At 32.6% G+C, this 109707-nt stretch overlaps 6 protein-coding genes and 1 long non-coding RNA gene across 16 annotated transcripts; 2 read left to right on the top strand and 5 right to left on the bottom strand.

Moving 5' to 3' along the window:
• Positions 1-3166: 3166 nt before the first annotated feature.
• Positions 3167-16488, bottom strand: LOC125049615 (protein CLEC16A homolog). 4 transcript variants are annotated; one of them, XM_047649005.1, is made up of 17 exons: positions 16056-16488; positions 15782-15921; positions 14915-15063; positions 14086-14228; positions 13814-13900; positions 12041-13116; positions 11293-11295; positions 11046-11225; positions 9110-9296; positions 8712-8838; positions 8239-8377; positions 7337-7497; positions 6879-7037; positions 5848-5989; positions 5230-5335; positions 4514-4631; positions 3167-3847 (listed from the first exon to the last, which is right to left on the bottom strand). In XM_047649005.1, exons 1-17 carry the CDS (start codon positions 16256-16258, stop codon positions 3734-3736), a joined length of 3234 nt encoding a protein of 1077 aa, XP_047504961.1. In that variant the 5' UTR covers positions 16259-16488; the 3' UTR covers positions 3167-3733. The 4 variants fall into 4 exon arrangements, with proteins under 4 accessions (XP_047504961.1, XP_047504959.1, XP_047504962.1 ...); XM_047649003.1 differs by having other exon boundaries at positions 3168-3847; positions 4514-4634; XM_047649006.1 differs by having other exon boundaries at positions 3169-3847; positions 4514-4634; positions 12041-13101.
• A 1497-nt stretch (positions 16489-17985) lies between these two features.
• LOC125049552 lies at positions 17986-86922 on the bottom strand. 3 transcript variants are annotated; one of them, XM_047648917.1, is made up of 4 exons: positions 86784-86922; positions 57697-57728; positions 38290-38321; positions 17986-19997 (listed from the first exon to the last, which is right to left on the bottom strand). In XM_047648917.1, the coding sequence occupies exon 4, from the start codon at positions 19985-19987 to the stop codon at positions 19124-19126; it is 864 nt and encodes a 287-aa protein (XP_047504873.1). In that variant the 5' UTR covers positions 19988-19997; positions 38290-38321; positions 57697-57728; positions 86784-86922; the 3' UTR covers positions 17986-19123. The 3 variants fall into 3 exon arrangements, with proteins under 3 accessions (XP_047504873.1, XP_047504874.1, XP_047504875.1); XM_047648918.1 differs by lacking the exon at positions 86784-86922 and adding an exon at positions 76628-76675; XM_047648919.1 differs by lacking the exon at positions 38290-38321.
• Positions 70131-74052, bottom strand: LOC125049551. Of its 3 annotated transcripts, none has more exons than XM_047648916.1 (3): positions 73968-74052; positions 71084-71679; positions 70131-70913 (listed from the first exon to the last, which is right to left on the bottom strand). In XM_047648916.1, the coding sequence occupies exons 2-3, from the start codon at positions 71667-71669 to the stop codon at positions 70465-70467; spliced, it is 1035 nt and encodes a 344-aa protein (XP_047504872.1). In that variant the 5' UTR covers positions 71670-71679; positions 73968-74052; the 3' UTR covers positions 70131-70464. The 3 variants fall into 3 exon arrangements, with proteins under 3 accessions (XP_047504872.1, XP_047504870.1, XP_047504871.1); XM_047648914.1 differs by lacking the exon at positions 73968-74052 and adding an exon at positions 71758-71953; XM_047648915.1 differs by lacking the exon at positions 73968-74052 and having other exon boundaries at positions 71084-71953.
• A 5464-nt stretch (positions 86923-92386) lies between the features above and the next one.
• On the bottom strand, positions 92387-95112 carry LOC125049317. The gene is made up of 3 exons (XR_007116987.1): positions 94592-95112; positions 94000-94075; positions 92387-92619 (listed from the first exon to the last, which is right to left on the bottom strand). It is a non-coding gene; the product is annotated as an uncharacterized LOC125049317 (long non-coding RNA).
• A 655-nt stretch (positions 95113-95767) lies between these two features.
• On the top strand, positions 95768-98388 carry LOC125049314 (apyrase). Its single transcript, XM_047648463.1, has 4 exons — positions 95768-96542; positions 96709-96918; positions 97478-97711; positions 98133-98388. The coding sequence occupies exons 1-4, from the start codon at positions 96012-96014 to the stop codon at positions 98334-98336; spliced, it is 1179 nt and encodes a 392-aa protein (XP_047504419.1). The 5' UTR covers positions 95768-96011; the 3' UTR covers positions 98337-98388.
• Positions 98389-98973: 585 nt separating this feature from the next.
• Positions 98974-105124, bottom strand: LOC125049315 (mitochondrial glycine transporter-like). Of its 3 annotated transcripts, none has more exons than XM_047648464.1 (6): positions 104745-105124; positions 102735-102868; positions 102371-102634; positions 101134-101309; positions 100286-100455; positions 98974-99150 (listed from the first exon to the last, which is right to left on the bottom strand). In XM_047648464.1, the coding sequence occupies exons 1-6, from the start codon at positions 104823-104825 to the stop codon at positions 99031-99033; spliced, it is 945 nt and encodes a 314-aa protein (XP_047504420.1). In that variant the 5' UTR covers positions 104826-105124; the 3' UTR covers positions 98974-99030. The 3 variants fall into 3 exon arrangements, with proteins under 3 accessions (XP_047504420.1, XP_047504421.1, XP_047504422.1); XM_047648465.1 differs by lacking the exon at positions 104745-105124 and adding an exon at positions 104523-104627; XM_047648466.1 differs by lacking the exon at positions 104745-105124 and adding an exon at positions 103054-103486.
• Positions 105125-105382: 258 nt separating this feature from the next.
• Positions 105383-107767, top strand: LOC125049313 (KRAB-A domain-containing protein 2-like). Its single transcript, XM_047648462.1, has 2 exons — positions 105383-107465; positions 107584-107767. The coding sequence occupies exons 1-2, from the start codon at positions 105600-105602 to the stop codon at positions 107656-107658; spliced, it is 1941 nt and encodes a 646-aa protein (XP_047504418.1). The 5' UTR covers positions 105383-105599; the 3' UTR covers positions 107659-107767.
• The last annotated feature ends 1940 nt before the right edge of the window (positions 107768-109707 follow it).

Below are 109707 nucleotides of genomic sequence, written 5' to 3' on the forward strand. Positions count from 1 at the left end.
CTGTGTGAGGTCGAAAAGTGAGTTACAGAATCGCAAGGCTGGGGCAACTCTTTTCCAGGCACTATGGTCGTTTAAATTACTTAGCTTTATACCACAGACAACAAATAAGAGGATCGATAATAGGAAAATTGAGGTAAATAAAACCAAGGCATATTTAACATTTCATATATTTCCCAACACTAGTTACTTATTTACATTGCATCTTATACAAATCACAACATATAATACGAAATACATATATTTTGACACAAACAAGACAGTTCAAAACTTTCATACCGTTTGCTAATAGACCAGTCATTTATATAATGGCTTATATGTCGCCAACGCTTAGCGTAAATGAAATAATAGAAATTTACTAAAAATATAATAAGCAGATGTCAAAACATCTTAATTTTATATGCGATATTCATCCTTCATAGTGATCTTCAAGGTCAATAATAGATGCACTGAAATACAAATAAAATCCCAATAGTTTATGACAAACGTCGTTGCGCGATACGTATACTGGAAACTTTTCATATAACTTTGATTTTAGTAAAAAATTGTAATCTTTCGTAATATCCTCCACATTAAACACTATATAAATGACTAAACTATTGATCATATCATATATATCAACCCATTTTTACCCCTATTTAATTAAAAAGTTACATTAAGATCAAAAAATATCAATTGTAACTACAATGACCGTCAAGTTGGTACTTTAAATTTTCGTGTATCGTGTATCTTCGAAACGCTTTTCAAAGAGCTATCTTTCTATGACCGATTTTAGACATATGGTTACTAATTAAATAATTTCTTCAGTCTTTTCAGACCGAAACGGTTCCACATCTATTGAAATGATTCAAAGTCGAGACTTAGCGCTAAGTGTTCAGTAAATTTACTAAGTCTTTATCCAATTTACAAAAAAATAATAATATTAAATTTAGAGTGAGAAAGCGTGGTCTTTGCCAGTACAATTCACGATAATTCAAAGTAAAAGACCAATCTTGCTATAGCGCTTAAGGGAGCGTTCAAGTATCACGTTACGAAATTGGCGGGGGGGGGTCCTTTTATAAAACGTTACTATGCGGGGCGGGGATTGAATTACGCGTTATTGTTATATTATTTTCGACTTTCCAGTAATTTACACCACATAATGGTAACTTTTAAGTATAAAGAGTCACTAGGTGGTCACGAAACGTTTTACTATACTTGGGTACAGAAAAACGTTACGGCGCGTTACATGGGGGTGGGGGGAGGTTAATACTTGAACGCTCCCTAAGTCCAAAGAATCTATTTATAGTTATACGATGAATCATTAAACCTACAACTAATGGACCAGGAATTTTATTCAATTTCTAACAAGGATTATGTTGAATTAGGTACTTAGTTATTTTACATCTAAAATTTGAAAAACAATTGAAATTTAATAAAAAAATCGAAAATGAAAACAATAATTCTAGTTATGAGTAAATAAATCTAGGCCATGCTAATACTTAAATATCACAAACAGCTTTAAATGAAGGAAAATATTTACGGAAAATTGTTTCAGCAAACATGAAAATTTTCTTCGTCAGTTGATTTATTTTTCCGGGTTAATAGGCAGAACTCGTGTAAACTCACGAAACGAGTAAAAGCACGAAATCTTTCTCAGTTACTGACGGTTATGTTGCTTTTATTTTCAAAGTTACAATAATATGACACTTAAAAGGTTATTAATAAGACAGGTAACTTGACGTAAGATGACAGACACTCTATGCCCAATATAATGTATGGGCATAGAGTATCCAATATTGTCAAATTTAAAATAATGATATGACATATACGTGAATGAATCAAATTATTACGTAGAGTTAATTACAGGACCTTAATGAGCATAGATTATCAAATATTAAAATCATAAAAAATACAATAGAAAAAAAAATTACAATGCGCTACCCACACGTGTCCCCACTCAGATCACGTTCTATGGCTAAGGAAATGGCTGGTTTCTATATTTGAAATAATAGTTATAGACAAGTTCTATATTTTGTAAAGAGAGCGCATATAAAATACATTTTCAGAAATTATATTATGATTTATTTACGAAATATGGCAGAATAATATTATTAAATGTCGCATTTAATGTTCGGCATAGGATACACAAGGAATACGGGATAAATTACGAGGAATAATAAAAATAATTAGACAAATATTTACTAGTATTAAAAAAAAAATTTCATGTTATGAAAGAATGGACATTTCTTAAGTTCAAAGTGAGCGCTTTTATGTAAATAGAATAGAACATGTCTGAAACTCAAAAGCTGTCAAACTTTGTGTTTAACAAGATGTCTTCTTAATTTGATTGCTAATGTGATAAAACTATAAATTAAATAAAATTTAATTAGAATCAACACAACCTTAGTATATAATGCAAAAATATCTATGAATGTACATTTAAAAATATATAGGAGAAAAATATTATCTATAGTATGAAATACAAAAAAAATGGAAGACTTTTAAATAAAGGAATGGTTATAAAGATTAATAAGAATTTCAACCAACAAAATACTCTACATTTTAAATACATATTTACATTGAGGACTTTCTAAAACAGGAGATCACACGAAAAACAAAGAACATTACAGCCATGCCTTACTGATCAATGTTTTTTTTTAGAATTGCATGCAAGTCTCACACTTGAATAAAAAGTTTTTGAAGTTATACTTCTTTAGGCGCGTTATGAAAAATTGATGAGAGTAAAATTTTACGATGCGCGCGCACCGTGACACAAAATTAACAGAATGAAGTTGCCCACGGAAGATGCTACGGCATTGGACATAATTTAAAAACAACATTCGAATAATAATAGAATTGATGTGACACTTAATGTAAGAGAATAATAATAAATATTTATTTATTTAATTTTTCAAATGTAACCTGAACTTTATTGACTATAATGACTCCTTTTCCAGTCTTTGATTATTTAATTGTAATTAATTATTTGTATTCAATCAAAAACTATTTTTAATAATGCCAAAGAAGTATAACTTCTTACGCGCGTACAATAAGTACACGCACCCTTTTTTTATTTATTTATTTATCAATAAGGAAACATGACAGCATCACGAATACGAGATACCTATGTAAAAAAATATACAAATTAATAATAGAGGTGTCCTTAAATTGTTTCACAGATATTTTTTTTATTTCCTTCCATTGCATAAAAAAAATTGTAGTGTACATTAATTTATATTATTTTGATATTCGAAGTCGAATAATCAATAAATCCCAGTCATTTTACTACGTTACGTTATTAAAAAAGTATATTTTAGTTAAATTTTCTTTATAACTGAATAAAAACAAAATGGAGTGAGACATAACAAACATTCTAATTAAAGTCGCCTATCTCTTTTCATCACAGCGTGAACTCAAATTGACAGAAAGAGACGAACGTACGTAAAAGAGTGCTTCAGTTATTATCAATAACGTAGGTACAGTACCCGGCCATATATAAGCCGCATCGTGCTTTAGAAAGAGATACTCGGCTAGCTTCGGCTTCGTATAGCGCCGTCTCTGTTTCCTAATAGATACCGGACTGTTAGTGTTTCGTGTGACAGAGATGACGCTCTACAAAGCGAGTATCTCTTTCTAAAGCACGATGCGACTTATAAATGGCCTGGTACTGTACTTAGTCTTATGATAAAAAATAATAATTGAAAAATATAGTTCTATACACTTAATGAATGTCCCAAAATAGATCGTGTCGATATCAAATGGTTTCAATGATACCTTTCCGTTTGGGTCTGCTCTCACCCGAAATGAACGATGTTTCTTCTGAAGGTGTACGAGAAACTTTCGGAAGTTGAGACGTGCTTGGAGTACTCTGAAATTTTTTTTTTTTAATTGACACAAGAATACCTTTTAATCATTATTTTTTAATTTTGTCATGGATTCTTTAGGTACGTAGGAACATTACATGTATGCTGAAAAGATTGCCTGAATTGTTTAGTCATGTTGCTTATTGCAATTTTGTCTTTATATAAATCTACTGTGGGAGCTTGTAATTAGCACCTTAAGGGCTGAACCGATTTTGATGAAATATTTGTGTCTAGTGGATTAGAGAACGAATTAGATGCTTTTATTTAACAAAGGGTAATTTTTGTTTTGTATTAAAGACAATATGTGTACATAGACTAGGTTGATATATTTATCAACCTTTTTTCCTAAAGTAAAAATAATTTATTTTCGAAGTGAAACTTCTTTATCGGCGTTGGAAAAAAAATTACCGTCAATTTATTGTTATCTATTACTTATTTTTTGTATTAATTTTCCACACTTTTAATAACAATTAAATTCATTAAATTCCTAACATATTCATCCTTTTCCCCTCCCTCTTAGTATCGTAAATCTAAAGTTTTAGATTTGTGTAAATATGAAGACTTAAAGATTAGTTCAAAGTGGTATCCAAAAGTGGATTTTGGATTTTTTCAAATCCGACGTTGTTCTACGATCATGACGTACTGTTCTATAGTAAAGGTAAATGGTATACCTGCGGTCGGCTGGTAGAGGGCGTGGCAGAGTGTGAAGAGTTCCTACGGATATCCTCGAGAGGGATCTCCTCCTGCGAACCCTCGCGCGACACCTTGCCACTGCTGGCGCGGGACACGCTGCTGCAATTTATGGCTTAAATGTTCTTGCGTCTAGTTCATCCATTACATCTTATATAGTTTTTTTTTATATATTTATTCACAAAAAGTTACACCTTCATTCTGGTAACTCACCAGAATGAAGGTGAGTAAACAACTTAAAACAAAAACAACTTCTAAATCACTAAATTTGGCTTTCTCTATCTCCAAACAATTATGGTTTCGTAAATTCTAGCAAATGTTTGAACTGTATACAGTTGGCGATACATATTGCTATGAAATACTATAAAGCCTCTTATTGAGGTTAGTTTTTAACATATATATAAAAATTGAACACTGGATTGTTATACGTTTACGTTATTCCTTTTGTTTATAAGAACTTATATAAAAAGTTAGTAATATATTTTATTAAATCATAAATATATGTTACAATTTAAACAGCGTTAAAAGTACTTTTGTAAAAAATATATTAAAACAACAAATGCGCAAAAGAAAACTAATACTTAGTATAAGAGGCACCACATTTGGAAAATAAAAAAGTTATCAGTAAAACTGAGACAAACGTTTCTACATCTGTTTACACGAATTAATAATGATTTCTAATTAATTTCACAAATACCTGTCTCTGCTCATAGTTGTACGTTCACGGTATACAATAACGCCGTCTTTCAGCACGTGCCCGCTGGGACGACGTATGCGTCGATCTGTTTCATCGCCATCTATGCCTGAAAATATTTACACTTTAACTCGACATTTAGTGTGCTTTTGAGCACTCAAGACTCTCGCTGACCTGAATATACCCGTTAAACTTCAGTTCAGTTTAATGTATAGTACAGATACCGGCAAACATCTTGAACAAATGTCCTTGCCTGCGCAGTGACTCTTATTTTATTTTGGTACCTGTCCGTTACTGGAAGTTGGAGGTTACAATTTAATTAGATTTAGCTCGTATAAGGCTCTTGCTTAGCTAAGCTTTGCGAACCTAGAAATAGCTTCAGGAATACATATTTATTAATTTACTTTATGTGAAGTTTTATCACATGCAGGGTAGAATATACAAAAATTATCGTATTTTAATTTTTTCATAATTATAAAAGCCGCGTACATAAATAGCATGAAGTTTACGATAATTTAGTTAAACATTTTTGAAAGATTTACCTCAAAGTCGTAAAGTTTACTAATTACTACAAGCTTTAGTTCCAAATACGCCCATGAGCTAACGACCATTTGTACATACCAGAATGCCTCCTAACGGTGCTAAGTGATGGTCTTGCGAACAAAGGCCTGTGTCTCGGAGCAACCGCTGGCGCAGAGATTCCCGACACTTCAAGCAATCGACCTATTTGTTGCATCTTCTTTTGGCGGGCTTTCGTCCGACCCTGTAAGGGTTTTAAAGTATTTTTGGTTGTGCTAATGTCAAGAGCTGGTTTGAATTCAAAAATATTTCTGTATTGGTAGAACAACCAAATGCCTGCGGTTTAATAAGAAAACTTTTCTTTATTAAACCGTAGGAGACGGTTATAGACCAGGGTGGATAATTTTTGAAACCAAAAAAATAATAATAGTAGGATGAAAATCATTGGAAAAGGAGGAGAATAGTATAAATAATATCTCCATTTCCAGCAAAACTAAAAGTCCTATGGAAAAAAAGTCAAATGGCAAAGTTGTAGATAATGAAAAGATCTAAAAATTTTGTATTTACACTTTTTTCACATAACCACAAAATTAATGTGAAAATAAAAAAAAATACAAGTTTTTGGTTTAATATTTTTATCCTTTACAAAAAAAAATTTTTTTTCGACGAAATTTGATGAAAACATACCTTTTTATGTCCTAAATACGCTGTAATTTATTTGATTGGAAATATTTATTTTTTCACCTTATGAATTAATATCGAAAAAGCACACTAACTTTCAATCGAATATTCACCCGCAATCAATATCAGCTTTTTTCAAAAAGTTGGTGTGCTTTCTGTTGAAATGTTGAAATCTCTAAATTTAAAAAAATAAATTTATGGTTGTTCCAAAGCACACATGTATGTTATTGTAAAAGTTCGAAAGGACGTCTATTGTCCGGAGTTATTGTATAGAAAACAATAATTGCCTTTAAATCAACATATTGCACGGTCCGTAAGCAGTAAATGCAAATTAACACAGGGATTTCATTTTAATTTTCTCTCTTATACATTATACAAACATCACAAAAAAAAATTAATTGATAAACCGTGTTCAAACTAAAAAAATATATAAATATATGATTCTAAATCACCTTAGTTAACCGTTGTTTAGCTGCCATACTCCTTATATGGTCGTCAAATTTAAACTTGGCTCTCAGCAACACAGTACGGGGTGAGACCCCAGTTGATCCAACTCGAGGCTTATGAATTGTGAGATGTAGGCATCTGGGGTCTTCTTTATCACCAGTTATCTGATAAATGATGGATGATATGATATATTTAAAGTATGAATAGCATGATCCAAAAATAAAGGAATATCGGAAACATGTCGCGTCAGAATTTTATTTTCACCAACATTTTCTGCAGAAATTTAATTATCCTGGGAAATAACCAGTTGAAAAAAGTTTTTATTATTAATTTCCCCAAATATTTTATTTAACACGTTAGAAACTTTTGCTACACAGATACAACTTTATTATAAAATAATTTAAAATTTTTGAAAATTCATAATTATTTTATTTTTTTTATAATTTGAAAGCCCAATATTTACCTCCAAATCTTGCAAACTTCCTACAAGTTTGGCGACACCCCAGCCAAGTTTTTGTTTGTCTGGTTCCACTAAAATTATCTGAATATTGTCTACTGCTAGAAACCGGTGTTGCCATGTTCCGTCCTTTTGAGTTATATCGCAGGATATTAAATCGGAGTCATCTGGAAAGTAGAACATGTTTATAGGAACCTTGTTGAATATAAAAAGAGAAAAATATTTCAAAATAAATTATATTTCAACCGACACCACAAAAAATTATTTAAATTTCGAAAAAGAATGGTGATATATGGGATAGCACATTTCTGTGTCTGTTTAATATATATTAGCATTAGAATTGTCTCCAAACTTTAAACTTCAGTGCGCAGAAATATAACATTATTTTTAACAAATGCACACTTTTTGAAGTTATACTTCTTTTGGCGCGATGGAGAAAAATGATTGAGAGTGAATTTTTACGATGCGCGCGCACACCGCCACCTAAATTCTACATCGTGAAGTTAGTTCTAGTTGGCATGAAAATCGATAATAACTATGTTCAAGTTGTATATTCTAGTATTTTTAATTATATATCAAATTGAAGCATTTTTTTATATTTAGAACACGTTTTTTGTAACAGTACAATTAAACAGTGTGCATAAATAAATATTATTTTGGTGTTTTTATTAAATCAATATCATATAAGACGGTGACTATATATGTTGAATATTAGTGACAAAACTGATTTGAATAAACAGTTTTGAGTGCATATTTAGATTTGAGGTTAATTGTCAGTATGTATAATTTTTAATTATTGCTTTTGTTGATTCCAACTATGTTGTTCCAAAGAAGTATAACTTCTAACGTGTTATACACACGTTAAAAGTCACACCCTCTTTTTTATTTATTTTTATTTTTATACTTACTGAGATCCAAAGTCTTGCCAACCTGTACGAAGGGTGCATGATTAGCGAGCGGCAACTGAGTTTCTTGTTTGCCAGAGAGCTTTAGGTACAGTTCACGTATAAGAAAGAACGTACGAATCGCACGACGCGCTCGTTCCATCTAAAAAAAAATATATTTAGTTTTATTTGTCTTATTTTAGTAACTAACTTCTATTACTGAATAAATGACATTTACTCATGTTTTTATAAATATATTTTACATAATAATAAAATAATTAAAAAGCTAAAAAATCTTATTTTTTATCGACAGGGCAAACGAGCCTTCGATGCGTTAACGGTCTTTAACATAAATATGCTCTTTTACTTTAAGTATGGAGGTTGTAAATCCCAGGTAAAATCCCCACGAGAATTTGATTCCACAGCACGCCGGCCTAGAAAAGCGAACTGTGGAAGACTTTTAGCCATTAAAGTTACTATATATTAATAAAACATACCTCGCCACTGGGCAACCTCTTTTCGAATGCGATTCCGGACATGGGGGTCTTTGTTGGCGGCAACAAGATGGCCGCATCCATACATAGCCATTCCACGTTGAGCGGTCGCTTGCACATCTCACAATACCTGTTATTTATAGTATAATTAAATTCAGTTTAATAAACATTGTAACATATTTAGGGTAAACTACATTAGAAAAATTATTTAAAAGCCGGCAACGCACTCGTGATTCTTTTGGCAACGAGGGTGTCCATAGGCGGTGGTATCACTTAACATCATATGAGCACTCTGCCCATCCTTATGACCTTTATGATGATTCACAACTCTTAAAAATAATAAAACGAATGTCAAATATTTTAAATTCTCCAAAATATTTCATTATTTAATTAAAACTTACTCATCCTCGAACATGTCTAAGAAAATATCGTCGCATTTATAGAAATTCCTGGCTAATGCGGCTGCGCGTGCGCGTAGATTGTCCGCAGCCGATAAATGCCTCGCACTCGGTACTCCACTAGATCCTTCCATAGCTATCTTTAGTAGACGAGCCGTTATTTCACAGGTCACGAGTCGGACTTTTGAAGCTGAAATTTGTATTAAAAAAATACTTATAAAAAACTTTAGAGGTGTCAAGGGACACCCGGATGGAACGAAATTCCTTTCGATTAATTTATATGTTAATTGGTATCATAACAGTATGATAGATTTTCTCGACACCAATCTTAAGACGAAAAAAAAAGCCAACATCACGAGGTGTTTCCAGGCGGTCACCCATCCAAGTACTGACCTCGCCCGACGTTGCTTAACTTCGGTGATCGGACGAGAACCGGTGTATTACAATAGCAAATAGCAAAAAGTGTCGTGACAACTTTTTGTAAGAATTTTTTCCGTCTAGCCCCCTTTCACAACGCGCGATAAGGAACTTCGTTCCAATAATAATTCGTATGAACTACTAACTGGGACTAGTGCTAGACAGGCTACTTCTAATTAATTTGCGATATTTGTTTTAAAATAAGTGTTGTTTGATGATTTTGCTATTAAAAGAGTACCGAGAGTTTTTTACGCCGGCTTTTTCTCTCGGCCTACCCCCTCTATCTTCTTTGCATTTAATGTATATATGGGCGGATGCCCTTCATTATTAGAATCAGCCATATCTTAATAATTTTAATGTTGGTCACCAAACTCAAAATCTATTTACTATTAATTAGGAAATCTCTTAAACAAGCACTTTCAATTAGTTTTGTAACAAAAAGACACCAGATTATTTAGAACAAAAGCGATTCGTCGCAGACGTGGTGCGCTCGCCGTTGATGTTCGAAAAACTCCAAACGATTCAACATGGCCGCGCTGACCATCGATACGACGCTCCGCCAGACTTGACAACTGTCAAATCTCGTTCCAATATTTGCAGTATTTATTAACATGGCGCTAGGAATGCGCCGTCATATATAATAAGTGATACCTGTATGTTATGTTCCATAATAAACTTTTTTTTTGAACATGAATTCTCTGCGTAATTCGGCAATGTTTCGGGTTTTAGATAACTTAACTATAACAAAAATTATGAAGATATTGACATTTTCCACCTTACCAAAGCGGATGTGAGGAAATATTTTAAGTAGCGGGAAGATCTTGACTTTATTTTGCAGTCGTAAGAATTTGTTTTTTTTTTTAAATATTAAGTTGTCGTTAGTTTAATGTTTAATTTCAGTTATCTTTTGTTTATCAATGCAATCTGTTTTGGCTTTGTATATTGTCTTAAATCTTAATGTTTTGTATTATAATATCCATATCCAATGTGTAGCTATAAGATTACTTTTAAATAATGTACCGCCTCAAATATGTATTGAATATTTGTTTTAACGATATTCACTGATATGTATGTATCTTTAAATATGGTTTTAATTTCGTGATTTTTTTTACTTAAAATTCATCGCATTGTGACGGAAACAATGACCATAATTATTAATAGTAGCACTCCAACGGTAAAACAATTTCTCGGTGCAGCATTTCTATCACACATACAAAAATAACTTTATAGAAGAAAAAAAAACGTCCGTGTACACGCGTTACAAGTTATACTTTTTTGACGTAACAAGATAAAAATGTTTTAACAAAAAATTTTATTCTACGTTTGTACTCTCATTATTTTTCCCTAACGCGCCAAAAGTATAACTTCAAAAAAACTAAAATGTTGACTATAGCTAACTTCACGGTGTCGGTTTTTTGTGACGGTGTGCGCGCGCATCGTTAAAATTTACTCACATCATTATTCCTTAATGCGCCAAAAGAAGTATAACTTCAAAAAACAATTGAAATTGAATTATTTGTACCTGGTTTACAGCTAAGATGGGCTATAGACATCAACTTGGCGACCAACAGGGCGTTGAAATGATCTTTCGGTTTCGTCTGGTGTTCCTGAACTTCATTTTCATCTCGACTTTCATTTATAACCTTCCCGCTGTCGTCTATTTCTGATTTTAGTAATGTGTCAAGGAGGTCGCTGCTCACACCTAAAATTAAATCAATTAGTTTGTGCCCAGGAACTTTATTATCACAAGTTTTCATATTAAGTCTTACCAACTAGAAATCCATGATGCGTGAAACAAGATTTTATACCAAAGATCAATTATTGCAAATAAAATATATTTTATCCCTACTATCTCTTAAATTGTTTTGGTAAGGGCCTTTTCACACGTATCACAACCGCACCACGACCACAACCACACCTCAACCACACCACGTGGCCGGGCGTATATTTTGTGTTGAAAATGAATAGGACTATTCACACGTACCACATTTTGCAGTCGTTATCGACCGCGTGTGTGATACCGACCACAACGCGACCACCAGCGGCACTGCGAACTAATGGCCGACCACATCGCAAACAAAACGTTGCGTAGACGAAACGACAGTGCGCGCCCGCCACTTTCCCTTCGCCCGGTTCATTCATTCTGCGTTCGACTAAGGTGACGAAATTTCCTCTTCGAATTCCATTAGTTAAGTCAGTCACCTCCGGCTTTCATAGCGGAAACACGTTCCGCAACTGTGTCTGCATACGACGTAACCGCATCGCAACTACTGGCGACAATGCGACGTGGTGTGGTTGTGGTACGTGTGAAAAAGCCCTAAGACAACATACACCTATGAACGTCAGTAAAAAAAAATTATAACCTTCTAAATTTACATTTACTGCCAATTCTCAAATCGAGTAACACCTTAATTTGGCAGAAGATATTTTAAATTTTGGCAACCAAATCGAAGTTTATTAGATAAAGAAAATGCGTTACTTTTTGCACTTTTAAAAGAAATATATAAACAATCTTACCTTTGTTATTAATGAGAGCATACAACAAACACAGTGCAAACAACGCTTTATAATCATCTTCATTGCAATCCAACGAGTCTAAAATAGTCTTTAGAAACGGTTTATTATCTATGTCTCTCCTCTCTTTGTCTATGATATTTTCTAAAGTCAAAGTTTTTTCTGTATTCGTTAAGGATACGAGTAATTGCTGCTTCTCTTCGTCCGTGATATTATTGAGATCTGACATTGTCTTTGAGGAGGTTGAGTCTATACCCGAATCTGGGAGAGGTGAATCGGGCATATTTTCTTTGACTGGCGATTTAATCGATTGCACTTGAGTGACTAAATCTTCTGTTGAGTCGTGGGCGATACTTGACGTTTCGCTTATATGGGAAGTGGACGGAAGCGAATTCGACACCAATTCTGGATCAAGATCACAGCTGGAATGGTCTGTTTCATAGCCAAAAGCTTTGGCCCCACTATACTCCGGGGTCGTATAATCTCTATCATGGCAGGTCGAGCATTCCAAAGCCTTTTCCAAGCTCAGCTGGGGCTTTGAAAACTCCAATTTGACATTGGATTTTGCTGTACTGACATAGGTTTCTAGAATTTTCATAGCCCCTTCGTCAAATATCGATAAGTCAGATTGTATAATGATCCAGGCAAGAGCGTGAACTATTGGGCCGTGAGTGATGATTAGAAATACTTGAGACAAAAGAAATAGAGAGACAACGCAAGAAACAGAAGGTTTTGAGTCATCCTCAGACTCCATTTTCTGTATTGGATATTTCAAACGGGGCGGGGTATCGGAGCTTCGGCCGGATAGAATCGCTTCTAAATTTCGCGTTATAACTTCTATACTTTGAATATGATCGCGGTTATACGGTGAAGAGGTAGAAGGGCGTTTAATAGATTCCGATGTCAGAGAATAAATATATAAGGGTATTAGAAGTTTATGCAGAAGATGTTCAGTTAAAACAACGTTAAGATCTGGAATGTTCAGACATAGAATGTCATTGATATAGTGCAAGTGGTCTAAATGTTCAGCGACCAGGTCGTCCAGCTTTTGTTGCGATTGATGGCTGAAAGAAAGACGTCTGTTTTGTAATTAAATTTCACTGTTATGAATACCCTAATAAAAATAAATGCGCAAAGATTTTAACGAATTTAACATCACATTCCTTAATACAAATTTAGTAAGTATTTTACTTACACATTTCACACATAAATGAATGCTTTAGCTCAAAAACTTTATAAAAAATCAAACGTAAAAATTAATAAGATTTCTTATTAAACTCTTGCTATGATAAAAAAACATTGTGCGTGTACTAGTGTACACAGGTAAGAAGTGAAACTTCTTTATGACCTTATTTTTCGAAAAATGATCTACTATATGCAACTTTACAGAAATTGGTAACAAAGTTAAATTAGATAAATTTTAACAAAAGGCTTTTATTATCATAGACATGAATTCAAATAATGCAATTATTACATTTTAGCTTATTACTACTAAGATTATTACAGAATTTCATTAATTGCATTTACTTGAAGTAATCTGACTAATTTCAAGGATTTCTCGTGAGATTTGCCGCCGATATTTTATTGAAAGTTTTGTAATGGCCATTCCATAAAATATCGGATTCAACCTGCGATCGATCAAGCATTTTGTAGTTGGTATTAAAAAAAGCAACATGGCGCGTAACCGAAAAACGTGACGATTTTTAACATAAATTTCTCCCATACGTCGATAAACAAGTTTCAATTCAAAAATACAAAGTATAAATATTAACTCACTCAGCATCGTTTCTTACGCAGGCATCTAGCTCCAAGATATGTTTGCCAATAAACCATACCAAATTACTAAAGTATGGTGCTGCAGTTCTATAAAAAAAATGTTTGAAAATCAGTTTGAAAAAGAAAATCAAATATTCACCAGTATATTTAATGATCAATAACTTTGGCAGCTAAAATAAGGTTTATTTAAAATCTCGTCGTTTTCATTATTCATTAGTGTTTATTTTCGTCACATGCAAGAAGTGACAAGTTCAGTAAAGAATGAGACATACCTATCTCTTATAAACCGCAACATACTGGCATCTTGAACTCGGTAAACATTCAATGTAAGGGTACGGACGGCTATGCGAACCATAGATTCAGGGTGGTTGAAGAATTTTATTGCTTCTGTATACAGTGGAAAGTCTTTAGTGTGCTGAAAATAAATGAAATACCAAATTTTACAATACATTTTTTAGAAGCAATAATAATAATAATAATAATCATTTATTGCAAGATGTTAATATAGATTTAACACTTAGACTCAGGGGACACCTTAGCTCTTATAATTAGAACAAAATATTTTCTTCACATTGTTACTGGCATAAAACATTAAAAAAATTGACATTTTAAAGTATATATCAATAATATGCTCCAAAATTCTCAAAGTTCTCCAAACCAAGAATAAGACCTGGCTGTATGGACTAAAGTCCTTTTCCTTTCCCACTAGAGATAAATTAATATCATCATCATAACAATAATATGCTATGTTTTATTAAGTCTGGCAACATTAAAAAAAAACTGCTGTTTGTTTACTTCATTTAGAGTTTTTTAAGACAATAAATAGCCTTTTATCTGTATAACAATCTATCCAACTAAAGGTGTCAGAAATGTGTATCCAAACTATTCATAATTTATTATTTATCTCGGGTTTTATTATTTGTACAGATAAATGTATTCCACACTAAACATTAAGCCATCTGTTATATATATGGAATCCGTTTTTTAATTAGTTACCAAATGCAGTATGGCCAAGGTTTATCATAAAATTATATAGTTAAGTAGTTGTTAATAAATAACGATTGAACCTATAATATGCAAACATAAAAGAATGACACTTACCTCATTGTAAAAAAAGTGAATTGTGTGATTATTTAGTTTCAAACTGAGTGTTTTTAAAAATGAAATGTAATATGCCATAACTTCTTCATCGGAAACATCAAATTTATGTACAATTATTGAGTTGACATGGTTATTGCTCAATAAATAATCTGAAAAAAGAGTTATCTTTTTAAATCTTGGAATGGGTAATTCATTCGATTTAATCAATGTTTAACAAGGTAAAGAATGTGTTACATGTGCTTTGTTACATCTTATTAAGTTTTTTAATTACATACTTAATCAGCAGAATTGTTGTCACTTAGAGATTTTACATGATTTTTTGTTTACTAATGTTTTTTTTTAACTTTAAATCAACAAATAAACAATGTGGAGATGCTAAATCTAAACTAGTCTTTTTATTAACATGGTTTCTAGATATGGCAATTGTATTAAATAACAAAAACATTATGCATCACCCACTACAAATATAGTATATTTAATATTTTATTGATAGTATAAGGTTTCTAATTACTACATAACCTTACTTGGGATTACCAGTTATAGTGATTCTATTATCATAATGTTACACTTTGATTTGTTTCATTGCATAATAGGAAGTAAAAAATGTTACATATCACATGCATTACAATTGTAAATTACTATAACACCTCAGTAGGACTCATATTTTAAAGGATTAAAAAGATTATTCTTCTTAACTCTTTATCTAGAAGATTATTTTAAAGCAAAGCAATTGAAACAAAACGATCTACTGGTTATATGGACTTTATGACTAAGACACAGAGTATACAGTACTGGAAGTAGTAGGAAACAGTAGGCTGTGTTATAATATAAATAACATAATATAATAAGACTAAGTTCTCAACTTACATAGTGATGTTTCATTCCTTATATTTTCAAACAAAATATTAAGTGTCTGTAGTAATTGTACACATACATATGAAGATCCTCCACATTTTTGCCTCATTATTCTAAGAAAATATGATAACATATTTTTTTCTAGAAAAAAGCTGTAAATAAAAGAAAGTTGATAAAGTTTATTTTATTAATAGTTTGTTGGTAACCAAGGCCAACTAGATAGTTTTCTTTATATATAATTTCATTTATTTTTCTCCAAATGTACAAAGTTTTATTGTTTACTCACTCGAACACTGAACTGTCGTTTTGATCTCCCCATATTAGAATTTCAGCAATACACCTTAAGGATTCCACCAATATGCCACGATTACTTTCAGACACAGTTGTATTCTTACAAAGTATATTATGTAAATATTTGAGCCTTTCCAATGAATGAGGGTTCTTGGGGCGACCCCATCCACCCCCAAACCAGCTTCTACTTCGAAACATCACACCACAAAACTAAGACGAAATATTTGTGTATTTTCTGAAACCACTACTTGTGAACTTAGAATGTGTGTTTTATGACACAGAAAGTATCCATTTCAACATTTACAGAGACAGTTAATTTATTTTTGTAATTGAAAAGCATTGCAAAATAATAATTTATTTTTACACTGCAAAAACTTGTTTCTTTATTTTATTCAACATGCACTTGCATCGTGCTGTCAATGATATAAGTTTGTAGTATGACATTGACATATGACAGTTATAATTACTATTCTGTCGAATGTCAGCTGTTTAACTGGAACAAAAAGAAACTGCGCTAAAACGGAAAACGAAGGGATACGTTGATCCTTTATTTTCTAATACGTAAAAATTAAATATTTTATCTATGTTGCCAGTAGTGAAGTATTTGAAAGTTATATTTGTGCGTTTTCCAATTACAGCACTAGAGCGCATTATGCGGCATAATGCTCAACGTTGAATGTTCCAACTACAGCAACGCTTCGCACAATTGAGCACTCTCAAAACGAATGCTCTCGCGTGCTTCTCGCAATAAATACCAACACAGTGACAGAAAATTGACCAGTGTTTTTCTTTAAGTTGGCATTTATCGAAATTTTCGTTAGTAAATATTATTTATTGTTGAAAAATTTGTTTCGTCGTAGATTTTGAAAATAATTAAAGTTATTTCAAACTGCTAAAAAAAATAAATATAAGTATGGATGAAGGTATAAATAGTTACATTTTTATATTCAAATTTATTTTACAGGATTATACTCTTGTAAATATTGCAATGGTTGTGAAAAAGTATATAATTTTTTTAGAAATCATTTTAAAAAAATTACTCAAAACATAAATGATGTAAACTTCTTACATGAAACTATATATTTTACTGTTAATTTAGCTTGTTAAAACCTTATATTCTTTAAAGGTTTTCTCTTATTTCAGTAAAAAAATGGTAATGAAATAATTTGATTATTAAAATAAGCATAAAAAGTTTTCAACCAATTATTATTATTAACCACAATTTTTATACATTAATGAGGTTGCTAACTCGATTCAGAACATTTTTTTTTCAACACTGACTTGCACTCTGCTGATGCATTTGATAACTAATTCACGTTCCAATTAAGCTTCAGCATTATGCGGCATTGTGCGGCACTGAGTCGCATAATGCTCTGTAATTGGAAAACGCACTTTGTGTAATGCTTTATACACTAAATCATGCATTATTATCTGTATTTTATTAATTACATGATTGTCGTTTGGTGGCGCCAGATGCAGCTTAGTTAGACTAAAGTCCCGATTTTTATCACTTGGCCTAAACTGACTTCGTACGGGTCTGCTGAATACAAATAAGAATCTATGTGATGTATTTTGATGTTTGTCATACGGGAGTTTCCGATAAGACTCAGAACTCAATCTGCCTCCAACCCAAATCTTTTTTTTTTATATTCAGGAGTCAAACCTAGCTAATTTTATTATGTATTTAGTAAAATTTTAAATATTCTAGTTAAGATATTGTTAAAAATACATTTTTCCAAAGTAATTATTTTAAAAGTGTTATCTATTTCTTTTATAATAATATTACTCATCTCCTGGCCATGCCAGTCTACAGACCACACCGCCTTGTTTTTCATATAGTTTTATAATAAAACTCCAAATATACTGTATGTATTAAAATAATTAAAACACATATTATATCGAAATACTTTATTCATTAATATCATAAATAATTTTTCCTTAAAATAATATCCTTAATTATTAATAATTAAAACTAAATCACTAATTCATTTTTATTCTCGACTATCCATTTGTTACATTGTATGTATGTATTTATTTAACAAAATTCTTAAACACCAAAAGATTTTACTCTCGTTGCTACGTATAAAAATAGACCATAGATATACATACCTAAAGATACAATACAATTAATCTATTTAAGCATCTGTGGACGGATATTTTTTTTATTTGAGCATTTATTTGTACCTAACTTATAATGATAAAATAAATAAAGTACGTTATTAAAATCATAACAATACTACCTATAATCTAAATTAATAATTAAAAGAACTTATATAAAATTTTATGACTCCACTTAAAGTACCTAAATGAATTAACATCGTTCGTTACTTGTAATTTTGAAGAGACTTTAACTTTTACTAATAAGTCTAAAAAGTAAAAATATATGTGAGGGTAAAAAATATTAATTACATCTATACAATCTCAATTATCACAAACAGAAACTGCAAAGGTCAAACATCATAATAATCGGTACATTTTTGTATAAAATGTTAAGTGTCAAAGTTTAGATTAGATTTAGGTTCTACTCGTGGATAAAATCGCAAATAAAATGTTTGTCGTCAAAACTGTTTATATGCGAAGAATATTTTATTATGTTTCTATAGATAATTTATTGTACTACTTATTTATCAATACTAATCTACGAGAACAAACTATGCGTTATTTGTGACAAAATTTTACTTCAGAGGATTTTAAATAATGAAATCATACACGTTTATATTAAACAACTTTTCCAAATACAAATTAGGGACATTAACACTTCATTGATTGAATTTTACTTGGAATTGTTGTGAATAGTAATGGCGCCTTTGTAGATTTACTTTAAAGAGTATTTTGCACGGCTACTTAAATTATATTTGCATTAAACTTCGACGGTCACCACACCAGAACGTTCCCATTTCATACACGCAATTTGACAGTAAAGTCATAGACAATTCATGAATTATGCTTTAACCTTGCCATAAATAACATCTTCCAATTAGGTATACATCATTAGTGCACATAAAATTGAAACGGACATGGGCTCGATACGAGCCATTAAGCTTCACGTAACAAACACTAAATCTAAGGATAGAAATTCTGCAGAGCATCTGAATAAATAGAGTTATATGTGTCTCGTAGCACGTAGACATTATCACTAGGTTTTCCATTGAATACATACGACCCCTTCATTTTCGTGATCTTAGAGTTAGTTGGTTTAGGCTTGGAATAAGAGGGATTATAGTTCGGACGTGAGGGTTGAGGCATCATTGGCTGTCCGAAACCATAAGGATCCATTGGCATCTGTGGCATTTGAGGAAATTGAGGTGCGCCACCCCATTGATAAACGCCGGTTGGTTTTCCGTTAGAAACAAAATCTAAAGGCAGATTGATGAAAGGATCTGGATTTTGCATTGGTTGTGGCATCATTGGCGGCATTGGTGGTCCAATACTGGGTGGCTGGGATACATATCCTAATCCTGGAACGAACATATACGGGGTAGGAGGAAGTCTTATATAGAAAATGGGAGAGTTATCATATTGCAGGGAGTTTATGTTATCATTCGCGAAGGTTTCTCCGTTTCCGTTCTTCTTCTTATTCTGCTGCCGGCGTCTTGAGGGAATTGTGCGGGATAAGTCGTCATCATCGAAGTTGTCGTCATTGACGGAGAAGGTTACGTCATCATCATCATCTTCGCTGTAATCTAGACCTGATGATAAGTAAGATGGGAAGTAGCCAAATAGGTTTAATGCTTTGTTGCGTCTGTTTGTGGGTGAAGATTCTGTGGTTGTGGTAGTTTCCTTGAATTTCTCTTGTAACTTGCTTTGCCGACTCGTGGTAGATTCTTCTGGTAGTTTGGCATCCCGTGATCTTCTTGATGGCGCACTGTGCGTGTGGAGAATGAGGCTGACGAGCACCAGCTTGACCAACAATCCGGAACAGCTCATGGTGGTAGCTCTGAAACGACAAAAAAAATACTTTAAAACATATTCAATTTATAACGACATATAAACAATCTAAATATCATTTATTCGCTTTGAATCAGTCATTTAAAAATAAATTTTCTAAATTCATTTTATTGCCCGAAATCAAGGGCGTAGAATGGACGAGAAGAACTAACAATGAACATTCCGCCACTCTATTCAATCGCGATGTTCTACATAGTATTTGTTGCCACCATTAGGTACACTATGATACACATACTAAATCGATTATATTTTATAATAATAAAATATACACTAACATAAAACGATGATCTGCCGAAGATCAAGCCTATCTCTCTTCATAAGCTTCTACTTCGATTTTACATACTAAGGAGTATTAAGTACTGACACAATTGGTTTCAATCGATTCCTAAAACATACTATGATCCGACTCTTATTGATAACTGTAACTAATTAGGCATATATTTAATAGCGCAACGATCACACAAACCATCAACAAATGTCTAGTATAGTCTATAGAGTGCGATAAATAATTAGAATTTTTTCTTTGCTAAGTAATTGTTTTGTTTTTTTTTTGTTTGGTTTTTTGTAATCAGAATTTTTTCTTTGATAAGCAATTGTTTTTGTTTTGTAATGTTTGTTTTGTTTAATAGTCTGTTTATGATCTCTATATATGTATGCTATGTTTGCCTATAAGTGCTTGTCACATTAAAAATTGTATTTTGTGTTTGTTTCTACCAATGTCTCAGTGTGCCGAGCGTTGGCAAGCTTTATCAAAAAAAAAAAAAAAAAAAAAAAATTGTCAGACAGCCTGTGGGAGAAGATATCAACTCCATAATTCTCCAGGTGACCACTGTTAGACATAATAGTACGGTATTGTAATTGACGTATTACTCAGTAATTAGGTACGTTCATGAAGAAATGAGGAAGTCTGTTCACTCGTAACATAATTGAAATGTGTTTTAAAGTAAATAATCCAATTTTTGTATCAAAAATAAATTGCGCTCGTTCTAATTCTTATAAATATATTAAACTAACCGCTATACTGATATGGGAACCTCTACATTTAAGTTCGATTCTAGTGAAACAAAAACTGGTTCGAGTTATAACTGGAGGGTTAAGATAACTGGTCAGACCCTTTTTGCGTGCAAGGAACAATGGTACGAGCCAGGCACTTCACTAATATTTATACACATTTAAAAAACTGGTGCGAGTGAAATCACTACTCCGTAAATTTAACACAGAATAAAGTATATATGTCACCGTAAAATTGTAAAAACCGTTAGATTGTAATCTATCTCGCGAGATTGTAAACTGTCGAAAGATTGTGAACCTCAACGAACTGCTTACAAATTAACGTATTATTATTCGGTAGTTATATGAAATTGTTGGGAAGTAAAATTAATCTGTAATTGACCAAAGAAGTTTGAATGATAACTAAGTTAGTGTAGTACAATCTACCGAATACCGATAACCGATAACCGATAGATTACAATCTAACGGTGTTTACAATTTTACGTTAACATATACATAATAACCGACGACAAAACCCGAAGAAGGAACTTTAGAATTCTGCGTAACAAAAATTATTTCTGTCTATTTCCGCTATTTAAGTATATCACAATTTCGTGATGTTCAACTCCTTACCAAAGTCTGGATTCAATCGACAAGGATAAATTTAAATAAACTACAAACAAAAGAACATAGTCGCAACTGCTATATTTATAATGCCAAGTAACTGAGTTAGTGTTTACAGGCTCGTTTACACTTGATTGATTGATTCACTTATATAAAAAGGTAAATTATCACTTTACATTGAACCTGTTGTGTAAATTGCTAATTTACTAGGGTATCTGTCTTGTGTCACTCAGATTGATATGTATCTAAAGAACTATGCAAAAATATGCAAACGAAACACTTTCCATTACACGAAGAGTGATTAATAATGATGTGTTAACTGAATAAACGTAAGAGGTAGCTCCTGTACTACTAATTAACAAATCCTTTCCTACTAACGGAGATACGTAATATATATACGATTATATATATAATTATTTGTAATTTATACTAATAAAAGAGAGCAATGAATGACAAAAACTTTTGGACCGATTTTTTTAAAATGTTTTTTTATGTTACAGAAGGCAAACGAGCAGGAGACTCAAGAGACTTGATGTTAAGTGATACCGCCCATGAACACTCACACTGAAGGCTCGCCAGCGCGCTGCCGGCCTTTTAAGAATTGGTACGCTCTTTTCTTGAGGGGATTAGTTCGGAGATACTGCAGTGGGCAGCTGGTGGATTTACCAGCTAGTGGATTTCAAACATTATTTCACTATAAGAATCCTGCACTATCGCTATTCGCTGCGTTATATCTTATCTATTGGTTTAATCTTAAGTTTAATTAACTGTAGAAATTTACAAATTAGTAGGTATTATCACTTAAATTAAATTATCCCACGACAACAAAATATTTTTGAAATTTGCGTAAAAAATAGGTTAAATAAAATCATGACAATTCACAATATTAAATCAAATACAGTTTTCATATTAACTTGTTTACCCAGCTAGAAAGCAAATCTGTTTGTTTTATCTTAAGCCCCTAAAACATATTATATGAATATTTTAGGTATATACATAAATTCTCTAGAGCTTTGCATATTGTTTGCTCCTGGGCGTGTAGTTATGGAATCAATCTTTCTTATCTCTTACTTGCAAATGGGTGTCATGGCAGCCTAATGGGGCTTTGAAAAATTGACGAGTTGATTAGATGCGTCGCCATTGAGTAATGATTATACGCAATAAAAATTGGCTTGATACTTAAAGTACTTTTTTTACATCTAAAATATATTTATATATAGCCCGTAGGGCTTAGTAATATTTTAAAGAGAATTATTTACAAAAAATACATTATTAACAAAGGATAGAATATTTCTTCTATGTCACTTAAAATTCAAAAGACCAAAAGTCCTAAATAGGTATATACATCAGTTATTTCTACGTTGATACGACGTGTTTTCGTATCATTCCCTTAGGGTAAAAGCGTGCCTCTATTTCACCATGTATATTGCTGCTATTAGCAGCCTATATGTTTATTCTTATTTTAAATTTGTATATCTAAATAAAAATGTGTAAAATGGGTGTAATTGTTGCAGCAGGCAGCTCCTTACAAACAGTTACTAAAACAAAACACTTGGAAGATAATATTTTATTGGCGATCAAAAGGGTACATTATTTTACCAATAAATACATGATTTTGATGTATGCCGAAGTCTAGTAATTTTCAAAAGGATTTCTAATGATGAAGCATGAAATAAAAATATTGATGATGCCATAGTGATGAAGTTGATTTTTTTATAGGACCTAGCTACTAATTAACTAACTAGCAATCACACATGCGAAACAAACACAATTTTCGCGCTCGTCAATCCGAATTATCGCAAAGATTTATGCTCAAGCATAATTTTTTTTGTAATACTAGATTATTATATATTGGTTATAATGACATGCGGTCGAAAGAGGAAGGTTCTTTATCAAGGACCCAAGGTAGATTATAGATGTGACCTACAGTCGCATACAAAAGTGCTTTATCGGTCAGCTGCCCCGTTTTAAAAAGATAAGGTATAATTTAGTACATCCGTCCTATTAATTTATTCAATTTGAAAAACAAGACCTTAAAATATCAAGAGAAAACCAGATCGCGATACCTGATAATTTACACTTCCTATTCGGACACCTCAAAGGGTTTGATTGCAAACCTGTTTTATTACTTCATAATTAAATGCGTTATGATTACATTTAATTAAGTTTCAAATTGTCTGTCAAAGTTATAAGCCAGTATTTTATATTTACAAAATATGCATATTATTATTATACAAAGTAAGTTCTGATAGAGTGTCAAAGAAGTTAAAGTTGTCTACGGAAATAAAAAGTTGCGCAAGAGTTGCGCGGTCATCTTATTATGATTGCATATGTAAGAGAGAACGCGTTGGTCAATGTTATACCATAGGTTGAACTTCATCTCCAATTATACTGTATTAGATGCATTTCGTCGCATTTCTGTACTCCATTTATTACTAGCAAAAAGCTAATAGATTCGTCATCATTAAGTTTACATTAAGTTGCAATCAAATTGAAATATAACATGTGCTCAGACAGTTGGAACTATCTCATGAAACGCCCGTTAACAAACCAGTCAATATAATCTTTGCTAATATTATAAAGAGGTTACGTTTTTTAGGTTTTAGTGGATCCACTAAGCCAATTTGTAAAAAAAAATTACCTATAGAAAGCGGTATTTGTGAGTAACATAGGCTTACCTACGATTTGCAAAGCAAGTCGGAGAAAAAACGGTCGAACAAAAACGTTTCTTACGAACACTGCCTTAACGATGAGAGATATAATATCGAGTTCTAGATATAAGTTATCGAGTGTGATAAAGCCTACAAAAAAGTCAGTGACAGCACATGTCCAACTTTTATATTATATAAAAACAAGTCCCCATTGCCACAATATCTACATTGATTCATGAGTAAGGAATCTATCTTATTATTAGAATAGCTCTTCCAATAAGGTATAAGGATAACACACAAGTTTATTCCGCATTTTTTTAATGAAATTCACTACAACAGTATAACAGTGAAAAAGATACTTAAATGAACTTAACTTAGCTAATGCCACTAATATTTCATCGCTCTATACAAGTTACCTTTACTTAAGTTAGTTCACCTTTTTAGTATGTGGGCGTTTACAGAACGATAAAAAGCAAAACTTACTGTACAAAATAAGCTGTGTAAAATGCGCAGTGCAGCCATTAGGGTCTAACGCCTTCGTGAGATGGATTAATCAAATTATTATTTCAACATTTTCATTTCCTTGTATCGTTGTATTTTTTCTACATTAGTGATATTGTTATGAAATGTTTAGAGTGTTCGCCTACACATGCCGCTGATGCTAAGACATCAACCATAATCACACTGATTTTTTTCATGCGATGAGAATATTGTTTATGAATACATATTTCTATTTATATTTCATATTATATTTGTTTAATTTATCTATTACACTCATACATTTTAACTAGTTTTGAATTTGATTATTTCGCTTGCAGTTGTTGAAAAACATGTTGAATTATGTTTTAGCAATGAATCTTTACATTTTATTGTCTTCACAGATTAGTAATACAGTCTTAAATGTAATCTTACCAAAAACAATAGAAACAAAACTTCTCGAAGTTTGACAAGAACAATGTACTTACACGATCAGTAAACTTGGCCGCGACTGGGCTTAGGCCGAACTTCAAGCGGACTACTATTGTAAAACGTCTATGAATCTTTGAATATTTACTAAAATAATGAAGTTTTTTACTTTAAAGCTCAAATTTTTAAACGCTTGGTTTCTCTTAATTTTCACAGAAACCGCTGGTTGCAAAGATAAATACAAGACATATTCATTCACCAATACAAGGGCGGAAGGCGTATATCATTTTGTAATTATTGACTGCTCTCCGTAAAAGCCTTTTACTGCACTGTTATAGTTAACGACGTAAACGGGAAACGGGATAACAAGGGTATAGGGAAGAGGATATTAGTGATAAACTTATTACAATCATAAGTCATTTTTTTTTATAGAACAGGGGGCAAACGGGCAGGAGGCTCACTTGATCTCCAGCTTTCTGGACTATTGGAGCATCAAGGTCGTCATCGACGGAGCATGTTCCGACCTTAAAACCATCAACGCTGGGGTCCCACAAGGCTGTCTTCTATCCCCGACCCTGTTTCTTTTGCATATCAATGATATTATGCTGCAACTTAGCAACATTCATGCGGATCGGTTACATCATGATTTTAAGTGATTCCGCCGCCCATGAACACTCTCAATCCCAGAGGGCTCGCGTGTGCGTTGCCGGCCTTTTATGAATTGGTACAATATTTTCTTAATAGATCCTTAGTCGAATTGGTTCGAAATACTTCAGTGGTCAGCTTCTTAAAAGGTCGGCAACGCACTTGCGAGCCTTCTGGCAATATGAGTGTCCATGGGCGGCCGTATCACTTAACATCAGGTGAGCCTCCTGCTTATTATTACATAATGTAAAAAAAATGGTCAGCAATGTATAAAAATTAAAAATAAACATTTCATGAATATAAGAATTTGTGATAAAACTTTTATTTTTTTAATTAAACAGTTTATTTATTACAAACTTATAAACCGTGCTAAGAAGGTCGCATTTAAGATAAATAAGCTACAGAATTGCACCACTGTCGTGTACAAGATCGTGATTGTTTGTTAGTATTTTCTCGACCTTAATAAATTAACGAGAATGTTTCATTAAGCAAAGATGTTTTCATCTATTAATGGCTGTAGATGAGACAACCCTTAGAACGGTAATATTTTTTGTAAATGCGGAGTTTAATCTTACTGATTCTACGGGCATATTTATTATAATAATCCTTGGTGCGTGGGATAATCTTAAATAAAAATCTTTAAAGCATAAATGACATACGCACATTATGTATTATTTATGCTTAACTGCTATTTTTCCACAACTCTCTGTAGTTACAGAACAAGTTTTAATATAATAAGATATATAATAATATAGTAAGAGATCTCTTAATCAGTTTTGTTTTCCTGCGATTCCAGGCGAAGAAAGTGACAGGCAAAAGAATGGCATGTTCTGTCTTATTTTGTTTGGTCAAGAGGATCTCTAGTCTAACCAGAGACACGCCGACAGGAACAGTCTTTCCGTTGGACCAATAACCAGACGTAACGTGGCATTGTGTCTTCTGTTTTCGTCGTCTTTTGTTTTTGGATGACGTAAACGTAATATAAATGTTGGCTTTATGGCATGTTTTACGTTCTCCTTTATAACATTTATGGCTAAAACATAGACTATATAGAAGAATATAGAAAAAGTAGTTTTAACAGCAAAAACATTGATAAATATTTTGGCATTGCAATAATATTAATTACGGACTAGTTTATATTGCAAGCGCAAAAAATTATATAAAGTGAATAACCTGTACGAAGATCGATTACACAAATTGTGATAATTAGCATTTTATATACGTTTATTGAACCCAATTATATTTTTAGGCAACGGCGTTTTGAGAAAATCCCATTTATGGTTTAGTATAGAGTATTTATAAATACAATGAATGTTAACTTTTGTACTTTTGCTTTAGTTTTTGAATGGATTAAAAAAGGTATTTAGTGGGACTCTGTGCAAATTCAGGTCGAATACTGGGAAAGCAATTTTTTGTTCAAACGACTGTCGTTTTGATTGAATTGCTCTATACATGTGAACCATCTTGATATGAATATCTGGCACCCAATCTGTTAGTGGTATTCGAATTTATAGTCTTGGAACTATGAACAATGTTGTCTTCTGATTCATACATTCCGACAAAATTTGAGTAACATCTATGGTCTCACAGATTGGAGAACATAAGGCTTGAACGTTCCTAAAAAAACATTTGTTCCTGACCGGAACAAATGTTTTTTTTCAAGGCACATACAGCATTGTTAAATAAGATATAAACTACAAAACTGAACAAGAATCCTTTGAAAAGAATTATATTTATTTCAAGCCTTTTTAATTACTGTAGTAATAATGTACTTAAGTACTTACATCAGATTGAGTGACAATTTTCTTCAACCAAATCTTGTCCGACAAAAGTTCGAATACTCAGCGATACTGGTTATATCTACTACATTATGTTTTATCTGATAACGTTATAATACTAAAAAATATAACAAAACATTTATAAGATACTAGCGGACCCATGAGACGTTGTCCTGTACATACGTCTTCAATACAAAAAATAATTATCTAATTGTAAATATATATTATCTATACTATGTATTTTCGATCCCACACACAGTAAAAACTGATCCAGCCACGTCCACAGGTCGGTCACCACACGCTCCACACGCAAAGAAGATTTATATCTTATAAAATTCTCGTGTCACAATGTTCGTTCCCAAACTCCTCCGAACCGGCTCTACCGATTCTTATGAATTTTTTTATGCATATTCAGTAAGTTTGAGAATCGGCTACTATCTATCTTTCAAACCCCTAAAGTATCCACCCCATTTTTTTTTGTATAATTTCTATAATTTTTTTATTATGTGGCATTAAAAAATACATATAATCCTTAATTTTCACCCCTCTACGATCAACCCCTATTTTTATTGAACTAAAAAAAATCCTAGAAATAATATACATGGCAAAACGACGTTTGCCGGGTCAGCTAGTATATATATATTATATATAAAGATTATCAAAAAAATAGACCTTCCTTATATATATAATATATATGGACATAGTAGGGACCAATTACTAGGGACGAGCATGTTTATAGCTAACGACGCTAATTAACAGTCTACAGTTTTGAATATATGGTGAGAGTAGCGAGGACCTGTCAGCTATGTCAGTACGAAATTCCAAAGACGTCAACCCTACATATTATTCAGTGGAACCTCACATGGTTTATAATAGATATTAAATTTTTACGGTTCCTAATTTTAAAAAAAAGATTTGCTTCGCTTTAAAAATGTCTATTAGGTATATTAGTAAATTTTTACCACGAAAAAACTAAACCATAATTCTATTTCAATCAACACGAGTTGATAAACTTGAAATACATTACGTTACTATATAAGAAACTACTCGTACAATATATGGAATGAATAAATAATTTATAACTTAGAAAAAGTGATCATCATTCCACCATATAAAGGGTATTTCAACAAGAAGTTTGTTTTTCAATTGTGGCAACACCGAGAACGTGATAGTTTTGACATTTAGTTTTTGGCGGTATTCGTAGCAGGTGCTTTGGCAATTATTACAATGAATTCAATTTCGCTCGAAAATCGCATTAAAATAATTCAAATCCACTATAAAAATGGTGGTTCTGTTAAAGTTACATTTCGTAAAATTCGTGATATTTTCGGCCAGCATAATCGTCCTTCTGAGACCGCTGTTAAGAATTTGGTCGCGAAATTTGAGTCGACAGGCTCGGTACAAAATGTGCCAACACCAACACGTGTTCGACCGGGTCGTTCAACAGAAAACATCGCCGCCGTGAGCCACAGTGTTGAAGAAGATCAAAATTTGTCAATTTCACGACGTTCTCAACAATTGGGGTTATCCAAAAGCACAACATGGCGAATTTTGCGAAAGGATTTGGCTTTGAAGCCTTACAAGATTCAACTGGTGCAGGAATTAAAGCTGATCGACCATTCAAATCGCCGCAGATTCGCTCAGTTCATTCAGGAACAACCTGCTGGTTTTTCTGAAAAAATCATTTTTTCAGACGAAGCCCATTTTCATTTGTCAGGGTACGTCAACAAGCAAAATTGTCGCATTTGGGCTTCTGAAAATCCTAAAGCAATTATTGAGAAGGCTTTGCATACTCAACGTGTTACTGTGTGGTGCACTATGTGGTCTGGAGGCGTGATTGGGCCGTTTTTTTTCGAAGATGAGGCTGGAAATGCGGTAACAGTCAATGGATCACGGTATCGCGAGATGTTAACCACTAAATTTTGGCCTATTATTGATGACATGGATATCACTGAAATGTGGTTTCAACAGGACGGTGCCACATGTCACACAGCCAATGAAACGATCAATTTATTGCAAACCAAATTTCCCGAGCGCATAATTTCGCGAAATTCAGCTGTTAAGTGGCCAGCCAGATCGTGTGATTTAACACCACTGGATTATTTTTTGTGGGGCTATGTTAAAGACAGAGTCTATACGGAGCCAATCGAATCGATTGCAGCCTTAAAACTCAAAATCCGTGATGTCATTAACGAAATAGACCCTCCATTTTGCCAAAAAGTGATTAAAAATTTTGATGAAAGAATCAACATCTGTCAGCGTGGTCGTGGTGGACATTTGCCAGATATCATTTTTCATTCATAATTGCCAAACTTTTCTCTTTGTAATACAATAAAAAATTTATTCATTTTCCTCTAAATTCTTTGTTTTATTTTGTTTTAGAAAACAAAGTTCTTGTTGAAAAACCCTTTATATCGTGTATATGATTTATATTCTATGACATATTATGTTACCCATTTCCTCCATCCATTTTGTTCTATGATAAGGGGAAAGAAGCCTACGGAACCGGCATAAAAAGCTCTATGAAGCTTATACTCCCACGCTTATACCTATTTCAATGGGTGCTAGTTTTCAAGTGTAGATGTGTTCTTTTTTTAAAATTTGCTGGTCGTATCCCAGAGAGTTTCTGTGGAGGTTTCACTAGTTACCCTAGATATAATATCAATAGAAAAAGACCTTATTGTAACTCTATTATTAGAATAAAGGGCTTTATTATTTATATGTAACAATAAGCGCCGATGATGTGTTAAAAATCTTACGTGACTTGTTGGGCATATAAAATTCTTTAACAAATTATTTGATAACGATCAGCAATAAATACCTCGAGTTCCAATACCATAATTAGCTCCCTGTATTTAATTATAAGAAAAGCTCAAAGGAAGCGCCTTACTATGTATCAATTAATGATAAGAATAAACCCATAAATACATAATTACTCTAACTATTCAAGTTCCTTTTCTAGAAAAGAAAAAAAAAGAAAAAAAAATGAAGTCTCTAACGTTGATGTTTTTACAAAGTTAGTTCTTATATTGTCTGGACATGTTTTCATGTTAATTTACTTTGATATGGCGCACTGGTAATGTCCTAATTGGCATGCACATTACGCTTCGAAATTTTAACAAATCAGAATTCATTATTTTTATGTGGTATTGAGAATTGACATGAAAGCGCACAGAAAGGAAATTGTTATGTTACCATAAGAATACATCCGTGGAATGCGACAAAATTACGCACCGAGACTAATATTACCTATCATCTGTAGTAATAATATAATAAATAATACTATTTAAAATTACTATTGGATGAATAAAATATTTTGGCTTTATTTTAAGTTGGTAACCCCCATTCAAAAGCCATTTTCTTCATTCCTACTATAAATATAACGACCTACCTAGTACCTACTTCTTCATCTTCGTAGTTTTCATTACTGAAAGTCGTGCCTGCCTTAAAATCGGTAATAGATACGTTGATATGCTGCCTCCATTACTCCATCCTTCGCTTATCGAAGGGAGAGCCACGCTGAGACCAAAAATTTTCTAATTTGGGTAGATGATCGACTCTACTTTCCTACTACTCCCCCTACCATTACCAGCTTGTACCTACTCTAACTACTATACATTGAACTCTACCCTAGTACCTACTATAACTACTATATATTAAACGTCTTGCAACTTAGGACAATAATTGACTATTAATGGAAGAGATCAATGACTTCTTAATTGGCATTATGTGGACGCCGATAATTTCAACTATGTAATTTTATCACGTTGAGATGCAACAAAAAATAATTCGATCACACTCGTTAATAACAATGTAACGGATTATTTTGTAATAATGTTAAATGACTCTTAACTACCGCTAGTTTGGTACTTTTTTGCGCTTTAAACTACTTACTATGAACACGATTAATAATTATTGCATGTATATTGTGTTTTTAATACTAAAAACATATTTGTGATTCGTATTTATAACTATATAAAAAAGTCTTTACAATAATAAATTAAATAAAAGATGTGATAATCCTATTAACTTTGCGACTCACTTAAGACTTTGTTTCCGAAAGACCCTTATTCACCGTAAGAGCGAGCATTTACAAGTCATACTAGAAGTCTTTTTTCATTTGATATTTTAGTGTCAAAATAAGGACGCTGTAATTCTTATTGTGTGTCTATACTATGTAATACTACTTTACGTTTAACTATCTAATATTTATGTAATATATTCAAAATAAGGTCTACAATACAACTGAATATAAATGACGAAATATTACAAATATTGTTTTCCGTGTTCGAACAATGTAAAGTGTTCAAACAATAATTTAATAACGTAATCCTTATTTATTGCAATAACTTTTACTTCGCATAAATCTGTAATGGACAGTACTTTCTTCTTGTAAACATGTCAAAAATTGTCAGTACTTCCTCTTACAATTGTATTGTATGTAAACGTTTTACGCCGTAAAAAATATGAAGGCTTGAACAATTTCTTTATTTGAATTACCTGTCTTATCTTAGGTTCTATGTTTTACGATAGGAATAGTTATTTATATGCGAAACAAATTCAATAACTTACAAAAAATACACAAATAGGTGATATTTTAAACCGGTGAAACAATTTGGTAAACCAATCTGGCCTGACTCTGATATCTAATAGAGACAGCGATACCGATTCCGACGTTTTTGTATCGTAGTTCTCTCAATACCCGTAGGGGTGATGTCTTGTAATAATAATCCGCAGATTGCATTCGTTTTAATATTTTAAAGACTAATTGAAGATCAGCCTTTTGTGCCTGACATATGTATGTTATTTGAGATTTAAGAGCTGCCTGTTTCCTCACGATGCCTTCACAAAAAATCCATAGTGCACCTCAGAGTTGCTTAAGCCACTAGGCCAACACTGTTTTATTGCACAGCTTCAATATACAAATCATAACCTTCATAAGGTCTTAAGGTAATTATGCTTATTCATTATATTCAAAGCTATTACAAATCTAAAAGGGGTTACAAACTGGTTGGCACGTAACCGCATATAATACTACTGAGACTTTCCCTTACGCAGTCTATTTGCACCATTAACCTGCTAGAGTTAATAGTCTGTGGTTTCGGACTTTTCTATTTTTAAACCCTATTTAACGTTATCTGTGGTTTGGAAATGAAATATGTAATCTAAAATACAAGCTATTGCCCGAATAATTCTACGAAAGACTAGGCGGTATGGTCGAAAGACTATAGCCTGCGCCATGGGCGGAAAAAAAAACTATTGCCCGAGTTCGTAGGCTTTAATACATTTGATAACAATAAAATATGTCGGTACCATTTGCTTGTCCTTCTGGAATGAAATGACTTTTGGTAAAAAAGTAATTCCAGTGATAAAATCTTTCAAAGTCATAATGTTAACCTTTTATATTGAGGTAGATTAGGTTAGTTGATTTTAGATATATCTATTATGTATACAGGTCATAACAAAAGTAGAAACTTAAAACATAAAGATTTTATGTAAAAAAATTCGAAAAATATATGAGTGCAAAATAGACAAGAAATTTAAATATAGTCTTTGCGCATAGATAAATGATGACAGAGGCAAGACAACGATTATACAAAAAATATACAATTATATTAACTCTTGCTCACAATAATAAGCCAAGAAGCGGTTGGGTATTTTACAAGGAATGTAGCCGCCAGCATTATGATAACATTGACTTTAGTTTGTGCTAGAAATGTATTCAGAATAATTTTTAGATAAGGTAATTAAATAATATTATGTTGGAATATTGAAATATTCATGAAGCTTACAACCGTCAAACACTGGATATAAAAAATAATATATCGCCTTTATAATAATAAAAAAATTGACACAAGGACAACTTTATTGTCTGTGACTATGCGACCCAGAAATACAGATTAAAAACATGTTCAATACCTATAAATAAATTTAGATTATACAGTGGTCTCATATAAACTAATGCTTTCCGCGTCGATTTATTACTCGGTATGAGGCTGTATAATGAGCAGGCAATAGGTAGTTTTAATGGATGCAGAGCGGTAAAAACGCATTAATTTTCTTACTATTATCTCAAGCTCCGCTGCAGGCGCCAATTACTTCCTAACTAAAGGTGAATATGTTGTTTAAGTATGTTGATTTAGTTTCAAGATTTTTATAAATGTCTGTGTTTCAGTAAATTATAATAAAATAAAATAATTAAATTTTGGTACAAGGGTGTCGTAAATAGTGGTTTGATACTCTGTGGTCGTTGGGTCGCTAAGCAACTCACTAATATTTAGGTATCGTTAATGCTAACTGGTTACTGCTCCAGTTTGTTTTAAGGAATCATATTTTAAGACATTTTAAGATGATTAAAACATATGGATAGAATCACAAGATGTCACAGTCAAGAAATTGCTTGTAAACTCACAACTCGAACGGGTGAAAAAAAGCTTTGAAATTGAAATAAGCACAAACAACAAGAGCAAAACTAACTTGACATTGACAGTACTGAGTAGTCAACCCTAGTCCTAGTCCTACATTAACTAGTAGTCTAATAACATTAAAAACACTTCAGGAATAGACTATTTTAGACTACACTATACTACATAGGTACTATCTGTCATCTGTCAGCTATCCGCTGTCAAACTGTCATTTTTCGTTTATTGAAACCGCAATTTGGCCCGCAACTTCTTTGCAGTAATAAAAAGATACTTTTTGCGAATTGATTTAGATTATTTTCAGTCGTAATGCGATTCTCAGGTCGTCAACGGAACCAATGAATTTTTAACTATAGGAGCGCTCATACGATGCCGATAACACATCGTGAGGACATAATATAAACTACGAGTCGATAAACAAATCTCACCAATGAAACAGATGCCAAGACCTAGATCCATAAACAATTATAAAGCAACATTGCAAGGCTTACAGTGATTTTATTTATTTGCTTGGTTACAATATCTAAATAATTTAACATGTGATGAGGAGCATGAAGATATGACAGCAGGTGCTTACAAGCATTTAATAAAAAAAACATGGGCGAGTTAAAAGAGTTACTAAGTTTATTGCCAGTTCTTCTCGTCCGTTCTACTTGATTTGAGAACTGCCAGTGAATGTTAAATTAGAAGCATATTGTTTTTTCATGTTACCTACACGAATAAATTTGATTTTATTTACGTAAAAGACTTACAAACATACATCAAACTTTCGCGTTTTACTCATTAGACATATGATTGAATAGCTAATTACTGAATTGCCAATAACAATCCGTTAAACAATAGCAAACTGTGTTAATTAGTTAGTTAAATGTAACTGCTATTTGTCTAGTGTTATTGAATATGCACATTAACTATTGAGCTTCGAAATGAGTTTAAATACTATGTAAATGTATTTAACTGTATTGTTTAAAGTTGAATTATGTAACACAGTTATGTGTGGAGTTCGGTCACGGTAGTGTAACTTGTATTTTAAATCAACGTAGCGTCCATGACTGTGGTCATGCAAGGACCTTTCATAGGCCCTGTTTTGTTTCTTCACTATATATATAAGGCTATTTCGTTTACGCTGCTTTTTACCATTTTACTATGCACTATAGAACCAGATATACCTTGGAATGTTGAATGCCAACTGATTTCTCTACAACTCGCTCCTTACGTGACCTTTACCGTGACTTGTGGGTTAAAAGAGGCATGAAGAAACGATGTTCGTAATGCATTTGCATTCGTAAACATGCTTAAAATAGAAGCCTAGAGAAGTAGAAACAATTAGTATGATGGAATAGATTATTAAGAAGAAATGATGATGATGATTAAATACTTAATAGCCTTAATTATGAAGTTTAATAATTATCTTTTTAAATCTTTGAAGATTCTTTATACTATTACTTACGGAAAAAGGATAAGGTTTTCTACAGTATTCTTAATTTATCTTATGTAAACAGCTTACAATTATTATTCAATAAGCAAGATACTTAATAAAACAGATGTATAAATTTGAATTTAAAATAAAAATGGTCATTTTGAAAAAAGAACGGCACACAGATCTTTGCAATTGCTGTTGACATATAATTTATTATAGCCCTCACTGACATTTCAAAAAATGATAGCTGTCAGAAATCTACGGAATTAAAAATCAGGGTATATTATGTAGGAACTATGAAGAGATCCTAATTTAAAAAAATCGTTCCTTGGAAGATTATTTTTTTCTGAATTGTTTTAAGAAAATAATACAAATATGTTTGTCTTATATTTAAGATAAGATGTAAAAACACAAATATACAGTTATAACAATTTTCTTAACCTACAAAGTAAAAATAATAATAATTAAAAATTAATAAATAGAAAAATGAAACTAATTTTAAAAAAGTCACTTTGGCAGTGTACCTTCAACGCTTCGCTGTATTGCGATACTTATGCGTTGAGCAAGGAAAGCACCAGTTCTGGGTACTAACTACCAGGCGCCACGACCCAAGAGTCTCTACTCCAAAGAGAAACTAAATCAGGGACATTTCATTTTCATAGATCTAATAAAATGTTTCCTTTCCAAACGATATATATAAATTAGAATTAAATTGTCTAGAACGGTTAGAATGTTTAACAATTACCTTTACTCTCTTCTCCAATAAATGAAACACTAATTGTTAAGTGAAAGTCAAAATTTATCTCTTTCATAACAAAATGATCGAGTTAATAAGACTCATTATGTCATCTTAAGTAAACCACAGACCGCATTTTTATTTTAACAAGATTGTGAACGTGATGAAAGTAATCGGACATACAAATTAGGGTCACCGACACTCAATAACAAAACCACAACGGTAATTTCAAACGGAGGGTTCCGTAAAAATATTGTATAGTTTTAAAAACTCTTACAGTAAATATATTTATACTCGTGTGTTTATTAATACATATTAACGCAGGAAATAGATTAACAAAATCAAAGGGTGATTGAGACGTTCGAAATTTGAAAGTAGAAGAAGAAATACCAATTTCCGGTAATACTTCATTTACCACCCGTAAGATTTACATTTATATGGGATCATATTTGTTTCTAACTGCCTAATATATTTAATGTGTTTTCGTATTATGTTGTTCCAAACTTGGGACATAAACGCTAGACTTATATCCCAAGTGTGTTAAGTAATAAAAATAGATTATTAAAATCAAAGGGTGATTGAGACCGATTCGAAATTTGAAAGTTGAAGAAGAAATTTCAATTTCCGGAAATGCGATTTACTACCCGTAAGTTTGATTGTATGTATCTATGTAATTGGATTGTATCATAATGACGTCATCGGGCTTCTGAATAGGTGTTCAGGGTCTGTGTTCTTTTGTTGTCTTTGGTTCTCAACAAACTATTAAATCACTTTCTGTAACGACAGGTTAACCATATTTTATTCAAATGTCTTTCATAGACTAGTATTGGCAAGTGAAATAATGCAAGTAAGTGATACCTCCCACCGTCACATGGATGCGTTGCTGAAGTCAAAAAATATTATAGTGCATTATATAACGTTAAAATACCATGAGGACAATTTAAATAAACAAGTGAAATATTGGAAAATCAAGTGAAAATACATGTGATTAAAAATAAATGAAAATTTGTGCCCAAAGACTTGGCAATTGGTCTCGTTATCAGGCCATAAAATAAAATATTATTAATTAGGGCTATTACAACTTCTCATTTTTAGCTTGTTATAATATTGTTTAACTAAATTTTTTGCCATATTACGAGGCTATTTGGATTTGGACAACCCTAGGTACAAAATGCTTTAAGAAATTAAATATGTAATAACTAAATGGTCGTTTTTCGAACACGTGAATTAAACTACTTTCTCATAAATCTCATTTGTATTGTGTAAATTATTAAACAAAGTATACCAGTGAAAAATCTTGGCAAGTGGGACTTTTAAGAAAGCGTAACGACAATTCGACATCTAGAAACACGGAGTTGTTTATTACAGAATATTTATAATATTTATAATACATAAACTAATAGCAGTGTGAGAACGTCTGCTATGCTTGCCAACGTGTGTGTGTGTGTGGGGTTCAATAAATTAGTAACAAAACCGGTCTTACAGTTGGCCTACTCTCTACTGAAAGTCCTGCGGGGGTTGGTGAGCAACACAAGAACTTGCGCTTACTGAATGCTGTCTGCGACACTATCGAAATATTAATGTGTTCACAGAGTGAGTTCACAGTAGCGATATTGTGTATTTAATATTATATGTTAGGGGTTATAATTTAGCCAGCCCAGCTCCTTCCAGAAGCACAGAAGTCTCCTGGGCACTTCACAGGCTTCACGGAGCTAATATTATGTGTATACTATATTTTTTTACATTAACGTATTGTAAATTAAATTAACAAATAATTGTTCAGTAAAAAAAGTCGGATACATTTTTTGTATTGTAAAAGCGATACGCCAAGTAGGTGCGAGATGAAACAGTAACAATCGTTATTGCTGTAGTTTTTCATAGAAAGTGAATTTGACAGCCCTTTTCACCATAAAAAAACACCGAGTCACGATAATCTAATTAAATTTAAATTAAGTTTTTATAACAAATACAAAAATGGATATAAAAAACATCTTTGCATACAAAAACTACAGCAAATAGATCCATGAATGCAAGCTTATTAGCTCATAACATCTCCGTTATCAATACTCGTTTTCTCTTCCATGAAATAGACTACTTCCTCAATCCTACCTTTTATGGCAGTGCTTCTAAGGAAGTGTGATCTGGAATAAAAATATTAACAAGTATTAATTACTGAGTAAAAAAGAATAAAATGTCGTAGGAATTTCTTTCAATATATTGAATAATTGTTATCGCCTATTATAGTAGATACTTCTGTAACTGTATCGTAGATAATAAATGTTTAGTTTCGGTTTTATATATCATTTAAGTTATTATTATACTATTCATAAACTATTTCATGTCTACGCTACTCAGTGCGACATTCTAATCATTTAAGTTCCCATAATTCCTTTGTATTATAACGAAGTTTTAAGGCAATTAATATTTTTATATAATAATTAATTCTAATATTATATGTTGGTATTATCATTTATTAAGTATATTTGCGTCATATTAAATTATCATTATTAATCTAGATCGTTCTTCTATGTCATACTGATAGTATTAGTTGGTCGGGATAATACGTGCAGCTGAGTTTCATCCCCGGACGTCAAGGAAGAATACAAAATACTATCCGTATCACCTCGATGTCCGTCGTTCCACAACTGAGCGTTTTTAAGACAGTTTTTCCCGCACTACCACTATGTGGAACCAGCTTCCCACTGAAGTATTTCCAAACCAATTCGACTTAGAGACCTTCAAGCGTACCAAGCCTTAAAAGGCCGGCAACGCACTTGCGAGCCTTCTGGCAATGTGAGTTCCTACCCGTTTGCGTCCTATTACATTAAAAAAAAGTATGTAAAGTAGATGTCTCATCGCGAAATACTCCAGGTCAATGAACAATGGTATCAATCCTTACATTTATCATATTTAACATCTCTTTAAAATGCTAAGTAGCCTACGATAAAAAGTAGAATAATATATCAATCAATTTTAGATGTAAATCGTGCAATTTTTTAAAGTGTAGATAATCAATTACATAATTTATCTAGAACTTCAGTTGTTTTTATTGCCATATCCAAAATAAACAATATTTATTGTTTTTTAATATGAAAAGTAGAGTCGCGATTAGCGAAATAGTTAACTTTACGCTTCAAGATTTATTTTATATATTGTTATATCCATATTATTCAGATACCTACCTACCTTTTTAGCTACAATTTACATACAACTAATAACAATCCTTAACTATATGATAATCTCATAATACTTACGTTAATAACAATGACAGGTTATATAAAGAGTTTGATTCAACGCACTAATCTCGGGACCCATAGGTCGAACTGAACAATTATTTTTAAACATAGTCAATTTATTGATAAAAAGATATCGCATTCACTGAAAAAACTGCTGAATAAAACTAAGATTCTTATATTACTGCAAAGCCATGTCTCAAGTAATAAACATGATTGAAGAATGTTCGCACGCACATACATTAGCTATATACCGGAAACAATTTTTATAGAATTTTCTTATCAGATAAGTGTTTTTGTTAACTATGCCTAGTGACTTTAATATCTAATAACCGTTATTAACAAGATAGATATGTTACGATAGTGTAAAGTAAGATTTTATATGCCTTATACTTATCTCGTGGAGAAAAGTGTAGAGTAATTGAGACATAATCTCTTCTTACTGAAATGACATGCCTTCATAATGTATATAAGTTTAGAATTATATAGCTATATTATTTATGGCAAATATTATTCACATACTGTCCCTAACTACTAAACTTGAGAGGCAAATATTAAGCTGTTTTATGCCTCAATATTATGTTGAATGATTTTCACTTTGCAAATAAACGATTCTGTTGAAACAGCATCTCCCTGACAGATAAGCGGTATGATTCTTCGAACTCGTCTTCTTCTACGTTTTACTTGATTCACCAAATCAAAATAATTTTAATTCTATCTTCAGTAATACAGTTGTCAATAAATTCAAATTGCTAAACAACGAGTTACTATAGAATTTGGAATAAATATTGCACTTAATTATGTGAAATAAGGATGTCTACTTTTTCTCCAACTTAAAGAGAAGATACATCCTTAACCAATACCCAAGTAGTTTTGGTTTGTAACCGCGGATTCTAGGTGTCGCTAAGACATCATTTGACAGTAGACTCGTATCAATAAATAGTTATGTGTCAACTTACGGCAGTCTCAAAACGATATAATAAAACATTTTTAATTTAAAAATAGAATACTAACGTGGAAAAAGAAAGACCCCTAAGACATTTGACATTGACATTAGACTTATATCCATAAATAGTTGTGTCAACTTATGGCAGGCTCAAAACGATACAATAAAACATTTTTAATTTAAAAATAGAATACTAACGTGGAAAAAGAAAGACCCCTAAGACATTTGACATTGACATTAGACTTATATCCATAAATAGTTGTGTCAACTTATGGCAGGCTCAAAACGATACAATAAAACATTTTTAATTTAAAAATAGAATACTAACGTGGAAAAAGAAAGACCCCTAAGACATTTGACATTGACATTAGACTTATATCCATAAATAGTTGTGTCAACTTATGGCAGGCTCAAAACGATACAATAAAACATTTTTAATTTAAAAATTGAATATAGCAAATACTAACGTGGAGAAATGATGTGAATTCTTCCTCCAACCTTAAGTGAAGATCCTCGAACAGTCAAACCACCGACTGGCCGCCCCAAAGACCCCTAAGACATTTGACATTGACATTAGACTCGTATCAATAAATAGTTCTGTCAACAAGTAGCAGTCTCGAAACGTTATGTAAATAATTAATTAAATTGCGTGTATTTAAAGTTGATTGTAAAATGCGCGGTGTCAGCTCCATAACACCTTTGTAATAAAAATTACCAATTACAATGGTAAATGCAATCAGGCAAATTACAATTGAATAACACCTAATGCAATTAAACGGTTAACGATTAACGACACGAGCTGACTCTATCAAATGTGATTGCGTAACTTCCACTTGGTTCGTTGGGAAAATACTTTGTACTGAAATGAAATACTTTGTGGTTGAAATCTTCACATTTCTTTATAAAATAAATATAGTTAAAAAAAAACTAAAAAACACGCTTTTAAAGCACATCAATCTAAAAAGTGAAAAATAATTCCTAATTTAGGCTGAAAATGGTAATGAACAAAAAATACTGGTATTTTTGTGAAAAAGCGTGGGGCACTCTGTGCCATATTTTTCGTCTATCGGAAGTCTCGTCTAGCGTGTTTTTTTAGTTTTTTTTAACTATATTTATTTTATTTTCTAGTAAATTTTTTTTTCTTCGGATTATTGCATTGTCATCGATCTTTGACAGGTGCGCAAAGTTTGATTTAATCTGTCCGTTAAAAGTGGCTGTATGTCAAAACCGACTCCTTCGGACTCGATTTTGACATACATACATACAAACAGGTGAAGCTAATATAAAGCGTGTAAAAAACTGTTTGGTTTAAATCATCATCAGGCCCCCTATGGGCCTTAGCTTCCGCAAGTATCTTTCGCCATTGCAATATGTCTCGTGCTTCTTGCGTTCAATTACTAACAACTTTGTGGTCTTTGGTCTATCCCAACAACCGGGTCTACTGTGAATGTGTTCATCAAGGACTTTGGGGTTCTATCGTCCGCCATAAGTGCACAAGTCCCAGTCTGCCTGTTGCATTTTCTCAATTCAATAATGGTGTCGTCAAGAATGTTATTAAGTTCTTCATACACCAAACAGAGCCAAAATAATGAATATTCAAAACAATTATTATTATACTGTTAATTTAGAATGTGTCTCATTTTACACCGAATTGATTTGCTAAAATTTTAAAATTCGCATGTGCAAGAAATAATAGCGAGCTCGAAAGACCTTGTTCTCTGGTCCTATACGGGGCTATGGGCTCGACTGACCTTCCCAACTCGACTAACCCCTACTCCCTATTTTAAACATACATATACATATAATCACTAAGAGCGAAAATGTTTGTTAAATTAACAACATTTAAAGAGTGCCCAGAATCCAAATGAAACGCGAAAGATAATATATATAAAGCAATAGAAACTTTAGACATCGTAAAATATATACGGAACCCATAAGTGTTCATTTAATGATTCACTACGCTTTTACTGTTTTCAATGATTTAACGGTCACGTCTCGAATCACGCCTCACGCCTTAAACGTGCGTTATATCATATGCGAAGAGAAGAAAACTGTCATAAGCGGCAATTACTGTTCACATAGTTAAACTATACTATGATTTTTCCTTCCGTAGAATTTTGACATTTCATAAGTATTGCTACTAAAAAGTTCTCCACCGAAACAGGGACAAATTTGACCCATTTGAGGGCAATAAAAAATAAAATGCTACGTCTTTTTATGTTATACCTACAAAAAGGTGACCTAATACAAAAATAACAAATAATTCAATATCACGAACAATATATCGAATTAACTTTAATTACTTTATTTTATTCTTTAGCTGGCGTCACTGCCTACTAATTCCAGGTTTAGTAAACCTTTAAAAAAAATAAAATGTTATCTTTACTTGTGCGTTTTTTACTGTTTGTTATAAAAAGGGACGTAATTATCACTTGCCGTAAAACCACTTTTAATGTGAAGCACCGCACTTAATAAAATGGTTACATTCACTAACAAATAAAATGTATCTATAGACGCAAATGTTCAGACCCGTATTGAAACTGAAAACTGTGCCCGGCCAAAAAGGTTCATAATGTCTGACATGTCAAAAAATGATAGCAGTGAGAATTCTACGGAATTAAAAATCAGAGTTCACATATCTACAATATGAGTTTTGTAGTTTATGGCCTGACCATTAATGACCACTGTGAGTTTGAATTTTGAATATTATTTTGTATTTAGGATATGTAAGGGCATGCCCTCGCTATTTAAATAAACTTAATAGCCAATAAGGACCCTTTGGTAATGGTATTTAATTATTACTTATAGAGTAACTATGAAAATATCTAAGCTTTTAAAATAATTGAAGTTCATTAATTTCTTCTATAAATCTTTGTCTACTGTCTATTGTTCTGTAATAATTGTGATTAACCTTTCACATAGTATCGGCATTACGCATAAAATGTTCAGTTTCCCCATAAAATTATCAAGTCATACTCATAAAAGTCCAAGTTCGTCAAGTAAATTTATCTTTAATACATTTCGATAGGGTTTTACGAGTTTATTTAATTGTCTTAGATTACGAAAAAGGTTACATTATATTTTAACTTATTTTATAGAATGATTATATTATGATAATAATTTGACATAATGTAACATTTCCTTTCTAAAGAAACGTCTATAGGGAACGTTACGTTTTCACTAAATATTATATAAGGATGGATGATTCGTAGCCTTACGAGAATACTCTATGACCTAAGCGTCTATGATTGTCTATGGAATGTAGAATTTCACATTTAGAAACGCCAAACGCCAACGTGACAAAAATCGAATTTCGAATATTTAAAATAATTTAAATACGGAACATTATAATTTGGGACAATAAAATTGACGGGCCGATAACATAAAATTAAAGTCTACCACGCAAACGGTGTATCATTTCTTTCTTAACAATGGCACATTACTTAAGATTAATTTCATCTTGACAAATGGATCGATTAAGGACTTTCGAATTTCACCTTTGTGTCAAATACGGTAAATATAGGAATGATCTTTATCAAATATTTATTCGCTGGACTTACAGTTACGCGATATATTTTACTCAATGACATATAAGGAAAACATATTCAGTTTAAACGAATATCGTGCGTGTAACTTAAGTTAATCTAACTAGGTAGGAAGTAATTAAATCCGTTATTTTATTGAATTAGTTCGCATTTAAAAGAAATGGCGTTTAATGTAAAAGAATTTAAAATGATTTCGATGACCGCTTTTTTGTTTATTTTCAGGTTGTCGTTGGACTTTAAAATATTTGTAAGACGAAAAACCTTATTGACAGCATTTGCCTGCACTGGGGTGGGATGATAAAATATGCAATAATTATGGCTAAATAAAATAATTTACTCTATAATTTTTGCCAATATGCTTATTTGTGTTTCTCACGTTTTTCCATACATAAATGAAATCCTCTCGAGATTCTAGAGTCAAGAATACCATCAACCATATTCCATTTCCATATGCGGAAGATGGTCATAATTTTTCGCACAATCATATTTAAACTGTATTTAAAAATGGTTAATCAGTAACATAAAACCTATGATCGGAAGTAATTCAAAAAAAAAACTGTCTCTTTAGTTTCTATATGTATTTGAGTTACGTCTGACATTAACTTTCTGCTGTTAAGATATTTTAACTCTACCCTTATTGCTTCTGGGGCTCGACAAAAAGGCCACCCACTACTGCCAAAAGGAATTTGTATGATAATGGCCACGTGAAAAAGTGTGAGTGTAAGCTAATGGGCTACCATTTCCCCTCACCCACAAAAAAGCAACGCACACAAATTAGTGCATCACGGCTGTCAAAAAATCATTTTGTCTCAAGTTCCTTTTTGTATTTTATTTATGCTTTGAAACATATGTTAAAACGAGGAGAATCAAACACTTATGAATTATGTTAGAAATAAGAAACTATTAAAAACTAAAACTATTAACTGTCAACGTCAAGTGTCACAGAGTAAAAATAATTTTACTGTGGACTTTATCTTTTATACATAGAAAAATCTTATGAATGTTGTCCATAATAAATACAAAATGCATATTTTCGTTATTTCTCTTACTAAATCCATCCATGACAACAACTGATCACTCACGAGAGACTTATATTGTGTGTAGATAAAATATTAAAACGAATGAAATGTTAATTAAGTAATAAAACTAATGATGATTTTACAGTTTCTAATAAGAGTTGGAGAGTGCTTCACTAAATTGCCTTGCAAGTGAAGACTGCCGTAAAAATTATAACTGGTGTACGCGTTTTATGGATTTTAACATGAGTTAATCTCATTTTAAATGAAACGGACTGCAAGATACATCGCATAGAAAGTGTGTAATGTATTTAATAACCGTCTTTCTTATTTCTTCACTATAAACCTTAATTGGTTATAATCACATTATTTTTCAATGCAACATAAAAGTACCAGTATTAATAGTGAAATAGGTAGATTAATACCTTAAAATGAGAACTATCAAAGAGGAAATCCGGAGACTGGCTGCTAAATACAAAGAGCGGTTAAGCTGTCACCCGAATGAACTTGCTCGCTAACTCACCATTAGACAGTATGTGAGTCTAAAACGTCACCATATTCTAGAGCTAGAAGACCGGCAGTAGAAGACCTTCCAATGGGAAGTCACTCCACATGACAGCACCACAGAAAAAATTTGCTCATAGCCTTGGGGCTGATTGCAAATAACCGCAGAGAAAAAAAAAAGGTATATTAATACTAAGCCATTGGCGCTACTAAAAGGACCTCAGATTGCATCTGTATCGGTGTCTGGCACATGTCGTTGATATTTGGCTTTGAGACATGCCAGTTTCCTTACGATGTTTACCTTCACCGTAGGAACTAGTGCTAACAGAAAGATTCCGTTGGTGCACAGCCGTCAATCGAATGACCTCAGGGATGAGGGTCTCTCGATACAGCCACTGACCAGAGAGCAGTGTGCTCTTGATTACTTTTGTTTTTTTTTTAGTCAATGTCTTTTGTTTTTTATTACTATTCTGTTTATATTGACTTTTTTTTTAAAGACAATTCACACCAATTGACCTAGTCCCATGCTAAGCTGGTAAAGCTTGTGTTATGTGTACTATGCAACGTATACATACATATTATTATAGATAGATAGATGTAAATACATATTTACATTTAAACACCCAAGACCTAAGCACAACACCAAATGCTCATCACATCTATGTTCGTCTCAGCCGGGGATCGAACCCGGGACCCATGGATTCGCAGTCAGGAGTACTAACCACTAGACCAATGAGTCGTCAAATTACTATGACAATTGTACATTTTATTAACCTACCGTGTTGTACTGGGTATCGTTATCGTTAATTATAATAACTGATTATTTTTCTTCTAATCACTATAAAGTTATATGATATTAATAACATTACATTTAGTTATTTGGTACATACGAGTATAAAGGACTTTGTCTCAAACACAATAAGAAAATGTTTGTTTAATATTCAAATTTGTTACAGGAACACTGTGTATGTAGAATTGCATCCATAACTATTCCTACGCCAGAAGAACCTAAAAGATTCAGGGATATACGAATTTTGATGAAATCGCTGAGTTAATTAAGTTGAAACACTCCCTTAATGCCAAGTTCGTGAATGGGCAAAATCATTAAAGAATTCATTAACTCCGACTGAATGATCTTGTTAGGATTACAGTAGCCGCACGAAGTGCCGGTTTAACGTGATACAATGTAGAGAAGGTCGCTTTCAACGAAAGAGTGGTAGGATAAGACTTAGCGCTAGGCATGACTCCCTTATGTCAAAAACATAGAGGGTTCGATGTCAACAATGAGCCCGGAATATCAGGCGAAATATTGTCCGGCTCATAAGGTATAAAACCTTTTGACTAAAGAAAAATTATTTATAAAACAACTAAGATATGAGTCACTACATATTCTGGTGTAGTTGCGAGACTTTACCTTCAAGTTGCCTAATTATTGAAACAAAAGATTTACACTTCTATAGGATTAGCGCTGTAATTGTTCCACCTATGTCAATTGTCTTTTTTGTACTAATGTACATAAAATGACAATCGTTCCGCTGGCGCAGCCACCCAAAGTGAGCCTTGGCCTTCAAAACTAGAGAACGCCAACAACAATCGCGTGCTACCGCTTGCTATTCGGGCAATTGGAGCAGCCCAATAGTTTGTTGTATTTTACCTAACGCCACGTTCTATAAAGGCATTCCTAATGGAACCCATCATTGATCTGAATGAACTGACATTTGATGCCATCATTTGGAAAAGGGTGGCTTGATGCATCTTGATGCAGCTTGGTGGATCCTTGATCCATCGTGTTAGGCATACCACTTATGGTATCCTGAATGTGTTGATTACGAATAACACGCATATCTTAAAACGTTGGTATGCTGTCTATGCCCAACTATAGGAGTTCTTTTGTTTCTTTTTCATTTTGTTTACTAACCAATACTAACATAACAACTAAGACCGAAGTATCATTACATCCATATGTTTTAATAATTAAAACTACATATGGATGTAATCTGAAATAAAATAGTTATTATTATTATCTAACATTCAACACTATTAATAAAATCTTGATATTCCTAGTGATACGAAAATCCTTCCTCAAAATAGTTTGAACGGTAAGATGTTCATTTAGAAAAGAATTATCGGTAGAATTTTAAATCGCTACGGAAATTATTAGCAAACCTTTCACTAATCATGTAATTATTATGCTAAATAATTCACAATTGCGTTATTTAGTCCATATAAAGGTTACCTTCGCTCAAAAATTAAAATAAAAAGTTTAACATTCGAATTTAATACAGGAACACACGGTGTATATAGAATCGCAATAGATAACTATTTCAAGGTCCAGAGGACCTAAACGATTTGGAAATATAGGCATTTTGATAAAATCGCTGAGTTTATTACAAAAGAAATGGTCGGTTGCTTTTAATTATAATTCTTCAACAACTTCTTTACAAATAAAATTGTTGCCAGCGAAACCAGACAGGAGCTAATCTCAAAACACCTACCAGCTTGTATTTAAATCGAAAGCTATTAACTCATTAGATAACCTAATTCTTCAACTCACCAGTCTACCATCCATCACCAGGCTTCGTGTTCAGGAATCAGCGTATCTCAAAGCTATTAAATAGACGTAGTGGTCCATTATTTTAATAAAAAATAAAAAATATATTACTCATGTGTTTGTTTAGGAACCCTTTTATAAGTAAAATAATACCCGTGTCAGGGTTCCCAGCTCTTCCATAAAAAAAATTATATATATCTATATATTTTTAAATTACAATTTCGGTTTTAATTTAAACTCTTTACAACGAATTCTTTTCCAAATTTTTAAGAGCATACGCGACGCGAAACATGCATGAGTGAGTGTGTGGGTGAGTGGATGAGCGAGTGTGTGGGTGAGTGGATGAGTGAGTGTAATGTGTATGAATGTACGTGTTAGGTCCTTTAACCGCTTTTTTTTTAATTTTGGGCGGAGAACGGGAAGATTTTAAGCAGCCTGTTTAAGTTATTGTCGATATAGTCTGCGTCTGGCGAAGTGAATCCTCTGTCTCACTGACGACTAAATAACTTTTTCATTTTAGAAGCAGCTTAATTAAAATATGTTAATTACTTGAAAAATACATTTTAACATTAGAGTCGTATTCAGAGTAGTTGTTAACGGTTTCTGCTGTTTTATACCTACTTTATTAGTAGAACTGGATGTTAATTTAATAAAAGATATCATGACAACTTGTCAACAACAAGTGGGAAGACAAATTTTTTACCCATATTATAAGTAGACCCTTGTGCTAAATTAAATATTGACAGTTCAGGTCTATTAAACAAGAAGTCTGGAATAAAATTGTTACATGGTTATTGATAAATTTTGGTAAAAAACAATAGAATAGGATCAACCTCCTACGAAGTCTTATCAATATTATTGCAAACCAAAATTGTATTTATATTAAAATGTTATTACTAATATCGTATTGTGTTTTATCAACGTGGTGTGGAAGTCTCGCAGTAACTGCCGTGAAGCATGAACTTCGAGTAATAAATTTGCATTTATATTCGTTTTATTCGAAAAAAGAAGCCTAAAACAAAATGTTTAAAAGGCGCCGCTATCATAATATGCATATTAAATTATGCATACCCAACAAAATTCTAATACCAATTATATGAAGTTATCAATCACCCAAGCAACACTTAAAATTCATGTATTCATATCAAACATCTTATAATTGCCTTTCTGAGACGAAGATTTACGTGAAATGGCACTGCGCAGCTTCTAGTACTATTAATCAAATAATACAAGGCTATCTATTAGGAATCACATTAAACAAACCACTAAATGTTGGCATGTTATTGGAAAATGCGTTTCCTGTATTGTAATTATCAGTGTTTGGTTATCACGCTTTCTCTTTCTCGCTAGGGCCAAACGAATGAAATAGATGTCACTCTTACGACAAAGGTGCAACTAGAGTAGCAGTATGTAACCTCTTTGGATATACATGTGCTCTGTTGCTTTGGGAAGTACGAAATAATTGTAGTCCATATTTGATATTGAAATACAAGACGATCCTCACACACATTATTACTTATTTTATTCTGCATTTATTTTATTAATTATTTTGCTTGTGCCAGAAGGATACTTCTTTATACTGTGGACTGTGGATACCCAAAATACACGAACGTCAAAGTCAGCGTCTATAAAGACGCGCGTAAGAATGACGGAGAGTTTATTGCCAGTTCTTCTCTTCCGTTCTACGCCCTTGATTTGAGAGTTCTTTCGTTCATAAGTGTACATGGTGACCTATATGAATAAATGATTTTGGTTTTTTTAAATTAATAAACAGATTGAAGACATTTTGAAAGTTTTATTCTTACAAAATGCGTTCAATCTGCAGCATTCAAGCATTCATTATCGTCATAAAATTATAAGCAATGCACAATAGGTAATTCTTTTGTCAGCGACAGATTATTACAGTTAGGCACGTAATATTCCCTTTGATTGAGTTTCATTAATAATTACTTACTAAATAAAATAACATTTCAATACTCTAGAAACTCTTTTAGTCACGACTACGATGGAAAAAGAGTGGTCTTTAAGTTGCTTTCTAAAAAGCTTGCTCGGCAGAGCTTTCAGACAATCTGAATATAATATAAATAACTTAAACGTGATGACTACGTGATGTTAATAGTTTAACAGGCTCTTGTTTTACTTAAATAATGTTGTCACAGGAATTATACATGTTTTCATTGATATAAATTTTAAATAAACGTTACAGTTCTTATCCAAGTAGGTAAAGTTTTCTGTGATAAACAATATTTTTATTCAGAAAATTAAGACAAATTTATGGGAAAAACTAATTATCCAACGGCAGCTTTCGAGTTGTTACCCTTTAAGATTTTCTATTGTGTGTGGGTTGGGTTGCCCTATCAATTAACTGCGCCTGGCGACCAGCATGGAGAATTAGCTTGACAACTGGCAACTAATGCTAATGTCCGCAAGAAAACACGCAACAATGTTGGATTTAAAACATGTACTCTTTAAATAGCTAAGTATTTTTTTTTATTACATATGACGGCCTACACAAAGAAGATTCAATACAATTTACATTTTTAATTTCACACTGAACAGAAATCTCTATCTATATTACCAATAATTCTGGAAATTCCTCTAGAATTTAAACCAAAGAGTACGAAATCCAGAAAACTATTAAATCTCTTATATCAGAGAAGCAGGTGAAGCGAGTCACTATGAATTTGCAATTCTTAACTTAAGGGTAAAGTCAGCTATTATAACGATAATTCTCACTTATTAAGTATATGATCCCTTCAATATGTCCAATAAACACTCTAAAGTATTATTTTAAAAGGTTAAAAAAAGGTTCATATGAAGTAAATCTCACGATATTTCAATTATCGTATCCGATGCCCGTCTTCAAGCCACGCCTTTATGACGTGTCACTATAAATATTGTTGCCAGGTCACTAACCGGCCTTTGCACGGCCTTCGATAGGGTTGCCCGCTTTACGCTACTATAAAATTTTTATTTTATATTTTAAGATAATCGCGCGTGGCCCATAGTTTTATTTTATAATAATTAAATGCCATTTATCAGGACTTCATAAATTTTTTAATAACTTCATTATTGCTATGTTATGTGTTAACAAACCAGATTTCTTCTTTTATCAAATTACTTACAAACACTAAAAGAAATAGACAATAGAAAGCAAGATGCGTTGGTCTCGATCAATGAATGTGATCAATGAGTGATATAGTTCAATGATCAATGATCAATGAACTATATTCAATAGATAAAATTCACCATCAGCTTACTCGTAAAAATAATAGGATTACGTGCCTAGTACCATAAATTAACAAAAAAAAACGATCTAACTCCACCGAGACATGATGCAGTGTTTATAAATACACATATCAGCGGCTAGTTACAAAAAGCAAAAAGTCTTAGAATATTTTTATCCCAGGAATAAAAGGCTAGTTTGAAGCGAGTTGTGATAAAAAGATTTTAAACTTAAGGATAGCTACTCGTAGTAACATTAATAGTTGTAGACGTATCTTCGATTACTATCTTATAAGTAATTTGCTTGTTTAGTTTTAAAGACCCGGCATGGCATGAAAATCGCTCTGTTACATTGCTTTTTTCTCGACTATTGGCGGGGCTAGCGGCCAGCTTTCTGTTATTGATATTATGCGATCGCATCAGCACTATGTAGTAACTTTATCATTATACTGAATTAACCAGTGGCTCTACAACCCTTTAGGATACCGGACCAGAGTTTCACATATCCGATTTTTCTATTTGTCTAATAGATAAAAAACACACATAAAAATTAGTTATACATTATACATTTTGGAGCCAGCAGGCATCGCATAGAGACAATGGCAAGCGGCCGGATAGAATGTCTTTTTTCCCTTGGAGGATGGGACGTTCTTTGGGAGGCTACTCTTGGACACGATACAAATTTTTTAATTTTCTAATTTCTTGTAGGTTAACAATATTCTTTATACTGCATGTTTGTGTTTTGCAAATAAAACAACGTATATTTATTATAAACTAGATGACCCCGTGAACTTTGTTTCACCAACATATTATATTTGTGTCAAAATTTTTAAAACAGACCAAAGAGGTCAGCCCATGAAGGCCAGCAGACTACATACTAATACTATGAAACACATATTTTTGAAAGAATCTACAAATACAAATATGTAAATGACAACCAAGTAACAATTTTTAATTTCTAAAAAGACGTCCAATTCCCCATCTAAGAACAGTTTGTATTGGGAAATTCAATTGTCGTTTTTAGTATTTTTCTTAAATTATTATTTACGTTTCCCATCGTTTAAACCTTCCCTGATCTTCCACAAATATTTTAAGATCATAATTAGCCAAATCGGTAAAGCCGTTCTCGAGTTTTAGCGAGACTAACGAACAGCAATTCATTTTTATATATACGTATATAGATTATTGACGTCCGTTTCCCTTACATCAAACTCTGCAGGGTTAATTATCTATCTTCAGTTATGATAAGAAACATTTATTGGTTAATGTGAAAAATAGAAAAACGTAATTTATTATAGAAACACAATTCTTTTAATTGTACACAAATTAGATCGTATTTGCAATCTATATCACTTTCATCTATCAATACCAGATATTACGAAAGTGAAAACGACCAATAAAAAGGTGTAAAACGTTGAAAAGCATTAGAATCGTCTCGGGCGGTCCCCTGAGGCTGACCGGCGTCACAATTAAGTTAACTTTTTCATACACTTTTTCATTCACCAACAATATATCGTACACTTTTTTAATTGAAGAAAGTGACCATCATTATGTAGGAACATTTTTTTGCTTTAAGTTTAAAATAGGTTGCGTGTTCTACAAAATAATTGCTGGACAGTAATTAGAATACCCGTCGCCCACGGCGTTTGAGTTTACCCGTTTTATGTGAGAACTTAGATATAGCATATTGTTTCGCGAAAATAAAACAAGGCGACATACAATTACCTATTGAAATCAAATACTTGTTTCAAACCTGCTTACTGTAGCTACAGAAGTATTTACTTTTTATTTGTATACTAGCGAACTGTGGAATTGACTCCCGGGGGGGTCTTCCCTCAGAGATACGACATCCAAATGTTTAAAAAGCGAGTCTACTCCTCCCTCAAAGGCTGGCAACGCACCCACTAAAAATGGGTGTCTATGGGCTGCGTAGACTGCCCTTTTTGGTCGTCCCGCAAGCTCGTTTGTCCCCCTATTATATAAAAAAAATGTATAGACGTAAAAAATATGTTTATGTAACTAACTAACCTTAACAATCAAAAACATTTTTTTTATATTCTTAATCCTAATATTAATAGCTCCAAGCCAAGATTTGTATACATTAAATTCTGTTAACTTTCATAGACAGTAATTGCAAAAGATTTCTTAACAATCATTACACTAATACCACCCATGCACAGTTTAAAGGTAACCTAGATATTTTCTATCTATTATCCATGCATATTTATCATTATTTATTTAAAGATGGCGAGAGAAATAAATGCTGTAAATCCAAAGCAGCACCACCGCATTGTATTAGAAAGTGAAAATCTATATTCACATTTCAAGATAATAAATCTTTAATATGAGAAAACAGTATAATACAATGTAACAGATTGTAGGGGCGTAAGACTCCATTGTTGAGGCGACTTCTAAGTGATTTACGTCGCATTCCGCGCGACATCTCTATGCTTACAAACACTCGTAAATCTATGAAAATCAATATATGTATGTGTTATTAAATAGGAAATTGATTTCTGATGTACCGGTGTATTCATCGTATTAATAGCTAATACGTTTTGTAAGTTAATTATAAACTTTACAACGTTGTTCATTTTAGAATAAACAAAATAACTATTCAAACGGCCACATAGAATGCAGTTCATTTGTTATCATTCAGTTATAGCAATTTTACAAGTGTTTATTTATAAGTAATGTTACAGCTATTATAAAAGAAAACAATTAGACAATATACAAAGCCAAAAAATATTACATAGATAAACAAAATATATGACAGAAAACATAAGTAAGTACAAAAATAACAGAACTGAAATTTACCATTTTTTTTTTAAGACAATTCACACCAATTGACCTAGTCCCATGCTAAGCTCACCAGCAGACATATAGCACACATACATATTATAGATAGATAGACATATAAATACATATTTAAACACCCAAGACCTAAGCACAACACCAAATGCTCATCACATCGATGTTCGTCTCAGCCGGGGATCGAACCCGGGACCCATGCATTCGCAGTCAGGGGTACTAACCACTAGACCAATGAGTTGTCGAAATTGTCGTCGTTAAACAAACAACAATTAATACTTAATATTTCAACGAAAAAACTAAATTGTTACTGCTAAACAAAGTCAAAGTCTGCCTGTTTAAATATTTCCTCACATCCTCTTTGGTGAGATGGAAAATATCAACATTCTGATAATTAGTGTCATAGTTAGATAAAACCCGAAACATTGGCAAATTATGCAGATAAAACGTGTTCGTGTTTATATAATATTACCTTCTATCCCGACGTTCTACTACATGGCTTCCCAACGAGGGGTGACCAGATTTTTATTGCAAGATATTTTTATATTGAAAAAAAAATCCTAGTGTTCCTGAATCTTTGACACGGTTTATTTGACTGTCAATATTTTTTTATTTGTTGCTTAAAAAGACGAAAGAAAAGCAATTCCAAAAATGTTTTATTGAGATGAAAGTGATTTAACTGTTAAGTTGAAAACTTGAATTATGTTTTGCGCATTTCGCTCTATGTTATTATGATACTGTTTACCAATATAGTGTTATATGAAATCTAAGAGTGTTCTCAATACGAAACAGTTAAGCTTTAAACATGATAAGAACGGAGTTGTGGAAGCTTTCTATAGTTTCTAGTAAAATACATATTAAATTAGTTTCGGTGTGAGGAAAGTAGCTCGAAATTTATGGGATACATGCATTGTATGCATGTATAGACAGAGAATATGGAGACTTTTAAAGAAACGCGATATTTCTTACTTGGATATTTCAATAAACCCCTATCCAAGTTTTGAAAATGTGACGCAACCCTTTATTTTAGCTTCAGTATTTTTTTATGCCGGATGTTAGCCGTAGATTTTTGGTTCTTGGCGTTTTGGTTCACCTTGCGAGCATACACAGTTGCGCATGCGCAATGTTAATTGCACATGGAGAGAATTATCAGCCGGCATTACTTATCAAAAATCTAATGTGAGATATGCACTTTAAACGTTATCCAGTATTTTATGAATAATATTATTAATTTTATTAGTAAATGTTTTCATACACGTGAATAAAAATTGTAAGCAAAAATGATCGGGTATAAATCAGACGCGGATTCTTAAATTGGACATTAGCACCTTAGTGACAATTCACAAATACACATTATAGAAAACACACAATATTTTTGGTAATTCGTTAAGTAACAAAAATATATAAGTACAATTGCTGACTTTTTCGCTTGCATTTATATTTGTTTAGTACAAACTGGACATTCAGACTAAAAGACAAAAGTTCTAATACATACGTAAAAGACACCATTGACTTAATATTAAAGAAAATTCACAATTATAAAAACCATTTTAGCCCTTTCGGCCTTATTATTAACAGTTAAGAAAGAGTAATCTATTATAATTCCTGCTATTTTAACGCCAGATATCAATTTAAAAGTCAAATTAGAATGCCGTGTAATGCCTTCCATGTTGCTTCTATATAAAAACTGTTTCCAGTTCATTGATCAAAATTATAAGAACGCGCATCGTATATATTTAATTTATACATCTCAACCGTTAGTTTTATAACGATCTAAATGTATTACGTACTAATAATGATAATTAAAAATGCATCTGACGTTCTTGTAAACGAATTTCTGTTTATAGTTTTCAATTGATTATTATTATTGAGCAGTGTAGGCCTAGTGGCTTCGGCATGCGACTCTCATACCTGAGATCGTAGGTTTGATTCCGGCTGTGCACCAAAGGAGTTTCTTTCTATGTGCGCATTTAACATTTGCTCGAACAGTGAAGGAAAACATCGTGAGGAAACCGACATGACTTAGACCCAAAAAGTCGACGGTGTGTGTCAGACACTTGACTGATCACCTACTTGCCTATTAGATTTAAAAATAATCATGAAACAGATTCAGAAATCTGAGGCCAAGATCTGAATAGGTTGTAGCGCCACTGATTTGTAAAATGGAAAAGAAACATATTTGACTATTAGATATGGAATAAATAATAAATATGGAAATAAGCTTCTGCTAACTACCAATAAAATAATAGTTTTTAAGAACCGTAGATGTTTCTAACTAGTTTGAATTTATAGTTGCCGGTTACTTGTAAAAGGATATTAAAATATAAGCTTGCGCTTGATTTATTTTCCTTGTGGCTCTTGTATTTCCTGTATAAAATCGTTGTGAGACATATTCCATTTATAAAAAACATTTAGGTACAACAGGTGGCAAGCTTTTAAATCAACTGTAGCTCGAATGAAAATAAGTTAGATGTTCTTAGATAATAAAAACTAAAATCGACTTATTTAATTCTTATATTCAATTTTATAAGCTTATAAAATATATTTTTTTACCTCGATACATTATTCCATACTTTTTAGTTTTAGTTATTTTAACTTTTCTAATAATTTTTTTTGTGGTTGTTTATCTAATTTTTTCCCTTAATAGCTTGCTTATGTTCTAATATAATTGATGAGTATGTGTGTAAAATTTCTGATGTCATATTTTCTTGTATTTTTTTTTTACATACAAGTTGTTTTAGAACTTATAAAAAAATAAATACTTTAAGTAATATTATTGGGTTAATCTATTCGTGATTGCGAGAAAATTTACATAAAAAGACTGAACTGATCAGACTTTTGATCGTTTGGATGCCTGAAGCTAACAGGAGAATAGCATTGAAAGCTTATTACCTTAACATTGCATTGCAAATAGGTAAAGCGCATCACGACACGATAATTCTTGTATAGGGCTGTCGCAAAGTTACCGACTAAAGAGAACAAGAAACTGTTCTTGACCGATTTATTAACTGACATCAAAGAAGGAGATACTCAGTGTCATGAATAATATTTGATTATGGTGGTATATTTAGGCTTCAAAGCATGTGTCCTACAATTTCTGTGTGTCTGTTTCCTGTCCACAAATTTTGGAAACCTAATTGATACATTCTAACTTAGTAAACAGTCCGTCAGTAAATCGGTTATTTTTTCTGATTCCTTTTTATTTTGCAATAGTTTATTTAGAAATCAGCCCTGCGATTCTGTAACTCACTTTTCGAACTCACACAGCGGTTTTCGCATCGGCGGTCGCTCTGAAATCAGTTGTGAAGTAGTCATTTTATGATTTGGCTTTCTAATAAACAATAAACTACAAGCTCCCACCTTTTCAGAATGCCAACACAGTGAGTTACAGAATCGCAGGGCTGTCGTCTACGTTTTACTCACTTCATAGTTGTGACATAAACCCTTATTTATAAACGTATTTTAAAACTTAAATAGATATTATTTGTTTGTCATTATAACTGACTTCAGCTTTTTTTCTTTGGTACAAAAATACTATAAATTTTTTAAAAACAAGATATTTTGTTAATACTCGATTGACTAACTTAGGATGTTTATTAACTCAACTACTACCTTGGAGCAGCCCTATGTGCTCACAAAAATAGTCATTTTGAATTTACCAATCATAAGTAGGTGAAGTACTCACTCAGTTCACGCTGGAGTTGATTGTCTTGAGATCTGAAAAATAAAAGAACTGTTAACATCATCGAGTCTTTTAAACATAATTGGATTTGAAATTAATAATAATCATTTAAATTATTTAAATATATTGTACAAAGATGAAATATAGAACAGACGCACCATTTATTCATTATACCTAAATTATTTAAAGAATGTTCTGTCAATTTTATTAATTCTTTAAGGGACTTAAGAGTGATAAAGACAGAACATAACAGGACAGAACAGTCTGGGCCTTAGATTTCTGAATCTGTTTTGTGATCGTTTGTCAATTTAATAAGCAAGTGATCACCCTCCTGTGTCTGACACACGTCTGCGACTTTTTGGGTCTAACGCAAGCCCGGTTCTTCACTTTGCTTTCCTTCACCATTCGAGGGTATGCTAAAGTCCATTGGTGCACAATAAGCCTGATGAAAACAGACCTATCAAACATTGAGCGCTGCATTATTCTTATACTTAGCTTTTTCCATATGGATATGTTAGGGTGACCTGAGTTGAACTAAAATACAACATATGTACGAATATCATCACATATGTCCTTATTTTATATTCTTACAGTAACTTAATTGATACAATAATTAAACTCAGAACAAAATATCACAGACCCGCAAAAACAATGTGATAACAGATTATGAACAAAGCGATCCTTGTGATTTTATACTATATGCAATTCAATAGACCATTCTCATACAATAGTATGAAGGGTGCGTAATACGCAAGCAAATTGTGCTCCACTAGGTAAACTATACGCGCCCGGGGCACTGCTAGCTATTGCGATTTCTATACGCGCTATTCATTACCTCGGATCACACAAGAATAACCAATAACGAATCACGTTATCAAATCAATCACTTATTGACAGCAATAAAATAACTTTATTGGTAAGCTCGGTACTTGTATTAAATGTAATTACATACTTTAAACAGGAAATACGGATTTCGTTTAAACTTTGACTGATGTGTCCGGTTCAAATAATTTACTAGTGAAAGTTAATTTCACAGTAACGTACATTGTTTATGTTCACTTAAGTGAATGCGTGTATTTGTACAATTAATGTTTAATTAAAGTTAATACGCGATACAATGTAAGTCGGTGATTACATCTAAGATTGTTAGAAGCTGTTACGAGAATTGCCTTTAAATTAACTCTTATTCATACAAATCTATGTAATTACACTGTTTTGTGTTATGTGTTTTTTTACTATAGTGAAAAAGATTTTATAATTAAGAGAAAGATTTTATAATTGGCATAGTATTATATGAGGAAGCACAGTGTTGGCCTAGTGGCTTGCATGCGACTCTCATCCCTGAGGTCGTAGGTTTGACTGAGACTTTTCTATGTGTGCAATTGACACATGCTCGTACGGTGAAGAAAAATATCGAAGGAAGCATTCTTTAGACCCAAAAATCCTGTGTCGGATTTTCTGTGGATGAACACCTACTTGCCTATTAATTAAAATAATGATCATGAAACAGATAACCTACTCTGTCGACAAGACCACGTTGTAGCTGTCCTGGACTTTTGTATGTGTATGTGTGTATATAGAATTATAAGTATAACTACAAAATTATGTCAACGTTTACAAGTGTATTACAGCCCGCATGCAATTGTGTGTTTAGTTACGAGTGTATACGAAATGGACGTACCACAGTTCAAGGGGTACACACATACTTTTGAAGCACAGTAGACATTACTATCGGTGATAATTAATTGAATTGCCTTTACTAAAAGTTCTTAAAGAAATTTAATAGAATTCCACTGTCACTATTAAAGCGGCTTCATACCTTGGCGTTGCGTACACATTTGGGTTCTTTGCATTTTTTACCGAATTTAGAGAGTGTGCAGGGAGTGTTGTTCGAATACCTGTAGCTGAGTTTCATCATCGGACGTCGAGGCGGAGAATACGAAATCCACCCCGTAACTCCTAGTCATCCGTTGTTCCAGAACTGAGCGTTATTTAAGTCTATTTTTGCCGCGTACCACCACTATGTGGAACCAGCTATCCACTGAACTATTTCGGGACCAATTCGACTTAAGGTTCTTCAAGAAAAGACCGTACTCTGGTATTGAGAGTGTCCGTGGGCGACGCTATCACTTAACATCAGGTGATCCTACTGCCCGTTTGGCACCTGTTCCATAAAAAAATAAGTATTTTGATAATTTGGCCAGCATCTTCAACTTAGACTGTTTCCTTTTATTCATCCAAGACTATAAAGTGTAACGCGTGCGACAAAAAATAACATGAACAATATTTCAGTGCCGCTTTCGCACATGCATAGCAGACATTATCGTTTAATACTTTAACAATAAAATTAGTAATAAAGTAATTATAAGTAAATTTTGGCACGAATTTAGCGAACCACAACTTAACGTGACTATATCACTTCCGCTCAATCAGATTCGCTTAACTCAACCAATTTACTGCTCTTAGTTTTTATATTTGATGATCCATAATGATTTCCTCGATGTTTTAATCGCATTGTTTCCGCGTCTCTGGGCTACGTATATGGTATTGCACTATCATGAATGTATTAACTTGGATATCAAAATTATAAACCGTTTCCACGACTTTTAGTAACATTACTTGCTAACACTACTTGCTTATGTCTGAACGCCTCATGCACTGAACATTATTGAAACGGTAATATCTATATATATATAATGAAAATGGTCTTCGTTTGAGGCTCAATCACGCCTAAACCACTGATCGTATCGACATGAAACCACCATTCGATGCGAAATTTTTCCTAGATGGTTTATGGCTATTTATTTTTTTAATATATATATTTATTAAAATCCAACGTTCCTTCATTTTTTTATTGCTGTTTTACTTTTATGAAAATTTATCCATACGGACTTCACCGCGGAAACATTCGGGGAGGCTTCCTAGAACCTCTAAACGTCAACATCTGTTAAAAACTCGATTTTCGAAATATTTCAATTTTCTTAGCGGGAAGTTAAAAAGAAGAATAATAAAAATATGAAAAAAAATAAAATAATGAAACATAAAATTTATTTTAATTCGTCCAGCAAAGCGGGCGCGAAACGGCTAGTTATCATATATATTAAACCTCGTCGCGAGAGATGTCGGACACTTCAGAGCAAGAGATTTTTAATAGAATAGAGGGCAAACGAGCATACGGAAAAGGGTGTGTCCTATGGACACACATTTTTAGTGGTTGCCGGCCTTTGCTATTATGGGGGACTTGTGAGTTCAGAGTCCCACAAATTCACAATCCGCCCATGCCTGGATACCAAACAGATACTACTGAAACCCTGGTGATAGCGCCACTGGGTAAATTAACATTATCGAAAATGAAATGATAATTATATTAATATAATTATTATAATTTTACAGCAATGACAGATGAAACAGATAGATTTAGGATAATATTATAGAGATATTCCTTAGGATTTCACAGTAGACACCTTAAGTGTTTGGAATGCTAGCATACAATTTCTAATAACCAGCTTTTATAGATACAGTTTAATCTACAAAGTAAGATAAACTGTCGACTGCTATCGGTAGTAAATAAAATCAAAGTGTCTGTCGATTAAATGAAGCTTCAGCCTACGTTTGTGCGTCTGTATTGCTCCAACAGTTTAATTATGCTAACTCAAAGGACTAGTCTCTAAGGAGATATGGGACCTAGAGGCATATCTATATTTCTAGTCCGGGAGGTAGCGTTCCATTGAGCCAGTATATTTTCGATTTTATTTTATATTTCTAAGTGAAGAGTCGGAGTCGGGAGTGTGAGATTGGGAGGTTGTGGATGTAGTAAAAAAAATATGTATTAAATCAGCCGGTTTTAACGTGAAATGAATTAGCCCAAACGCTATGTTATTGCTATTAAGGTACGATATGGTTTAATTAATTAAGCATATATTATCTAAGCGATAGTAATATGTCTACAGATTATTTCCGTATATAGAAATTAAAGTCGGATTACACTGTTTTACTTCTCTCTTTTTGAATTTTTGACAGAAAAAGACGATGGATTTCTATAACATAATCAGAATCGAACCAGTTTAGTTCATAATAAGTCATGAGTAATGTTACCCGGGATGGCTCATTTAACAAGTATGGGACCTACATCTCTATGTGGTTAATTCAAGTATGAGAGAATCAAAACAATAAAACTAAGCTAATGTGTAAAATGTAAGCAATTAGGTGATTACAAAGTATGAATTAATTTACAAGTAAAATAGTAGATTTTCCGTTCCGGAAAAGACAGTTTTCCAAGTCATCAGTTTATCGGAATCGAATATTTAATGAGTGATTAAGTGATATGTCGGGAAAATACAAGTCCTGGAGTGAAAAGAAAGTTGAAGGAACGTATTTATATAAAAAATGCATGGCGGAGATAATTATGTTTCATATAAAACTATGCTATTTAGACAAACAAAATTAATTTATAGATTCAATGTTTTCTAATTGTTCTTCTTCTCGATCTGGGTTCGCATATCGACTTTGCATAGTGTCCCTAAGATTTCTAAATTTTAGGGTGTTAAAACTATAATATTCATAAGGCATTGCGGCATTTATTGTATAAGTAGTTTATTAATTTGTCTATAGCATTGTTTGTATATAACACCGGTTTAATGTGTCAACACATAATTTATATACACAATATTGCAATTCCCTTTTATGGCATAACGGATTTTAAGGTCGGCTAATATTTTACAAATATGTAATTTTATAGCTCTATGAGGACACGCTAAGATTAGATCGTAAATTTTCTGGCAATTTGGCTTGCGTCTGCTTCTGTAGTCCATAAAGTCTTTTGTATTAACATTAAAATATTTCATTTGGCAATTAAAACAGTACACCTTTCAATTCACGGAACTCACTTTTGGAATCAGTAAGAAAAACGAAAATGAATAAACGTTTGCCTGTGCACCGTCACTACCAGAATGTCCATCCAGTTCGGACATATTTTTTTGGTACCTATCTTAAACCGCACCAAATATTAGAGATTATAAAATAAACAGATGGAGAGTTTCTTGGCAGTTCTTCTTCCCGCTTTACGGCCTTGATTTGGACATTAAATAAATAGTTTTAAATATTTAAAATTATTTATTATTAGTAATTGGTATGAATACTTTTTTTGTACCAATTACCAATAAGATTAAATAAACTTTAATTTGAAAAAGTTTGAATAAGTAATTCCAGCAGCAACTATCAGCAAGCTGCTATTGAAAGAACAAAACCGAACGTAGGTTTCGTGGTTAAATACATCATACTGGTAGACGTGCTTTGTTAGGGAGTACAAAAACAGATGCTATGGAAACACAATAAACATATAAGTGTCTATTTCACATATTCATCCACAAGTTGATGTCATATGAAAAAGCATAATAACTTAAGAAGTAATTTATTCCTTTTAACACGTATAGGATTTAACACTGCGTTCTCGACAGTTGCGGTGACTACGTGACTATATTTATAAGGGGCGAAGGGCACTTCTGTTTACATGGAACTGGCTGAATTAATTTACCATAAGGTACAACTACTAGCTGTTTGAAATTCTTACAGCTAACAAATCTAAGAATAACGCGAAGTCTTGCCTCATAAAAACTATAATTATTTTTTATTAGGTTTGAAATTATATATAGAAACCCTTAGTTAAAATATCATTTATTTTTTTATGAAAATATAAGCAGTTCTACATTTTATAACCGTCTCCAATATTTTAAATTTTTTTTTTATTATAATATTATCTTGCAATCAGTCAGCTAGACTATGAGCAGATGTGTTGAGAGCTGTTAGGCGTTCAAAGCAAAATCTCCATCGAGACTGCTCCTCTCTTTCAACCGTGTCTATCAAGACTTAGGATTTGACGCCTTTTAAGCCTATTTATTAGGTCCGGTTTCGTTAGTTGAGTGGCAAGCTTATTAGGATGCATTTCTAGCCTTTTTCTGTATTTCATACTCCAGGTCTTGATCTCCTTTTTGACAGTCCTGATTTTGAGGTGCTCATGAATCTCCGATGTTTTTATAAACCACGGACAGTTGGATATTTGTTTCAAGATATAATTTTGAACCCTCTGTATGATACTTATGTTATAGTCACACGCCGAACCCCATAGTTGAATCCCGTAAGTCCAAATTGGTTTCAAGAGCATTTCGTAGATGAGTAGCTTATTATCTACTGACAGTTTGGAATTTCTGCCAAGAAGCCAGTAGAGTCCTCTGTATTTCAGGTTGATTTCTTCTCTCTCAATATTTTTAATTTTATAATCTTAAAATATTGACATAATTCACCAAGTTATCAGCAAACAGGGAAACAGAAAACGCCAGTGAACTCTTTTGCTTTCACTCTCATAACCTACTCATAAAAATAAATAGATTGACCACTGCACGCTATAAAATATCGGTATAAATATAGTCGTATATGGAGCTGGTGGTCCGAGAAGTATATCTTATATATCTAAGAATATCTTAAGAACTGCATTTAAGTGTATTGATGTATGAAATGAGTTCGTTCGCCTTGCACGGATGCAATGGAGTTATTATATACACGGCAGACAGAATACGTAATTATGCTTGCGACAATTAGACCTCAGTGTGTTATTAGACAGATTTGAATACGCTTCTACGCACGGTGGCGAGAAAGTCTCTCTATTATATTGACTGTTTATACCTTTCTTTAATTATAGGTTATGCTCAATAGATGTTGGAGGTAGCGTACAATTTACGTTTAGCGAGTCATTCGTCATGCATTAAAAAAGGTCTGAATATGACGTAAAGCATTACAACCAGTAGGCATGAGAACAATGTAGAAAAATACTCAAATCAAAAATATTTCAAGGATTTTCTCGAATTCTTGCAAAAAAAAAGATAAAGATAAAGATGCCTTTAAATTGAGAAGGCGTCCACCTGAAGTCTCTTAAAAATATGATTATGTATGTATGTATAATGTATAAATGTATGTTATTATGTATGTAATCTATATAAAATAAATCGCAAAATATGTTGCTAAGCGCAAACTACGAATTTGAGTATTTTTTTTATTTTTTTATTTCTTGAACTACGAAAGTCATTATTTGAAAGAAATATTTGAAAAAAATTTAAGAGTTTAGTTTCATTAAGTGTAACATAGCAAAATGTTCCATATGTGGGTACTAAAAAAGTACTAAGTAAAAGAATCATATTAAGGCGAAACGAAGTTCGCGGGTTAGTTGAGTATAATATATTAAAATCTAATAGCTTTTACTTAAGTAATGAGAGCTTGGAATAGACTAGTAGCAACTATTTTAGGCAATAAACACGAAGTGCGGTGTAAAACGAGAAACTGTTTTATGGAGTATTTCAATCATCTGTGCAATAATTCTATATTAATCCTTGAGAAACAACCTGTCAATAAAATCCACAACAATCCAATCATCGGTATGGACAGAGCAAAATTAAAGTGAAGCTCTGGTTGAAATAAATGAACGTTGTAAGAAAGTGTTTTTTTTTTGTATCGTTTAATATGTTCCACGGTGGACAGGTATTCCGGTGACAATCAAAGTCTACATTCTTCCGTTAACCCCATAGAAGAGTGGTAATGCTTATGTGGAACATCTTATTATGTCATACGATTGGCTTCAACTTGAAGACTTAATTTCATAATTTTTAAACAGCCGAATTAGGTATTACGTTTTTAATATTTTTTATTGATTTTTTTCTTTTTGTATATAATATGTATTCCATCTTTTCCATATGTTTAATCTTATTGCTTTTTGTTGTAGGTATATAATTTATGTTAGCTGTAGGAATACGAAATAAATAAACTTTTACAAAATACGCGCCGTAGAAAATCCTTTTTCAATTCTAAGACTTTGATTATTAATTGGACAACTCCTCCGACGTCCTACCCTCATTTCTCAAGCTTCTCTTAACCCTTTCCTCTCCCAGACTTATAAATTAATTTACCGTTATCATTACAAATTGCGCGATTCGTTACGAGGTGTTTGCAGTCGAGCCTTCCGTGTTGATTTTACTGCACCTAGCCGTAACCTAAATGCCTCTTGTAAACAGCACAACACGATAACTATATACATAGTATATATCAAATTAAAACATGTATAAAAAGTTGAATAGAATTTAATGAATTTTTTGTGATTATCGATTTGTAAAACTCATCAAGTTGTAGAAAATAATTGAAACATTTATGTCAATTTAGATTAAATATATTTTTTTATTTATACTGATCATTTATTATAATAGCTAGCTAGCTGTTCCCTACCACGCTTCGCTGCGGCACATTGTGATTGAATGGTTAGAAATGAGAATGAATGAGAAATAAAACAATGAAAACATTGCATATAAGTTTAATTTTGCAATACTTATGGAAAAAAAACTAAAAAAATATAAAAACAAAAAAGTGATAAAAACAAGCCTTGATGCGGATTATATATCATGCTAAAATTTCAGCTCGATCGGTGCAGAACTTTTAGAGTTTTTGAAGTGTACACAAACCGACGTAAAAAAAATATTTATTTATTTATTTACAGCCCATGGCCAAACTTAGACTAAAAAACTACAATAAATACAGATTAATGCCGTAAAAGTAGCCTTTATGCACCAAAATCGACAAAATAAAGGATTAATTAATTATAATATTGCGTAGCCAATGCACGGGGCTTATATCCAAAATCTTATCAAGTCGAGATGTATCAGTTTATATTATAACCGGGTTTAGGCGACATTAAAAAATATTATGAAAAATATTTCAATCTAAATAAAATTTAACAATAACACACATTCAATAAAATAATTGAATAATATTAATGCTTAAATAATTATCTTCTTGAACTTTAAATTCACTTTCTTCACGTAATTAAGTGGTACTTTGTGACATTGTTGAAGCGAAAATGTACAACTTAACAATTTTACAGACAATCAACTGAATATTATAAATTCTACAAATAAATTTGCTTGTAAAACTTTCTTTTGCTTATGTAATTTACAAATAATATTGTTTAAACAACGTCCTTGCATATTCTTTAAGATTATTTTAAATATAACACACACTAACCATTTAATAATGCAATATTATTTATTTTTATCTATAATGAAGCCCGTGTGAAAAGTTTAGAAAAGTGTCGGAATTTTAATTTAATATAAATATAATTTAAAATAAATATTTAATCATACAATTAATCTTTTACTAATTTCATTGTTTACTTATTGCAGATAATACAATTAAAAAGAAACAAAAACCCTAAGATACAAAGACAATGTCAACAAACGTCATCGCACTGTCATTTGTCACGAAAACATTGACAATTGTCAATATCGAATAGGGTAATTACAGTCTCATTAAGTCTACAAAGGCTCCCTTGGGAAACAGGAGGCTATCCCGACAGTTTAATCCCCATATAAGCATAGGCTTTAGAATTTTAATGAGCTATAAGATTATGTAACGGACGTACTAAAGTCTTATAATTGGCATCAATTGATTCTATTTATCAGCCGTAAAGTTCTCACGAAATTAGTCAAATCTCAAATGTTATTGTATATTCAAGGATTTGAAAATTATCATACTCGTATCATAATTCTTGTACCTACAACAAAACTTAATTCAACTAAAATTACTTCCCCTATTTTTGGTATAAGGGTTAATACTCAGTCATATTGTCGCGGTTAGACCGTTTTATTATAATTAGTAAAAAAAGAATAAACAAATGACATCATAGAATCGTACAAAACCTTCTTTTGTTTTAACTGCACTTGGCTAGAAGAATTAATGACAGGAAGGACATCGTTAACAACGTCGAGAATTATATGAATTTTAATTTTATATTTAAACCTACGTAATAACCATTGATTATACTTTAGAATTACTTTACTTACAGCGTTTAAACAAGTTATAGGAATTAAAAAAATACTGTAATGGAAAGAAATATACTTAAAATATTACTAATATGTATTAGAAATTACATCCATAGAATAAAGTCGAAACTTATAATATTTGACGACTCATTGGTCTAGTGGTTAGTACTCCTGACTGCGAATCCATGGGTCCCGGGTTCGATCCCCGGCTGAGACGAACATCGATGTGATGAGCATTTGGTGTTGTGCTTAGGTCTTGGGTGTTTAAATATGTATTTATATGTCTATCTATCTATAATATGTATGTATATCCGTTGCCTAGTACCCATAACACAAGCTTCGCCAGCTTAGCATGGGACTAGATACTTAATAAAATGGTTACAATTATTTAATTTACAGTTAAAAAGCTATGTAAAACGGTGGATTGTCAGATGTTATACGTGTAAAATTAAAGTGGCGTTAAAAAATGTTTATTCTTAGCACTGAGATATATAATTATGCAAATATATGTCTAGGATAGTCACGTCTCGTAGCTAAAGAACAAAAGCAGTAACAAACCGTTTAGCCATGGTGCAGTGCTCACTCGAACAAATTGCCAATTTCTCCATGAATATTATAGTTCAACAAACTCTTATATTTTACTTCACGCTTAGATTCTATTACAAACTTATTAACTGTAATTTTTAATCTAGATTTTCAGGCACTTTCACAATAATTATCTAATAGTTAACGAGAAACTTAAGAAATAATTAATACGTATCAGTTTTCAGAAAACTTAGCCGAGTTTAAATGTTATTAAAAAGTTATCATTTTTAAAGAACTTTATTTCTCATTACAAACATTGATTTATTTACATGAGAAATTTAATATTATATACGAACGAGATACATGTCGCCATCAGCTGTGTATCTTTAATGCCCTTTTGAACTGATTAATCACGCTAATGTTACGAACCTTAGACGGCAACTGATTAAACAATTGCAATTGCAATTGCAATTTTTAGCAGTGCTTATCTGTTCATAACTTAATTTGTTGACCGTAGAATATTTAAATATGAAAATCGGTAATAAAGAATCTATAGTAATGAACTACACGTGTTTATTATTTGTTTAATGCTTGTAAATCCTTGAATTTTCATCGCTTATTTAATGTTTTAATTTGAATTTTATGGTACTATACAATATAATGGTAGAGGTGAGATGATTTTGTTATCAGATGCATTTAAAATAAATTGAATTTGTTGTGGAGAAATTTCTTGTAACGATTATCATAATTGAAAAGTGGACAGAAATTGACTGTGAAATTTGAAAACGTCACAACACGTTAACGGATACTTCATTGCAAGACAAGGAAAATGTAGACATTAATACACTCCAGTTATGCAAATCTTTGTATGGAATAGAAATATATTTACGACTGTCTCATTTATATTATTTTCTTAAATGGAAAGAGGATCATTTTGTAAATCAAATAAGGAATTAACAAATAACACCAGCTGTTGGCCTAGTGGCTTCAGCGTGCGACTCTCATTACTGAGGTCCTGGTTTCGAGTCCGGGCACCAATGGACTTTGTTTTATGTGCGCATTTATTATACGCTCGAACGGTAAAGGAAAACATCGTGAGGAAACCGGCGAAGACCCAAAAAAGTCGAGGGCGTGTGTCAGGCACAGGAGGTTTATCACCTACTTGTCCATTCGATTGACAAATTATCATGAAACATAAATCTGAGGCCTAGACCTAAAAAGTGAGAGTGAAACTTCTTTAGGCGCATGAGGGTAAAATGAGATGGAAGATGTGCAGCGTTTTTGTCGAAAAAAAAGGAGAGAGCGATTGAAGCCGATTGAGAGAGTTAGAAGGGCGAATCGCCTTACAGAAATACTATTTAAAAAAAATACATATATTTTTTATTTTATGCAAAATAATTTATAGAAATCTCAAATGACGAATTGTAAATTAAAATGCCACGTGTTTCTATTTTTGAAGAATTTATAATTTCTACTAATTTTCGACACTTAATATTTTAATGACAATTAAATTCCTAACATATGTTCTTTTTTCCCTCCCTCTAAGTCTCGGAAATCTAAAGCTTTAGATTTTAAATAAGTGCAAGACTTAAAAAATAGTTTGCCAATGAAGTTTCACTTCTGACATGTACCTACTCTGTACGCACGCACTTTTTTTATTTAACACCAGCTCTTAAAATGCTTCGGCACTAATATAGCTCTTTAACCTATTTAATTGTGACTGAGATTTGTAACACACAAAAGTTTTTGTCTTCGAGAGAATAGATTGGTTCCATTAGTATATTAAACGGACAATAAACTGTTTGTGATCGCATTTCTATCAGTGACCTAGACACCTACATCGTCTAACATGTGAAGAATAAACTTTAGATCTTTTATATTCAGGACACATTCATCTCTTGTTAAATGAAATCGGCAATAGATATTTTAGTTTTTGTTACCACTAAGAACGTAATAGTGAACAACTCTACGAAAGACTAGGCGGTATTGTTGAAAGACTATAGCCTGCGCCATGGGCGAAAATTAAAAAAAAAATGTAATAGTAAACAAATTATTTACGGTAACGGTTTTAAATACCATCGCACTTTTTTGACGCTACTAATTATTTAGGAGTCTCGGAGGACCTTCATTGGAACACCTGCAAGTGAGTTTTGCTCCGGAAACGCGTCAAAAAAACGCGTTTTTTTTTTTTTTTTTTTTTCACCTGGGGAAACCCGATTACGGGCCCCCGCGCCTGGGCAAGTGTGATTGGCGCGGGGAGTGTGGGGATCAAGGTCGTAAAATGCGATGGTCCCCATACCCACTAAAACCACCAGGGCCCAATACATAGCCATAGCACGTGAAGAGCAGTAAACAAAAGCAAAATAAGCAATATAGCAAAATAAAAAATCGGTCAGTCAGTGTTTAATTTATAGACATATTTGACAGCTTTAATTAGCTCCAAAAATGGGTCTTTTTTATGTTTTATATTGTTTCGCCGCCACAAATATTCATAGACATGATCTGAAAAATTTTCAGTGTTATTATAATTATCCTTTTTAAAAAATCTTTTTACTGCCCTCCACTGTGACTCAATCCTTTGCGTATGGGTTCCATCTTCAGCCACAAACGGGTTTTCAGGGTCTGAATGATTCACTTTTTGATGTATGTACCCATGGTCTGCCAGACAATCGTATGCTTTCCAGAAGTCAGTATGAATGATAGTACCAACTTCAACATGTTTTTGAATGAGAGGAAGTAATATATCAGCTGATCGAATATTATTTGGGCACACTTCCAATCTTAGGTCTTCAGATTTGTCTTCGATCATACCAAGGACCCAATGGCCCTCAATATGTCGTCCTACAACAATTAAAGAATTAGTTAATAAGCTTAATGAGTTAAATAAATTTTGTAGATGTGATAATAATAGGGTTATTGGACAGCTCTGGTTTTTAAATTACACTCTAGGAGTAAAACAGACTAATAACACATATAGTAAATATTAATTAATAGTGCTATAAAATAATTACCTCGATTATATTTTCTTTTCCCAAATTTAGATTCATCAATCTGGACTATCTTCCCTGGGCCACCAATCTTTCCTACCGCTTGAGTTTTATCCATTTGATATATAACTATAGTTTCCCTACAATAACTATACCAATCACATATAGTAACTCGGCTTAAGGATTTAAGTCTATCATCTTTATATGGATCTTCACGCATGGTTGTAAGATAGCTAAAATTTTGCGAAAACGCATATAATAAATAGAAAACATGAACTAATTCTATTTTAATATTTTCGAAAAATGTTCCTTTATTTCTAGGAACTTTAGTTTTTGATCTGCAATTTCCTTTCGTGCAACACCATGAACCAAATGTTTTATTCGTCGATTTAGCAATTTTCATGGGTTTACGATGTGTACTACATTGCTTTTGAGAATGCACTAAACCATTTTCTTCAGCGAATGCCACACACTGCTCATTGGTACCTAATTTTTTATATAATCTAATCAGATTCCACAATGAGACCACTTCCTCACTATTCAAGTCACGATTCACAACGGACCCATCGTCCTCAAAATCATTTTCACGAGTAGAACTTGTAGACGCCATCACTATAAATCTGAAAATGATCGCGAGAAATCAGTGTTGATTATGTATGTAAAGCCAAGTTTCAAAAAATGCAAATAAAATAACGCACTTTCACGTGAAAATAAAAAAGAAACGGATTTATAAAGTAAACTTTGCACTGTAAAACTAATTACCGCTAGTCTAGCATAAACCACATTCAAAATGGCCGATTAAGTTTATAAAATTAATAGGGATGTGAAAAATAATCGATTTTTTTAAAAGTGAAAATCGATTTTTGTATTCGATTTTAATATTACAAATAATTGAAAATTCGGCGACCAAATATTCATATACTAACTCTAACCTAACCAATCTAAATAATATTTGTTTTTGTGGACAGCTCCGATCTAAATAGTAATTGTTTATTCAAGCCTCGGCTTCTCGGCGTCCTGGTCGCCTTCGGCGACCAAATATTCATATACTAACTCTAACCTAACCAATCTAAATAATATTTGTTTTTGTGGACAGCTCCGATCTAAATAGTAATTGTTTATTCAAGCCTCGGCTTCTCGGCGTCCTGGTCGCCTTCGGCGACCAAATATTCATATACTAACTCTAACCTAACCAATCTAAATAATATTTGTTTTTGTGGACAGCTCCGATCTAAATAGTAATTGTTTATTCAAGCCTCGGCTTCTCGGCGTCCTGGTCGCCTTCGGCGACCAAATATTCATATACTAACTCTAACCTAACCAATCTAAATAATATTTGTTTTTGTGGACAGCTCCGATCTAAATAGTAATTGTTTATTCAAGCCTCGGCTTCTCGGCGTCCTGGTCGCCTTCGGCGACCAAATATTCATATACTAACTCTAACCTAACCAATCTAAATAATATTTGTTTTTGTGGACAGCTCCGATCTAAATAGTAATTGTTTATTCAAGCCTCGGCTTCTCGGCGTCCTGGTCGCCTTCGGCGACCAAATATTCATATACTAACTCTAACCTAACCAATCTAAATAATATTTGTTTTTGTGGACAGCTCCGATCTAAATAGTAATTGTTTATTCAAGCCTCGGCTTCTCGGCGTCCTGGTCGCCTTCGGCGACCAAATATTCATATACTAACTCTAACCTAACCAATCTAAATAATATTTGTTTTTGTGGACAGCTCCGATCTAAATAGTAATTGTTTATTCAAGCCTCGGCTTCTCGGCGTCCTGGTCGCCTTCGGCGACCAAATATTCATATACTAACTCTAACCTAACCAATCTAAATAATATTTGTTTTTGTGGACAGCTCCGATCTAAATAGTAATTGTTTATTCAAGCCTCGGCTTCTCGGCGTCCTGGTCGCCTTCGGCGACCAAATATTCATATACTAACTCTAACCTAACCAATCTAAATAATATTTGTTTTTGTGGACAGCTCCGATCTAAATAGTAATTGTTTATTCAAGCCTCGGCTTCTCGGCGTCCTGGTCGCCTTCGGCGACCAAATATTCATATACTAACTCTAACCTAACCAATCTAAATAATATTTGTTTTTGTGGACAGCTCCGATCTAAATAGTAATTGTTTATTCAAGCCTCGGCTTCTCGGCGTCCTGGTCGCCTTCGGCGACCAAATATTCATATACTAACTCTAACCTAACCAATCTAAATAAAAATTTTTTTGTGGACAGCTCCGGCGCTACGGGAAATGCAGCCCCTCCACCCTTGCGTACCAAAGCACAGGCATTTTATTCAAGCCTCCGCAACCTCGGCTTTTTGGTCGCCTTCGGCGACCAGCCTCAGCCGCTACAGCTTTCATAATGCCTGTGCTTTGTTACAGCGGGTGGGGGCTGCTCTTCCTCCGCGCCTCCGATTATTTATATACACTCTAGGGGTAAGACAGACAAGACCACGTGGATAGTGGGGTGCTCTGATTCGGTTTTGGGTACTTTTTGGATATTAAAGTAAACACTTTATTCTAGTAAAAATTAAATAATATAGAAAGTTGCAAACAATGAAATACAAGTACTAATTAGAAAATACAGACGAGTAGGTATCGATAATTTCAAAAAATTTCAGAACACTATAATCTATCAACACGAAATTAGGTTAATTTCAATGTTGATTATTCTATAACTTTAAATTTCAAAAATGAGGAAATAATCGATAAATAAATAAAACGATTATTAACAATCGATAAATTAAAAACACGATTTTTTTAAGTGAACGTCACATCACTTATAACCAATAGAAAAGTAGAAAATGGCGGATTGTTTACAAATTTTAATACATTACACAAAACTTTAAATTTTTTATAAAAATATTAAGACGCGTTTCCGGAGCAAAACTCACTTGGAGGTGTTCCAATGAAGGTCCCCCGGACACTCCTAGATAATTAGTATCGTCAAAAACGTGAGGTGGTGTTTAACACCCAACCCAACAGCCAGCCGTATGTTATTCGAATATAGGGGAAATTAAAAATAAATATAATTGGGTAAATAAATAAATAAATCTCTATGGTAAATTGTGAAAGACTATATACTCGATCTATCTATTTACCAACTTATTGCGAAACTAAAATAAGTGTTGTGATAATAATCTTTGCTTAGCTCCATATTTTAAGAGTATTAAAATAACATATCATTAAATTATTAAAAATTTCGGTTAAGCATAATTTTCATTAACAATTAAGGTAATTATGTTTCTCATGGAAATGGTTATAATAAAATGCAAACGTTATTTAACCTAATTCTGTCAAAACGAAGTTACGACTTTTCTTTTGTGATTTTATCGAACTTGATATAAACCGAGATACCGTAACACTAGCCACGTACTACGGTTTCACTCGCTTACACATTGAGTTCACACATACGAACATAAAGATAAATGTAATTAATGTTTTCACTAGTATTACAACTGTTCCGCCCTGTCTTCGCTCTACGCGTCGTTAATTATAAAATCTGTGTTTTGTTAATTCATCATTGTGTGGTCCAAGTTACTACAACTCAAAGCCATTGTAATTAATTGTTCACGAAAACTAAAAAACAAAACACAGGCGAAAAAAGTTCATACTACATTACCAGAAACAAATGCAATCGTTCATCACCGTACGAGCTGTAATAACTCCAGACTTCTTCCGTACCACCGTAACGGCTAAAAGTCTCACGGTTCATACTAGGCATTTCTTTTGGGAACTAGCGAACTGTGGAACGCTTCCCGGTGAAGGGCTTGGTGGTCCCCTGGCAGATACGAACTCGTATTATTTAAAGAGAGAGCTTACTCCTTTGGCCGGCAACGGAGTAAGCTATCGGTGGCTAAAATAGGTGGCTATCGGCTGTGGTGCCTTTTATGGCTATCCCGTAGGCTCGTTTGCCCCCCTATCTCATTACAAAAAGAAATCTGTAACATTATCGCATATCATAACAGAATAGCAATCAGTTCATCGTTTCCAACATGATAATCTTGAGGTTGATAACATTCCACAAGTATGGAGATTACTTTGTAAGTGAGCTAATTAGCAAGGACAGTGCATAGAGACGTAAGTGCAAAAACTAGAAACTTGATATCGGGAACGGTATTACAAAAAAGGTTCAGATTATATCCCTCTTGATTTTCTTCACCTACATGATATGTATATTGTATATTATATTTCTATTGTAATTCACCGTTATTAAACTATAAATATTTAAAAAAAACAATGGTATTTGAAAAAAATCGGAACTATACAGCATTTTATTTAAAGCTTTAAATAAAATGCTGAGTTTTTTTCAAACCTTATATATCGTATCGGGGTCACTCACGAAAAAATCCGGAGTTTTTGCAATCGTACAAAATGATTTTTTTTTTAAATTACCATGACGAAACTATCAAAAGCACTTTCGACACAATAGAGTTTTTATTCCAACTAGTGATGAACAATAAAATGAACTTATCTCGTAACCAAATTAATATTGACAATAATTATATTACGTAACTTACCAAAGATTTTTTTATTATCTTTTCGTTATTCAATTTCACATACAATTGTTCAAACGACGTTCTATGTTCAACTAGTTGGTTCATTATTTTTACACGCTTTATATATTAGCTTCACCTGTATGTATGTATGTAACCGACTCCTTCGGACTCGATTTTGACCCACTTTCAACGGACAGATTTAATTCAAACTTTGCGCGCCTGTCAAAGATCGATGACAATGCAATAATCCGAAAAAAAAATGAAAAAAATTAACTAAAAATTAAAAAATAAATAATAGTTTAAAAAAACTAGAACACACGCTTTATATAGAAAACTAAACTAAAAAACAGAAAATAAATTTTAATAAATATTAATTAAGAATAATGTAAATAATTCCTAATTTAGGCTGAAAATGGTAATGAACAAAAAATACTGGTATTATTGTGAAAAAGCGTGGGGCGCTATGTGCCATATTTTTCGTTTATCGAGCAACCTAGGAATTATTTACATTGTTCTTAATTAATATTTATTAAAATTTATTTTCTGTTTTTTAGTTTATTTTTCTATATAAAGCGTGTGTTCTAGTTTTTTTAAACTACTAGCTGGCCTGGCGAACATCGTACCGCCTAACAGTCGATTCTTTATTTTTTTAAATACTTATTCTGCTATTCGGAACACCGGTCTAGCTAGAAAAAAAAAGAAAGTTGATAATACAACATATACATTATGACAAAAAATAAAAATTTACCTTCCCGGAACCCCTCCACTAACACTTGAACTTTATGATATGGTATTAAAGTTCAAATTGCCATTAAATATTATTACGAATATTTTGTATGGGAATATAGAAAAGTGTTGTTTTTAGACTTTTTCACTAATTTTTTTAAATTTTTCTCTCCGTAAGAACCATCCTCGTACTTCAAAGAATATTATAAAAAAATAATTGGCCAAATCGGTCAAGCCGTTATGTCGTGCCAACGGAAAACGGGTTTCATTTTTATATATATAGATTATTTATTTTTTCTTTATTTCCGTTTGACCATTTTAATACTTACCGAAGCCCGTCGTAATTTGGACCACACATCAGACGTGTGAGACAGTTAGGTGTTTTATAAAACGCATCACGCGCACGTTACGGATATTTAAATTTTAAGTTCACACGGCCAGCTTGTTTCAATTCAGCAATAAAATAACGATCGAATAGTTTGAACAACTGCGATTCTATTATAACGCACACGTCATACTATATTGTCTTGTAATTGTACCGTAACCGTACAAAATCGTATTTTTTAAAGTAATTTAATTATATAAAGGTAATAAATTATCCGGATGGAAACAAAAATTAATTAGAATAAAAATGTCCTATACCAAAAATAAGGTAGCATTCAATTTTCAACAAAGATATCTGTAGATTTCTTTCCCTAAACAAACAATATATTTTATTATTTAAAATAGATTATAATTTTATTTATGAGTTTAGTACATATGCTTAAACCAACGAGAAAATACTAATAATATAGAAGGTAGAAAAAAAATTAAAATATTGTTATTATTTAAAATGATAAAACTCAATATTTCACTTACATAACTAACTTAATAAACGTTTAACAGTGTTTCCTAAAGTGTTCTACTAATGGTTTTATAATAAACGTTTTTTTATGAATATCGCTACAGCACTTGTACTTCAAAAGGTTTAAAAACCTTAAAATTCTTATAAAGCCGGCAACGTACTCGCGAGACTCCTGCCATTGTAAGTATTTATATGCACTTATCACATAACTTAGGTGAGCGTTTAGGCCCTGTTTTATAAAGAAAACGTTTATCTCAATATGACCTTCAAAAACATTCGTGTTTTTGTCAACGAGCACGCCATCGAGTAACAGTCGTGGAAAGTATTCGCATGCCATCTAGTTCCATTACAATGTGTCAATTACTTCTACACACGCTACTAATTACAATTTCCTTACCAAATATATTTGTAACGGAAGGCGATTTACAAAGTTTACTATTAGTAATGTATTGTTTAGTTTTGATTTTATTTATTGTTGTTGTATATGTTTAGTATTTATTTTTATTATGTTATTCAACTATGCACCTCATACGTAAGATACTGAAGACAAACGGTGGTATCCCGGGATGGGCTATTCGACAATATATCGAGCATAAATCGGAGGTGGAAAAATTCTGCCATAGAATAGTCAAATTTGACAGATATTAATAGGACAAGAGGTGACGCGGGTCACGCCGGCCAGTGGGCTCCAACTCGCCCATAAATATTATTAGGATATTTCTGGAGTATTTGGGAGACGCCAAGCCTATCAGATCTAGTTTAAGCAATTAAAGTCCCTTTTTATTAAAGAGGAGTTGAAACTCCCCTTATGCTTTTCGGCCATAGATCTGCCTGATAGGCTATTAGGGGCCTAATGTTAAAAAAATAAACTGAAGATAGACCTTTTTTTATCGAAATTTTGACCTTTTTTATTGATTTTTAACGTCCTTATAATTTGTTTCTATCGATGTCCCGTCACGACATCTTTGCATATGAAAACAATTGTTATTCATACGATTTTTCGGTGTCGTAAACCTCAAAGCTTGATAATACAATTGTATTAAACTGATTCCCTGGAGTTAAGGACGATCCCACGCTCTCCATAATCCCTGAGAAAATTGATGACTCTTAGCGATATTATGATACGCTGTGATAGAATTATCGTACCGGAAGAAAAAATTATAGTAATAATTTATTCACAGTCCAGCATCGCGCGCAAATCTTTTCTTCAAGCTAACTACGCCGGCACTCTATAACACTTAATAGTAATTCCGTAGTGAACATGGAGTTTGTACGCGATAACGAAATACAACTCCGACGCTATGGGTTTTAAGAGATCTACGTCAAAACTGGGAACAAAAACTTCTGTTTAGACCCCGGTAATGCGAGATCCTATCTAACTCGGCCTGGCACTATCTGAGGTGGTTTGGTGGATTATAAGAACGTAATCTCTGGATAGCACAGGCTGGTGTAGGTCCCACATACCCTGCTACTTTCGAAGGTATGCGCGAAGACATTTCCTCCTCGGATATCAAAAAAGAGTGCAATACTTAATATTAAGTTAACAGAATATCCGCTTATAAAGATAAGAGTTATAATTACACGATAAAATGTATTTAAATAATTAGACAGTATCTTAAAATCCCAGAATTATTAAAACGTCTATCTAACTTAACCAACTCTAGCATAAATAAATGTTTATTCTATCCACGCTTAGTCAGGAAATGTCGTCTTTTCACTTTTACGTGTAGAAAAAATCCATCGCAAAACCAATCGTTAGGATGATGTTGATTTCAACCCGCCGTAGATGGCAGAGCAGGTGCGCTAAGCCTGTTTTGTGTTTTTATCCGCAGAAAATAGATACTATTAGTGTTCATTCACTCTGGATGGATTTAGAATGTATCAAGTAAATTATTCATTAATCTTTTAAACAAAGCTTTAAGAAACCTTATACGTTATATTGCTTATACGTATGTTGTCACACCCCAAATGTTGTGTGAAGTCAAATGTTAACATTGAAAAAGGCATTTATCTGAATATTATATATAAATTACTCGTCACGTTGTTTGTACTACAACTCAACCGATTTCAGTCAAATTTGCACACCGTGTGCAGTTTGATTTAACTTAAAAGATAGGACAGCTTACATCTCAATTTATACCCGGAATATTATTTAATTGCAAATTATTTGTTTATTATTTGACAGTCACAAGTCTAACAGATGGACCTGTGTTGAAAGTACTAAGCTACAATTTAATGGCATAGCCACCAAAAAACCAAGAACCCCATGACTGGTGTTCTCCTACCGTTTCCCTTGAATAGTTTACTACTATGTAATATAAAAAACCAAAACCTTAGCCTCAGCAACGCGTGGCCGGGTATCGTAGTTCTTTTATATAGTTAAAGAAGCGTGCCAACGGGCATTACAATGAAATCTTCTACTAATTGACCTTAATTAATTAATCATTAGGCAAACAGAATGCTTTATAATTAATAACTACTATAGCATTTAAAATACAATACATCAAACAGCAATAAGTCCGCCTCTTATTTCTGTACTTTTTAACCGGTCCGGTTATGATATAAACAAGAGGTTTATACTACAAGCTGATGTTATTGAAATCGCATTTGACTTTTAAAGACAAATTGAAGACATAATGACGACGACTTGGTATAGAAACAAGAGTTATACTAATACTTTAGCACAGTTTATTAAATGATTCGATATGCTCAGTACATTTGAGTTACTAAAGAAGCATACTTTATAACATCCTAAAGTTAGAAAAGATAAAATTTCCTTAAAAATCTTTAGCTTTAAATTAATGCTTATTAAATATTTTTATAGTCAATTGTGTTCTTTATAAACACATAATTGCTGAGGAGCCGGCGTCATCGACCGTACAGTAGCACTTTTATTATTTTATCTCAAGATTTGTCTTAAGATAATCGTCTGATATCTTATTATGAACGAACAAAGACTCTCGCAAAATAATTGTCATAATTAAAAACTAACAATATGATGAGCCATACTTTAATTCTGTTGTAATTTTTTATGCACAATTTAATTAAGCGTTAAAACTCTGTATTTTTCTTATCGCTTGAAGACCATAATTTAATAAAATTTTAAATATAATAATATTTAATACTGAAAATAAGTTTTAAATGGCTTTTGTTTACGGAAATGATGACGAATTCTTAATTTTTTATTATGATTCATACGCTTTTGTGTGAAATTAAGTTATCTGTAGTAATCTCTATTGTCTATTATATCGTTGGTATATCTTTATATGTTCTTTAGAAATACAACAACTATAATATTATAATATTCAGTATATACATATGTAAAAGGCTCAGCGGCGCTACAAACTCTTTAGGTCTTGGCCTCAGATTTCTGAATCTGTTCCATGATCATTTTTAAATCTTATAGGTAAGTAGGATATCAGCCTCCAGTGCCGGACACTCGCCCTCGACTTTTTGGGTCTTAGACAAGTCGGTTTCGTCACGATGTTTTCCTTCACCGTTTGAGCAAATGTTAAATGCGCACATAGAAAGAAACTCCTTTGGTGCACAGCCGGGGATCGAACCTACGACCTCAGGTATGAGAGTCGCACGCTGAAGCCAATAGGCCAACACTGCTCTACGTATTTTACCGACCATATTAGTTTCCTCATCGGCTTCAGAGAAATAAGAAGGCGATTTACTATATTATATGTAATTAAAGACAATTGTAACAATTTTAAAAGGTATTTATAATACGAATAGAAAATGTTTGGAAAACCTATTAATAAGATTATTGGTTAGACTTTCTTTAAGCATTGTTAAAGAAAGCAAGCGTTTAGGCGTATTCAGTTCATGACGGGCTTCTAACCATAAAAAACATCATGTCAGCATTATATTCAAAAAAGTATGAACGATTACTAACTTTTGTATCATCAAAACGGACGATGGGCAAACATTAAAAGTTTCTTCTAATATTGCATAAAAATGAAAGCAAAGTTCAGCCAATTACACAGTCATCTGTGGGTAACCACATGGGAGAGAGTCACCGTGCCGCATTAATTTTCGCAAGTGTAATTAGGCGATAAATACCATTCGCAATGCAAATACTTTCACCACCTTTGTTGTACTTAATTGAGAACATAATTATGCAACACCTCGTCTCAAAGGTTATATTTCTTACATATTTATTTCATATACCTAGCATTCGTTCTTTTCATTCTTCTTTTTAACAAAATACACTTCGGCCGATAGACTCCAAACATTGATAATCCAACATAATGTCTTGTCAAACAATATTTTTGTATATTTGAAATGTTCGTTAATTTGAAATAGTAGCTTATTTGCGGCCTAAAATAATCATTAAATTATTATATACATACTTTACCGGTAAATTAAGATTCTAATAAAGCAAAATGGTATACAATAAGTATATAAATCAATTGTAGATTAATACATAAAGCAGAAAAATACGTAGCTAGAGAAAATACGATTTCAATTATGTCAGCATGTTACGCATATGTCATTTATTTTTAATCATTCCTAAGAATTATGTTTATGGTATTTTCCTCAATGTATGTTGGTTTTAAATGTATCTATATACCAATGGCGCTACAACCTTATTTTTAGGTCTGGCCCTTAGATTTCTGTATCTGTTGCGTGCTTATTTCTAATAGGTGATCAACCTGTGCCGTCGACTTTTTGGGTCTAAAGCATGCCGGTTTTCTTCACGGTGCACAGCCAGGGATCGAACCTGCGACTCCAGGGAAGAGAGTACATTGAAGCTTCTAAGCAAACACTGCTCATTATAGTGTATCTAAAGTAAGGAAACTTACACAAATTGTGAGTCTGTATTTTCAGTCTGTTAACAAATCGGTAGTAATCAAATTACACGCACTTAAAGTTAATAAAGATCTTCCTAATCAATGTCATAAGTCATAAATCCAGCGAAAGTGATACATGTAATTGAAGCTGCTATGATTATTAGTACCATACCGGAAAAAGCGTGTTTTTGTATTGCGTGTGGACATAATTCGGGTTTATGTTGGATCATGTTTAACTTTCCTTTGAGTTTAGTTTTTGCACACCGTGGTTTCTTAATATGGTAACGACGCCGGAAGTAATCTCTTGAAACGTACTAATGATATTTTTGATATATTAATCTAGTGAGAGTGTTTTGATTGTAGATTCATATTATGTTTTCGATTTCACTTATCACTTTTTTGGTCATAATCTTTCAGCCGTGTTAAATTAGTGGTTAAACGTGATTCGAAACCCTGAAGTGTGTTCAAATCTCGTCCAATAGGGAATACGACACTGTATATTTTAGTGTTGGAGAGTCAAGACTTAGATCCAACAACATACATATTACAAACGTTAAATATGATTGCCGCATGTCAAAAACGTATTAGGTTTGACATATTTATGTTAAACACAAGGGCGACATGTGTAGCAGCACAAGAGGTACCGAGGTGGAGACACATTTGCGCAATCTCTGGCCCCGAAAGCTGCAGGTGTGTGTGTGGGGCTCGATCCATACACTCCTGCTATTCAGAGACTGGGTGAGCAATACCCACTTTGAACTTTTTGCTCCTCAGCATAATGCTGAGCCAGGGCCAATTACAACCACAGTACACACCCATTGCACACTGGAAGCGAACCGAATGGCAAAAGGGAATTTTTAATTTTAATTTTTATGTCTTATGTTATTTTTTCTTTAAGTATTGTTATTTTGTGTGTTTATGTGTGTGTGTTTTCGTTTGTAATAAATGTTATGTCTATGTCTATGTCTAAAACCACCTCGAGTAGTTCCAACAAATCCGCATTACGTAGGCTCCAGGGTCGCTCTCGCATTCTATCGGGCCCACAACGCCACTTAACTACTTACCTATAAGTAAATTAATAATAAACGTAAAAACATCATGAGTATTGCATACCTCACTGAGAATTGATGCAGGGTCATAAAACTTATTTAATTGGGTCGTTAGGAAACATATAGACAGATGTTCTTATAACGATTTCTACGCAAATACTGCCAGTTTTATATATGTTATGTTTTATCTAACGATATTGTGATTACTAGCTGTAAAATTATTTATGCGAGGTCTTAAAACTTATTACAACTGCTTCCGGATACTGACTTATCTTGATAATTAATTTGGGAGAAAATGTAACTCGGGGTAAGGAAATTAAATAATGTTGTGCTCAATATAAGACTTGGCTTGGACTTTTTGGATGTTTTTTATGAACTCTTCATAATTTCCAACTCAGAAATGTTAAATTATATATAAAACTCACACACACACACACTCACATAAACCCATGCAACGTTATTTCTGTAGTAATCTCTGTGTTTTGATTGTTTTTTTTTTTCTTTATTAGAAACTTTAAATTTTGTTTGCATACTCATATATGTACTTTTTGTTATGACTCAGTATGACTTTGCTGTGGAATGGAAGCCTCGTTATCCATATCATAGGTTCTTACTGGCTTGGAAACCAGTCTCCCAATACCTTCTTAATTGTAATAGTATTGTTTGTTTCAAATGTTATATGGGAGAACATAAATAATTGTTGTTGTTTTTGTAAAGTTAACAATACTTACTTTAAATTTACGTAAAAACGTAAAAATGCAGGGAATTTGCGTATCAGACGGGAACCAATATAGCTTAGCGTTAAATTAAAGGAAAAACAAGTAAAGAATACCTATACAGTTTTTTGCCAGACGTTTTTACGTTTCCATTATACTTTGTCTGTCTATGACATTGCCAGGATGAAACTTGTAAGTGTTACCTGTATCTAATATAATTAAAATTATATTTGGTTTTTATAACACATAAGTTAGTTTAATCGTAAAAATTTACAAGTGTTCAAAGACTTTAATAAAACAGATACAATTTAATTTTCAAATAGAGAGTTAGTCATAACTTAATGCGATGGGTTTTAGATTCAATCACGTTGCACTAAGCAACTTTCAAGTTATTGTATACCTCAACAATCTTATTAGAATGCAGTTGGGGTCATAATTGAATAACGTCTCGCCGTTCTGCACCAAAAAATTACTAAAACGATCGAAAGAATGCAAATATCGGATATTTTATTTGAAATCTGAAAGATCAATAATTTCATCGTGGTAGACAAACTGCGTTTATAACCTTACGGTTTATTCAAAAAATAGCTGTGCGCTCAAATCCCGGGAATATAGATTGTGAAGATTTTTTTAAGATGATTTTATCAGGTCTCAAACGTCTTAAGCGTGAAACTAAAATCCATTTAGTGACTGGTGTAATATAGCCCATATTCATTACGAAAAACATCCTAGAGATAATCCTGTCCATCTCAATGCCAAAAAAAATCTTAAAAAATCTTCTGTCAAATGTCAAAGAAACAGTCAACTACTCTAGTCTGTATAAAGAAGTTTTATATATTGAATATTCCTAAAGTATGAAAATCGCTCGATTACGCTTGTCGCATAAAATGTATTTATCACTGGCAATTTCCACAAATAGAAATAGAATTTAATAATGGCAGGACCCATTACTCGCTTCGTGATACGGTTTTGCACGGACTAGTGATAAAATATCACCGTTACAGATGATCCTGAGGCATACATAGAAATTAGTGCAGACTGCAGAGTATTGCGGAAATGTCTGCGAGACATAAAAACAATATTCTTTTTTTTTATTAGCGAATAGTGTTTTTGAATGGGCTATATTGCGTCATCGGTATATTTTTTCTTACCCTATGTTAAAAATGCCTTCTAAACTTTATGCCTTTGACGACTCATTGGTCTAGTGGGTAGTACCCCTGACTGCGAATCCATGGGTCCCGGGTTCGATCCCTGGCTGAGCATTTAGTGTTGTGCTTAGGTCTTGGTCTTTAGGTATATCTATAATATGTATGTATATCCGTTGCCTAGTACCCATAACACAAGCTTCACCAGCTTAGCATGGGACTAGGTCAATTGGTGTGAATTGTCTTTAAAAAAAAACTAAAACATTTTACTTGATAAGATTCAAACACACGGCCATGTAGTTCATCTTATTGAACAAAATTCACTTGAGAGTTAATAGTTAAATTTAAATCAAACATATAATTTATTAACCTAAATATTAACTTTAGATTAGTCTCGCTAAAATATCACAAAGCAATAAAATAATAATAATAATAAATAAGTGCAAGGAAACGAAGACAAATATTTTTTATGTAGGTATTTTTTGGATTTTTTAATGACTTGCCATATTTCATACAAAATTTGAAAAGTAAGTTAAGTACTCAATCTCAATGGCCCGCAAAGTCCAGATTTTTTTTAAATTATAAATTCCCTATTTTTCTGTAATATGTTCCGTCTAAGCCTTTAAGTAATGTCCTTACCAAGATTAGTTATCTTTTTAGATTTGTGTATTTAGTATAAGTTAATTTTTTAATACACATTCATAATTTATATACGTTGTACATACTTCGATACCAAAACACTCAAACTGTATAAACAATTATAACGGTCCGAGTTAAGCCACTCATAATCATCGAATTAAAACGAAAGCGTCAAAATATTAACGATAAAATGACAATCAATAATCGATTCAATGAAAATTCGAATTAGACATATTCGTTTCACGTTACCATTTCGGTAATGGATTCGTTTTACGCGCGTTTCCGTGAAAGTATCGCCAGATTCTGTCAAAAATTATTCGACATCATCTGTATGACAGATTGTCGATGCGAAATTTTTAATTTTGCATTTTCTCACGTATCGAATTCAATGAGTCGTCGTAACGAATCGACGCTAATGGCAACACATAAACGTCGATCAAAGGAAAATAAATTGAATAATGAATGAACTCTATACAGTATCCATGATATTCTTAACGTACATAGTAATAATAATAAAAAATTAGAACAAATTTTAAAAGTTTGGTACCTGTGGCTGTGTACCTTTAATACTGGCAGCATTTCATCGCATTATTTCGATACTGTTTTAGATTATTTTCGTAAATGGAACATTGGAAATATGTTCTATCATAAATTTGAAAATACATTGTTTTATTGCTTAATAACTATATTTATTGTTAGGTAGAGATACCTCGTAGTTTTATTGATGTAGCAAGACCACAGAATTTATGTTAAAGGTGTTACCAACTTATCATTCATTGGATTTTTACTCATAAAGCGACAAATCTTCAACCATTACTTACATCGTAATGCGACCACGGAATAGATAGCTTAATAGTATTTAGTTCATATGTTCCGTTCCTGCAGAGAATAATTAACTAGAAGTAATAATTCTTGGTGCGCTACGATATGCTAAATAAGGTGATTTGAACTCGAATGAAATGCAGATTCGCTGAAACACGCTCCCAGTACAGTTTGAAATTAATGTATCTATTTTTATTGGTTTATTGTACCTTTGCGGGGAGCAAATATTTTGATACATAGTTGTTTTATTTTTGTTTTATAGTGGGAATATTTTTTACAAAAGGTAATAAAGTTTACTATGATTAAAATATACAAATTAAAAACATTCTCGCAACTTTAATCAACTTTTTTCTATAATATTTTTTTTGCTTCATTATAAGGTATAAATAAAAATATATATATTAAATATTTAACAAGATTTTGTGTTTTATTTTATTATAAAATATTTCAAAAAACGCAAAGTTCACTTACGGAAATTCGGAGGCAGATCGCACCGGAAGAAAAAAAACACTTCTAAATTCAAATTCACTGACACAAGACACGGATAATCGTCAATGACCGCGCGCACGTCGACGCGCTCAAATCGCGAGTGACGCGCAACGTGCATTGCGCGCGTTTATACTGTGCACAGGGGTTGCTCGCACTTTCGCTACGCAAATAGATTTTAGGGTAGAGTACAGTCATATGGACCCTTAAGGCTCTAAAGCTCTGGTCATAAGATGCCTTGTAATGTTTGGTTAGACAAGGCATTATATCAAAATAAATATCTTATCCATTCACCGTTTTTTAAGAGAAATCTTGATCGATCTATTTCGAGCATTTTATATAAGAAATGAGAGGTGCATATTCTAGAATATAATCGCTAATCACGCGTAAACAATATTAGCAATCATTAATTAAAGCTTGCTTTATAAGTTTTGATATCTTTCGATAAAATGTATGTCTAAGGCTCTTTATACAATATAGTCATGCGCTGAGTGCTTTATTTGCTTTTTGTTACAGCTATTCAAGAAAAATTGTCAAACAGATGATGTTAATTTAGATAAGGCGTCGAGATGTTTTTTGTGTAAACAAATTAAAAATTGTTACATTGTGTGTCATGATTAGCAAGTACTTGATTTTTTACTTATTTAGGTAACAGTAAATCGGATAAGTGGTTTCTTTATATAAATGTAAAGTCACTAACATAAAAACTGTCCACTAGACGGCAAATATCTTAATATCGCAACTTAAATGTCGCCTTGAGATTACTTAAAAACTAAAAACGGTGTTTTGTTTTCCAAAACTATACAAATGTAAAACGCAAACAATTAGTAAAATTGAAAATACAAGTTATGATGAAAATAATTTTATTGATAAAATATTGCCATACATAATAGGATCTTTTACTCTCATATTAAAGTAAAATCTTATTTTAACTTTGAATGCAAATCCAATGCATAATTGTTACGCTCTTTACTTGAAGGATTCCAAGTTGTATTATTTCGGAAAGAAGAAGAATTAGAAGAGCAAGAATTCAGCTATTGAACTTCCTCAAACGTTCAATGACGACAAGTACAGCGAGAATTTCGTATTTTGCAGATCCGAACACTGTTCAGAAATAAATAAAATTCTAATGTTTAATTACTTATTTTTTTTACCAAGAAGCACTCAACCTATAGTCGCAAAGACAGATTGTATGATTAATACAAATACAAAAAACTTGTTTCTTTACAACAAAACCTAAACAGAACCTTTTACATTCATCCGTCAAACTTCCCGAACGCTATTACAGCGGAATCATAAGTGGAATTGGGGACTGCCGGCGTGAGCTCTACCCAAACAACAGGGTATGCTTCGGAGATCAGAAAAACTCATCAGGCACATACAGGATAAGCAATTCTGACAGTAGGCTCATACAGTGTTCTATCCCTCAAACATGTATATATAACAGGTGAGTATTTTTGTGTGTATAAAGTAGGTTTACTATTCTGCATCATAAGCCAACCGAAGCATTTTCAAAAGTGAGCTAAGGTTTTTTTTATTAGGTACCTACCTGGTTATTACGGTGCATAATGCAGGTACGCCAATTATTTTAATTATAGCTTATATTTAAAAAATATAGCATTGTTAATGCGAATGCGATTGAAATCAGTAATAAGAAAATTAAATAGCTTGCGTTGGAAATGCTTTTAGTTTTTTGTTTCTTATCTAAATTAACGCGTGTCTTAACTCGTAATTGTAATTAGAGCATAATACAATTAAGTGCGTGTGTCATGTGTACACGCATTTGAAATTGAATGTTCAAATGATAGCAACATGCTGATTATAATATCCACAGATTACCTATATAGGTGGTATAATATGGGGATAGGGACCAATAATAAAATTGTTTAACTGCTTGCTAGCTTTTCTAGATACAGACATTAGGCGTTAGTCATTTCCAAAAAAAAAAAAATGTCTTAGTATTTCGGAGGAACGACAAATATATACGAGTATATCTGCCCTATTCCCATAATGATATCAGTATATTATCTGTCTAAGAGTTCGACGATGAGTTCCAAACATATTATTATCAACATATACAAGCTCTGCTTCTGTTATGGCTTATATTTGTAACGGTTGATATGTTTAGTCCTTCGATTTCCATGGCACACATTAGAAATCAATGAATCGTACGCAGGAATGTCAAATACAGTACTAATCTGCGGTTCAAATCAAGAAAGAATAGACAATTTATTATTTATTAGTTAATTTGTAACATATACATAGTTACAATGAGCCAAGATAGGTTTAATACTTGGTGATTAAATAAAGTGGCCAGTTCATCTCGGCCGTTCTACGCCCCTGTTTGAGAACTGGTAGTAAATGTTAATTTTGAAACATTCATTGCTTACCTATGTAATTAATAATTTGATTTTTAGTTAGGATTTTAGGATCGCAGAAGGACACGTAGAGCTGCGCTGCTGCTGTCCAGTGCCTAACGTAACAGATGTATCAGATATTCAGCCCCAAGTGCAAAAGAAAGTGCAATCGAATGAATTTGCAGTCGTTAGCATAGATAATATAAATATAAAGTTATTTTATTACTCTGTTTGTAAGCTTGCATAGTTGTATTTGTAAAACCATCTCCACGACTTAAACATTTGTTAGTTCATTGAACTTTATGTAAATGTAATGTAGGTAATTTCATTTCATCTATGTTTGTAAACACACTTCAAATATGACACTTAAAATAATTTTAAAGTACCAACACTTGAGTAGATATTTTTTATCTTTTCTGTACTTTACTTACTTTATATTTCACGAAACATTGTATTTATGTTGTGTTTGTTTCATTATACTAGATATTCTAGTGTCTAGACATAGAAGTCAGACCAAATAGTCATCTTTGTGTACTTTAATACTTCCGTATGAATGTAAAGATAAAAGATTAATTTTAACACAATCTAAATGCCCCTGTAATCAGTTGAAAAACAGGCATTCTATATTCAAATTAAGAATATCTTATACTGATAAAATCAGGAAGATTTAGGCCAAAATAATCAAGGCCTAAACAAAAGTAGTCTGCGGAAGACGTGAGCCGCTAACTATAGTCGAATTGTTGGAAATGAAGTGCCGAGTGAGTTACTGTCATTCCCAAGCGTAGCGTTAGGTCACCCTTGTTGCAAAATACAAGTAACGTCTAGAGATTTATAATTAACGTGTTTTGCCAACGTATGACTCTACAGATTCTATGCTACATTTGCCTGAGCGGGTTTAAAACATACCAAAAAAAATTATTACTTAAAAATTGTTTCTAAAATTTCCTAATTTTTGGCGACATCGGTCACTTACCATTTTATTGCAAACATAGATTACCTATATATCATATAACGCTTCTAATAAGTAGCTAACAATAATTGTAGTTCCGTCAATTGGACCATCCGCCCCTTTTCACTTAGTGAGACAAACTCAAACAATGCTAAAACAAAGAGTCGAACTCAAATATTCAAAATCATCCGTGCTAGACCAAATATTTATTTTTGTCACGCGTTCACTCCAAATCTGTTTGTTAAAATGCAAGGAGAATGTGGAACCGATCAGATAGTGTCGGGTCATCGAGATTTACTTCGTGAAAATGTATTTAAATATTAAACAAACCTAGAATACTATCAACGTTTTGAGAAACGACACATTTAATGTAAAAGATTAACCTTATAGCTCATAAGAGATCCAGGCTGACCAGGGAATTTCAGAGAAATTAGTTAGACCTGCTAATGTCCTGTCTACGAAAGTACAACTACCGTAGAAATTCCATCGAACCCAGCATGTTAGCACATAAGAATAAGCAGCATAAAACAATGATAACAGTACAAAATAGTAAATACTCTCTCACTCACACACAAACACGCACACACTCATACCGTACATAGGTAGGCCGTTAATGGCAATTCTAAATTATTAACAATAATTATACATTTGGTTTTGTAATTTTTATAAAAACTGTTGGCTAAATAAATTAAATAAGTAAATAATGTGCTTAAATTAACTTAAAAAAACTATCCCTGCCATTATATTAAGAATTACTGTAAATCAATCCTTAATTATGTATAATTATGAAAAAAATTGGAGCAAAAATTACACATTAAAAACGTACAACAAACTGCTTACTGCAGTTTTATTATATTTCATACTAACTGTTGTCCGCACTTTCTTTACAAGGATACGAAACAAATGTACCACTCAGGATACTACACGGTGATTAAATTGTTACTAAATAGTTCAGCAGTTCCCAAGATTTCTTCTTAATCTTCTTAATTATAATTACCATTTCTGCACATAGGTGTTTAATAAACAAATATTCCAGTACCTCTTTAGGGTAACCTCTTTTGAGTGAACTGTAAAGTTCACTCAATTTGCTGGCACTGCAACCCAGATAAGTGATTTAGCCTCCGAAACGACATACGTCCAACGCCTGACCTGTACCACTGTAGTCTGCACCCACCAGCTGGCTGCTGCTTGCTGGCTTTTAGCTGCAGCAAGTCCTTCTCCACTCTCCGCGGTTCCTAGGCAGACCTACTGGTCTACTACTGGACCGGCACATGTGAGCTTTCTTTACTGCCCATGCGCTCAAGTTGTCTCCAGCCAATGTAATTCATAGGCCTTGTATTCGTATTGTACTAAGAGGTTATAGTTGATGATCATATAGAGTAGTTGTTGATCTTTTATCCAATACAATGAAACAATTTAGCGTACATCAAACATACATTAATATATATTTAATTTCTCGTGTCTATTACTATGTACCATTAATTTGGCAATGTAAAAAAACTGTTATTTTGTACTACCTTAGTATTTTCCATACACCTGAACACAAACTTTCAATTTGACTTATTACCTTTTCGTAAACTTTTGAGTTTAATAGCAGTATTTGGTGCTAGGGGCGTCAATTAAGATTAGATTAAGGAATGATGAATTAGCTTACGTTTAGTGTAAGCTAAAGTGAATATAATTTTGTTACCATTAATTTTGTTTTCACTTTTAGATTCGCATTAGTTTCAATTAGTTCATAACGCCTCTTTGTTCTCTTAAAGAATTGATTTTGAAAGTAGACAACTGCCGACAAAAATAATAGACTAATCTATGTTCATGTAAGGAAAGTGAAATTTGCTTTTGCCAAATGTCTATGGTAGTATTAAATACAGATGTTTTGTTATGTCTGTACAACAAAAAAAATATTTTGTATGTTTAGATGCTCAAAAAAAGCAGTGAGCAGTTTTGTGTAGTGGCTCGAGCGTTTTTCATCATATGGGTCGTAGGTTCGACCCCAGCTGTACAAAATTAACATTTCTGTCTACGTACCTACGCATTTATCACTTGCTCGGGAAAATCTAAACAGATAACAGAAATCTGAAGCTAAAACTAAGGGTTGTAGCACCACTGATTTTAAGTTTAGATGTTTTTTTAAATTTATTTATTTTACATAATATAATAAAATCATAACATATTACATTAGAAAACCGCTGTGGTTTGTATAAATGTAATCCTAGTAGTCGCTTTTATTACAGTTAAAGGTTTTTATGCTTATTACTGTTTATAATAAAATACATTAATATTATTTATGTTAGCATTTAATATGTAACTATTTACTGGAATTTAGGGTACAAACAAACCGAACTTCAGTTTAGTGTCAGATATGAACGTGTAAGCGAAGTAATAACATAAGGCTATAGTTATAATGCTGCCCATCAGACGACAGAACCAAATGCAGCCAAGGTCACAGCATACTGGTCTCTGGGGAGGTTCCTTTATCTTAATTTTGGGTCTCGCTGACAGCTTTTGATGTCTACAAAAAACAATGCACTTGAATACTTAGGTTAAAAAACGGCTATTTTTTCCATTCGAAGAAGATTTATTTCAAGGATCGAGAGAAGAGCGTAAAGAGTAAAAGGCCAGCAAAGTACCTCCTGGAAGGTGTCCATGGGTGGCGATAAGCAATTGATTCTCAGTGCTCATTTGACTTCAGTCTTATTAAAAATATTAATAACTAGCGGACCCGACAGACGTGGTCCTGTCTTAACTATGAATATTGATTTCGAATTGGTATAATTAACTAAGCAGCTCGATAGGGGTCAAACGCATCATTTCTATGTTGTTGATTTCGATTCCATCAATTCCGTTGGCTTCGCTTGTTCAATGTTATGTCAAACGCCATAAGGTTACATCAAAAAAGTTTGAATTGTAAAAGCGCTATGCACTGGAAAATTTGCTATCGTAACAAAACTCAGGATTACTTAATATGGTGGTTAAGTATTCTTAAATTTTCAAATTTTCTTGATTTTCTTTCATAAGAACCTTCTCCTGACAATAACACAACAAAAAAGAATTAGCGAAATCGGTCCAGCCGTTCACGCGTGATGCCATGACTAAGGGAAATAGGGATTCATTTTTATCTCGTATATAATAAAGATGTAGTAAGTGGAAGCTTCAAATCGTATTAAACAAAAGTTGTTTCACGTTTATATTTTTATAATTAGAATTATTACAAATGATACAGCGTACGCCAAGGTACATTTGTCAGAATTAGTCGTTTAAGGAGCGGCAGTTAAACATGCATCTCCTGGATAGGCACGCCCTCCAATAGGCCACATCTCACTTAACATCAGGTGGGATTGTGGCCAAACGTGGTCCAGTTTTGTTTTTAAAAAAAGGACAGCTCATAGACTAACTTTTGTATTTTTAGTTATTAACAAGGTTTTGGCAATAGTTTATCATTAGCGAAATTAACATTAATGGGATTTTTCTAAGTCGTATAGATTTTTTTTAAATTGAGTTAATCCTTAAATAGAAAACTGGATAGAGCCATACGTTATATATTTAAATGAATTCGGTGCTAAATAAGAACGGAGTAAGGAGGTCTTTTCTATGAAAAGAGATCGCCATATTAAAGACAATTATGACAATGCTCTCTGGTATATTATTATGACCCCATAACTGTGAGTTTGTTTCCTGGCGTAATTGTTGCCAGTTGCACAGAAGGCATCTACTCGCCTTAAAGATATCAATGAACAGATCACGTGTCGAGTTGGAGTTTGCAAATAAATTATGAAAACATCAAATGTTAAGACGATTTAACGGTTTAATTTATACCCATGGCATGCAATTGAATATAAATTCTAGTTTCTTAAAACAAAGTTCCTTTGAATAATTTAATAGCAAAACGTACAGTAAAATGTTAACTTTCGTTTCCGGGCTCAGCATTGTACTAACTTTGAATCAACCAGGTATCATCGGCCATGTACCTAAAAATATTTAATAAATTAGGTGAATTAAGGCAAAATATCCATAATACTAATAGTGTACTCTCGTGAGTCCTGTTTTGAACTGTTTAGAATACACAGCAGCAAGATTTTTAGGGGGAATAACAATAATTCTCAATTTATAAAACTATTGAAATAAAATTGCAACAATAAACATAACGTCTCAATAAAACCAACCACCAAAAAATAAAATTAACAAGAATTAGAAATACAAGTACATGGCTACATATACAACCTCAATTGCACCTGAAGTTGGATATTTGATGGTGAAATATGTCGAACTAATCGATCCTAGACTAATGTTACAGTAGCAATTAAACATTTGTGAAAATGTGAAACCTGTCCAGACACCAGGAGGTCATGACCTCAATAAGTCCATAGTCACCCTTGATTTAGAAATAATATTAAACAAACCCTTTTGGAGTCGTAGGGTGAGTAATATTTACTATATTATGAACGTAGGTAACGTAGTGACAAAACACCGAAATAACGACTTACTTTTGCCGCATATCGTACTGGATATTATATGTCACGTAATTAATTTTTGCCAAATAAAATATGAAACAGAAAAAAGCTGATAAGGCTCCCACAAAAGCAAAGAATTCCAAGTACCATAGAACGTTTGTGAATTGACCGTGCATCATTTTAATTATTATATTTGCAATTAGTCTCCAATAACATAGTTCATAAAACTGTTTATATTTTTAAGGAGTGCGACCGGAACACCTCTGATACTGATTATAGAATAGTGGTATAAAAACTACACTTCAAAGATAATTAATTGCTATAATTTCCATTCGACAACAATAACAGACATAGAAATTGAATTTTCTTATTACGTATTTGCTATTATGCCAGTTTCATTAAAAGCTTTGACACATGAATATTGATTATAGAGAAAAATTATGCCAATGAGAATATAACCAATTTTATAATAACAAACTCTGGCTAAACCATAATAAAATCGAGAAAGACAATAATGATTACCGTTAATTTGGCAAACACTAGATTTGCAGTTAAATGATTGTAAATACATACCTAATTTAATAAGGCAGATAATCCTGCAGGAGCAAGACAAAGCTGAAAAAAGCTGTGGTCTCTGTTTGTACTATCAACTTCGGTTGTTTGCCACCAGTCTCCTAAGGGTCTTTTTCTCTTCGCAGCAATGATAATAATTGATAAATTGTAGCTAGACATTGCCATAAAGATTGCCATTTTCTCACCAATACGCATAAAATACAGGAAAATAGTAAAAAAACACTGGGTCTTATTTAAACTCATTCTGGAATGGAATCATGTTTATTTATATTAAACATAATGTTAAATCAAGAGTAAAACGAGGTAAACGTTACAATTTTTTACTTCAATAAATTTCGGTTCACTAAAATAAAATCAACTCTTAGGCCAAAATATTAAAAATTATATATATAGATAATCCCTATCTCAAGTCACAATCTCGTAGCCGTCAAATTATTATGAAAAACTTCATACAGAAAAAATTAAGACAGCTTTTGAACCTAGAATTAAGTTTGATCGACATTTAATAAAGGTATAATTAAATTATTTTAAGAATACATACTTTAGACAACAATTAAATAGATTTAAAATGATATTATAATCTACTTTCTCGATTCTGACTTAATTAAAACTTCAACGTCAATCATGGCGTCAATTGTCAATCGTCATCTGCCCCTCCGTCAGCAGTATTTTATTCGTTGGCTTAAAAGTTTATTATATTTAAAAAATTTAATCATGTCTAAATTTCCACTTTTATGTTTAAATTATGGTGTAAAGTTATCATGACCTGTACTTTATAAAAAGTGCTTAAAAGTATATATTTTCTAGTCATTATACATATTATTTTCTGTTTCGACTGCAATCCCGGAGAAATGATGAATTAATATTAAATGTTGAAGTTATGAATGATTATTACGAATTTGAAGATCGTAAAATGCGTGGTTTTCGCGATTGGCGAAAGGCTTTGAGGACACCAGCGACGTATAGAGTAGGAAATACAGTGAGACTACAACCTCAGTTTATGTTACTAATTGTTTTAGTAGGTGCTTTCTTAATAGTGTTATTTTATTATAATTGGTGGACCAGTGACCAAGTAATACATCGTTGGACGAGGAGTTCAAGACAGTACAATGGAACATATCCACTTTCACCTGTTATACATTCCGGAGATATTTTTACATATAGGATAGGAATTGTGGCTGATTTGGACACAAATTCAAAAAACGGGGCTAAGGCCTACACTTTTAATAGTTATCTTAAAAAAGGTCACCTAAGTTACAATCCTGTTGATAAGTTTGTAACTGTTTCATGGGATAGGACACCAAATCTTTTGTTATCATCTACTTATTCACATAAAGGACGAGGCATGGAATTATCTGAATTGATAGTATTTGATGGTCGACTGCTTACTTTTGATGATAGGTCGGGAATGGTAAGCTATATTATTTATTTTTCTAACATATTAATTGTAGTCTTGTAAGCATAAATTACTTTTATAAAAATGCCATGCTAAACAACATTTTATATTTAAATAATAACCTTAAGCAACAATGTGTTCATTGTTGTGTGTGTGTTGAATCACAAATGTTTTGTTGCAGATTTTTGAATTAATTAACAACAAAGTAGTCCCATGGGCAATTTTGTCAGATGGTAATGGCTACAATGAGAAAGGATTTAAATCGGAGTGGGCGACCATCAAAGATGAAATTCTATATGTAGGGTCTATGGGCAAAGAATGGACAACAGCTTCTGGTGAATTTCAGACATATGACCCGATGTGGGTGAAAGCTATTAATATTCATGGAGAGGTAATTAAATCCTTTATGTAACATAGTAGAAGTAGTGCCACAACCTTGTATCAGTTATTCGGGTGAACCACTCTCCCTTAGGTTCCTTCTGTGAGCATGTAATGCAGGAGAAAGACACTGAGCAACAGAGGGAGAGGCCTGAGGATGGCTACAATGACACAGTCGGCACACAAGTGTGTCATTGTAGTTTATTTTTACCTTGTTGAAAAAACCATTTTAATTATATAACAACTATAAGTTTGTCAATGATTAAATTATAAGGTGTATTTTATAGTACAGGCCTTCCTAATCATAAAAGTAACCTAATTTTATTTCTACTTTTAACTTTTAACGCAACTAAGTGATTGTGAATATATATAATGATATTAGTAAAGAATACAGTTATTATAAGTCCCTAAACACACACACAAACTGACTTTTTTTTTCTGACTACCCTGAAAGTCTTTTTATTTTTGGGTTAACATAAAGCATAATTATTATGTAAATAATGTGTCCTTCTACTGGTAAAAGAATTTGAATCCAATTTATATTCTAAAATTTGGCAATTAATTACTTTTAGGTCCAACATTTAAATTGGGTCCATCAATACAAAACAATACGACGGTCCATTGGCATTGAATGGCCAGGATACATGATACACGAATCAGGGATGTGGTCCGAGATTAATAAGAAATGGTACTTCTTACCGAGAAGATGTAGTCAGCAACCCTATAATGAATCAAGGGATGAAGTTATGGGTTGTAACTATTTAATAACTGCTGACAATAACTTCAATAGTTGTAAGGCTAAACAGGTATGTATTAAAAATAATATGGTGAAACAGTGATATTATAAAAAAAAATTTTTTTTTTTTTTAAAAAGACTATTCACACCAATTGACCTAGTCCCATGCTAAGCTGGTGAAGCTTGTGTTATGGGTACTAGGCAACGGATATACATACATATTATAGATAAATATACATATAAATACATATTTAAACACCCAAGACCTAAGAACAACACCAAATGCTCATCACATCGATGTTCGCCTCAGCCGGGGATCGAACCCGGGACCCATGGATTCGCAGTCAGGGGTACTAACCACTAGACCAATGAGTCGTCAAATCTTATTATTTCTACATTTTGGCTGGTATTTTATTAGTTTTTGGGCTTTACACACCATAACCTACTAAATCTTGACAGTGTAGGAATTTGAAATTTTATTTCATTTCCAGATAACAAAACTCCAGCCTAAACATGGCTTTTCATCATTCAAATTTATACCAGGAACAGATGACGAAGCAATAGTTGCATTGAAAACAACAGAATTTGAAGGGAAAACCGCGACATACATTTCAGCATTTAGAACGGATGGCACTGTGCTATTAGACAATACTTTTGTTGAAGACCTTAAATTTGAAGGAATCGAGTTTATATGAGACAAATCTTAGATCAAGATTGTAAATAATGTTAAATATATTTGTTAATAAACATGTTATTTTATTGTGGTGACGTAATCGATCGGATGATTTCTGATAACCCGACTTTTATTATCGTATCAGACAACGTGTCAATATATGATACATACTCGTAATCTTCATTCATAAATTTGCTAATATAGTGTGATTATAAAGTCCTATTAACAGTAAATTCTGTGTGCCCAAATAGTTTATATAGGTCACGATATGTTTATGGTCAGATAATCATATTGTGCTGGAATATGGCAGGTATAATGGTCGAAATGTGTTTAAGATCGCGATTTCATTGTTGTATTTTTTACCTTGGTTGCGACGCTACGGATATTTAGGGAACTACATCAAAATTTAAGTTAATTTATAATAAATTCGTTTGTATGATATAATAAAAAAAAAATATTTTTAATAATTTGGCTCGCTTAACTCTACCGTCCCATCCAATTGGATTTGATATAAATTTATAATTTATAATTATTATATATATGTTTTGTTTATAAAGCTTAGCTAAACCCTATCTAAAGGCTGTCTAACACAAAAACAGTACTAAATAACACAAATAAACAATTATAAAACAATGCCCCTTCACGTCCGGGCCAAAAAATTTTGAAAAATTAGGAACATATACCAGCTCATCTCTTAAGGAAAATCAAAAAAGTGTTTATTTTAAGCCAATAGATCGAGTTATTTCCTCAAACACCGTCCAGGCCATTGCTGCCATAAGACTCCTACGAACCATTCTTGGGACTGCTCCTTTGAAGAACCCCAGAAATCCGTAGGTCTGAAAGGAAAAAGACAGGCATTTAGATACACATCTACGAATTACTTAATACAGCAGCTTATAGCGTAACATTTCAGCATTTGTTCCATTTTTTAAAGCAAAAAAGTGGATCCTTTTGCAGTGGCGTAACTATACCATCTGGGGCCCATGGCAATTTTTTTTTGATGGGGCCCTATCAGTAAAAATCGTCACGTTGTACTCAGTTTAATTTTAATGGACTTCGAGATTTTCAGCGTACTCAATTACACGTTGTTTTTGTCCCACTAATGGGCCTCCTCTCTTAGGCGAGAAGGAATGGTCTGTAGTCCCCACGCTAGCGCAATGCGTATTAGAAACTACACATTCATTCATAGAATATAATTTGTCTCGGGCAGGGGCCCTCTTGGGTCGGGGGCCCGTGGCATTTTGCCAGCCCTGCCTCCCTATTGTTACGCCACTGTCCTTTTGAGACAACCAACATGATTCAATTATCGTTTCGCCAAGAATCGATCCCACGAGGGGTTAAATTGAAACCAGTCTTATCTGTAGTTAAGTTGGATCCTGGTACAGTGAGTTAACTATGGGAGCGAAGTTTTAAGGTATCCCAAGTATTTATTATATAAAATTCGGTACCATATTTAATTATCTCGTTACGGTTGAATTTGTTATGTATTGTACAATATTTTGAGTATCATATCACGTAAACGACCCGCTTTGATAACTTTGAACCTAATCGAACTTAAGCATTGCAAATTATAACTTATCTCACTAGGGGGCAGACGTCGATAAGTTTTTGCGCATTAATTAACCGCGTGTGGACTAATTGATGACTAGTGATTACTGCGCTTATCATTTTGAAGTAAACATTAAAAAATCTGAGAACCATAATTTTCTCTATAGAAAAGTCGATTTTTGGGTCTAAATCGCCTCTTTGTTATGATATCTTCGTAACGATTTCGATTATGTGGTAATTACGCATACAATATATGGTTCATATCCAAGGTTCTAGTCGTTTCTATTTGAGAAAAGCGCCATCTATATTACGATTAATTTTAGTCTTTGTGAATGTGTTTTAAATTTTTATCTTATCTGTGGAATGTTCTGGGCCGCATCTATTTATGTATATCCGGTAACAAACAAATTTTATTTTTCCTACCTGATGCACATACATGGCGGCACTGAATGAGTTAGGGAATTTCTCGGGATACAATTGCATCTTTGTCTTCAAAACATCAGCCGGGTTTGTGACAAGTGACGCAGCGATGCCAGCTAATACGCCGCATGTGAAATGGATACCGCTAGATGCAGTCGGAGATTGTAGCCATTCTGAAAATATTTAAATAATAACATTTTATATTATATAATAGTGCCAGTAGTACTGCGCAATTAGCGTATAACCTTAGTGCCTAGGTTCAATTTAGGGTGATATTGCTTCCAGTTAACCAAGGGCCTACTTTACTTTAAAATAAACAATGAATCAGACTCAGATATGTATTTCTTAATGTTCTCATTGGACTAAAATGAAATGTACTTAAATCACCAAAAATCTTATTAAATACTAATGATTACTATAATATTTAAATTTATATTTCTATCTTACTACTGGCATTATTGTCACACAGATTATTTTACAGTAGTTTAATTAAAGATATTCAAAATTGAAATATTATGTAAACAGTTCTCCGTTTCACTACTAGATGGCGCTGTTGCAAATAATTTGTGTCCACAATCTTAAGATGAAATTTGTTTATTAAAATATCTGGACTCATCATTCGCGGTGTGAAATAAATAGTATTAATTTTTAATGGCTTTTTATTGACGAAAACAAATTTTTATATGTATTATATTAAAACAACTATGACGGAAACGTATTTTTATCATAATTCATAAATATTTCAAAGTATCTTTAGCCAACCGTTCGCGTGCAATACTATGTAAGTGTGGTATAATTTGTAATAAAATTAAGGTTCTTTTTAATTTCTTATCTATTTTCCGAAAACTCACCTTTCGGCACAGCCTGCTTTGACTGTGTATAGAACATGAGATAAAGGCCAGAGAATGGTGCATCCCTAGCCAGAGTTGGTCCTAAGCCACAGGAGAGACCTCGAATGCCTTCAGCTTTGTATATCGCTTTGAGGGCTCCACTAAGACTGTTGTATTTGTACACTCCTGATTCATATCTGAAATTTTATATAATAAATATATAATAAAAAAGCTTTTTTACAAAATGTAATTTAATTGTAAAAAAACTCAGACTTATAAATTAACCTATAAATTCTAATAAAATATATATTTATTAGGATATCACCCGAAAAAGTACAATTTAATCCAAAAATAATGAGAAATACAACATACTAAAGAAAAATTATTAAATCAGAGAAATGGGTTTGCCCCAGTTGGGTGTTGGAACATCTGATTGATACGCATTATTTTGATAATTAAACCATTAGGAAGGTAATTATACATCCATTAGAATACCTTATCATATGACCCTACATAATTCAAATGGATACGAAAATTTAAAGCGCAGTAACCTAAACTTACATTTGATTAAAATAACAATGAAATGGAATATTCAAATTAAACAGTATGTTGTAACAAAGAGAGTGTGGCCATGAATTCTTAAATATTTGTTTAGTGTCTATAAATACAGATAAAAATAATCATTTATGTAAACGTTGGAAATTGAAAATTTTATCTTAAATGAAATTGTATCTTTCTTATAATGTAATTTGCGATTGTCATTTAACTATGAGCCTCATTTAGTCAAACATGTATTGTTCTAGTATTGTCTTTGATTAACATAACTTTTATTCATTTAATTAAAACACTATTTTGACCGAATTGAAGTTATGTATTATTATAAATTTACAACTATTTAACATAATTTTAAATTTATCCGACGTTTCGCGTGCTTTACAGCACTTTATTTACATAACTTCAATCCGGTCAAAATAGTGTTTTAATTAAATGTATTGTCCTGTTTATTTAAGTGACATAATATTGATAGAGACAAACATTTAATAGCTATTTGATGCCTTTTGCACAATACACAATTGTATTTATGTTATCTTTATTTTTCTGATATCCCGGTAAAACTATTATCATTTAAATAAAATAAGTCAGAGAATACATTGTTGCCTTCTAATATTACCGGTAGGAAAGAGACACCATGATCCATCCAATTTACCTATTCCCTATACATTTTTATAGTCTAAGAATACTATTAGTACATGCTTACCTGGTTTTAATAACAGTGATTGGTATCAACGCCACGCCACTCATAGTCCTAGCAACGACCCCTAGAGCGATCGCTTCCATGGCACTTAGATCTTGTCTATTCTTCCCCAATTTAGTCTTCAACCAATGGAGAGATGAGAAGTAAAGTCCCACGCCGGGAACGCACCGGGCTATAGATGGTACCATACCACGCCACAGCCCTATTATTTGTTCCTGACGTATAATGTTCACGAAGGTTGTTATCATGCCGGGTTGGATTCTGCCACTGAAAGGTAATGATAGATTCTTAGAAATTTTTTCTATGTCAAAATGGTTTTCTAAATAAATACTAATAGAAATAGAAATGAAAAAGCAAGAAGTTTTACCTGACTGTCGTCGCAACAACATTTTGGGTAGGATTTTGTAGCCTGGTCTTCACAAGGTCCAATGGTTGAAAGAGTATCGTACTAAAGGTGCCAGAAAAGGAGCCAGCGAGGAACGCTTTGAACACCGGGTGATACTAAAACAAAAAAAAATTATATAAATATCATTAATTACCAATTTGAACATAACGAAGCAATTGATAAACTTTGATCTCCGCTGTAAATCAAGCTAAGATAGACACCAATTCTGCTGGCGATAGCCATTTTCTTTATAGTTTTGATCCCAAATAACTTCTGAACTATTAGGAATGGGTCAACTTACATTTGCCAATATATCCATTGTGATATATATTCTTCACAAAGATGTACTCGCGATCAGGTGATGTCTTTTGGGTACACGCCGAACTTATAATAATCAAAATCGTAAAGCCAATAGCAAAGAAAACGTTTAAATTGAAATAGCTTTAATTGTTTTCTAAAAATTAGATCGTATCCGAGTAGTCCGAATAGTAGATTGGGTTTACGCGGTACATTAAAGTTATAGTCATTTTTTGGATGAACCGGTTTGTATATTGATACATGTATGCCACCAGAATAAATTTTTGAAACAAAATTCTTCAAAATAGTCTTGCAAGTCTTTTCACACAACCACAAATAGAAATTAATTTGGAGACAGGAAATTACAGTAATTCACGAATTTAGCCATCAGGACACCAAATAGAAAGAATATTTAAAAATTTAAAACTCAGTAAATCTGTACGTGATACTCGCGCGAGATGCCAGAAGCAAGTGACGTTATCTTTTACAGCGAAGACATATTATATAGAGACCATTATCATACAGACAGAGACAAAGGTCAAGCCTGGATACCCCTTGATAGCAATGATCCGCGCTAGGGGGTAATGAGTAGGCAGATAAGACCACATGTAAGATTTTTTTCCGTAATGTTTTGTCTATATAATGATATAGAGCAGATAAGAAGAAGAATATACCATAGAATTTATAAAATTTATCAATGTTAACATAAAAGCAAGAGAGGCAGATTAGACTCTGCTAAGTGGAGACAGCCACAGTTAACAGCAAAAAGTTTAAATCCTTTTTTAAAGATTCTCCAGAAAGTGAAGAAAGTATTGCACAGCAAAACTAATAGTAATAATATTTATCAAAATAATTTTTTGTTATGTGAATCAAATTCTGTCGAAGTTTAAACAATTTAAAATTTTAATACATTTTTTGTGCGAAATTGCTTTGTGAACTAAAGCATAATAATACTGTTGCTAACCTAGAATAATCAGTTTTACTATTGGAAAGTAAAATGCACATAATTCTGTACATTTATAAAAAAATTAACTTGCATCCAAACTTAAATTAAATATTTTATAAGAATGATTCTGAAATTTGATAAGTTTAATAGTATGTATATATAATAATTATTTTGAAACATTTTTATTTCCTTATCAAGTCAGTAGCCAGGGAATTTATCTAATTAACATGTTTATACTTAGATCAATTTATGTACTGAGATAATGTAAACAACTAAATATTTGTTTGTTGTTGTTGACTTGTACCCTTGTACTAAACATTTTATTAATATATCCCAAACCTTAGATTGTATTTAAAAATAGGCACCTTGTCAACAGTATGTTATGAATTTATTATTTCTAATATTAAGATAATTTTTCGATGGCAAAATTTGTATCGGCATACAGTTATCAATATCAAATAGACACTATAATTAGTATATTAATCCATGGAGAATAATTTTATGTGCAGTGCAACTCCAAAAATTACCTGATTGAATAGCGTACTTTCCATGTGTCACACAAATCACTGATCAAACATATAGTGGCGTATTTCTTACTTAAGTAGCTTTGTAGTTTGTTTACTTACCCAGTGTTAAAAACAATGATGAAACATGACGTCTGATAAAGAAGGAATAAACGTATTCATTGCGTGCGCTAGGTCAAAGAGGACATGTTATCAGGACAAACAACTTTGCTGGGGGCCACTTACGTCTTTATCATTATTCTTCAGGTCAACTGGCGCAGTATCGATTGCCCAGCCATTCGCGTATGCCCCTGGTAACTGCGACATCACCCGTTATTAGTTCATGATCTAATTGATCTAAAGAAAATTGGCTAGAAAACACTATGTAAACAATGAGCTCTGAAAATACTCGTAAAGATTATTTAACATTATTAATATTGGATTCTCGACCACAAGTCACAAGATGTCATGATTCGAATTTTTTTTCGTAAAAATTAGCATTTCTGTGATTACATACATTATAAAAATTTACATTAATGCGGAATAAATAATTTTGAAGGTTATTATTTTGTTTTGAAGTCTATACTCTATATGTCACGGGTCACCATAAAATTGTAAATACCCTTAGGTTGTAATCTATCTCACGAGATTGTGAACTGTCGAAAGATTGTGATTGTGAACCTCAACGTAGGTCGTAGACGTACTGCTTATTTAGCTTATTAGCTATTATTATAGCGAATTATTATTCGGTAGATTGTAATCTATCGAAGTGAAACCGTCAAATTGTGAAACGGAACGCACCTCGCGCGCTGATTGGTTGAACGGCATATGCTCTGCGCCACCATATTTGTTTATTAATTATTCGTTTGTTGTAGAAACTCGAGTGTAAACAGTGTTTTGGTGAATTAAATATAAATTGATGTCTGTTGAAAGTAACTCACAGCTTTAGAATTAGTTATATGAAATTGTTGTGGAAGTAAAATCAATCTGTGTTTAACCAAAGAAGTGCAGTGTGAATGATAACTAACTAACCTACATTTTCCGTGTTTTAAAATTTTTTATGCGCGTGAACCTATGTGATCTCATTTGATAACATTTACAATGTCGTATATTGAACCTGTCGATCAACAAAACTCAGAAATATTCGGTATTGTTAATCAGGATGAATTTACCATAGAGTTACAAAACTATTACAGCGGGCATAATGAAAATAGTAAAAAATTACAATGGACAAATCAAAGAATACAAAGTGTGATAAAATTGGTAGACGAGTACAACACAATAAAATCTCAAGGTAGGCGACCAACAAACAAGCATTACCATCATGCAAGGAAATACGATGTAATGAATATTGATAACCAGAAAGTTCTAATAATGAAGAGAAAGGATATTTCAGATCCTGTTGTACAAATAATTCCAACGGAAGAGTATTATCAAAAGATACTCGAAGCACATATTGCCACTGGACATGGACGTCGAGACAAAATTGTTCACGCCTTGAAAGATAAATATGTGGTGCCAATATTTGCGGTTTCAATATTCCTAAATTTGTGCAAAACATGTCTATCAAAGAAAAGCATTCCAAAAAAAGGCACTGTCGTAAAACCGTTGATTTCTGACGACTTCAATCGAAGGGGACAAATGGATCTTGTAGACTTCCAAACATCTCCAGATGAAGAGTATAAATGGTTATTACAATATCAGGATCATTTAACAAAATTCTGTTTTTTGCGACCATTGAAAAGCAAACAGGCTAAAGAAGTGGCAATCGAAATTCTTAAGATTTTTTTGGAAGTTGGGTGTCCTCATATCCTCCAAAGTGATAGTGGACGCGAGTTCACAGCATCTGTACTGAAAGAAATAGTCAGTTTGTGGCCTACTTGTAAAATAGTTAATGGAAGACCGAGATCTCCGCAAAGCGAAGAAAGTATAGAACGTTCAAATCAAGACGTAAAAAATATGATTCAAGCCTGGATGACATATAATAAATCTACTAATTGGTCCATTGGATGCTATTTCGTTCAGTTCCAGAAAAATTCATCTTACCATTCAACAATTGCTCGAACACCATATAAAGCCTTGTTTGGCGAGGATCCAAAACTTGGACTCTCATCCACATACTTATCTAAAAATATAATATCCAAATTAGAAAATGAAGAAGATTTGCAAAAAATTTTAAAGGAAATTAATAGCAACAAAGAACAAAATTCCGAAAAAGATCAAGAAGAGGAAGAACAGGAAATTGTAAATACAATAAATATTCCAAAAATTGAGAACATTAAACAAGAAGAAACAACAACAGAGGGTCATGAAGTATTTTTGTTTGAACAAATACTACTCCCTGCTTTACATGAGAATTTACCTGTAGTTACGGAGGCTATTATTCATAAACCACATAATAAGCAGGAAAAAATATCTTTAGATAGTACGAATAGCATAAATGTAGAAAAACAAGAGAAACTGGATGAAAATATTGACGATGAAAATATTGACGAAGAAAACATCACTCAAGAAAATAATTATTTGATGTGTAACATATGCAACGAAGAAGCATCTGGAGCTCATACATGTACCGAATGCAAGAAAATAGTTCACGCCATATGTGGAGTGGTATCTGAGGGAAATGAGGGCTATGGATCGCAATTGCTTTGCAAATTGTGTGCGAATGGACGTAAAATCAAACAAGAAAGAACACAATCGCACGTAAATTTAAAAAGAGCGGCAGATAAAATGATATCCACATCGTCTAAGAAATTTAAAGATATCAGTACTGGTTCCACTGTTTTAGTTGAAGTCCCAAAAGTTGACAGGGGACCTTTGGACAGTAAATACCTGATTGGAAAAGTTTTAATGAAAAAGAACGAATTATATCAAGTTGGCACTGCCTTTGGCATAATTAAAGATTGGATGCCTCGAAATGCTGTTCGTTCCTGTCCAAATGCAGAACTACTAAGTGTCATTCCAGCGGTCAGTATTAATTTACTTTTTAATGTTACCGTAAAATACATTTTAGCAATATATATTTATATTTGCTGGTATGGCACTACAAACCGGAACATTGAGATATACCTCAATTTTATTTCAGATTACATTACCGTTGAGAACGGTTGCATCAATGTCTTCAACATTTGGCGAGCAAGGAATGAAACAATGTAATTGACAAAAATATAAAAATGGACAATGCGTTTCGAAGAAGTGTAATTGCAAAAAAGCCAATGTTTTTTGTAACTTCAGGTGCCACAGTTCGTTGACGTGCAACAATAAGTGAACATATTATTATTATTTATTATATATTATTTCCATTCGGTGTCGAGACCCTTGGTCCGTGGGGTCCTAACGCTTTAAGGCTTTTCAAAGAAATTTCAAAAAGGTTAGTCGACATCACAGGAGACCGAAGATCTGGCAGCTACCTCGGACAAAGAATTAGTCTAGCAATTCAAAGGGGGAACGCTGCCAGTATCTTCGGAACGTTGCCTAAAGGGACTCCTTTTAATGATATATTTTAGTTTATGTTAAGTTTAGTTTTTTTTTTCTTTTTTTTCAATCTAAATAATTGTTATTAATTAAATTGTTATTACCTTAATAAATATATTCATATTAAAGATTTCTTTAGTGAACATATTTATTGTTGTACTTTCATATTTTTTATCTAATAGACAATTTTGTTACGTTTTCGAAAACGTTCATGTTTACGATATTTTTTTTTAATTTTGATTTTACTTTGCGATCGTTTTGATACAATTTTTTCTTACCATGTGATATCAGAATAATTATTGATTACCTACTAAGTAATAGTGTACCTGTGTTTCATTCCTAACTCTATGGACACAGAACGGTCTACTATAAAGCCGACCAATCTGGGACAGCCTTCGAACAGTTGACAATTTGACAATTTTAAGATTGTAATTTGACGGTTTTACTTTGATAGATTATAATCCACCGAATTATACGCTATTTTACGCTGACATATTTACTATAATCTCGTTCATACTGACATTTTGTCAGTGACAATTGACATACATGCAGGTCTGTCAGATTGTATAATTGATTTTTTTTATTAAATCCGATCTCATACCTACTCAATGTGTCCCATATCATACATATTACAATAATACATCAACATGATACAGGCTGTGTGTGTGTGTGTGTAGGTTGTCTTGTAAAAATGCAATAAAGACAGAAAGGGCTTTGTTATCAGTTGGATAGGTTTTAGTTAGAAATATAAAACTCACGCTATCCTGTCTTGGTCAGTCGATAGTTTTTATTTAATATATAAAAGAGACGTTTTTAGATTTAGGATTAACGGAGGCGTATATACATAATATTATATTCGAACATAAGAAATGTGTGGTGATGTAGCCGTAATCACTCTCTTACAAAACCATAATTTATGAACGTATATCTATACAATATATGTTTTTGCATTTGTAACCAAGATGTTATAGGTATAAATATATTAAGGTACTTACGTCTTAAAGTTCTCGCAATATTGCGGATCATAATAAACTAACATAATGAAATTAAGTAGGTATAGTCTTTGTCGACTCAAACCGTCCATTTAACAATTTTATGTATGATTGTTTTACATTTATTTAGTTGCGACCATAGCTGTTTTCGTTAGGTATATAGAAGAAAAGATCTCTCATATGAGAAAAGCAACACGTTGATTCTAGCTTAATTCACGTGACCGCATTCCAGTTATTGGTATATATAAAACCACGGTTTGAGTGTTAATCGATGAATTATACCTACGATTTTTTGTTTTTTTAATAATACAGAAATGTAGTGGGTAGTAACTACAGTTTAAGAGATATAATTATATGCATACACATATATGTATAATGTATGTATAAAGTTTGTCGAAAGGTCACTTGGGTTTATCGGAATTGATAAGACATTGCTGGGGGGCAATGGTATCCGTGACACTTAAGTAGTCTATAACAAAGGACTGTTATGGGGCGTTCCCACGAGGCGTTAATCACGACAGTCAACCACGCTTTCGTGAAATACACTTCTGTGTGAACGCATAGGCGTTAAACTTGCTTTCGTGAGGAACGGCGCACGACACAAGCGTGGATAGATCAAACGTGTTTGATTTTCAGTCGTGATATACCGTTCGTGAAGCCAAGATGTCGTCACAACAACGTGGAATTAAGTTTAACGACAGTGAAACTACGCGTTTTTTGGAGTTATATTCTATGGAAAAGGT

Source organism: Pieris napi, chromosome 5 (genome assembly GCF_905475465.1).
Source record: "Pieris napi chromosome 5, ilPieNapi1.2, whole genome shotgun sequence".
In the NCBI taxonomy this organism is placed as follows: Eukaryota; Metazoa; Arthropoda; class Insecta; order Lepidoptera; family Pieridae; genus Pieris; species Pieris napi.

Excerpts from the sequence above, each read along its gene's own strand:
- LOC125049615 (XM_047649003.1), bottom strand. The coding sequence starts at position 16,258 with ATGTTTCGAAGTAGAAGCTGGTTTGGGGGTGGATGGGGTCGCCCCAAG. Across the intron at positions 7,038-7,336 it reads GAAGTTTGCAAGATTTGGAG|ATAACTGGTGATAAAGAAGA; the intron begins GTAAATATTGGG and ends ATCATTTATCAG. Across the intron at positions 5,990-6,878 it reads CTAAACAACGGTTAACTAAG|GGTCGGACGAAAGCCCGCCA; the intron begins GTGATTTAGAAT and ends AAACCCTTACAG.
- LOC125049552 (XM_047648919.1), bottom strand. The coding sequence starts at position 19,987 with ATGAGCTGTTCCGGATTGTTGGTCAAGCTGGTGCTCGTCAGCCTCATT.
- LOC125049551 (XM_047648916.1), bottom strand. The coding sequence starts at position 71,669 with ATGGCGTCTACAAGTTCTACTCGTGAAAATGATTTTGAGGACGATGGG. Across the intron at positions 70,914-71,083 it reads GAAAAGAAAATATAATCGAG|GACGACATATTGAGGGCCAT; the intron begins GTAATTATTTTA and ends TAATTGTTGTAG.
- LOC125049314 (XM_047648463.1), top strand. The coding sequence starts at position 96,012 with ATGAATGATTATTACGAATTTGAAGATCGTAAAATGCGTGGTTTTCGC. Across the intron at positions 96,543-96,708 it reads TTGATGATAGGTCGGGAATG|ATTTTTGAATTAATTAACAA; the intron begins GTAAGCTATATT and ends GTTTTGTTGCAG. Across the intron at positions 97,712-98,132 it reads ATAGTTGTAAGGCTAAACAG|ATAACAAAACTCCAGCCTAA; the intron begins GTATGTATTAAA and ends TTTCATTTCCAG.
- LOC125049315 (XM_047648464.1), bottom strand. The coding sequence starts at position 104,825 with ATGTCGCAGTTACCAGGGGCATACGCGAATGGCTGGGCAATCGATACT. Across the intron at positions 102,869-104,744 it reads TGAAGAATAATGATAAAGAC|TATCACCCGGTGTTCAAAGC; the intron begins GTAAGTGGCCCC and ends TTTTTGTTTTAG. Across the intron at positions 100,456-101,133 it reads AAAGCAGGCTGTGCCGAAAG|AATGGCTACAATCTCCGACT; the intron begins GTGAGTTTTCGG and ends AAATATTTTCAG.
- LOC125049313 (XM_047648462.1), top strand. The coding sequence starts at position 105,600 with ATGTCGTATATTGAACCTGTCGATCAACAAAACTCAGAAATATTCGGT. Across the intron at positions 107,466-107,583 it reads TACTAAGTGTCATTCCAGCG|ATTACATTACCGTTGAGAAC; the intron begins GTCAGTATTAAT and ends ATTTTATTTCAG.